Here is a 144,179-nt window from a genome sequence, read left to right on the forward strand (position 1 = left end):
TAAGTTCAGGGTCACGAAAACTTGGGGCTCAGCAATCTGATTCTGGCTTCTGAAATATGTTTGAAAGCCAATGCCACTCTTGAGCCAAAAAGTCTCCTGATAGACTACCTGGCAAAATAAACTAGTGTGGCTCTTGGCAGGCAAATCTAACTTAATGGTAAATTGACAGTATTTTATGTACCAAAAAAATAAGGCATTAAGGTAGACGTTTTCTAGATAAAACCACCTTCGGGCTTTTTCTCCTTTGGGGGTCAGGAAACACTATAAAGCTTATCGATGGATTTTTGTCCTAAAATTCTGAACTGAGCACTTTTTTGTTTGCTCAGATTGCCAGTAATTTTTTTTTTACAGCTTGGAGTTTTTGTTAAGGTGGTTTAAAGCAACAAAACGCTGGTTTAACACCAGAAGCATCAGGATGCCAGTGGGGGGGAGGGGAGTGAGATAGTTTTTAATCTGTGGTGGTTTGTATCTTTTCCGATATGCATTTCACAGATGTGTATCAATCTTCATCTTGCTTTGGAAGACACACCAGCAACCACTGAGAATCAGAGTCGGAGCAGTGAGCCTGCAGGGGACTGGAAGCAGTTCTAGAGGAGGTGGTAATGTCTAGAGGAGACTCGCTTTAGTAGAAAAAAAGTTTCACTGCATCGAGGAGGCTATTAGGTAGAAGCGGTATGGGTTCGTTCTTGGGAGTCCTGGTTTCTTCTAGATGTTCAGCGATGTTCAGGAAATAGTGATAAAATGAATTTCCTTTGCTACTGAAAATCGTCAGGTCTTAGTACAGATTTCCTCCACGCACACATAAAGGAAATGGGGACTTGGATCTCCCAGCCTTGAATGGTTCCACTGCACACTTAGTACTGGCAAACAGAAGGTTACCGAATGTTCTGCGTGCGGTAGCTCTCTGTACAGCTCCACGAAGTGGATGGTACTTCAGACGGGGCAGTCAGAGCCCAGAGAGGCCAAATAACTTGAGCCTAGGTAGGTTTGCCCTCCCTCACCAAACCATCATCCTCCTCCGGCCCCTACCCTGCAGCTCAAGCTTAGGCATCGGTTGCAGTTTTAGGGAGTAGAGGATGTTGAAGGCCAGCCTCATCATCAGTGTTAAGAGTCTCAGCATCAGCAGCGCCAACCTGTCAGTGGGATTGGGGGCGGAGCCAGAAGGGGCAAGGTAGCAGCCTCAGGCCACGCCCCCGCGCCCATCGTGGCCACGCCCACACCGTCCGGGTCCCGGCGTGGACCCCTGCTGCCCTCTGGCGGCCGCGCCTGCGCCGTGCGGCCCGGTGCCGCGGCTGCGCAGTGCCGCCCTCTGGCGGCCCCGCGCCTTCCTCCCATCGGCCTCGGCTTGCGGGCCTTTCAAACATGGAGGAGCGCGAGTGGGGGGCGAGGTCGGCGCTGGCGGGGAGCCCCGCGAACCCGCCGAGCCCGCGGCTGGATGTCAGCTCGGACAGCTTCGACCCGCTGCTGGCCCTCTACGCGCCCTCCCTGCCGCCCATCCCCTACCCCAACGCGCCCTGCTTCAACAACGTGGCGGAGTACGAGAGCTTCCTGAGGACCGGGGTGCGGGCGGGCGGGCGCGGGGCGCGGGCGCGGGGCGCGGGCTCGGGGGACCCCGCCGCGCCCGTCCCCGCCGCCGCCGCCGCCGCGGGGCCCCGGGCCCGCCGCCGCCCCGCCGCCCCCGCCCCGGACCCCGAGCGCATCCAGCGCCTCCGCCGCCTGATGGTGGTGAAGGAGGGCGGGGAGGAGGCGGCCGGGGCGCGCCGGCCGGGGCCGGGCCGGGGCCGGAAGGCGCCGCGCAACGTGCTCACGCGGATGCCCTGTGAGTGGGGCGCGGGCGGGGGGCTGCGGGGCGCGGAGGGGGAGGGGGGCGCGGAGGGGGAGGGGGCGCGGAGGGGGAGGGGGGCGCGGAGCGGGAAAGGGGGCGCGGAGCGGGGGGGGTCGCGGAGCGGGAAGGGGGGCGCGGAGCGGGAAAGGGGGCGCGGAGCGGGGGGGGGCGCAGAGCGGGAAGGGGGGCGGAGCGGGAAGGGGGGCGCGGAGCGGGGGGGGCGCGGTGCGGGAAGGGGGGCGCGGAGCGGGGGGTGCCCGGAGCGGGAAGGGGTCGCGGATCGGGGGGTGCACGGACTAGGGAGGGGGGCGTGGATCGGGGAGAGGAGCACTGCAGGGCTGCTCGGCCACCTGGCGGAGGGCCCGCGTGGCTGGGTTTTGCTGGCACGCAGGAGCCCTGCGGGGGGTGGGGGGGTGGGTAGATCCGCAGAGAGGGGCGCACGCCCCGGAATTGGCCTGTGCGCCCTGCAGAGGGTCTGCAGGAGGGGCGGGGTCTGGAGAGATGGTAGAATTTGGAAGCGGAGGTGATGGGTGAGGTGTCTGGGGCGGGGCGGGGGGGGGGGGGGAGGCCGGAGAAGTTGGGTGTCAGCCGGGAGGACGTGGGGGGCGCGGAGGGTCTGGGTAACGGGATTTTGAGGATTCGGTTCATTGAGGCAGAGCGAGACATCCTCTCATAACCCGGGCTGGGTGGGGAGGAGGGCGTGTGTGTGTGTGTGCGTGTGTGTGTGTGTGTGTGTGTGTGATATAGGTGGGTCTCTGGGGTTCCCCAAGCCGGCTTCAGGGACGTGGTCCCCAGAATTAACTAACTCACTAGCGTTGGAATGGAGCGGGCGCGAGGTGGCACCGGCGCGGGCCGGGTCTCAGGCACCGAGGGGCTGCGGGGGACCGTGTCTGTCACGCTCCCTGTTACCCTAAATGCGGGTTATTTTAAGATCTGAAGGTTGTGAATGGCACGAGGGAGATTCTTAGAGCTTCTTAATAGACTCTTGGAGTAAAGCTGAAAACGGCGGAGGTTCTGATGGGTGAGGCAGGTCTTGTATAAATGGAATTTTATCTAAAAAAAAAAAAAAGAGAAAAGCCAAGCAGCCCAGGCTTCTATCTTCTGTCATGTATAGCAACAGTCCTAACATCTGCCCCGTGATCGCAGTGACCTACTTAGCGGTACAAAGAATCTATAGCCTGGTCATTACCTTGTTACATTGTCAGATGACTCCCTTTCCAGCGGGAGGGTGCACGGAGCAAGAGGTTATTTTATTTCATTTTTACAATGTATTTATTAAGGGAGAGATCCTGAAAAGCCCTGGGCAGGTGTGGGTGCCTCTGCTGGCCGGGTGATTTACTGTCCTGGGGCACCACTGCCCAGGCAAGGGCCAGCTTGCTTGCCCTGCAGAAACACAAAGTGTGAATGTTCCTAAAATAAGAGCATGGGCAGGGGAGGGGGGCCTATTTTGCCTATATGTCTTTATCCTAATGCGGTTGTTGAAATGCACTCCGAGTCTGACATTTTTATCAGTTACTTTTTTTTTTTTTCTCCCAAGAAATGTTTCTTTGTGGGTGGGCGACCGTGGCTTTATTTTGTTGGTCACAGACTTTCCATGGTTAAATATTCACCTGGAGCCATGCGCCCTTGTCACTGGGCATGTTACTTGTGGCAGAGGAAACAAGTTGAGGGCTCCATGACTGAGGGGAGTTGACATTACAGAGTGTTGGTGACCTTCAGAAAGCGGGGAATGGCTGGAGGTGTAGCTCAGTAGGTAGACAGCCTGCCCAGACAGCTCAGGGCGCCAGGGCCAAACCCCAGCACAGAAAAGAAAAAGAAAGAAGGAAGGAGACACAGAGAGAGAGAGAGAGAGAGAGAGAGAGAGAGAGAGAGAGAGAGAGAGAGAGAGAGAGAGAGAGAGATGCTTAAAAAGAAAGCCAGAGCCAGGTGCTGGTGGTTCACACTTTGTCATCTAGCTACTCAGGAGGCTGAGATCTAAGGTTCATGGTTCAAAGCCAGCCTGCGCAAGAAAGTCCATGAGACTTTTTTTTTTTTTTGGTTGGTCGTGGGGCCTGAACTCTGGGCCTGGGCGCTGTCCCTCAGCTCTTCAGCTCAAGGCTAGCGCTCTACCACTTGAGCCACAACACCACTTCCGGCTTTTTTTTCTTTTTGATTATGTGGTGCTGAGGAATTGAACCCAGGGCCTCAGGCATGCAAAGCAAGTGCCCTACCACTGAGCCACCTTCCCAGCCCTCCATTAGACTGTTATCTCCAATTAACCACCAAAAAGCTGGAAGTGCTGCTTGGCTCAAGTGGTAGAGCGCTAGCCTTGAGCTGAAGAGCTCAGGGACAATGCCCAGGCCCAGAGTCAAGCCCCAGGACTGACAAAAACAAAACAAAAAACCAGGTATCACTGACTCACACCTATAATCCTAGTTTCTCAAGAGGCTGAGATCTGAGGATTGTGGTTCAAAGCCAGCCAGGGCAGGAAAGTCCATGAGACTCTTATCTCCAGTTAACCACCTAAAAGCCACAGGTGTGAATCTGTGGCTCAAATGAAGGCTGGGAAGGGCCTGGGCTTCAAATCTCTGATGGCCAAGTTAAGAGTTTTCCAGATGTTCCAAAGCTCCTGGGCCTGGCTGCCGAGGGGCAGTGCCACTGAGAGCTGAGGGTGTCCACGCCGTGCACCTGCCAGCTGCTGGGTGCTGGGGCCTCGGCCTTGCAGTCTGGAGCTGCTGGTGCCAAGGGAGGTGCACTAGGCTTAGCCACCATTTCTACACCGATGGCGCCGTGTCAGGGATGAGGGTGAAGTTAAGCTTACCAGAGACCCCGTTCCTCGGAGAAGCCTGGCGATGGTGGTGACGCTGGCAGTGGTGACGGCCGTGGATGTGTGAAGGGGACTCAGGGACTCGCAGAGAGCCAGCTGTCTGACCAGGCTCGGGACTGACTTGGGCTGTGGAAGAAGAAAGGCCCGGAGTGCTCTTCCCTCCCGAGCAGCTATTGTTAGACCTGGGAGAAAGGGAGAGGAGATGGCGCTGACCTGGATTTGGTCCGCGTGGCCTGGGAACAGCCGAGGGCGGGGTCTGGAAGAACGGCTTCCTGCAAGGACAGGAACAAGGCTTTTTGTCACTGTGGTTTAGAAACGTGGGTCTCTGCCATTGGAGCCTGTCACCGAGGTCACCGAGGTGGCCAGAGGAGTTCATGTGCTCATTTAAAGTGGGAACCTCATTTTTCCCCTTGACACCTTGACACTTATGGATGGTACTAGTACACTATTGTTATTGTTATTACAATAACAATTATTGTTATAATTGCTATTATTGTTATAGGTTATTATTTTGGCTGTACTGGGATTTGAACTCATGGCCTTGAGCTCATTAGGCGCGCTCTCTACCACTTGTGTAGTAACCCATACTAGAGTTTGTATTTTGATCCCTCCAGGCAAGAAATACTCACTTGAATTGCACTTGGTTCAATCTTTGGAAGCAAAAAAAAAAGATCAGGAGAAAAATGACAGGCGTGAGAGTTGAAATGATCTAGCTTGCCATTTATTTAAGGAGCTGTTGTTAAGATACTACCTGTTTGGCCCTGTTCTCCATTTTACGGGTGTAAGGGGAGGAATATAGTAATGCCCTTACCTCCCCCCCCTCCCCCGTCCCCCGTCCCCATAGTTGGAAAGAGAATGGTTGGTCTGCTCTGTAGAAACGTGTCTGAGGGGCAGGCAGCAGTGTAATGTACAGGCAAAAGGAGTGATTCAAAACATTGTCATGGGTTCCTGTGAGAGGACTATAGCAGCTTATCCCTGAGCTTAACTTAGAACCAAACTATTCCAACCTTACTTTATGAATGAGGAAGCTGGGTGTGTAGTCACTCACCGAAGTTCTGTTCTAGTTGAAATGACCTATAGGTTGTTTCCAGCTCTTTGTTTAGCATAGCCTATGACACATATGCAGGAATATGTACACGTAGTTATCTATGGAAGGACTTTGGAAGATAGCTAGAAGAGAGTTAAATGGAGTGGTCAGATCAAGGAACCTCCTGTTCCTTCCTAAGTCCACTGTTCCTGCCATTTTCCTCCCACTCTGCCTTCCTGCCATTTCCCCATCTGACATAAACTCCTACTTCTCATCTGCCCATTCCTCTTCCTCCAAGGGCATTCTCTTGCATGAGTTGAGTCCGCACCAGCTCATGAAGGAGGGATATGGAAGTCAAGAATAACAAGCCTACTTACCCGGAGACAGATGTGTGTGTGTGCATGTGTTCATGCATGCGTGTGTGTATGTGTGTGTGCATGTGCGCATGCACATACATGCACACGTGTGCATGCACTGGTATGGAGTCTTTACTTTAGATGTTTGGGGTTTTTTTGCTCCAAGGTTGGCCTAGCCCCACTTGAGCAACACCTCTGCTTCCAACTTTTTTTTGCTGGCTAATTGAAGAGAAAGACTTGGGATTTTTTTTCTGCCCTGCATAGCTTTGAACTTTGATCCTCAGCTCTCTACCTCCTGAGTAGCTAGGATTACAGGCGCAAGTCACCCATGCCCAGCCAGCCAAAGATTTGTTATTTATGACAAAGTCTCCAGAGCAAATTGGAGAGCGAAAATCAGGTTATGTCTGTGGCTGTGTCCGGTTCTTCTGGAAGGATCTCTGTTGGGAGAGGGACCGTTAACAGGAGATGAGAGAAGATTCCAGCACTGCTGGCGAGCACTGAGGGAAAGCGGCCCTCCCAGTGAAGGCTGGCGGTCTGGCCCTGGCTCTTACTAGAAGTTGTCTTGCTGCTCTTTGCACAAGATGCTTTAAAGCATCCTCAGGAGCCTGGTGCTCAGCAGGTGCACTTCAGCATCTGCCTTGGAGTCCCCGGCCCTTCTCCTCCCTGTGCAAAGAGGCTGCTGCTGGTTGACCCAGCAACTGCAAACTGGGCTGAAGTAGCCGGTGGGTGTGGCCAAGGGGAAGGCCACTGGGGGATGTTCCCATTCAGTCTGTGGCGCATGAGAATTATGGTGATTAAAGTTGGTTTAAGGCCCACATAGGACGCTAGCTGTTACATGTACACTCCGTGTGGTATTTTTGCCTGCAGAAGGTTTAAAGGCACATTAGCATCGGTGATTCCCCGGTGGTGGGGTGCAGGTGTGGGACCGTGGAGACGGCGCAGGTTCTCCACCATCGGGGTGTTGCTCCTGCGTCTCCGGCGCTGCCTGCGGGCGTGAGGTGGACATTCACGGTGTTCTGGCGTCTTCTCGTTGCAGTGCACGAGGGCAGCCCCCTGGGCGAGCTCCACCGCTGCATCCGGGAGGGGGTGAAGGTCAACGTTCACATCCGCACTTTCAAGGGGCTCCGGGGTGTCTGCACCGGCTTCCTCGTGGCCTTCGACAAGTTCTGGAATATGGTAACTAACCTCGCTTGACATTTCAGCCATTTTATTCATGAAAACCTGTAGAGTAGCTTCTCAGAAGAACTGGAATTTGTGTGCAGTCTTGGGCAAGGACACCAAGAAGTTACTACTTCCGGGGCTTTCTTAGAGCAGACATCAATCAGCCAGTGCAGTCTTGCTCTGGCCAACCCCCTCTTAAAAACATCTGGCAATGTCTGAGGGTTTCTCTTCTGTCACATCTGGGAGGCAGGGCTGCTGGCCTCCACGGGTAAAGGGCAGCGTCCAGTAACGCAAAAATTACGCAGTCCAGATGTCACCTGTGCCAAGATTGAGAAACAGCCCTTCCACAAATGCATGTTGTTATTAGCACACATTAATTCATTGTGGCATTTCCATATATCCTATTCTGTAGCCCAAACTCCCTCCCTCCCTTACCTCCATCTTCATTTTTTTTTTTTTTGTTGGTCATGGAGCTTGAACTCTGGGCCTGGGCGTGTCCCTCAGCTCTTCAGCTCAAGGCAAGCGCTCTACCACTTGAGCCACAGCGCCTCTTCTGGTTTTTCTGGCGTATTATTGGAGATAAGAGTCTCATGGCTGGCTCTGAACCACGACCCTCAGATCTCGGCCTTCTGAGTAGGATTACAGGCGTGAGCCACCGGTGCCTGGTTTCAGTCTTCATTCTTAAAAACCAATTTCAGCAGGCTTCATTATTGCATTTTCATACGTGAAAATGAACCACTTCAACCATATTCACCTTCATTCACTCTCTCTCTTACACCTGCCTCTTCCCTGGGGCTCCCCTCCCACACGCAATTGAGTCGGTTTTACTTTCCTGTCATTCATTTAGAGAACTGCTTGTTGTGTATTAATTTTACTAAGGGGAAAACACTGAGCCTTGAAGAATAATTATCCCATCTATTTAGTACATTTATTTTCTCCCAACCATCCTTTCCTTCACCGTTTTTCTTCTGCCCAAGAGCTGAGTTATCTTTATGGTTAGTTCTGCTGGGTATTACAAATGCTATTACAATAATGTTTTCAATTCTTCTTTTTTCCCCACTTTGGGCTCTTCCTCTAGGCACTTACAGATGTGGATGAGACCTACCGCAAACCTGCTCTGGGCAGGGCATACGAGCGGGATTCTTCGCTGACTCTCACGAGGGTAGGCAGTGTCCCCTGCCCTCCTGGGTGCACTTTCCACCTTGCAAGGTCAGGGGTCACTGAGCCACTGCCCAGGCTGGCCAGCCCTGTTACGCCAGTGTGCCCGCAAAGGCCCTTCACTGGTCTCCCGTCTGTGTGCAGTTGATCGCAAATGCATGTGTGAATCTTCACCTGCAAATTCGTGCAAGATAATCTGTGTGTGTGTGTGTGTGTGTGTGTGTGTGGTGCCAGTACTGTGGCCTGAACTAGGACTTTGAGCTCTCTCACCTGGCTTTGTGCTCAAGGCTAGTGCTCTACCACTTGAGCCACAGCTCTACTTCCAGCTTTTTGCTGGTTAATTGAAAATAAGAGTCTCACAGACTTTCCTGCCCAGGTTGGCTTTGAACCCCCAACCTCAGATCTCAGCCTCCTGAGTAGCTAGGATTACAGGCGTGAGCCACTGGCACCTGGCCAGATTACCTCTTAGAAGGCTCTGAAAGTCTTCCAGTTCTACACCACAGAAACAAGCGGGTGCCTTTTCCCTTGGCATAGTGCTGACGGATTCCTGAGTTTGGGCTAGAAATACACAAGCCATTGCTGACTTTTCAGAGGTGGTAATACAGGCTTCACAGAGCATTTTGGGGGGTAGGGGGGGTTGAGAGACGGGGTGAATGAGAAGGCTGATGCTTTCTCACTTTTCTCACAGCTGTTTGACCGGCTGAAGCTCCAGGATTCCTCCAAGAAGGACGCTGATTCCAAGTCTGCGGTGGAAGACTCCACGCTGTCTAGGCACTCACAGACGTCCACCTGGAAGGTGGCGTCGGTGTGGGGCCGAGGAGACACGGACCGGAGCGCCCGCAGGCGGTCACGCTCCGTCCCTTCCTCCCTGCAGGCTTCTGGGAGGGAGGAGTCGAGGTCGGAGCTGTCAGCGAGGACTACCCGGACCGAAGGGTCCAGTGCCGGAGGTACGGTCTCCAGGGCCACCACCCTGTCCCGGGGCCAGCCCCGGAAGAAAAAGCGAAAGCCCAAGGTGGATTACCAGCAGGTGTTCACCCGACACATAAATCAGATTTTCATTCGGGGTGAGAACGTCCTGCTCGTTCATCTCGCACAGTGACCACCAGCTCAGCCTCCGCCTGAGCTTTGGGTGTTAGAAATAAAGTGCATGTATCTCTCCTATACCACATCCTAGTACCCCAATGAAACTTGAATGTTTCCCTCTGGTCCTGCACGTGCAGAGGACAGAGCAGGCTCGGGCCTCTGGAAGAGGAGCTTGAGGGAGGCCAGGCCCTGGGAGCATGCGCAGTGGAGTCAGTTCCAAGGCAAAAGCAATCGCTAGGTCCCTGTATCAAATTGGGTGTCCCTGGCTGCTTCAGACTCTCCAGCCAAAGTAAGTTCTTCCATTTGTGTGGAATTTATTTCTCTGAGACTACAGGAAAAAAAGTCTCAAAAGGAATTATTGTATTTCCGAAAGCACTAGCTTGCAGAAGTACCGTGAAGTTGATTCCAAGAGTAAAAAAGCTCTAGCACTGGTGGCTCACGCCTGTCATCCTAGCTACTCAGGAGGCTGAGATCTGAGGATCATAGTTCAAAGCCAGCCAAGGAAGACAAACCCAATTAACCACCAAAAAAAAGGCAGCACTGGAGGTGTGGCTCAAATGGTAGCACACCAGCCTTAAGCAAACAACAACAACAAAAACCTAAGCAAGAGCACAAGGTTCTGAGTTCAAGCCCCAGTACCGGCACGAATGCATGCGGTAATAATGTAGCTGCTGTGCCCTGGGGCCTGCATCACCTTGGAGTTTGCTCTACAGTGTTCTGTCTTGCTGAGGAAATGGAATTTGTCTTGGAACCTCCCTGTGACTAAAGTATAGGAAAGTTGCCAACTTCCCTGGGGGAAAACAGCAGCGGCCTGCTCTGGTTGGCAGGAAGGCGGGACCTGGCCCGTCTCTCCCTCTCCCGAGGTGTCCTCTGCTGGACGCGGACAGGTGGGCCTGGCCCGCGCTGCGGGGCGGCTCCTTGTCCTCTCTGGCTTGTGTGGCATGGTGCTAGTGCATGGATCTGTGGTGCGAACCCTCCGTGTGTGGCGTGAACCGTCCTGTGAGCATCATGTCTTAGGAGTCCTGTGCAACTCCATGATGTGTACATCCCACAGTGGGGAGTCCCCGTGGCAGGCCTGACCTGTGTCTTTCTCAGAATGGCTTCACCAGGAAACAGGGGTGGTCGTTCTATGTCCCTTGGGTCAGGCCAAAGTGGTTTCTTAGCAAGTGGACTGGGGTGCCGGAATGGCCGCTTCGCCCACAGCCTGGAACCGCACACTCCTACTTGAATCCTCTTAGACGGCTCTCATATAGCATCGGCTGCATCGCGACACAGACTGTTAGGCAGCGTTGGTGACTTGTTTTTGTTCCTTTCTGTCTGTTTTCCATACCTTCTTTTCAAAGGGAGAATAAGAAATATATATGACCAAAACATCTGAAAACTTTCTCCTGCTGCATGGGTGGGGTGACGGGATAGGCCTCTGAGAAGCGGGGTGAGCCAGGTTTCGGGGCCTGGGCCTCTGGCTCATCAGCCGGTGGAGGTTGAGCAGATGAACCCCTCTGTGCCTCTGTCCCCCCGTGCTACGCCTACCTCACAGTGGCCTGTCACAGAACTCTCGGAAGGCAGCTTGCAGCCTAGACATATTTGAGTGCCACAAGTACCGTTTACTACTCGATTTCATAGCTCTCTGCGACTCTGTCTCACGGGCAGGGCTGGTGCTATTCGGACAGGCATGTCCCTGGGCGTCTCACTGTCGTGCAACTATCATCAGAAACTGGTGGAAACTTCAGGATCAATTTTCCATATCGATTTCTTCCTCTAAAGGGACTTGCACAAAGTTCCCAGAAAAAAAAAAAAAACTTCAATGAGAGGAGAGAGACATTTTTTCGCTGACCCCTCTATCTCCTAATCCCCACCTTTTTCTAGTACGTACCAGAAGGAACTGCCTTGAACTTTTCCACGGTTTATACGATAGCACCAAAGGGCGAGTACAATGGCATTATCCCTACGGGGAATTTGTTGAGTTCATTTTGTTTTCTGTTTACTTGTTTTTTTTTTAAGATTAATTTCAAAGTCTACTGGAGAGAGAGAGAGAGAGAGAGCGCCAGCACGCGCCAATGCACTACAGTTGAAGGGGTTCTAGGCTACAAGCCCAGGTTGGCAAATTAGCTTGGGAATCTGCCCGTCTTAAGTCTCTTCTGATTGGTGTGCCCCGAAAATCTCAGTTCTCAGACGAATAGTTGTTTAATTGTCAGGCAGTGCCTACATCCCTTTACCAGTCTCCCTTTGTGTCTGTCCTTATGTCTGTCCAGTTGTCCCTCAGCCAGAAGCTGTCACAGATGCTGAATTCTCCCAATAATACAGAGCTGTGCAATCAGGAATTCAGTGAATTTCCATTCAAGCCAGTGCCTGGTGAACTCTGGCCTGACTGATTTTACACCCGTGCCATATTCAGATTTACATACAACTTTCACATACTCTTCTCTTTCAGGAATGAGTTGGCAATTCTCTCCCTAATGTGACAATTCTGGCCACAAAAATTATTTTTAGGCTGTATGTGATCTGTCTTATGCCCTCCATTTCCTTGTTTGGTTTGCTTCCTTGTTTGGTTTGCGTAGTGATCCTGGAATGAATACCATCTAGTAAATGTTCTTTTTTTTTTTTCTAAATTAGAATGATAATTATTTCAGAGAAGTAAAACTTGAAAAATTATTGCCTTTTGTTATTGGAGAAAATTTTCAAAAAGAATGAGAATACAGGTCCTAATAATATATTGTTGCACAGAAAAATGTTTTTTGATTGTTGGCTACAGTGGCTGAAAATTTAGCTCAACAATAGAGAAACAAATGAATGAGTAAATGAACGGCAAGCTGCTATGGAAGTAGCTGGAGATTTCTTGAGGAGAAGGGAGGGAAGGGGAGAGTGATAGTTAAGATTTGGGGGTCCCCTTCCCGGAGGACCAGCTGGAGATGAGTGGAGGTATCCAGGGCCTCAGGCCGGGGAAGCTGTGAGAATAGGACTTGCTTCTGAGCATGCAGCTTGGGTTCTTCAGCATCACCTCTAGGCACAGGAACGTGGCGGCCCTGGAGGAACCTGGCTTTGTCAGCTGAGAATGTTGCCAGCCACGCCAGCTCTCAGCCCTTCGCTCTCAGCAGCTCAGCCTTGGGTTTTTGGTGTTTTTTTGTTTTTGTTTTTTTTTGGTCAGTCATGGGGCCTGAACTCTGAGCCTGGACATTGTCCCTCAGCTCTTCAGCTCAAGGCTAGCGCTCTACCACTGAGCCACCTCCCCAGCCCTTGTTTTTGTTTTTTTTGGTCAGTCATGGGGCCTGAACTCTGGGCCTGGACGTTGTCTCTCAGCTCTTCAGCTCAAGGCTAGTGCTCTACCACTTGAGCCACAGCGCCATTTCCGGCTTTTTCTACTTATGTGTGGTGCTGAGGAATCGAACCCAGGGCCTCATGCATGCAAGGCAAGCGCTCTACCACTGAGCCACCTTCCCAGCCCAGCCTTGGGTTCTTTGGCTCAGTGTGTGATGGAACTCCCGGGGCAAGCGGGACCAGGTGAAGTAGGCTTTTGTGAGCAGAGGCTGGAGGCAGGGGCTGCTGTCCGAGCGCTCAGGGTGGCGTGCAGGCCCACGGCCGGCCACGCACACCCCCATCCCGTTCCTGCTCGGCTGACGTGAGCTGCTGCTTCTGTGGCTGGGTTTATCTGTGCTCAGCTCACAGAAGACCCCAAGGACGCGCACCGCCATCCCAAGAGGGTCCCCGAGGTCTAGGATAGAAATGTGATTTTCGGAAGCAGCCTGTCCTGGGTGGGAAGGCTGGGTGGTAGGCGGACCCGAAGGCACTCCCGGCTGCGCCTCAAGGCCTTCAGAAATGGAAGCTCAGGCCAGCCTGGAACGCCATCTAGGAGGGCGGGAGAGGTAGGAGATCCCAGGCCACCGGCACAAAGGGCCCGGGAGCTGTCTACAGAACAACGCTGGAGCACAGAGGACTGGCGGTGCGGCCCAGGTGCCCAGCGAAGCAGGCTCATCCGCAGGATCGCCTGCCGTTTGTACAGGGAGTGATTCGCCTGGTCACTAAATACAGCTCAAGCTTAGCCTATCTGTGGTGTGTCAGAGGCCCAGGCGGGAGCAGAGGCGGGCCGTGTGCAAAGCGACTCTCCACAGGTGCATTGTGGAGGCAGGGGATCCAGGGTCACTGGCGCAGCAGCCGGCACCTGGCTGGCTGGGCATGGCGGGTGTCCAGGCAGGACGCCTGCACAACGCCAGCAGAAGAGCCCGGGCACATCCCCTGCTGGGAGTCGCTGGTGGATCCTGAAGAAACACCCAGAGGTTTTTCTGGTCATAAGCCATGAGCCGGGGTCAGTGCCCCCCCCCCCCCCCCCCCCCCCCCAGGAAATAGAAACCTGCCTGGTTGTAAAATGGACTGTGGTATTTCTTTTTCCTTTTTTTTTTTTTTGCCAGTCCTGGGACTTGAACTCAGGGCCTGGACACGGTCCCTGAGCTTTTACTCAAGGCTAGCGCTCCACCACTTGAGCCACAGCGCCACTTCCAATGGACGGTAGTATTTCTGTCTCCACTGCAGGGATGGGCAAAATGTGGGATAGAACTGGTTTCATGAGGGGCTGGGAAGGTGGCTCAGTGGTAGAGAGCTTGCCTTGCATGCATGAGGCCCTGGGTTCGATTCCTCAGCACCACATAAGCAGAAAAAGCTGGAAGTGGCGCTGTGGCTCAAGTGGTAGAGTGCTAGTCTTGAGCTGAAGAGCTGAGGGACAGCACCCAGGCCCAGAGTTCAGACCCCACGACCAGCAAAAAAAAGAACTGGTTTCATGAATTGCTTCTTGGTATTTTCTCTACATTTTGCCTTTGGGAGAAAAAATCAAAACTATTCAAAGTGAGCTAGCTTTACTGGTGCTTCTAAAAGCATTCAATTCTCTTGTCTTTTTTTTTTTTTTTATTGTGAAACTACCATATGGAGGGGTTACAATTACATGGACAATTGTCTTTTTTTTTTAAAGAATGGTTGCTTTGAGGTCAAAGTTCATAGAAGAGGATCATGGGATCATGGAATAAGCAGGATGTATTGGTTTGCCACTGTTTTCTCTTTTCCTGTCCCAGATGAAGTATATCCAGCTCCAATTCAGGGTCTTAGGTTCACTGGCCCGGGATTCTTGTCCTCCTGAAGGCTTTTCTTAGCCATTTGCAAAACAGAAAGATCTTTTCTGGCCTGCACTGCAAAAATACATAGTTTGTCCCTAACTTTGGCACACTGAGCTGATGAGTTTGAGCTGAGCCTTTGGCTTCCCGTCAGGTTCCCTGGCTCTGAAGGAAGGTTGGGCCTCCTTTACTCTCCGGGTTTCGAGCACTTCACAAATTTCCCTTAGTTCTCCACACTCAGAATAAACACGAAAGCTTTCTGTTTAGAAAATGGCTTCAGCTGGTTTGAAGATCTGGGGAAAGAAAAATAAGCACACCTGAGACCGCCATGGGTCTTTTATTTATTGAGAATAAAAAGTAGTTTGGTAAGCTGCCAGGGTTAGTGCTTCTTTAAAACGACTCCGAAATCCCGGGCCCTCTCCCTCAGGAAAGCGATGAATGTTCGGCAGTACGTGGCAATCGCTTCTGATTCTTAGTCCTTTGGTGTCAATGTCTGATGTGGTGTCTGACGTTCTGTTTTGGGGAGCTGGGAAGGAAATGTCTTGAAATTTTCCAGCGTTATAGTTTAACTGGTGACTGGCTGCGTTGCGTCGAGCTCAGCGCCAGGGCAAGGTCCCCTTCTTCCTTTTGTCCTGACAGTAAAGCAGATCGTATGCCATGTCTTAAACAGTCATCCGAAGACATTAGCCTGGCCACCCTGGGGAGACCCCGCCACGCCGTGACTCGCTTATGTTTTCTTGAACGGGGCTCAAGCCGGGTGACTGTGTATCCGGAGTTTCTGTATTCGTACACCAGCTACTGAATGAAAAACTATGACTGTAACTCATCTCTATCTTCCTCCTAATTGTAACCGAACTTCCTGTTCAGGGAAGACTGCTGCTAGTAACTTCCATCTGTGTTGTTCTGCTTGTAGATATGTGTCTCATGGAAGTCTGGAAACTGTAATAAACTGTATCCATGTACTGACCTCTTTGTCTCTGCTGATTTGGGGGAAGTGTCCAGGAAGAATCTGGGGAGTCCATTACCAAGAGAGGACACCTGTGTAAAAAGTTCAAACGTCTGCTGGGTACCAGTCGCTCATGCCTGTCATCCTAACCACTCAGGAGCCTGAGATCTAGAGGATCTCTGGTTTGCAGCCAATCCAGCAGAAAAGTCCATGAGGTTCCATCTCCAAAATAACCAGCAAAGGCTGGGCCGGAGGCTTGGCCCAAGTGGTACAGCATCAACTGAGCAAACAAGCTGAGCAAGCACAAGTCCCTGAGTTCAAGTCCCAGGCTTCAGTATTGAAAAAAAAAAAGGAAGTGCAAGCCAATTGCTATGTCCAGTCTCCTTATTGTGATTACTTTGATTATTATTTTGAGTACCAAAGCACTCACACGCGCACACACATCTAGATCTTTTTTTTTTTTTGGCGGGGGGGGGGGGTGGGGGGAGGGGGTGTTGGTAGTAGGGCTTGAACTCTGGGCCTGGGTGCTGTCCCTGTGCTCTTCAGCTAAAGGCGAGCGCTCTACCTGTTGAGCCACAGTGCCACTTCTGGTTTTCTAGTGGTTTATTGGGGATAAGAGTCTCACAAACTTTCCTGCCCTGGCTGGCTTTGAACCTGGATCCTCAGATCTCAGCTTCCTGAGTAGCTAGGATTACAGGCGTGAGCCACCGGTGCCCGTCTAGATCTCATTTTTGAGGTTGCTTTTCCTGCCCAGGTTTATTTGCAGTTTATGCTTAGCGAAGGAACTAGTTCCTATTGCGACTTCTCTGACCCAAGCCCCAAACAAGTATTTGTCCCATGTAATTATTCTGCCTTACGTCCCATTTTGTGGAACCCATCCTCTTCCCTCTGCTGACATCCCCACTAGTTATATTCTGAGTCTGTTGTCACAACACTCATCTGTCCATCCCCACCTGCTTCCAGGAGTAATGCAATTTGTCCCCAGCATTTCCTCTCGGTGTAGACAGGAAGCTGAGCCACCCGAGGAGCTGCCACGTTTATTACTTGATCTCGTTAGTGTGATTCTAGAACTAAGGTACCTGGGGAGACAAACACATCTGGGTGTGGTGGGGCATGCCTGTAATCCCAGCAGAGGCAGGAGCTTCCCAAGTTCCAGGACAGCCTGGGCTAACGTAGCAAGTCTGTGTTTCAGAGGACTGGGGCTGCAGTCAGGAAGTAGAGTGCTTCCCTAGGGTGCACAGAGCCCTGCGTTTGATCCCCAGGAACACGAAAACAAGCAACTACAGTGACTCTCTAGGGAGGAAGACCGGGCGCAGCCCACATCCGTGAAGTTTCTAACCACGTGGAGGGAGAGGCCAGATTACACAGGCCCTAGATCTGATCTTCGCTTGTTTGTCTCGAATCTCAGATATTTAGGATTAAAGAAGGTCCTCAGTGACCAAAATAAAGGCACAAGAATGGGCTCGCTTGACATTCAGAATGCCCAGTGATAGGGCCAAGGGAGTGGGACAAGACATGTCTATTTCTTCTGTGTGTCCTTCTGGGATAGGGTGAAGCGTTGTGGTCTGCCCCATGACCACTAGGTGGCAGTAGGTTAAAGAATACTGCTCACCTAGTGGTCCCTGAAGGCTCTGAGCTTCGGCTCCAGTTCCTGCTGCCATTGAAGAAAAATCAGCTTGAGTCAGCCCCGTGGCTACATGACCTGATGTGCAAAAATGCCAAGCAAAAGCACAAGAGCCCTGAGTTCGAGCCCTAGTTCTGGCATGAAAAATAAAACAAGAGGCCTTCCCCTCCTTATCTGAAGCATCGTTTCCCATCATCCTAGGGTGAAGAGGGATGCAGTATGGAAAGCAACAAAGCTCATCTTCAAAGGGATAACTGAAAATGAAGAGCACATGTGCTCATCATCTTTCCAGCACGATAATGAAACACTCCACATGATCAACTTATAAAGAGAAAAGGGTTATTTGGACTCACATTTGGGAGGTTCCTGTCTACCATCGGTTGGCCCTGTTGCTTTAGGCCTGTGGTGAAGTGTGCATGAAGCCACTCGGTTCAAGGCCAGGAAGCAAATAGGGACGGGGTGTGGCGTGGGGGGAGAAGCGGCCATGGGGGGGGGGGCGCTCCCTCCGTCCCTCGCACCTCTGAGCCTCAGTTTCCGGATCTCTCAAAGAGGAACTGCTCCACATGCCTCCGTCCAGATGGCGCACCCTGGGTGTCCTTGGTGCTTGGTGAACTCCTGTGTGATGCGCAGCGGCTTCCTTAACCACCTCGTGTTTCCCTTCTGGGCTCTGAGACCACGTCTGTCAAGAAAATGGCCAGTCCCTTGGCCTTCCATGTTCCCCATGTTCTCTCAGTTGGCTGGGCCTGGGTTAACATTTCAACAGATCATCTTCACGGCCGCGTGTTCCCTAGGAAGGATGCCGGGCTCCGCGGGACATTCATTAGTTGGGGTTACACCAGGGCCACGGAGCACGGGGATGGTAATTTCCTACAAGGGACCTCAGCTACCCAGAGCAGCGGCTCAGCTGGTCCGAGCTCGTGGCTAATGAGGGAGAGGTCACGGTTTGCCTCCTGTGTGGGCCAATTAGTGTCAGGTGGGAAGTTCACTCCTGAGCTGGCAGGCGGCACCTCGCACACGTGTGTGTCACTGGGTTGCTACGGTGGCCCGGTCACGGCGGCTGTGTTCACGCTCAGACAAGCCAGCACGAAACCTGGCTCTTCTTTTCTAGGATTGTGTGTCCCGGGGCTCGCCAGTCCTATATGTAGAATGGTACTTTTGCCACATTAGGTTTTTTGTGACCGTACCTTGAACGCATCGGTTCATTTAGTATTTTCCCATGAATTGACTCGCTTCCAAACTCCACACTTCAAAAGGAAGCTGTACTTTGCTACCATCAATAGAAAAATTGAGAGATTTGCCCTCCGTCAGAAGACATTAAAATATATGACCACAAATAAACCATACTCCTCTCCCCCCCGCACCTCCTTTGTAATGTCACGCTCCGAGAGAGGAAGGCATGGGGCGACTAACTAAATCTGCTTTCTTTGAAATGGTCAAGATCCGGGAACTCTTCCTCAGATATGTAAAGACAGAAAGAACTAAAGGTACGCCTGACACCAATGGAAGTCCTGTTGGGGGGTGGGCCTCTCCCATTTAGGGCAACAGAACCAATGTTAGTGGCTGGGGTTACTAGCCAGGATGACAATGATACAACCATGACTATTCTACCAGCTCAGAGGGAATAAAGGCAGCAGAGAGCAGCTGCCATTTTGAATCTTTATTTCCCACTTCCTGCATGGGGAGAAGAAAATGTTTCTCTCCCTCAAATACTAAAATAGACCCTTGCTCAAACTTTCAAAAAGAAAATAAAAATAACATTTAAAAAATAAATAAGGGGCTGGGAAGGTGGCTCAGTGGTAGAGCGCTTGTCTTGTATGCATGAGGCCCTGGGTTCGATTCCTCAGCACCACATAATCAGAAGAGGTCAGAAGTGGCATTGTGGCTCAAGTGGTAGAGTGCCAGCCTTGAGCTGGAGCTGAGGGACAGCGCCAGGCACAGAGTTCAGGCCACACAATGGGGGAAAAATAATAATAAATAAATAGAAATAGAATAAAATAAGGCTGGGTTTTGATGGTTCATGTCTATAAATGCTAGCTAGTCAAGAGGCTGAGATCTGAAAGATCAGGATTCAAAGCCAAACCCAGGTAGAAAAGTCTATGACATTCCATGTCTACAATAATGAATAAAAACCAGGCGGGAGGCTTGGTTCACATGGTAACACACCAACCAGGTGAACCAGTAGTCTGACTTCAAACCTAGTAACACCTAAGACAAATGGTGTAGCTATTGAAATTAAAACATCTGTCCTCCTGACATCAACAAACAGTGATCAGTATACTATGTGCTAATAAATGTTGCAGGTTGTGTGGGATTGGGTAACACACACAGTTCTAAAATGACCACCCATCAGCAAGAGCAATTATATAAAACAATTCCTTCAGTGGGAAGAGTCTTGATCAATGGCTGGGAAGGTTCACACTTGAAGCAATTTAATTATTCGTAGAGGAATTTCCGGGGAGAGGACCTTTCTAGCAGCCATAAAGGCACAGCTATTAAATTTAAAGTGAGCAGACCCAGGCCTTAATTTACATCTACCTTTGTGCTCTAGAGTCAGGGCTTTGTTTTCATGGGCCACCAAGAAGCTATCACTAAAAGTACTTAGGTAACCTCATGTCCTGCCTCAAAATAAACAAAGCACTAATATGCAAAGTGGAGGCGCTGGTGGCCTATGATCTTTGTTCCCTCTCAGCAGACCAGTTTCTGCGCTCTGGCTGGCCAGTTTCTTGTGCAAATCATGAGCGAGCCAATGGTGTTCACAATAAACAGGATAGCTGAGTTACATCTAATCCAATTATGGAAATGTACATGTACACACACACACACACACACACACACAGAGAACAGGTAAAGGACTCCACAATCTTAGTAGCTGCCAAGTTTTTTTTGTGCAATACTTCCTGGAACAAGACTGTGCAATTGTGGAGTTTTGTGTATTTAAAATAAAGTTTACTGGCCGGGTACTGGTGGCTCACGCCTGTAATCCTAGCTACTCAGGACGATGAGATCTGAGGATCACCGTTCAAAGCCAACCTGGGCAAGAAAGTCCGTGAGACTCTGATCTCTAATAAACCACCAGAAAACCAGAAGCGGTGCTGTGGCTCAAAGTGGTAGAGTGCTAGCCTTGAGCAAAAAGAGCTCTGGGACAGTGCCCAGGACAGTTCAAGCCCCATGACTGACCAAAAAATATAAATAGATAAATAAAGCTTACTGACCAAATCTGTGGGGGTCTTGTGGCAAGATGGCTGCCAACGCTGATTCCAGTCTCCGAAGGTATACGGTGCTTAGGGGAGCTGTGTGGGAGGTTTGCTGCTCCTGCCCGTCTCCACCCTTGGCCAGGTTCACTTACGCCTCAGCCCCAGTCTTTTCCTGCCGTCTCCTTGTCGCAGAGCCCTGTGAAGAGGACATAGAGCAGGGATGCCAGGCCTTCCCTTGGGCCAGCACTCACCTGTCCGCTAATAGCTTAGAACTGTTCTTACTTAGAACTATTCTCCTTTAAAGTCTGTAAGGACGTGTGTGTGTGTGTGTGTGTGTGTGTGTGTGTGTGTGTGTGTGTGTGTGTGTGTGTGTGTGTGTGAGATCTTAATAAAGAGCAATGTGAATGACACCCAACCAACAACAGTAAAACAGTAGAGATTCCACTTTAAAAAAAAAGTTGACTTTAAGCCTTACATGCTCAGAAGAAGAATCCAGAAGGATTCGGAATGATTGCTTTCAGCTCTGCCTGCCCCTTCAGATACAGCCCTGAGTGATCCAGCCTCTTACAGAGTGGGTACTCAAGACCCAGTCCCTGTGATTGATTTTATAATCTTATTTTTGTTTATTTGAATCCAGGGCCTCACACGTCCAGGAGGCTCTGTCACTTGAGTTCATTTGGTAGCCCTCCCACCCCACCTTTGCTGTGGTTATTTTTGAGGTAGGTTCTTATGCATAGGCAAGCCTGGACTGTGATCCTCCTATCACTGGGGTGATAGGCGTGTGCTACAGCGCCCAGCCATTATGCTTTGCCTGCGGCTGGGATAACATCTGTGCCACTGCACCTAGCCATTGGTTGAGATGCAATGTCGCAAACTTTTTTTTTTTCTTCTGTGGTTGATTCTCTGTCTCCCTTCTCTACTCCCAAGTAGCTAGCATTACAGGCTTGAATCACGGCACCAGGCTTACTCTTCGTTTTAAAAGCTAAGTTCATACCCCAATACTCCTGAAAAGAAAAAAACAATGCATCCTACTTTAGCGATAGACCTATCTGAGCCAATGGACATTGAGGTTTGGGTTTTGGGTTTTGTTTATGCGGTCTAGGCTAGCTTTGAACTCACAATCTTCTTCCTGACTCCCAAGAGCTAGGATGACAGGCATGAACCACCACATCTGGCTATTTTATTTTCTATGTAATGCAAAGAGTAATGACGGCTTCTGCCAAGTTTCCTGTAGGTACTTCAAGTTCCCTCCAACTTACCCCAGGTTGAACTATAAATATTATCGCTTTCCACGCTTCCTCTGCAGCCAAGTGTTGGAGGCAAGCTAGGCAGCAGCTCTCTCAGAGCTTGGAGCCTATGGGGAGACTCCTGGGCATTGGTCTAGTGGCTGGGGGTTTACTTGGGAAAGCAAACCTTGACTGAAAAAAAAAATCCATCATGGGGTCAACCGGCAGCACTTCACTGAGCTGTGGGAAGGATGACAGGAGATACTGCATGAAAAGCACCCCAAACAAAGACTTCTGGCTCACAAGAAATATGCCGTGAATGATTATCCCTGTTACCCAGTGTTTGGAGACCAAAATGGTGACAGTCTGTGTCCACAAGGCCTCAGTCCTACTCACATCATAGCTCACCTGGACAATTGTATGAACTAGTTAACCTCCCGCTTCTTCATTACTGACTCATCTGGGCCAATTAAGGTGCTTGTAGACTTCAAGTTGCAAGGCCCACAGCTAAAAAATGTTTCACACATTAGCACCTACAAAGTTTTCATGGTTGGCAGTAACCAAGTGTTATGAGAAAGAGAGAGGAGAGAAAGAGAGACACAGAGATAAAGATTATCTTTGTTCTGCCCCCCCCCCCCATTGGTCTCAATATGGCTGCTATAGCTCCAAATATCACCTCTCCTCATGATGACAGGCAAGGGCATGGAGGAGAGCAGCATCTCCTTGTATCTCTCAGAGAGGAAAATTATTCCAGAAGCCCCGTAGACTTTCTCAGAATGCATCTCCTTTCATCTAAAGCACAGGCGTAATAATGGGATTACAATTGATTGATGTGCTTCATTGCTTATCTCTATACCTGGACCAACATTCTTTGAACATAGTACTTAGCCTTATACCCACTTCCTGGCTATGGGATTCCATAGCCAAGAAGATATGATGGCTATAGGGTAGACGCCAACAAGTTCAGTTCTTACACACACTGGCAGATTCTCGCGGCTGCATTTCCTGATTGAACAAGACTCCTACATAGCCAACAGGGTAAAGCTTCAGTCCCTTTCACCTGCAGTGAGGTGCTCAGTCTCTCTTCTGGCAAAACAGGGTCACATATTGCCAGCAAAATCCTCCTACAGCCTCTGACCCTTTCCCTTCACAGACGTGATCCCTTGATGTAATTATATGCAAATCTGGGCCGTGCAGGACTGGTGTCTGTCTAGCCCCAGAATGTAACCTCCATGATTAAGAGACCCTTTATGTTTTGCTCCCTGTTAGGCCCACGCAGGGACCCAGTGAACCCCAGCAGGCTTTCATAAATATTTGTTGGATGGATGCACATATTCGTTTTTCATGGCCAGCAAGCAAGATATTTAATATGGCAAAAGCCAGGATTCTGTGTAGCTATCAAAAGAGGTTGAAAGAACTCAGTACCTCTACATCACCAACATTTTGTTAAAGGACTAATTGCCAAGCTCCGTGTGCATGTGGGACCATTAGTAATTCCGTAGCTATGCAAATTAAAACAGTGATGTATGATTTATAGCTTTAATAACATTCTGAAGGCTCTTAAATTTTAATCACTTGCAACATCCTTTTTAATATTCAATTACTTTATTAACTAATTAGGTCACTTGCTGAAAGAGCACATACGGCTGGTGCTATTTTAATATCAGCTGAGCCTCACAAAATACCTTTGAAATGGTGCAAATGGTTTATTTATTTTAAACAGATCATTAAGAGGTTATAATTAATAAACCAATTAAGGGGGGGGAAAGGCCCACCAGTAATAGATGCATTGGTACAACAGCAGTGTCCAATGGATGAGGCATTTTTATATCCATACATCAAGGGGCAAAACTTCAATGAAACCCCACTGTAAAAAGTGCTTTCCTAAATAATTAATCTGTGCAATGACTGATAACCCAATCACAGTAACCCTAACTTGGGGCTTATTCATTACACAGTCCTGTAGTGTGGACGGTAGGGGGTGGGGGGTGGTTTCATCTAATAACTAATCTGGGTGGAAAATTCCACGCAGGTTAACGGGGTGTTCCAGTTTACTTGCCAGGGCCTCCGGCTTCCGGAGCCTCTCAGAGGGGAAGCAGAGCAGGAGCCACTGATTGTTGATTCGTCAGCACAGTATGAACAAAGAGAGCAGAGGCCGATGGTGCAGGGAGTGTCACCCAAGCTCTGCGGATCGCAGCGTTGGCACTGCTGATGCTCACAGACTGGGCCCTGGCTAGGGGTGGGCCCGCTTGTAGCTTTGAAGGAGAATTCCATCTGGGGAGTCTAGGTGGGTAAGGGGAATGAATCCCCTTTTCCAAGCTGGGAAAGAACAGTATAAACCTTCGAAGCTGGGCCACTGTTTTTCTGGCTCACGATAATTTAATAGAAACATAATAGTCCCCCTTCATTGAGCGTTCGTCACCTATTAACCTCACACTGCCCATTGCCAGCATTAGTTTCTTGGATATCTTCGCAAATCCATGAGCAATAGTGGCTCATACCCGTCATCCTAGCTACTCAGGAGGTTGAGATCTGAAGATCATGTTTCTAAGCCAGCCTGGGCAGGAAAGTCTGTGAAACTCTTTATCTCTGATGAACCACCAAAGAAGTACAAGTGGAGCTGTGGGGCAAATGGTACAACACCGGCCTTAAGCCAAAAGCTACGGGAGAGAGTGTTCAAGCCCCGGTACTTGTACACACACAAAATCGTCTCATGCTGTCATTGCGGTTTTTCCTCACACCCATCATTGTGTGATCAGCCTGTATGGACTCGAATGGGTCTGGTGTGTCCTGGTAGATGGAAATCTGCAGAATTCCTCTCCATCCGGGTCCTCTTTCCTGATGCTCTCAAGCTCTGCAAGTGATTAAAACCATGTTTTATGTATCTCCAATCTGCCTTTGCACCTTCGTGAAGTGATGATGGAACTTTAACTATTCACCCATTTCCACTTTGTCCCATGGATGGCCCAAGTTCTTTGGGAAGAGAAGCCACGCCCAAGCCACAAACCCAACAAGGATGCTGCCCACATGCATTAAAAAACTACTGTGCTACGAGGTTCCTGAGGAAAAAACACCTCTTAGCGATGAAGGGGAGAGAATTCTAGCAGTGGCCCTCCCTTCCTGGGTTCCTCATCTGAGCTACTGGGACTTTTCTCAGGCCCACAGGGACAAGGCTATACCCAATTCCAGGCACAAGCCCAGCTGTGTCTCAGAGGTGAATAGAACGTTCTTTTGAAAGGTGATCAAAGACTACAAGTAAGCAGACTCTTGACGTTAATGACTCACTACTTTGGTGAGTAAAGATGAATCTGGTGTCATCATTAGGCTGTGTAGTACCATCAATCACGTTCCAATAACACTTATCTCTTGTATTCCTGGATCCTGTTGAGTGGTGACCTGGAAGATCACGGCTTTGAGTAAGTACAAGGCCCTGAGTCCAAACCCCAGTACTGCTTGGGAAAAAAAAAAGCCAAATAAGACCTTTAGCCTGGTGCCAATGCCTCAGGACTATAATTCTAACTACCCAAAGAGGATGAGATCTAGAGGACTGTGGTTTGAGTAGTTTGAAGCCAGCCCAGGCAGAAAAGTCCATGAGAATCCATCACTAAAACTAGAAAAAGCAGGGCTGGAGGTGTAGCTCAAGTTGTAGTCAGATGAGCAAACAACATGAATAAACTCAAGGCCCTGTATTCATCTATCTATCTATCTATCTATCTATCTATCTATCTATCTATCTATCTATCTATACATGTATATAATATAGTTGATATGGTGATATAACAACATAATCTATAACCCTAACATAACAGTCTCCTATTGTACTCTTAAGTGAAACAAATCAAACACATAATCTGCATCAAGGAAAAGGAAAGAATTAAATAATACAAGGAAGAGCTCAACCACTGGTAGATTTTTTTTGCCCAATGTACACAAGATTCTGGGTTCAATACTCAGCACTGCAATAATGAAAGCAAACTAGGAAGTTGTCTTACAAATATGCCACTGCAACGGATATTATGTCTACTGCCTGAATTTAATTCATGACATTTGCTGATATCTCAAATACACACACACACACACACACAAACACACACACACTGAATTTAATTCATGACATTTGCTGATATCTCAAATACACACACACACACAGACACACACACACACACACACTGAATTTAATTCATGACATTTGCTGATATCTCAAATACACACACACACACACACACACACACACACACACACACACACACACACACACACACACACACACTAGGTGCCTCACAACTTTGTAAACATTTTTGTCTTAAAAAACCGTATTTCATGATTGCATTTTCATTGAAGATGACAGGAGCCTTGAGATTGACACTGTAATTCTGCCGTGTGAATGTCTCTCCACCTACTCAGGATTAGAGAATATTATTGGATAGCCAAATACTGAATTTCAGGAATAATTTACTGGGCAACAGGAAAAATGTGGCAACAGTTTCCCCACCGGCAGGCAGAGCCGAGGCCTATCCTTGTCTCCCATTTAGAAAGCTTATCAGCACCCAGCTGGCTGGCGGAGGATTCTCAGAAGGTCCCAACAAATGGTTTTCCCAAGTTCCCTGCAGCGCAGTCTCAGTCTGAGTTTTTTAACTTCCTGGGAGGCCATCTTGTACTGACTTGACCCCAGCACTTCCTGCTTCGCCCAGTTGACAGCTGAATCCTTTATTTAGAGTTGGGCTGAGCATGTAACTTAGAACAAAATGGAAGGCATTTTTGAAACTTCAACCTGGCAAACCTCAAATGAAGCCCTCAGGGATGGAAAAAGAAGTTGTACTTGGGAGCTTGGCCACCAACTTGGGGAGGGAGGGGAGGAAATGTTAGCTCAAGTGTGGGGTAACAAAGACCCGGGAGTGGCTCACAGTTGATTGTTAACCTCCCCAACTCAATTCAATGTGACAGTGACACTTTACAGCACATTGCACCCACGCTCATTTGAAGCTGACAAAGATTGTTTCTGCTTTACATCTATTGGTTTATTAATGGTCTACAGCCTCTTAAGCAGATGCATATTCATTAGGTAGCCAGCTGTTAGGAGGTTCCCAGATGTCGAATGTAACTCTGTCTTAGAACGGTTTTTTGTTGTTTTTTTTTTTTCCTTATCATGACGCAAAGTAATTGAGGTCTTATTAAAGAACCAGTTAATTACTAAAGCGTTACCTTATGGCACTACCCTTTTATCATTCAAAGCTGACAACTCTTGGGACATCTAAAAATTTTGGTGAAGACAGTATTATAAATAATATTCTATGTGTAGAGCTCATACACACACTTCCACATAGGAGGAATTACAGACAAGTGAGTTTTGACAAAAATGTCAGCTGTATTTTCGAAACATTCAGATATCTTTTCTCAGGATTAGGTCTCAAAGACAACAATGATATTCAGTGCAGTTTCATTGCTTTAATAATTCCCTTTTCTACTCTTATTATTTTCCATACAAAAGAAGACTTGGGAATATAACCTCTGCTCAAACCTCTTTTCCTATTTCCTACCAAACCTCTATCAAAATTAAGGAAGATCAAGTATTGGTGTCTAAAGGCTTTTCAAAATCCTGTTCTAAAGATGTCCAGTCAAACAAATATCCCCTTAACATCAAAGCTATCTCTAGAAATTTTATTTCTAGTCTTATTTGGTGGCTTAGCATCTCAATTCTCTCTCTCTCTCAAAAAAACAAAACAAAACAAACCCAAAAACCCAGAGGAGCAAGTAAATAATTGCCAAGTTCATAATATTCAGAAAACCCTACATGCTTTTTACATGTTTTTCTTTCTTTCTTTAATAAATGAGTGATCAAGCCAGCAGGGCCCTGTCTGTCTCCAGCTTGTGGCTTTCTTAGTCTTGAGGGATATTTCATTCTCCTGGGGTGCCTTTGTGTCATTATACTATTTTGACTCCACTGGATTTTTCTACCTTCAAGATTTGGTTTTTGTCTTATGCCAAGTTCTATTGCGTTCCTACAAAACCAACAGAAAGTTTGTTTACCCTTCAGATGAGATCTGGTTTTATTTGCTCTGTGGCTCATCTCCTGCTGGTGACCTTTAGAAAATGCAAATAGATTACATAAACATTTCAGTGCTTACTTAAAAACACATTAGTTAACAACCTTTTACAGGCTGTCAGAAGGAAGCATTACAGGGCATCTGGGGATAATGTGGTTGGGGCTTGGGGATACCCAAGGAAACCCTTAGTTTATCTGGGCAGCATGTACAAGCTTGAAGTTCCAAGCTCTGAGATATTAACAGAGGGCTGGTGAGGGAAGATGGAATAAAGCTGGATCTGAATTCCACGAACTTGTCCTGGAGGTGTGGCTTGCCTTCACTCCCTCCATGAATTACTCACATCTGTTTCCTCATCGGGAACAAGCAGCTAGTAGCTGTCTCACCTTTGAAGCTCAGGGATATCTTGTGCAAATCAGAGAAGAACTGAGCGAATCCAATCTGTAAATTTTAACAGACACATTTAAGTTACATTATCGGAAATAATCAAATTACTTTTATGCGTGGCCCTTTTAGATACCAATGATTCACATACCTTTCACCTATAAACTACTAATGGATGTGAGGTTTGATAGTAAACATTGAAATAGTGCCATACCACTTCCTACTCATGTCCTCGAGTCCAAATGAAGCCTGTTGCCCCAGCAAATGAGTCCTCAGAATGCCCCATGTCTCTAGAGGAACTTGGAAAGTCAGGTGACCTGAACACCTTGAATTCCAAATCTCAGCATGCCCTTCACCTGTCTCCCCATCTGTGGCTTTTCCACAGATGATGGCCTTCCCCAGTGGCCACAGCGCTGTCTCTTCTCCCGTTCTAGCAGCTTGGTGGCTTCCCATTCCTCTGCCCGCACATCTGTGGCGAGATTACAGGTCATTGTCTATCTCACCAAGGTATTGTATGCAGCAGGCACACCAAGAATATGAATAGACACTCCAAGGTTAAGTTTAGGTAGTGGCTCTCTCTGATTTGGTGCCCCACTGTAATACTGCAACCTATTACTTAATTGGGAAGATCTGGGCTTTTTAGATGACTAGAAATAATGTAACTCTCTTGGTTAAAAAAAAAAAAAAAACGCTTAAAAAAAAGGAATACTGGAATCCAGATCAGTATCTATGCAACTGCAACGGTTGATTTAAAAGAGACATGTTTAGGCTGGCACAGTAGTGCGTGTTTATAATCTGTTGCTCGGAAGGCAGGCATCGAGGGGATCAGAGGTGGACACCAGCCTAGGCACAAAGACCCTACTTCAACTAACAGGACGAATGAGATTACGCATGCCTGTGAACCCAGCTACAAGGGAGGCACAGGGTCCAGCAGTGGTCCTGGGCAAAAAACACGAAACGCTGAAAAATAAAGCAAAAAGGGGGTAAGCCACAGAGTGCCCGCCAATAAAGTTCAATAGAACAGACTTCTATATTATCCAATCTTAAGGATGAGGTCTGCAGCCAGCTGCAGTAGCTTGTGCCTAGGCTGGCATATTTGGTTAGATGGAGGTCAACAAGGTATAAAATTATAGCTTACGTTAACATTGTCTTTTACAAATTGATTTTTAAAAGCTTCTGTTCCTATCTCAAATACAGTAAATATTGATAGGAACAACCCAACGAAACCAAAGCTCCCTGAGGTCTTCAATTTAGGGCTCACCAAGGAGGTCCTGAGACCGCACTGCCAACTCTAAGCAGATTTTACCCTCAAATAGATGAAGGCATGCTTGGAGAGTTGGAAGAACACAGCTTCAAGATATACGGTTAAGAAAACTCAAATGGAAAATAGCGCTTCCGAATTAAGTTTTATTTGAAGGGTAGAAAAATGAAGCCCATTTTTGCCATCCTTTCCTTTTCGCCAGGAAGCAACGCGCACACACCTGCCACAACTCTCCTGTTCTCTACAAGGTCATGGTGGCACTGGCCATGAGAATGGTCCGGGCAGTCAGGGTAAGGGGACCAGGAGCTGATGCCCACCAAGGGACAAGAGACCAGCAAGGCCGTCCTTAAGAAGACACAGGAATTAAGATCACAGAAAGTTGAAAGTAAGCAAAAACTAGAGGATTAAAAAAAAAAAATCTCTGATGTGACTGCATACCTGGTGTTAGATGAATTCTAGACAAAGACCTCTATCTATAAGAATCCCAGTAATAAATACCAGTCTCTACAACTTATAACAGGTTGTCTGTGACAAATCAGTGACATCCACTAGTAAGGAATGTTGCAAGTGCTACACCCAGAGCTCACGGACATGTCTGCATTAATGTGGTGAACAGAAGTGAATCAAAACACAATGTACAGGGGCTGGGAAGGTGGCTCAGTGGTAGAGTGCTTGCCTTGCATGCGTGAGGCCCTGGGTTTGATTCCTCAGCACCACATAAGCAGAAAAAGCTCAAAGTGGCGCTGTGGCTCAAATGGTAGAGTGCTAGCCTTGAGCTGAAGAGCTGAGGGACAGCACCCAGGCCCAGAGTTCAGGCCCCCATGACCGACAGCCCCCCTCCCCCTTGCAAAAAAAAAAATACACAATCAACAATGTACATGACAGAGTTAAATTCATGTAGAAAGTAAAACTCTCCATCAACTTACTATTGTAGGTCAGGCTTTGAGTAAACTTTGCTTTTAGGAATAAGATAGAAATATGAAATTGCTGCTACCCTTGTATAAATAAAAAAGCAGGAGGGAGAGAAACATTGACAAGCACATGTCAGGACTTGGGGCTCTCATTCATAATGTTACTTTACTATTCAGCATTCAGGACTTGTGGGTTCACTTTAGGATAATGGTTATCAGGGTCCAAAGATTTCAGGTAAATGGATGAAGCTCCCACACACAGTCAATGGCTGAAACAGGATTGTCTGCCTGCTACAAAGTTGCTTCTCTGATACAGCTCAGGAGAGCTGCAACTCAGAGTTTATTTCAGAAGTCGGGGCTTATTGTCTGCTACAAATCTTGCCTTATTTTCAGACATCTAGACAATTATACCACACCCACTATTTCATAAATATTTGAGGAAAAAGTACTAACCCTTTCCTCCACATACAAGTGAACTACAGGCGTCGAGAGATTAATGACTACCTCCAAACACATAGCACTGTAGACATACCACTTAAAAAGCAAAGAGAAAAAAAAAAGCACTGCAACAAAGAACTGCACAAAAAGACTGTACCTTTTATGGTTCTTGAAAGGATCAGGAAAGAGAACGCTAGATAGGCAAAGACAAAATGTGGAGCGGCTGCATGACCTCACCATATCCAAGCTGCTAGAACCATCTCTCCCCTCACACTAACAATATGAGGGAGACGGAAAAACAGACACAAACAGAAAGGCTCTGGTTGATAAAGAGTTCGTGAGATGGGCAGAAGGGACGTTCTGAAGATACAGGAAGACTAGTCTCTTGCAGGACTACTCTCTTCCAGGTCATGTTGGGGTCTTTGTGGTTTTTTTTTTTTGTAAGTATCACTTAGTAACCTGAGACAAATTGTTAAATGGCACAGGTCCAGTCAGCTCCAGTGGTGCCCACCTGCAATCCCAGCACTTAAAGAGGCTGAAGCAGGAGGATCACAAATCCTAGATCAGCCTGAGATATACACAGTAAAACCCAATCTCAAAAGTCAAGTCAAATGAAATGGACAGGCCCTCAGGGTGACCCAAGGCTTCTCCCTTCCTTTCTGGTGGGCTCTGAAACAAGAAACACTGCAGGACAGGGAACTATATATTGGGAGTCGATGGGATGGATCCTCAGATTCACCGCGTAGGGAGGCAGAGTCTGGTAAATGCTTTAGACATAGAGCTTCATCGGAAAAACAAAAGTAAACACACATGTTGAGGTATAGAACATTTACATTCTCTAAGAACCATATACATTTGCGAAGGGCAAAACATACTTCTCAGTTTTAAACAACTTCTTTATGATCCCAGGGTTTAGATGTAAGTGCCGCAGAGGTTGGTGGGTTGGTGTGAACTAACAACACTTGAAAGCTCCTGGTCTTTGAAACTAATTTAAACACATTGAATTGTTGAAAGATTAAAAACCGCAGTCAGCTAATTACACTCTCTCGCATCTCTTATTCGGCAAATGAATCACTTTTCATTACCACTTAGCTGAAGTACATGAATTTCTGCCTAATTAGAAATGTTGTAGCTGGAGCATTAGCAAGAATAGAGCGGGTCAGGATATCTCTGTGGCTTCATTTTTAATTCCTAACAGTAGAGCCTGATAGGAAAGAATAGAGAAGTCATTAAATAAACTTAAATTATTTATAAAAATTACTTTGCCCAAATTATAATTATTGTTTCTCCAAATGGTCTCCAATGTCTAATGGAATGAAAGAAAAAGCAGTTCAACATTGATTTTAATGAACATTTTAATGTTATATATAACAGAACATTATGAATAAAATGGAAACAAAGTTTTTATCAATTTAATAAAAAAATCTTCAACATAAAGTGGGGAGGTAATAATTTGATAACTATATTATAGTATTTATTTTAAAAAATATTCCCAGCTTGAGGTCGAAACAATTAACTTTGCATTCCAAACTCTAGAATCATGATTTTCACGTGAGCTCAATGCAGAACTACATCAGGAAAGAAAAAACATTTGAATTAATTTCCTTTATTTGTCATTAAATCAATAAAACCTTTGACTGCTACAGGCCTCCTTTAGTAACGTATAGAACTCCTCTATAGAAACCATATTGCTAATGTCACGTTATATACACTCAGAACCAAACAAAAACAAATACCACAGAAAGTCTAAAAGTGAACATCGTTGAGTTCTAACAATTTACACTTGAGGTTTCAATGGATTTCTATCTTTCCAATTTTTTGAAGACACCAAAAAAGACAAAAAATAAATATTTTTTTACTCTTTTGACTGTTCCTGACTGAAAATGCTGGCTGTAAGGATGAACACGGAAGGAAGCCTTGTCAAGTGTCATCACTGCAGATTGTAAAATAAGACTGCTAAAAACAAACAAACAAATACTGGAGGTTTGTTTTCTTTAAAAGGAAACTGTAGAGCAATCCTGAAAAAAAAAAAAATTCCCCCTCCCCCCCAAGTTCTGCCCAGGAAACTTAAAAGAGCAGAAGCAATGGGCAGCCCACAGCCATCGCTGATCGCGTAGGGACTCTGTTACAAGAAAAGTTTGGACAGTATCATAGCAGAGCTGCTGGATATTAGCAAAAGTATGTACATTCCAGTCACCTTTGACCTAGCCATAATCACATGTGGATGCTTTTTTTGGACAAAAATAGATATTTTTATAAAAAACTGATCATCCAACTTTAATGATTTCATATATGGACGCAAGAGTGGTAGTAAAGGGAACAGACCCAATTATGACAAGGCGATTCAGGGACAGAAAAATCAAGTTCATCAGGAAAAGAAAAGTATAAAATTAGAGATTCAAACACATTTGCTCAGCCCTACTCCAGTCTTCCCACCATGCACGATGTTAACTGGGCTCTTGGCTTTATAAAGGTGGTCGGGGCCTCTTCACCCCACCTGTGGTCTATCCTCACTGGGGAAAATGATTTGAAGTGCTCTTGCATGGCCTTCTGAAATACTAGGTATTTCACTTTTAGAAAACAGCCTTTTTGGTTCTTTCTGTAGGTTTATTTAAGTAACTGATAAAAGAAAAGGGAATTGATTAGCATTTCCCATCCCAACATCACCTATCTGCTCAGCTAAAAATTCTTCATTCAACCTGCATCTTGACAACTCCTATTTGCTAAAGTTGGCGAAATTTGCGAAGGCATCGTGCTTGGGCTGCACAGGTCCAGGAGTCATGGCTATGTTGGGCATGCCCATTCCCACCGTGCCTGCCAGGCCCATCCCAGCAGCTGACATGCCCATGTTCACGTTCATGCCCATCATGCTCTGGTTCATCAGGGGCGTATTTCCCAGGGCGGGCATTCCCATGGTGCCAGTCATCACAGTGGGCATGCTCATAGGCATGGGTCCTCCCATCAAAGGGTTAGTTTGTGGCCGGACAGGAAGCATGTTCGGTGCAGAACCAAGGTTCACAGCGCCAAAACTCTGAGTCATCACATTCAGAGGCTGTTGCATATCTACCAGAAGAAAAGAGACAGAAGAGCTTTACAAACACAACTCCTCCATTTGCAAAGCAGCAAAATCAGGTGCCTTTTCTTGCTCCTCAATACTTCTAGTTTCCATAAAATTCTTCCACTGTGACTTTCTAAGAAGAAAATTAATCTGCACTCATTAATACTCTGTGCATGGTTTAATACAGATGTAGAAACAGAATGGGAAAGACAATCTGAAAGCACTGTTACAAAACCTACTTAACAAACTCAAAGCCTTACACAGGTTCACAGCCTTTGTGTCAGTTACTTTGTGTCCAGAATTTATAGCAAGGAAAAGTGAGAAGTACAAAATGTATGTAAAAGCACAGTTATTTATATTAACAGAAAGCTGAAAACAATCTAACCACTAAGAGGAATTGTACACATTGATATCAATGATTCCTCAACATTCTTGTTGAACGTAGGAAAAAAAACACATCATGATTTAATATGGCAGCAAGAAGCAAAATAATATTGATGGCATGATCCAAGCATTAAAATATGCTTAGTGGGCTGGGAAGTTGGCTCAGTGGTAGAGCACTTGCCTTGCATGCATGAGGCCCTGGGTTTGATTCCTCAGCACCACATAAGCAGGAAAAAAAAAGCCGGAAGTGGCGCTGTGGCTCAAGTGGTAGAGCGCTAGCCTTGAGCTGAAGAGCTGAGGGACAGCGCCCAGGCCCAGAGCTCAGGCCCCATGACCGGACCAAAAAATAAAAAAATAAATAAAAAATAAAATAAAATAAATAAAAATAAAATATACTTAGCAATAACAGAAAAAAAAAAACCCAAATCCATGGAATTAGATGATTTTTGCTTCTTCACTGCTTGGAAAACATTTTTTGGGTAGGGTGTGAGGGTTGCTGGGAAGGCAATAGTATTAGGCAAGTGCTCTACTACTGAGCTACAGCTCCAGACCTTGCTTTTTTGACACAGTGTCTCTTTAACGTAGTTCAGGCTGGCCTTGAACTTGTGATCCTCCTGAGTGCTAGGATTTCAGGTAAGCGACACCAAGCCCAACCACTAATATTTTCTATTTTATAGTCCAGGCCCTCCACATTCACCACAATGTGCTAAGTGTTATTATACCAAGAGCAGAATGCAAATCCAGTCAGTATTCCAGGAGGGATATTAAATGAACATTATGCAAAAAGGTCTTAAGTGAATGCCCAGTTATCTTCCCTTCCCATATTTTAATATTTGAAACAGCTGTGGTAGCAGGGCAGCAGAGTAGAAATGCACGAGGAGCAGGGCGCGCTGAGATAACTCACTCTGTTGCTGAATCATCGTGTTCAGTGATGGCTGCTGGGGTTTGGAAGGCTGCATACCAGGTAGTAAGTTGTCTAGGCTGATGTTTACACTGGGATCAGACCACGTGGAGGGCAGGGTTTTGCTGACTGATTTCTGGACCATATCTGTATTCTGATTATAGAGAGGATTAGGCTTCTGCAGCATTGTGCTAACATTTTGCAAAGGCTGGAAAATAAAAAAATGCTCTAAAAATTAAGCATCTGTTCTGTAAAGATTATCAGATGGCAATTTCATTACAATAATTAATGTATGTACACTCATCATTTTTCTCCTGGAACCGAAAGTCTAAAAGCCACCATTAGTGTCAAATGCCCAAGGCAACTACTGACTTAAGGTTAGTGTACCTTTAAGGAAATACAAAAGGTAGTAACTTACAAAACAGAACTCATGATTTCTCATGTTTCACACGGCAAAATTACTGAGCAGCAATTGATATTTCACGTAGTCTAATATTTCTTTCTCTGTATACACTTCTGCCTAAAGTGAGCAACACTACTGGAACTTGATACACATATCAACCAATTCACAAGAAAAGAGATACGAAGGAGAAAGAAGCACAGATGTCAGGTGGCTACAGAAACAGTTTATATTGAAATAGACAGGAAAAAAGGGAAAAGAACGGAAAAAATAATTTTAAAATGCAGCGATAAAAAGAATCTTCATTACAAGTGATGAATCAGACTGGCTTCATCTTAAAATTATTTTAGGTCTAGCTTCTGTTTATATAAGCAATCATCTTTCTGCTTCTTTCTTCTCTTCCTTTATCCTAACACCTGAAAGAAGTAACTGTACCCATTAAAAAGAGCAATTAGTGCCACAAATATTCTTAATGGCCTGAGTCAAAATACATATTTTCCTTTTTTCCTCCCCTTTTTGTGTTGATGCTGTGGCTTGATCTCAAAGTATTGCACTCTGGCTTAGCTGTTTTTTTTGTTTTGTTTTTTTTGGGCCCGGTCATGGTTAGCTGTTTTTGTGCAAGACTAGCACTCTGTCACTTGAGCCATACCTCTAGCTCTGGGTTTTTGCTGGTTAATCAATATGAGAGTCTCTCAGATTTGTCTGTCCAGGCTGGCTTTGAACCTCAATCTTCCGATCTCAGACACCTGAGTAACTAGGATTATAAGGCGTGAGTCACTGGTACCTGGCCACATTTTAAGCCTACATTAGGCAGTTTGGATTTACTACTAAAATGCTTTTTATGGGGGAAATGCATCTATTCTTTTTTTGGGAGGAAGGGTGAGGGGACGTCAGTCCTAGTGCTCTACCAATTAGCTTCTACTCCTTCTGGTAGATGACTGGAGATAAGAGACTCATGGACTTTCCTGCCCCGGCTGGCTTTGAACCATGACCCTCACACTCAGCCTCCAAAGTAGCTAGGATTATATGGTGAGTCACCAGCACCCAGACTCTATTCTCTTTTCCTTAAAACAATTTTAATCAATAACAATGATCCCCTTGTTATTAGTTCAATCATTTTTAGCTTGTTTTTTCCTTGGCACAAAATACTGCATCTAACCACAGGAGACACAGGATAGGCAAGAAGGCCTTGCCCTCCATAATTCAATGTCTATACCAAGGAACAAGTGTAAAGTGAACTCAAGATGCAAAACACACACACACACACACACACACACACACACACAGAGAGCGCCTAATGGCCTTTTGGTCAATAATGGACCATATAGGGTTATGCGATCCAGTGCTGCTGTGAATTACTAGTGTCTTACACATGATGTTCACACACAAAGAATGGCCAATGCCCACTTCTCAGACAATGTTCATTGTTAAACTGACTTATGAATATGGCCTAAGATATCTGTACAAAGATACACAGAAAGGGCTTAGTTATTTTTATGTCTTTTTTTTGTCGGTTGTGGGGCTTGAACTCTGGGCCTGGGTGCTGTCCCTCGGTTCTTCAGCTCAAGGCTAGGGCTCTACTACTTGAACTACAGTGCTACATTTAGTTTTTTGAGTGGTTTATTGGAGATAAGAGTCTCATGGCCTTTCCTGCCTGGGCTGGCTTTGAACCATGATCCTCAGATCTCCGCCTCCTGAGTAGCTAGGATTACAGGCCACCAGTGCCCAGCTTATTTTTATGTCTTTACACTAAGTTTTCATTAAGAATATCTCAACAGTTATGAGTCACAATTGCCAAGGGAAGCAGATAACTTACCTGTGATCTTGACATGGGCAAACTGAGTCCCACAGTATTCGTGCTCATCAAAGAGAAATTCATACTCTGGGATGATGTCATGGTTGCTTGAGAGGAGCCCATAAGATCAAACAGGTCTGAGGAATTGGAGGCAGCTGGAGGTGGACCCAAGGCTGGCTGTGAGCTGCTGACAAGTTCTAGTGCTGGCTGTGGGGCACCACCAAAGAGCTCGCCACCAGAAGCCGCAGGGGCCGAGGGGGCTTGATTGAAGGCACTCCAGTCACCGAAGTCTCCATTCCCACTTGTTGCTATAGATGGAAAGAAAGAAAAGGGTATGAAACTTTTGAAACACAGTACAAACCTAACAGTCTATGAACTGAAAGTAATCGGAGTTGACCGGAGTCTGTCCAGATTAACATCTGCAGATACCAGCTCCATCTGGACCTTCTTCTTTCTCATAAATATTACATGAGTGTTAACAAGGTGGGAAAGAAAAAATTAGAAATACAAAGTAAAATCCATCTCTCCAGACTGTAGGTAACGTACAGAAACAGCCATCAAAATTTCTCTTCAAGCTTTCACATTAAATTAACTTTCCAACTAACCATTAAATCATTTGGGACTCAAAAAGTAAAGAGAAAATTCTAAATTGGCTAAGCTTCTTACTGGGAAGTCCAGTCTTCCTGTGCTGAGGCATTCCGTAAAATCAGAGATTTCAAATTACTTACTTTACTCACTGGAAGGTTCAAGCAAAAACCAAACTACCACTTACATACTCGAGGTTTTTTTTAGACCCCAAATTTATAAGATTGAATTTAGTAAAAGCAAAGCACAAGAGCAAGGAAGAAAAGAGCTTTAAAAATTTAAGGATACGGGCTGGGAAGGTGGCTCAGTGGTAGAGTCCTTGCCTTGCATGCATGAGGCCCTGGGTTCAATTCCTCAGCACCACATAAGCAGAAAATGCTGGAAGTGATGCTATGGCTCAAGTGGTACTGAAGAGCTGAGGGACAGTGCCCAGGCCCTGAGCTCAAGCCCCATGACCGATAAAAAAAAAAAAAAAAGGATAGGATTTATCAATTTTTATAAGAAGTACTTGCTCATTTTGCTTTGATTGCACAGGGCTTATGGTCATTATAGAGCCTGAGACTATTCAATTTGTTTAGAAAGGATGAGGGGGAGCTCTGTGCTGTGGCTCCTCGAGGGTTCCTGTATGCAGGCTCATCCCCAATGACGTGCTACCAGGAGGTGACTGGGTCATGAGGTGCTACTTCATCAATGGGCAGATCCAGTGATGAGCTCACACTCGGTGGCTCATGAGGAAGTGGCGCCTGGCTGGATGGAGTGAACAACTGGGAACAAGCCTTTCAAGAGACTTCCTTGGACTGGGAAGGTGGCTCGGTGGTAGAGTGCTTGCCTCGCATGCATGAAGTCCTGGGTTCCCCATACACAGAAAAAGCTGGAAATGATACTGTGACTCAAGTGGTAGAGTGTTAGCCTTGAGCAAAAGAAGCTCAGGGACAGTGCCCAGGCCCTGAGTTCAAACCTCAGACTGGCAAAGAATTTTAAAAAAAGAAGAAAAAGAAAAAAAGAGAGAAGAGACTATTCTTGTCTTCAGGCCTTTTTATCTCTGCTTCCTGGCCATCAAAGAGGGAGGAGGCATCCTGTCACAGTGTTCTGCTGTCTCATTTCGGGCTTCAAAGCAACAGAGTTGGCCAACCAGGGACAGAAACCGGGAGCTAAAATAAAATAAACCTGTCCTCCTCTTGGGTTGATCTGGCTCAGGTTATTATGCCACAGCAATGGAGAAACTGATCAACAGATAATGTTAAAACAACAACCACAACAACCAAAAACAAACCCAGAAACATATATAACCGTATTACTACTCTTCCTATTACAAATTGAGGTTGAATACATTCAATATAAAAGTTGGTAACAGGAACTGATAACCTGTAGGAAATGACCCACCCTCTCTGTGCCTCACGTTAAAAAAGTGCACTACGAAGACTAAGTAATTCGAGATAGAGTATCACCTAAAGTTTGTTGCTATTGTTTGGATTAGCAGGAAAGGGCAGGTGGGAGCCAATACTTTGGTGCTACATAAGAATATGTAATATCTGCATATATTATATTGGCCATATGAAACGGAACTTACTAAAACAGGAAAAGCTTAAATGAAGTTCCATGTGCTTTTAAGTAAGTAGGCCCTTCCTTTGGACAGGGGCAGATATGGCAAAATGGGGTCCGAAAAGGCAAAGGTGAAATTTGAACAAAAAAAGCTCAGGGAGCTGGGCGCTGGTGGCTCACGCCTGTAATCCTAGCTACTCAGGAGGCTGAGATCTGAGGATCGTGGTTCAAAGCCAACCCAGGCAGGAGAGACCGTGAGACTCCTATCTCCAACAAACCACCAGAAAACCGGAAGTGGCGCTGTAGCTCAAGTGGTAGAGCGCTCGCCTTAAGCTCAAGAGCTGAGGGACAGCGCCCAGGCCCAGAGTTCAAGCCCCACGGCCAACCAAAAAAAAAAAAAAAAAAAAAGCTCAGGGATAGTGCCCAGAGTTCAAGCTTCACACAACACAACACAACAAAACAAGGACAAAAAAGCCAGGCACCAGCGGCACATGCCTGTATTTCTGGCTGTATTTCTCAGCCTCTGTCAGGAGGCTGAGATCTGAGGATCACAGTTTGAAGCCAGCCGGGGCAGGAAAGTCATGAAACTCCAAGGGGAGCACACAGGCCCAGACTTCACCTCCCAGAACTGGCAAAACAAAACAGAAAAATAAAAACAAAAAAGGCAAAGATGAGGAGTAAGCTAAAGGAACTGCCTGGCACAAGTTTATTACCACTGCTCTCTTGTTACTGTTACATTTGTCTGGCCTAAAAGGGAACTGGGTAACCAGCTACTGCAACACTGTGCCTCATTATGCTAAAAATCAAAAGAAAACGGTAACTCCAATGGTTAGCCTTCTATGACCATTTTAAAATGGAGACAGTAATTCACTTAGAATCCCCAAGCTCTAGCAACAACTTAATATGAAATCATGCTAATATTCATTACTTGATGGTCTTAATAGAACATGTATTTGGTCTCCTTTACAAAAGAGACCACAGTCACAGTTTTACAATTAGTTCTATTACAGAATCTGAACTCATGAAGTCCTGCCGCTGGGTCAATGTAAACGTTGTGTTCACATTCCCTTTGCTTGGTCTTTAAAAGCAAGAGTAGTGGGAACTGGAGTAAAACGGGTTGCCCCATCTGAAATCCAGTGTCCTCAGAAGATTAATCATGAGAGGAAACGATTTCTAGTGAGTCATATGTTATTCAGACATGATTAATCATTGTTCCATCAGTGTCAGCCTCTTGTGCAATGGTGGCCAGGTTACATTAATCACATGCACACAGATAAAGAATGTAACATTAACAGATTCCACTTATTTGCACTTTAGGCAACTTTATATACACAAAATATTGTGAATTACACAGGATGTCAGTAAAATTGGGGCAGTTTGTATCTTCATTCTGATTTGCCCAAAGTAAGGTATCAACCTTTAGAAGGCATCATAACATTTCCCAAATGAAACCATTTATTACTCAACAATGCTGGTTGTCGAATTTACAAAAGTAGGTTGTCAAAATTACATAAACTACATTTAAGGTTATGTATTTTTCTTCCTGACTTCTCACAAACCTAAATCAGATTCAGTCCAATATAACAGCAACATCATTGTACTTGTAATGAATATAGTAAGACTTCGTTTACATTTTTTCACCCTGTGTACAATTTCTATAGCTGGGGCTGGGAAGGTGGCTCAGTGGTAGAGCGCTTGCCTTGCATGCCTGAAGCCCTGGGTTCGATTCCTCAGCACCACATAAGCAAAAAGAAAAAAACCGGAAGTGGCACTGTGGCTCAAGTGGTTGAGCACTGGCCTTGAGCTGAAGAGCTGAGGGACAGCGCCCAAGCCCAGAGTTCAGGCTCCACGACCGGACCCCCCCCAAAAAACAAACAAACAAACAAACAACTTCCATAGCTGAATATTTATATATTCTCTCTCAAACTTCAATTTGTCTGGCATTTATAAAACAGAACAACCCTTTCATAACCTACAGGGAAAGAGATTAATAATAAAATTAGTGTATACATAGTTCTATGGACATTATTTTATCTTTACAAAGAACCATGACAAGTGGTAGTAGTATTCTTAGCTTTAGAAAGTTGCTAAGTTTCATTCCTGAAAAAAATCATATAAACAATTTTATTTCCTGTTGCTAAAACAAGACATTTATTCATAGCCCCCTGTGAAAGTAAACAAGTTAGTTACAAATATGGATAATTTTCTGGAAGTGAAGCTAACATTGGCAATCAACTGAATTCTCCTGGCATATGTAAGACACTGGATCAGTACACACCTTATGGGTAAACTGTTAGGAATGGAGCTACACATTCCACAAGGACAAGAGCCAAGAAGGCACTGAGGGGATGGGCTCTTCTGATGGTGCTTCCCCACCCCCACATTCTGGCCCATCATACCTTGGGAAGGGAAACTGCCTGATGCAGCTGCTGAGCCAAAGTCAGCAAATCCTCCGAATAAATCCGCAGATCCTCCTGGAAGTTAAGAATGAGGACAAGGTTAAACTTTCAGAACCAGAGAAAAACCAAGCAATTTCAGGAAGTCTTTTTTTAGCTCCATACAAAAATGTAGTCGTATAGCTGGGTGCCGGTGGCTCACGCCTGTAATCCTAGCTGTTCAGGAGGCTGAGATCTGAAGGACTGAGGTTCCAAGCCAGTCTGGGCAGAAAAGTCCTCAAGATTATATCTAAAAAGTAACCAGAAAAAGGCCAAGATGAGCCAGGCACTGTGGCTCAGGCATGTAATCCTAGCTGTTCAGGAGGCTGAGATCTGAGGGTTGAGGTTTGAAGCCAGTCCAGGCGGGAAAGTCTGTGAGACTCTTACCTCCAGTTAAACACACGCGCACACGCACACACACACACACACACACACACACACACACACACACACGCACGCATGCACGCACTCACACACAGAGCTGAGGTTCAAGTATTAGAACACTGACCTGGAGCAAAAAGGCTCAGGGGCAGCTCCCAGGCCCTGAGTTCAAGCTTGAGAACCAGCCCGCACCCTCCCCTCCCCTCCCGCAAAAGCCAAGATGGAGGCATGTGGTAAAGTGTTACCTTAGCAAAAAAGTTAAGCAAGCTTTAGGCTTTGAGTTCAAACCCTGGTACAAACCTCCCCACAAAGCAAAAGAAGGTGTCTAAGTTCCTCTACAAAGGTTACCCAGCGTCTATCCAGCTAACTATGGTCTTTGTAATAACCACCTTCCACCAGTACTTAAATAGAGATGAGAGTAAATACTGTATCAGAACATGTCCTTATAAGGAGATAGAAGCTACAGCACTTCAGGGGCAAATGTCATGTTTGCATCCATCTTGTAAAATGTTATAGAACTACTAGCACTCAATAAAGAAAAACATAATATGCAAGAACTAAAGAAGTGGACATAGAAAAATGGGGTACATTTTCTGTATGTTCCAAAGTTTAAAAGTAAAAAAGTTGAAAAGCCTTGAAGTTGGTTTTTATAAAAGCCAGTTTAAACATATGGGGAGAAGAAAAGGTTATGATTTTGACTTCCCCTTAACTGTTTACTCCATGAGACTACATACTTTTCTTTTTTCTTTTTGGTCGGTCGTGGGGCTTAAACTCTGGGCCTAGGCGCTGTCCCTCAGCTCTTCAGCTCAAGGCAAGCACTCTACCACTTGAGCCACAGCTCCACTTCTGGTTTTCTAATGGTATTGGAGACAGGAGTCTCACGGTCTTTCCTGCCCGGGCTGGCTTTGAACCGCGATCCTCAGATCACAGCCTCCTGAGTAGCTAGGATTATAGGCATGAGCTACCGGTGCCCGGCTTATACTTTTCTTTTTAATGTGTGGGAAAAGAATCATTTTTGCTATTACATCTAAACTGGTATTACTAAAGGGGCGAGATCTTAATCATGACCACAAATCAATCTCCATACACATATCACCACATTCTCAGAACTGGAGGTGTGGCTCAGTGGTAGACTGCCTACCTAGTGTGTGGTAGGACACCAGTTCAAATCCCAGTACAGCTAGAAGTAAAAAACCTTCCTAACTACATTCTCATACAAACTTTAACTTATAGACCATTTCGGTATTTACTTTTATCAACAGCTATCCTTGAAATAGCCGAAGACCTAAAACTGTCCTGACTTTTGTCTGTCCTTAAAAATTCCAAGAGTCATAACCTCAGAAATCTAGAGCAGCAGTTCAATTACGGAGTTTTTAGTGTTATGGGAACATTATACAGGTTACATCACAGCTGCTTAGCCTGCAGTGCTCAGAAACTAGCCAGGTGGGACTGGAACATCTGGGCTGCACTCAAACTCCACCAGGGACAGCTTTCAACATCTGGTGCCATTTCTGAATTGTCTTATCGCTGCGAGACGTTCTGCCCCATCTGCTACACTCAACTGGGTTAATTAAACTAGAACCATCTTCCTTTCCTAACAAACGGCCAGCTGTAACAAAAGGAACAGATCAGCTTGAGGCATTGTGTATGTGGTCTCTCTCTCAGTGTATTTACTGAAGTCAGCTCTCAGCAGGTACAGCTAACTCTCCATTCCTTCATATTACAGAGGTGCGTGCTCTGTACGTGTACACAGTCTCACCTAGCAGCAAAGCGATGCCGGCCACAGACTCTCCACTCCTACCATTACTACACCAGATAGGTTTTAAAATTCATTCTAAGGGAAACAGCTCAGTGCTCTGCTCTCCTCTTCCCTAAAGGCACGTGCTCAGGACAAAACGTGATAAGGAGTACAAAGGACCAGTGGATGACCATACTCTGTAACCCACACACAGGGTTTCACTAAGAACAATCAGGGAGCAAATGGATGGCACCCACCGCTGCTGCTCCATGTTGGTAAGTTTGTTTTCTGTCATGTTCCTTCGTGTTAAACTATATACTGTTGGGTACAAAATGATGTGGCTCACCAATTAATGTTAACATTAAGGGATTTAAAAATGGAGAACGTCAATGTGCTTCTAGGCACACATTCATAGGTCACGTATTATGCTGAACAAGTAAAGATTCTTATAACTAGTCTAAGCCACAAAGAAAATTCATGTCGCAGATAAAAGCACTGAACACCACAGATCATAGATAGCTTAAAATCGAGTAAGAATCTGTATTTCAGACAAATACTTAAAAACTTTGGTTATTCTGCTACTCCCTCTCCCACCACAAGATGTTTTAAACTTATCCACAGCAAACATTTTCCACTCAGACTACAAGAACTTTTGTTTCACGAGACTAAGGAATATCAGTAGAGAATGGAAACACACACATACTTTACAAATAGAAGCCACTTCAGACATAGACCTAACTTCTCTATTCTTCTTACCCTGATTCCACTACCACCATTAACACAAGGTCATCTTCAATTCTGAAAACTGTCTCAAAAATTAAAAAAAAATTCCCTTTTCATTCAGGAGAGTTTTCCTTACATTCACAGGTATGACATTCCTACCAATGCTTGAGTCTGAACAGACATTTAAAAGGCTTCAGCATTTTCCCAAATAACTTCTATCTAAGGAGGTGTAAACAAAAGAGTCTATCAAAAATTGCCGCATGTGGAAGACTGCTAATTTTCACAAGAGCAATTCCTCATGATTCCCACATGAGAGCTGTCATTACAAATGAACCATTTCCATCTGCCCTTTTCAGGGCGGCAAAGAGGTTATTTACAACCACCAGCTGGGAACATGCATTCTCCGAAGCAATACTGTGAACAAGAAAAATATGACTAGGCACTGCTTCAACTACAAACAGAAATTTTCCTTAACAAAGAATTTACTATGTGATGAATTCTAATGTATTAAAAAGAACGTATTAATGTATTAAAAGAAATACCAAAATACAAAAAATTAAGATAAAAATTATCCAAAATCTATAAAAACTTTTAAAAATCATTAAGAATAAATACTTTTAACAGGAAAAGAATGGATATAGCACATAAATAGGCAAGTCATAACTGGCTTATTAAAAGTGTTCAAATCTCACCTAACAAAAAAATGAAAATGAAATACTGTTTTCACCTTATCAACCTGAGCAACTTCAAGAGGTTCTAGTATTTTGTTGTTTAGAAGAGAAAAAATTTTGAAAAATAACAGAAACAACTCTAATGACTACATAATAAGGGACTGATCTGGTTAAGTAAATTACAGTATAGCCATCCCAGTACGATTATAAAATAATGAAAACTGTTAATATATATGCCATCCTAAGAAAAGAGTCATGATCTTTTCAGCAGTTTAGATAGAAAAAAAAAATCCTTATCTAGAAGCCCAAAAGATTTGTCCATAAAAAAATTCTTAAATACATGTATTATCTGACTATCCAGAAAATATAGTTTTAAGTACAGTACAGAACTGTATATGCTTAACTTTCTATTTTGTGCCCACATTTCTTGCTTGATGGTACTGTTATAAGTATGGGCACATCTGGTAAATGACACTCAAGTGACATACCAAGCAGTAATGTTAATACGGCAGATTCTTACGCTTTCTCATGTGTAGGTACTAAAGATTTACTACCCAATTTACTTTCACAGCAGAATTTAAGTTAAAATATGGTTATTAAAATTACTCTGGTAGGGTTGGGGAAGCAAATCTTTAAGACTTGTTGCATATAATTTCAAATACAAGGTAACTTTAAAATAGTCCTGCTGTCAACCCACATTCAGCTGTTCTTTGGAAAATATTGGAATAAAATCAACTTTTAAGTTGAGAATATTCCAGATTTCTCTCAAACTTTCTTAATTCCTACATGAATATTAATTGCTACTTTCATCTAATGAGTCAATTTGCTTTTTGCACTAGAGAAGAGAAAACCACTCCAAGCTTTCTTTGCAAAGGAAGCATGTTGGGTATTTAATAATTCTGTCTGTTCAAACCAATCTTGAGATCACGGAGGAAGAAAGTTCCATCCACTCATCTGCCCTTTCTCGTTAATTCTTCTCTGATAGCTCCATTAAAGCTTTCCACAGACACATAAAAGGAGGTTCTATTTGGACTGCATTGCAGAAGGCAGAAATTACTGATACTCTATGATACTATGTATTACATGCATGACTACATGCTATCAGCATGATGGCTCAATATCAAACACACAAAAATTCAGCATATAAACTGCGAAAGAACTAATGTGGTTATATTTTTAAATGACACACACCAAGGTTAACAAGAAGAAGAGGCCAACATGGAACACTTACCTGTTGATTGGCTGGAGCCATCAAACAGATCAACAAGATCTCCAGATGACTTGCTTCCAGGCACTGAAGTCTGCAAGCAAACACAGAATAGGCTGAGCCAACATTTCTACTGGTTTTCACATTTCTCCTCTTTTCTCGTTTCTTCCCTGCCCCCACCCCTTCCAAATCAGCTCTACCCATCTCTACTTCCCAATTTAGACAAAATACCTATAACTACCTACATAGGATAGATTATGTTTTCTTTTTTTTTTTGGTCGGCTGTGGGCTTGAACTCTGGGCCTGGGCGCTGTCCTTCAGCTCTTCAGCTCAAGGTGAGCGCTCTACCACTTGAGCTACAGCGCCACTTCCGGTTTTCTGGTGGTTTATTGGAGATAGGAGTCTCACAGTCTCTCCTGCCTGGGCTGGCTTTGAACCGCGATCCTCAGATCTCAGCCTCCTGAGTAGCTAGGATTACAGGCGTGAGCCACCAGCGCCCGGCTTAGATTATGTTTTCTAATAACAAACTAATGTAGAATCATATGGAAAGGCAGTAAATGAAGTATCTCTATAAGCAGCACTACAGAAGTCCCTAACATCTAGTCTTTTTATCTTTTGTCTACCAAAGGTTTTGACACAGAACAGCCCAGGTTGGCTTCTGTCCCCAAGCTCTAGGACTACAGGTGTGTTGTTTCATATTCAATTACCAAACTGAAGTCTGGAGTCTGTCCCCATAGTTTTGTCTTCTTGATGGTGCTGGCCAAGTGTCTGAATACCTAGATCCTCTATGATCAGTCCATACACTTAAAGTAGAACTGAACTGTGAGACCACGGGAAAACTCTGTAAGGCTAGGTGTGGTCATTTGAGCTCTGAGGAAAATACTGTGTTTCTTTAGTATTTATATTGTATTATATTTTATTACTTATTGAAGATTAAAATACTACACATTGTGGTTCTTCAATTTTTCAACTGAAAGAAGTCTGGAGCAATTGGACAACCTTCAAAACTTTCAGCCTTCCAAACATTTTATAATTAATAGAAACAAAGACAAAAAGATTATACTACAAAGTTAGATGTGGTAGGGAAAGGTAAGCAATTCCAGTCTGAAGTAGAAGGATCATGAGTTTTAAGGCCAGTCTGTGCTATACAGTAAAATACTTTCTCAAAAAAACAAAAAACAAACAAACAAAAAACCCCACCAAAAACCCAACAAAATAAAACATAAAAAGATTAAAGTTGGGCACTGTGACTCAGGCCTATAATTCTAGCTACTCAGGAGTATGAGATCTGAGGATCTGGGTTCAAAGCCACCCAGGACAAGAAAGTCTGTGAGATCCAGTCTCCAACTAACTATCATAAAGCCAGAAACATAGCTGGGGCTCAAATGGCAGAGTGCTATAAGCACAAAAGCTCAAGGAGAGCATCCAGGTACTGAGTTCAAGCCCTAGGATTGGCACATGTGTGCATATGCACACACACTACAAATGTCAAGTATTTATGGCAAGCACTGGTGAATCATGCCTTTAATTTCTCAGGAGGACAAGATCTGGAAGACAATGGTTCAAGATACATGGAAAAGCTAGGCAAGCGCTCTACCTCTGAGCTACAGCCCAGCCTTCATTCCTATCTTCATAGACAGTGCAAATCATTCTGCAATTGGATAGGTTTCTTCCCCCTAAGGCATATTATTGACTGGGTAACATGTGCCAACCAATCTATCATTAGTATGACCAAGGACGCCCAAGTAGGCTAATGCAGGAATTCTGAAAGGAGCGCTCATCCACAAGGCCTGTGACCCCTTCTTACCTTCACTGAAGGCTGAGGTGTATGGGCTGGCGCATTCTGGTCGGGACTGGCTTTGTCCCCGGTGTAGTGCGCGGCGGCACCCAGGTCAATGGTCTTGGAAGGGTTGGCTGTGCGCTTGTGTCGGGTGGTGGTGGTCTCGGTGGCCTGCGTGATGTGGATGTGCTTGGTTGTCACCGTCTCTTCTTCATCTTTGAATTCGCCTTTGGGAGATCTGCCTCTTCTTGCCTTCTTTTCCTCATCACTGTCACTACCAGGACAATACAAAGGAAGCAAAACAATAAGACTGGGGTGGTCTGTACAGTGAGACCTCAGTGATTTGGATTCCAAATGTCGTAAGCCTAACATTCCATGTTTTTGACAGGAATCAACAGAATGTTATTTAAGCTGTATGAATAATGATGGCAAAAAATACATAAGCCTAAACACTGCTATAAATAGGTACATCATAAAGGTCTACAAACAAAAACATCTAAAATACCTCGTTTTATTGTAGGTTTAAAGCTTAAAGATAAGCTTTAAGATAAGGCGGGGCTCATGCCTGTAATCCTAGCTACTCAGGAGCCTAGATCTGAGGATCACAGTTCAGAGACAGCCCAGGCAGGAAAGTCCATGAGACTCTTATCTCCAATAAACCACTAGAAAACTGGAAGTGGCACTGTGGCTCAAGCAGTAGAGAGAGTGCTTGCCTTGAGCTGAAGAGCACAGGAACAGCGCCCGAGTTCAAGCCCCATGACTGACCAAAAAGACAGGTACTGGTTGCTCATTCATGTAATCCTAGCTATTCAGGAGGCTGAGATCTGAGGATCAAGTTTCAAATCCAGCCTAGGCATAAAGGACTCTTAGGTTTCGATCAACCACTAAAAAAGCTAGAAGTGGGGGGTGTGGTGGCTCAAGTGGTAGAGTGACAGACTTAGTGAAAAAGCTAAGGGATAGTGCCCAGTCCCTGAGTCTAGACACCTTTTGTTTTGGTAGTTAATTGGTGATCACTGAGAATCTTACCTCTAATTAACTACCAAAATGCCAGAAGTGGAGTTATGGCTCAAGTAGTCAAGACTTGAGCAAAAAAAGCTCAGGGACAGTGCCCAGACCCCAAGTTCAAGCCCCACGACTGGCACACACACACACTCTCTCTCTCACACACACACACACACAATCACAATCTCAATAAGTAGTTTTAAAATATATTATCCTGTTTAAACTCAAATAATATAGTTCTCATCTGTGAATGCAAAAATTGAGGTTAATGTACTTTGTAATTTTGCTGTCTCTTCTACATTATCACGAGATTGCACCACTGTGTAACTATGTAAACTGCTTCATGGAAATAACTGTATTTAAAATGTTTATGAAATTTCTTTGATCACATTAAAAATGTTTTAATAGTGTAAAACATTTTTGTTCTGGGTCCAAGTAGGAAAAAAAGAGATACAGACAGAATAAGAACTTACTTGCCTACCCCGAGTTCAAACCCCATTACTACAAAACAAAATATGACACGAAATATGTTCCATTACCCATATTACTTAATTTTAGAATAGGTGGCTGAATTTATGAAAATCCTAAAATAAAATGCCTGAATTTCTCCTTTAAATTATGACTATTACTGATAAAATTTAACTCAGAGAATTCTCAAGCAATTTCTACTTCATATAAACCAATTTGGAGCTTGCACATAGAAAAGATGAAAAAGAATGACTTCCCATACAGAGCAAAGGGGTTAAATGCAAATTTTATATGCAAGTATTTTAGGGAACATACAAGTTCTGACAAGTAGGCAGGAGCTGTTACAAATGACCTAGACAAAAAGTGACCTAAGATCTCAACCATTCACCCTCTAGATAAAACTGCCATTCTTAGCTGTCTCATGTCCAGTATTATTCCAAGGCAAAGCGATCTCTTTTGTGTTAGGCTTTGTATGTGGTCACTGTTTAAGAATTCCTGACTCTAATAATGAACTAAGAAGAATGAAATCCTGCTAACATGTCAGAGGTCACTCACAACTTTGTCTAAAAGTCAACTATTCTCTCCAAGTACTTCAAAATGTACTTCAAGTCCCTGATGTGTTTTATCTTCACTAATATTTGCTATATTTTCAGTCTTTTAAACCTGAATATTCTATATCAAGGTCGTGTATTAGAGAGACTATGAAATAACCACCACTACCACCAGAAAAACGGGAGGGAGGGAGGGAGGGAGAGCGGGAAGGAGAGAGGGGAAGGGAGAGGAAGAGGGAAGGGAGAGACAAAACAAGAAAAGAAACCCAAAAGGGGGAGGATACACTCACTGGTCCCTATACTTCTTCAGGAAGTACCAATAGAATATATGGCCACTATGTTTTCTAAACCAAGTTAAAGATATACACCAAACTAGTGAGATAAAAACAGATTATTTGAAGCAGGAACTGTTTCCCAAATCTTAGTATTAATAATTATAATACTTGTGCTCTTTCCTTATAAAGGAGCTAGAAATGTAGCTGTGAATTAGACATATTTAATGTACAAAAATAAACTCTGGCCCTTCAAAGATCACATTCCAGAAAGTAGTAAGCCTTGAGTTTTATTTCTATTGTTTTGTGTCGAACTATATAAAATCCTACCCTCAGAAAATACAGTTTATGTGAGGCACAGTGGCTCATCTCTGTAATCCCAGCTACTGAGGAGGCTAAGAATTACAGGATTAAGGTTTGAAGTCATCCCAGGCAGAAAGGTCCTGACGACTCCACCTTCAATTAACCTAAAAAATGTTGGGACTACAGAGAGGCATGGCTCAAGTAGTCCAGTGCTAGTAGTAAGCAACAAAGCGGAGTAAGAGAGTGAGGCCAGAAGTTCAAGCCAAAGCATACACACACACACACACACAAGAAATAAAGAAATAAAGGAAGGAAAGAAGGAGAGAGAGGGAGAAAGAAAGGAAGGAAGGAGAGAGAAAGAAGGAAAGAAAGGAAGAAAAGATAGAGAAAGAAAGAAAAGAAAAGATTTATGAGACTACAGGTCAGAAAATGTTTAACTCTTATCATTTGAGCCATGCCCTTGACTTTCTGCCAGTTATTTGGATGTAAGTGTCTCTCATATTTGTCTGCCCCAGCTGGCCTCCCATCATGAACCTTAGATTTCAGCCTCCTGAGTAGCTAGGATTATCAGTGTGAGTCACTGTAACTGGCTTTGTTCTATGTTTTTGCACAGGACATTTTTAGGGCAGTGACCTATTCTACTTGAGTGTTACTCATCTGTGAAGATCAACAGAACTGTACAATACTGTAAACCCTAAAATACACTCCAAACATTTTTTTTTTGTCGATCGTGGGGCTTGTACTCTGGGCCTGGGCACTGTCCCTCAGCTCTTCAGCTCAAGGCTAGCACTCTACCACTTGAGCCACAGCACCACTTCCAGTTTTCTGGTTTATGGTGATAAGGCTGGCTTTGAACCGTGATCCTCAGATCTTAGCCTCCTAAGTAGCTAGGATTACAAGTGTGAGCCACTGGCGCCTAGAATTCCAGACTTTCTTATGACCAATTTCTAAGATTCTAAGACCCCTCTAGACAAGTATATTTAAAAATTGTGAGGCAAGTTTAAACTCTAGTACCAGAAAGTGGGGGAGGAGGAAGAAGAGGATGAAGCTAAACTTCAGACAATGCCATCATTCCAAAGAGAAACCCAAGTGCATAAATTTGACACATTTCTTTCCAGGAGACCAGCTGCTAATACCTGCATCTTTCTGGAGAGTCTTCTCGGTCTTTCCTCCGGAACTTGCTGATGGTGTCATCGATTGTGCTTCCAATCTTGTCACTCAGTTCCCCTAACTTATCACTGAATGGAAAAGCACTCTTGTTTTTATCCCATTCCTCATCCCACTTTGACTTGGGTTCAGGGTCGTATCTTTCACCTATGTAACACATTAAAACAAGAAGCAACTCTGAGGAAAGTAAATTCAAAATGTCAACAGACCTCATTTCTGAGACTTTTCCTCCTAATAAAATCATTTTCAAAGGAAAACAGACCGCTCCTACAGTGCTGAACCAACGTGATCTCAGCAAGGCACATCATGTCATGCCGGTCGCTAAGTGGCAAGACTGAGGGTTCAAGAGCTTTTCTTTATGAAAACTCTCACAGTCTAGTGCACCTCATTGGAAGGCGGCTGCAAGAAGCAGCTGAACAACACACAAAAGAGCAAAGCAGAAAAGGAATTACTTTTGTGTTTCAAAAGTCATTTAGTATATGATATACTTCATTCTTGTCTCTTAATGCTTTTTCAGTTTTAGAGAAGTATTAGTAACAGTGTCTTAAAAAAAAAAAACAAAACAAGACAGAAATGTAAGGCAGGGGTGGTATAGGAGCCTGTAATCAGTGAAAACTACTTGGAAGGGAGAATGGGGAAAAGGCTCACTTTATCGCTTGAGACCAAGAGTTCAAGGCTTGGCTGGACAAGACAGAAACTCAAAACAAATAAACAACCTCTTCCCCCAAAAAACATACAGCAGCCTCCCTCCCAATACTTCATGTCTCAATATGCAAAGGAGTAAGCAGCCGTCACTTCTTAGCATCAAATTAAAAACCAACTTGAAGGATTTTAAGGCTTGGCAGGGCATTTTGTAATTGTCATAAAGAGAATATTCTGTCTCCTAAGACCGCACACATTAGAGTCATAGAGTATGCTCAGGCAGTTCAGAGCAGTGACAGCCAGTCCGACCAATGGGAAATACATGTAGGACTGGTAAAATCTAGCGTTGGCATGGACTTGGGACTCAGGAGAGAAATTATGGACACAAAATAGAACTCTCTTGCTTTTGTGTCCAAATTCTGCTTAAGAAACCAGAGTTTGAAGGAATTAAATCATGTGAGGGCTAAAAGGTGGAAAATTAAGGTGGGCTGAGAAGCCCTGGGGCAGGGACAGGAGAGACAGTAAGATAATGAGACTACAAAAAATGCACCTACTAGGAACACTTGCCTATCATAAAAGAAACCCTGGGTTCCACTCATATAGGGCACATGCGCATGCACAAACAAACACACACACACACACACACACACACACACGTGCGCACGCACACACAGACATACTAAATCTAGAAGGGACCATTAAGTTAAAACAGATCCCAGTTAATCAGGAGGCTGAGGCAAGAGGATCACATATTTGAGGCTAGTCTGGGCAAATTAGGAAGTCCTAGATGTAAAAAATAAAAATAAAAAGGGACCTGCAGATGTAGTTCTATAAGCACCTGCCTACTTGCCTAGCATAGGTGAGGCCCTGGGTTTGGTCCCCAGTAATAGACACAGACACAGACACAGACACACACACACGAAAATAAGGTAAATAGTAACTCAAACCATAATTGTTTTTCAAGAACAAGTGATTTTTCAATAGCATGTAGGTAAATTCCAATTACAATGTGATGAGCTAGATTTTGAAAAGAAGCAAACTGACAAGAAAGATAAAATAGATGACATCAAACTGATTAGTGTCGTGGACATCATACTACATTAGTGCTAAAAAACGATGGATACTGGTATATTATATAATGTGAGAATGAAAAAAAACACACAAGACAGCTACAGCTGAGTGGCAAAGTCTGAAAAACATTAATAAACATTGAGCCAACTATGAGATGCAAACAGACTGTTTACTTCTAATATAGATATTGCAATTAGTGTGACTCACTCACTCACTAAATTTATTTGATATAAATACCTATCATGCTGGGGGAAGAAGAGGAATACAAGCAAGCTGAACGAGGAAATGAGTTGCAAAGAGCAATTTCTACTGAAAAACACATTAAATTGCTATTTTCAGAGTGAAAAAATAAAATCACTAAATAAAATGACTACTAGGGCAAATCCCCAAATTTCCTACTCTCATATGCAAACAACTCCTCCAAAACATATTTATACATTTTCACTTTAGAGAAGACTCTTGCCCATTTCATAAAGTGTTATGTGATACTTCAATACAAAAAAAAAACTTTTCTTTTTATATAGCTAGCTAAATGAAGCATTTTTTTTTTTTTTGAGGATAGGAAACAGAGGAGTAAATAAAGGTATTTTGTAGGTCATCACAAAATAATAGAAGGTTTTACACAGTTCTTTTTGAAGAGTTCAAGCTCTCCGTACAGATTTGTATCATCTAAACAGAAACTGACACATGGGTGGGAAGAGCACTGGCCCGGCTGTATACATGCAAGCGATCTAGTGCTACAGAAGCTCCCACAAGACTGGGTCAGGCTAAGGGACATGCTATGAGACTCTTCCTATTTGTATTTAAAGCACCTGGTGTATTGTTTTTATATTATTACATCAAAAATACAAATGTTCTACTTGTTCCTTTTCTATAGGACAAGGTCTGTTAAGCCTGTGCTGGCCTCCAACTGGCGATCCTTTTTCTATGTACAGCTTCTAGTTGCTCTAAAAAGTCTTTGGAAATGACTAACAAACCACAGACCTTGAAGAAAAACTCATAGTATCTTCAGTCACTTCCTAGTTCAAATTAGACAGAGATTAATTAAGGAAGAGAGATTGGCACCAGATTAATTTATAGGAAGCATATCCATCTGGGGCCAAAAATAGAGCTAACTTGGTTTTGAATTAAAAAGATGAATCTTTTGATCAAAGTATGTATCTATACTCTACACTGTGTCTTAGAGAAAGCTCCTCATTTAAGAAAGAATAGTAACCCTAAGAGGGAAGTGCGTCCTTGTTTTATTCTCTGCACCTTAATGCCAAGCTATACTCATCTAATTAGCCATTAACAATGAAAATCATATTCTTGAATCCCCAAGATTCTTGCTACGGGAGCCCAAATGGCTACCATGTATAGTTTAGTAATCTATATATTTCTGAGAAGAAAGATTCACCCGAGACGCAGGGCTGATGATGCTTAGGTGGCAGCCTGTCCTTGATACTCACTGTATCGGAATCCTCCAACACTGTCTGAGGAAACTCCGACATACTTGTCTTTGTTCTTCTTAGCTTTCTTTCGCTCTTCTCGAAGCCTGTCATCATCTTGGGCAAATTCAACTAATTCCTTCACCTTCTGGCGGATATTTATACCTTGATCCTTGCCATGCTCATCTTAAGAGTCATAAGGGAGAAACAAAGCCTTAACAATTCACTTTGAATACATCAAACTCTGTCAGAACATGAAAAACTAAACAAAAAGTAGTTACAAATTAAGAAACCAATTTCAATATTGTAAAAATATAAAATCGAGAGAGGTGCACATTCTTGTACTTAACTTGGTCATTTCCTCTTCAGCAAATCCTAAGTTCTGAAATGTGATTTTGACTTATGGACCACAGGAAATAGTGTTGTGTGTGGTCAATAAAAGGATTACTGATGGTGGCCATATGAAATGGACACATCCATAAATACTACCCATTGTACTGTAGCGGGACCGATCAAAACAAGAACTACTTTTAACATTTTAATGAAAAGCACCCCAAATGTCTTGATTTCCCCCATACAACTTTGGGACACTAATTATTAGAATTTAGTATGGCTGAAAAGCTGAATATTTTTGAAGACTTTCAACAAACACCTATAAAATGAAATGTGCTTCATTCTCTAGCCTCTTTCATTGAAATGTGCTTCATTCTCTAGCCTCTTTCACATTCACGACACACTCTGGCCTTGCTGCCTCTGCACAGTAAATATTATTTGGTGGGAGGGGGAAAGAACCCAGCTTCAAACAGATGTGTGTGTTTTGGAGCTCTAACCTTTTCTTCCCATATGATTAAAGCTATTCCTTTATGGACACCACAGGGGACCGGTCTCCAGTGCATATTTTAATATAAACCCGAACACTCATGTTGTGTTGGTTCTGTTGTTATTAGCCAGTCTTTTCTGCAAGTTCTTGTCTTCACTAATTAATACTCTAGGGCCCCACGTCTTGGATTCTGCACTCGTCACACAACTGGCAACAGTCACATTCTAATTAGAGCAGAGGAGCTTCTAAGCTGGTTCAGGTGACTGACAACTCCAACTACTGTTTTAATTTGCTTATAAGGTTTTTCTATTGCTCACCTACAAAGTGGTAATTTTCCAGGGATCGCAAATCATAAATGTGTTCTCTGGCACTTGTAACAACACGTTCTGATCCATTTCTTATGAGGTAAGCTAGGAGCAGCAGAGACTGTGGAAATACAAAGCACCAAATGATTTAATGAAATAAATTTTGGTAGAGCTTTGCTAAATGGTTAAATAAAAAAATCAAGTCTAACATTAGCAAATAAAGACTCTTTATGGTGGTAGTTTTCTTTACATTAAACTTTAAATACATAATCTAGCACTTACATCAATTTGAAGTTCCTCTAATAGTAAGTATAGTAAATAATTATAAACTATCCAACAGATACTATGTGTCAAAACTTTAAAAAGTCAAGTGATTCTCATGTTCAACAAAATCTAAATGAATTGATAAACAGATTTTAGAAAGATAGCTCAGTTTTTTGTTGTTTTTTTCCTGGCATCATGGAACTGTGAATTACGAGAAACATTAGAAGAATTTTTGGATAACCATAGACTCCCAAGTATTCTCCCAAGATAAAATGTGAATTTTGAGGTTAATGATATGAATTTTGTATCATAAGACTGCAGCAAACAAATGAAAGAAAAGGTTTTTCAGAAAATGTCCTAAAATGTGAATCTAGGCTTGACCATTAATAGATATGTAAATTCCTCATGAGAGGATGAAATGATTTGAAATCAGTAATGACTCCAACAATTGTGAGCACACTAAAAAAATTTAAAAATAAAAATAAAAAAAGCCAACACATTGAATTATACATTTTGAACTTACCCTGTATGGGACAGACCTCTCTTAATGATAGATGGAAATCTAAGTTGCTGAAACTGAGAGTCACGAAACAATATCCTATAAAGTCATTTACTTTTTTAAAAGGTAGTACCATGGCTTAAAAAAACAAAATCCAAACTATATTTACAAAGCTATTTTACAGAAAATGTAATGAATGTTTTCAGAAATCGGCAACACAAAAAACATACAACTAATGCATAGATGTGCAATCCTGAAAGCAGAACTTCAAATCTGCAAATATGAATATGTCACCTTGGAAAATATATTCGGAGTTGCGAGGAAATATGGTGGGGACAGAATAGCAGATGGCTCTCCTGTTTAGAATTCTGCATGCTATGGGATCAGAATTAAAGGAAGCTGACAAAAATTACATGCTCATAAATTAAAATATTAGAATTTAAGCCTATGTCATAGAATCTCTGATTATATTCTGAACGATTGTATTCTGGGGTGTTGACTCCTATTAAAATATTACTATAAATTAAGTGAAATTTTATGTAGATATGACAAACCATACTGTTGGTTTTTATCTTAACTGCTCATGCATTACATAGGTTCATGATTAGATATTCTTTACTTTGGATATGCACAAACATTTTTAGTGTGAAAACTTTTTTTTTTTTTTTTAATTTAATTTAATTTTATTTGTGAACATACTGTACAGAGGAGTTACAGTTACATGGGCAGGATAATGTGTACATTTCTTACCAAGCATTGCAGCCTCCTCCTTTGTTTACCCTTCACATCCCTTCCCAGCCTCCCCCCTCCCCCCCAAGTGTGAAAACTTTTAATAAAAGTCTTTAACATTTTAAACACTTTATAGTAAGAATGGTTTATGAGTAGGTGTTTTATAAAGTACTGTTTTATCTCAAGTTCATTCTGTACATTAGCCTTACATGTAGGCAAGTGTTTTCACCATGTGAAAATTATTCAAACAGGCTATTTTCATACCTTATAAACTCTTCTCCAATTCTTTTTGTTATCCTTTAACATTCGAGACCAAAGCATGTTCATAAGTTCTGGAAATTGTTCATACATAAATGTAGCCCTGAAAAAAAGGGTAATTGTCCTTAAGCATTTGCAATATGTTAATTTTGACAGTAGATGGCAGGCTTGTTCCAAGGTATTAAGTTTCCATTAGGTGCTTAAAAAATAAGCTCAATGCAAAAAAATTTTAGATCACATACTTCTGACAATGTTTTCCCCATGTTTTACATAACACATAGCACATCTGTAAGCTCCAATAATCAATAGCAGACACTGCAAATTCTTTATTCTCTGGCATAGACGCCCAGATACTCATCAGGAAAAAATTCTAATAATTTTACTTCAAATGTTTTATATGCATTCTTCAAAATTCACATCATAATAAGCTATATATTCTTAAACTTCACCAAAACGTTTTAAGTTTTGAGCTGATTTTTAAGGAAAATGGATTTTAGGTAAAACTTTCTATATTACTATCTAAATAATTATGCAAAAATTCCATCTGGCAACTAAGTGGTGTAAAACTGAAAGCAAATTTCACATTTCTGTGTAAAGATACCTTGATTCTTTCTGCACTGCTGAGTCAAATTATCACTTACTTGGCAATCTCTCCCATGAGTTGCCCGGAAGGTCCCCAAGGATCATCATTCGTTGCTTCTCGAACCTTAGACTCGATCTCTGAATAATTCATAACCACATTGGTGCTGCAGAGAAAAAAAAAATGTACACACATACGCACAAAGATTAGCATCAAAACTGAGAAACACATGAAAACTTAATAATGACACTACTGGGTGTCCTAACGAGCTACCTCTACAGGGAGGGGAAGGAGACATCTTTTGTGCACTAGTGACCCAAGGACACTACATAGCACATTTAAGTCACCTTTAAGAAGACTGCATTATTTCAATAGCCTTCAAAACTATGATAAGAAATTACATTGGTCTTGGCATAAGTCCAGTAAAACAAAAACAAAAAAAACTGGCTTTGAGTTAAATTCAAAAGGAAACTAGGACTGGGTACCAGTGGCTCACACCAATAATCTTAGCTACTCTGAAGGGTGATATCTAAGGATGGAGGTTCAAAGCCAGTCCAGACATGAAAGTCTTTGAGACTCTTAGCTCCAATTAACCAGCAAAAATCTGGAAGTGGAACTGTGGCTCAAATAGCAGAGTACTACCCTTAAGCCAAAAAAGCTCAGAGATAGCACTTGGGCCCTGAGGTCAAGCCCCAGGACTGTCACCAACACCCCATCCCCCCCAAAAAAAATAAAGGACACTGGATATGTTAGAGGTTTTTTTTTTTTTTTTTAATGATACTAAGTAGCTTGTTTTCTGATCAAACTCGGTTTACATTCAGGCTCATGCTTCATGTTCACAAAAATTTTGTAGAATAAGTAAAAATTATATAACACTGAAGTTGATCTCTATTGTTTTAAAAAAATAATTCAGATAAATGATAAAATGTTTATGGTGCTCTACCAATGTTTAGAGCATCATGTCCGTAACCCCTTGTTTTTTTTCACTTGTTACCATACTTATCTTCCATGTCACTACATGGTCACTGGGTTCTCCATTTTTATTGGCCACGTAGTACATTCCACCAGGAGATAGCATTTTTAACTTTCTCTTAAGATGTCAATAATGGTCAGGAACATAGACTAGGCCTAGAAGTGTGTGGCTCAGCATGAAATATGCAGTGTTCAAGCCCCAGTACCACCAAAGGCAGAAAGATCTGACTCTAAATCCCCAACACTTTGTGACCTTTGGAGAAGTTGATTAATTTCCTCCAATATAAAGTAGAAATAAACAAGAACATCACCCACAGGACTATCTCATTGTGTTTGGTAATAGCTGACAGACATCCTATAACTACTACGAACATTTTTAAATTAATATTTATTAAGAATTAGCTTTACAAATAGTATCTTAAAAATTAAGACATGAGATTGCAAAGTCTTTGGTTGTTAAAATGTACTCTGTCATGCTGCTATGAATCTAAGAATTCAAGTGCATTTTGAGAAGAATTTAAAAAGGACTAAAATTATGACATAATTCATTTTTTATCTAAAGCTCAATTATTATTGCACAATTATTATAACAGACATCAGAAAATAGGGTATTTCAAATCTTCCCCTTAAAATTAAATCTTAGCCAGATCTCAGCCCTCGGGAGGCTGATTGAGGTCTGCGGCCAGAGGATTCTGGGTTCTAGGCCAGATAGAGGTTACATATTAAGACCCTGCCTCAACAAGAAATTAGTTATAATGCAAAAATCAGAAATTGGTAACTATTATATATACTCCCTTTTGCTTTTGTTATTAAATGTTCTTGTTTTATTAAAATAAGAGAGGTTTCATTGAAATTGGTACTCAAATCTCTCAGATATACAAATATTAACTTTAGAATGGTCACGGCAATTCCTCCAATTTCTTTAACCTTAGGGAAAAGACCTATAAACTGGCTTAGGTCAAACTTTAAAGGAACAATTAACTATGAACAAATACGACTTGCCAAGTCATAAAATAAATCTGGCTTTTAGATTTATAATACTGTTCTATCTAAGAAGGAAAAATTAAATCCTAGTATTTTCTTTCATACCCTGGAGAAAACTTACTCCTAAAATGACAACTAGTTTGATAAAATAAATACAAAGCATTTCCCTGAGGCCAAAATAAATCCATAATCTCTAGTGCCTTTCAAGATTTAAGACTATTATTGAATGAATTTTCATAAAACTAATTCTATGGACAACAACTTTGTGTAAATGTAGAAGAGCGATTTTCCCCCTGATTTTATCAACAATGGAACCAAAATAAAAGCATGGCAGCCAATAACAGATTTGCAATTTAAGATGCCCACAGTGATGGGTTTCAGAATGCTTTTGTTTATCCTGGTGGCTAAAGAATGTATGGATCAGGCAGTTAAGTGTCAAAATGCAGCTGTGAAAATGAACAATAGCAATTAGGGGTATAATTCACCCAAGCATTTCATCACCAAGAATGTACTTGAAAATCTTTTCACTGCTTAATTTGTTGGAGAACAAGATGAAAGGAGTTAATCTCCAGTCCCTGTATATAAAATACTTTCCCCAGAGCCTCCATAAATGCTGAAGTTTCAGCACACTACTTCCTTGTTCAAGCTACAGAAGCCCATGGGTCAGATGAGAATGCCCTACTTCGGCAACCCTTCACAAGATTTCTAAGGTGAAGGCCCGCAGTGGGTATGTGTACAGGGAGAGTGGCAGACTGCCAATGAGTTAAGAATCTCCATATTTCCTTGGTAGAAAAACAAAAAGAGCCCTTAGAATGTGTAATATAGTTATAAAGCACATCAACGATGACTACAGAAACTATAATAACCAAAAATGAAAGAACCCTTCCACAAAGAATATCAGGCTCTGTTTTAAAGCTATTTTTGAGTGAAATCATTGCTATTGGAAACTAGAAAGAATTCTTTCGAGATAAGATCTGATAACAAAAAAAAAATTCCAAAATAAGGCTATTTTCAAGCTTCATTTAATTCAGAAACAAGCATAAACTAAAACCAAACACAACTAACGTTCTATAGTGTGACCATATTCCAGGTCATTAAAAACAAACCGGGCTGGGAATGTAGCTTAGTGGCAGAGTACTTGCCTGGCAAGCATGAGGCCCTGGGTTCAATTCCTCAGTACCACATAATCAAAAAATAAGTAAAATAAATTTAAAAACATAATCTAAGACAAAATACCCCAATTTCTCAAAAGGCAGAAATGGCACTGTGAACTTTTCCCATATTAATCCATGCCTAATTCATAATTTCAGTAACCTTTTTTTTAAAAAAAGGGAAAACAACACCATCTCCACAAAAAGGGAAAAAAATTAAACATTTTGTATATGACAGGAAAGAGCAACTAGTTTTTTCTTTAAACTTCTGACTGACAGAAAATATCCTAAGAATGGCTATTCCAGACACTAGAGGGGGCTCTCTGTTTTCTTAGTAGGCAAAATACAAACAAAAATTCCAATACAATCTGTTTGTCTGACAAATTAATAGAATACTATCAGTAAGTTATGTACTCCTGTGATAACACTATAGTCTAACAAGTGACCTTTGGGTTTGCACCAATCTTGAACTGAAACTCCTGACTTGAAAACCAAATTGTATCTCCACACTGCCAAACATTCAGGCGACCGTTTTTGTGCCCTCCTTGTTAAAGGTTAGGAGTATCAGGATACAGAACTTTGGACTTTCATTTCCTTTCAGTGTAGTATTTGAAACCAAAAGATTCTGGTAACACCAATGTTACGATTATTATTATTATTTTTTTTTTTTTACTGTATACCAGTTTAAAACAGATAGACAATAACTTAAAAAAAAGCTCATGCTACAAAATTTTCTAATTATTTTAAAATTTCTTATTATCACCTTTTATTACCACCACCACCAACAACCACCTTTTATTTCCAGGCTTTTACTTTTACTTTAATTTCTTCGAGTGTACATAGACATAAAAATGTTCTACTGGAGAGGAAAAGGTAAATGAAGAATGGCTGGGCAGCTCAGCAGTATTAAAGGACTAATGTTAGGCTGCAAAGGTAGAGGAAGAAAACAGGGACTGAGCACATGACGCTGCTCCTGCTTTCAAGATTTTACTACAAAGTCATTTTGAGCCACTGCTTTTTACAAGCATCATGGTTTATTTGTGTAAAGTTGTGTGCTGCTCCAGCAGTGCTTGCACTGGCTTCTGCATTGGCTTCCAGACATGCCAGCAGGAGGAGGAAGAGATTCCCTAATGAGAGGACCTGGCTTCATTCAGCCAATCCCCCATTCTCACTGATACTTAAGTCAACACCAGCTAAATTCCCCCTTCACGCAGTGACTATGATGTCTGAACAATACCAATGCTCAATTTACCAAGGGCAGATGATTCATGTGTTCATTACCAGTGTTTACAGTGCACCCCCCCATATTCTAAAAGTGCCCATTAGACTGAATTATAACATGGTCATCACCTGAAAATTTCAAGCTTAAAAAAATCGGCACTCCAAAGCCCTACAATTCTAACCTATACATTAAAGAAACACTGTTCCTTTGCTAATAGAAAAGTTTCTATCACATTTCAGGAAAATCTCTACCACTGATTCAACCACAGTTTGGGTAAGGCAAAAGTAACCAAGCTCACATTTAAAATTTTTGAGATTCTTAACAACCAATATATATTCATCACTTACTATAAAAGTCCCCAAAGTATAAGTAGCAGAAGTAATAAACCTTAGGAATTTTCCCCCCCAAAATCCCATAAAAATCATTCGTATAAAATTCAAGGTCAGAAAAAAATTATTATCTCAAATGAGGAAGCATTAAAGGAGTCAACAACTTTAGTGCCAAATGGTAAACCAGCATGGACATGCACAATGACACTGAAAAGATAAAAACTTACAGATGGAAAAACTAAAAAAGTCACTTTATATAAAACTCATTAAATGGTTACAACCCAACATAAAATCTTTTTTTGGGGGGAAACACAAGGTACAATGTATAATTATTTTAATGCCTCAATAAAAATATAGGAATTAATCCAAAACAACTTAAAACTAGGATAGTGGTGGAATTTCTTTGCTTAAAGTTTCTCATTTAATTCTTCTTTCCAAAAGGGACCAACATCTTGATCGCTATTAAGAATGACTTAAACTGGCAAGTTTTCAAGGAAAAAGTTTAGTAATTTATGTAACAGATGTGCAAGGAAAGCTGTATGAGTGAGATAAGCCAAGAAAAACATCCTGATGTCCACGACTAAATTATGACCTATGGGAGGAAGCAACTATAAAATTACTTCCCTTTCCTTACTGCTTCAGTGGTTAGAAACGAAGTAACCCATTTCATGGCAGCCCATTTTCAGACCTTGACTATTCTAAAACACTAAAGAAAAATATACATTTATGTATTTTCCTAAATTGCTTTAAGTTTCATATTTATATAAAAGTGAAGTAATACACACATTAATTGATCAATAATCTAATAAGATTATTGGGACCTGAATTGGTGTCTGGAATGCACCCATTTACTAGATGCATAAATTAATTATCACGTGCCTCAATTTCCTCAGCCAGTCCCTACATTATATATTGCTATCATTATGGTGAATAAGTGAAATGACACATGTAGACAGACGATTCAGCAGTTTTCTGGCATTTCTTATTTTCAGGTTCAATAGCCCCAACCTAATAATGCTGTAAATATGCTCTCTCACCGCTGAACTTGATAGTCATGGTAAGTAGCCCCCTGCTGACCCAATGTAAGGAAGAAAAAAGACTGCTACTAAATAATAATGGCCAAACAGCTGAAAATGAGTACCACTAAAAACAAGACAAGAACCTATATTCGAACCTATAATCCAGCATAGGACAACTGCTAAGGAGAACTGGTACCTGGAAGTTTGCTTTTCATTCATTCCTTCATGGCAGAACTGGGGTCTGAGGCTCACAGAACTACCTGTCAAAGAACCCTAAAAATAACCTGTTGATGTGGCATCAGAAAAACAGGTGGTAAAACTGATATCTACAATAGCCCAAGCCTGAAAGAACACAGAAAAGGGCTGACCCATTCATGTGCCTGAAAACTAGGAGAACAGAAGCGCTGCTTGGACAGCTAGGTTTCAGATTTCTTTAGTTCCAACAAAAGGTCTGTCACCTGACACGCAGCCCACAGGTTAACCCGGATACACTTAAGAGAGCAAAAAGATAAGAGTTTGTGATGTTTCTTCATTCTCCAAAATGTCTGAAGATGACGGATAAGTGTGAAAGAGCATAACGATTTGATTTGAAAAGTTTCTTCAATCTCTAGTGTCTGACAATGATGAGAGACACTGAAGAAGAGGAGGAAGTGATTTGGGATTGTCACAGGCTCGGCTCAGAATGGACCTAGAGGGTCCAAAGCAAAGAGGAAAGGAGCTGAGGGCTCTGGGACTGCCTGCTGGAAAGCTTCAGGCTTTCTGTTCTCCCATAGTTTCCATTTCTCATTCTTCTTGGCTGCTTGCATTCCTCAGTGCAGCTATGTGCCTGTGGCCCCTTTTCATTCATGCTAGGAGCAATGTGACTCACTGCTCATCCAACTTTCAAGTTGCTGTGCTCTTTAATTATTTGACTTGTTAATTAAACAAAAGTAGAGCTGATACTCACTATCTGTGAACTCCGTGCTGGCAAATTTGTCTACACCAAATTTCTACATTCACAGTGCTTTGTGGTCAGTCCTGGACACGTGCATGCAGAGCAGTAGAAAACCTCGACTAGCCCACTGCACAGATTCCCAGCGGAGGTCAAACAAGCTAACACTCGCTGCCCTCCGCGTTCATTCTTTAAAGTGTCCTTCTTGTGGTCTTCTGGCAGCATGCTTTCCACACTTTGTGCTTTTCACTGAAGATCTGCTGTTTAAAATGCTCACAAATGAGGTGCAGGAGCCTAAAGACTTGGACGCACCTTGTAGAGAGGGCAAGTGTGTGACCTATGCGTCTCTCATGCTTCGGCTATGAGGCTGAGATTGAGTCTTGCGGACTTTGTTCTCTGGCTGGCTTTGACTCCTTAGTTTCTGGATTTCAAACTCCTAAATAAGCTAGGATTACAAGCATGAGCCTCTAGCAGTCAGCTCTGTAAGTTTGTTGTTGTTGTTTTTAATTGCTGGAAAATGCTACTTTCAACATACATCCAGTTTTTTTTTTTCCCAATTTATGTCAAAAGATCTCTTATTCAATGAACTCTATTCAGTTTGTAAGGTACAAGAGTCCATATTTTGAGATATTAGCAGTTTTCAATACTTTTTCTGTGATGGTCCTAGGGCTTGAACTCAGAGCCTGGGCACTGTCCCAGGTGGGTGCTCTACCACTTGAACCACTTCTGGATTTTTTTGGGAAGTTAACTGGAGTTAAGAATGTCATGGACATTTCTGCCCAAGTTGGCTTAGAATCTCAAGCCTCAGATCTTGGCCTTCTGCCTAGCTAGGACTACAGGCATGAACTACCAATACCTAGCTTCAATACTTATTTTTATAAACTCACAAAGGTATTTTAATTAGTTTGCTAAATAAAGTGCCAATACCCAGCATCTTAATCAGAATAGTGCTGCCATCATTGACCTTAAATCGCTCAGTAATCAGCTGTTAGTATACACAATTCAAGAGCTAAAAGACTTCAATACAATGAAAATACCTGCATTACAAGTGTAAGACTAACAGGAAATACTAGGAAGAATAGGTTCTATGAGAGCATTTTAATGACACAATCAAAACAATGATCTTTGATTTTTGTCTGTTTATAATAAACTAATTTAAGGAAGCAAGTTGCATTCTGGAAGGGAAAAAAGAACAGAGAGACAGCCTTCCTCATAAATCTTAAGATTTAAAAATGTAAAAGCAAAACTTATATTACTAAAAGGAAAAATATTAACACCGCATTTCCAAATAGCTGTTTGTCCCTTGTCAACTCTGTGAGCCATTAAGTAATCCTAAATATTAACAAGTACCAGCCATGACTTAATTATGACAAATACCTCTTTGTATCAACTATCTAATCTCTGTTTTTAAAACCTGTCCCTTACAAAAAGGATCCTTATCCACAGGTCTGTGGGAAAATGGCTGATTAAAGACTGAAGCAGTGAAAATACGGTATAATCAGAAGCTGCAAAAGTATGTATTTTTAAAAAGGCCACAGGACAGTTTTATGAGGCTCCTACTGGCATAATTTGAATATCAAAATAAATAAGGACAGTGATAGATTATAACTTGACATAAAACCCAGAGGGAGGAAAGGAGGCAGGAAAATTAATGACAATGATGGCTTTTGAGTATAGTCAACTTATAAACATGAGAGCATGGTAGAGCTGCCAGGGGGTATCACTGCTTTTGGCTATAACACAGCAAAGACTGGTTGGTTCAAGCAAGAAATATCTCTGGTGACAGTTTGAGGAGAGGTCTCCACGTGGCTCTACATAAGACCGTTTGTTGCAATGAGAATTAACAGTAATTACCTGTTAGAGAAAACCGACAACATGTTGACAGAGTGAGTTTTCTAAGTCATGAATGGCCCATGCCATGAAAGACAAAGAAAGGTTAAGGAATTCTTAGCTGATGTACAGTCATGGCTACTGAATACAATACATGGTCCTGGATGGACTCCTGTTCTGCAGTGACAACTGATCATCTCCAAGAGGGGCAAGAGAGAACTCACATTCCTTCAAGAGATAAGCAGGCTGTGGCTGTGGGAAGGAATACTGGTTGTTTGCAGGAAGTGCACAGGAAGTACCGAGGCAAGCAGGCACCACATAGGCCATGGACCACAGGGTACAAGTACACAGATCCACGAAGGGGGAGGATGGTAAGCAGATATGTCAAACTTGGGGCATATGGGTAAAGGGTTGAGGTACCTTTTACTATTCTTGAATCCTTAATTTCAAAATAGAATTTTAAGGGCTAGGATGTAGCTAAAGTGACAAGCTAAATAAAGTTAAAAAAAGAATCTTGGCTTTGAATGTCTAAGGTACCAGGTACATTACATAAAAAACAAAGTTTTACAAGATATCTGTCTTAACCCATCACTGGAGGCTCACAACCACAATCCTAGCTGCTTAGGAGACTGAAATCTGGAGGATTTCAGTTCAAGATCAGTCCAGGCAGAAAAGTTCATTAGTTTTCTCCAGCAACCAGGCGCTGGTGGCTCATGCCTATAATCTTAGCTACTCAGAAGGCTGAGATCTGAGGATCACTATATGAAGCCAGACTGGGCAAGAAAAGTCTAAGAGACTCTGAGTCCCACTATACTACCAAAAAAGCCAGAACTGGAGAATGGAGTTGTGGCTCAAGTGATACAGTGCTAGCCTTGACCAAGTTCAATGTTGGTACCCAGGCTCTGAGTGCATGTTCTAAGTCCTGCACATAAAAAAAAAAAAGCAGAGCCAAAGGCCAGAGGCTCATGCCTATAATCCTAGCTACTCAGAAGATTGAGATCTGAGGATAAAAGTTCAAAGCCAGCCCAGGCAGAAAAGTCTGAGACTCTTATCTCCAATTAACCACCAGAAAACTAGAAGTGGTGCGGTGGCTCAAAGTGGCAGAGCCCTAACTTTGATCGAAAAAGCTCAAGGACAGCACCCAGGCTCTGAGTTCAAGTCCCAAGACCAACCAAAGGGAGAAAAAAAAAGCAAGGATGTAACATTGGCTCAAGTGCTAGAGCACTAGTCTAGCAAGCACAAGGCACCCAGTTCAAACCCTGGTCCTGGGGGGAAAACTTGCTTCATTATAATGTACTGCCACTAAAGTGAACACTATAAAATGATTAATTTTATGAAATATGACTTTTAGCTTATTAAGACCATTTGCACAGATGATTTGCTTTTCAGTAAATTGAATTTGTATTTTAAAACAATGGGGGGGGAGGGGAAGAAAGGCAAAGTGATGTTTTTCTTATAAGGAGGTGTCATGTTAAAATGGCTCCACAAGGCAGATCAAATGTCCAAGGTATTCAGGTATTCAAAGGTGCATACAGCTTAAGAATTTTATTTTCACTATACAGCTTAATTCTAATTTCTGCAACTACGGTAAGAGAGCCACTAAAATAACTTAAACAGTAAAAATTTGACATAATAAAAAAGGTTTAAATTTTTTCTAAAAATAAACCAGCATTTTAATTTCTCTTAATTAGAACTAAGCTGAAACAATGCTTTACTTTTTTGTTATGTCTTTTGGCTATCTCCCAATGGCAAGACTAAAGAAGCAAAAGAAGCATGGAGAATATGATAGTAAACGTCCCCACAATCTATCAATTCATTTAATTCTCTCAAGTCCTGAAAGGTAGGCTTTGTCCCCATTTTATACAGAAGTAGACAACTCCTCGTTCAATAATCCTAACACTACTCACTTAAAAATAAAAGCAAAACCCAAAGAAATGTGATCAGCTTTGGCCCACTGGCAGTCAGCTATCTTTGACACAGGTGGCACCCGATGTGAAACATTAAGGTAGTTTTGTCGAAAGACTTTTGTTACCTACCCCTCAGAAGAAAAACCAGGCCTAAAGTCACAAAATCAGTAACCCTTAAAAACCAGCTTCTAAGAGAAGAAAAGGAGACATCCTACAAGATAAATGTGTGAAAATCACATCTCTGTAGACACAAATGCTCAGTATTGTAGCTATAATGTTTTTTCCATTATTACTGTTAAATGCAGATGTACTGTCAAATGTCAACACTAATGGAGTATAATTCTAAAAAAAAGTCCTAACGCAACAGAAACGAAAAATTCTATACACCAACAGTGGTTTGTGATGCCATCTTTGTGAACTATACTGACACTGTGTTTAAATTAAGCTACCATTTTCTGATTTTTCACCAGTTTCTACATTCAAACACACGATCAAATCCCCAAATGAGGTTCAACTTTTTTTTAACATGAAGAAAAGTTTCTAGAACCTTACTACTGAAAATTTGAAAGCTTTAAATTTATTTCTCCTTCAAGTTCTTTTTTAAAAAAAAATCTATACTTGAAATTATTTAACTTGAATGATTTGACTTTTTTAAAATTTAGAAGTGGCACTGTAGCTCAAGTGGTAGAGTGCTCGCCTTGAGCTGAAGAGCTGAGGGATAGTGCCCAGGCCCAGAGCTCAAGCCCCACGACCGACAAAAAAATAAAAATAAAAAATAAAATAAAATTGTGTTGGTCCTAGTGCTTGAAGTCTGTCCTTAACCTTGGGGTCAAGGCTAGAGCTCTACTACTTGAGCCACAGCTCCACTTCCAGCTTTATTTTTGGTAGTTAGAGATAAAAGGCTCTTTGACTTTCCTACCTGAGCTGGCGTTGATCTGGGATCCTCAGATCTCAGTTCCTGAGTAGCTAAGATTATAGGCATGAGCCACCAGCACCTTGCTGGACCTCTTTTCTTTGATGACGAAGGATTTGCTGGTGTTAGTTACCTAAGCCTGGAACTTCATGAAATGCGTTCTCCTCAACCGCCCTCATTTGACCTGTCTCCAAATTTTTATTGTTTGACATCTTATTTTGTTTTACCTTCCTCTAGGAAAATACACACATAATAATTTTTTTAAATGTTGTTGGCACTGGAGTTTGAAATTAGGACCTTGAGCCACTTGTAGGCTTTCTTGGCTGGCACTACTCCAGCCCTATCTCCAGCCCAAATACACACTTTTTTTGGGGCGGGGGCGGTCATGGGGCTTGAACTCTGGGCCTGGGCGTTGTCCTGGGTTCGATTCCTTAGTACCATATAAGCAAAAAGAAAAAAGCTGAAAGTGGTGCTGTGACTCAAGTGGTAGAGCGCTTGCCTTGAGCTGAAGAGCTGAGGGACAGCGCCCAGGCCCAGAGTTCAGGCCCCATGACCAGACCCCCCCCCCCCCCAAAAAAAAAGAGCTTCAAGATACTATGTTGAAAACTAACTTTACAATTTGGGTGTGGGGAGGGAGGAGTTGGGGAGGTAGAGAGAGAAGGGATAGTAGGGGAAAAACAAAGGAGAGACTAACAATGCTCAATAGGAAATGTACTCATTACCGTACTCATGTAACTGTAACCCCTCTGTACAATATCTTTATAATAAAAATATTAAAAAAGGATTTTCTATAAAGGTATGTATGAATCAAATTAATGAGGTATGGATTAAGAAGTTTTTAAAAGTTAAGTAAGTTGCTCACAGGAGACACTGGTTCTGATGAACTTGGTAGAGTATAAAAAAGACTAAAAAAGTTCTAAAAGGAGATAATCTTGATTTAAATCTGAACTATCTGGACGGCCTATCTTAGTTTCTAAAGCTCCTGGACTTCCAGTACCCAGTTCCCTTATCAGATAATCGTGGGTTAAGAGTACCATTGTATTTCTGGCATGGCCAAGGGCTCAGTTAATACTGGCCCTTTCATTTCATTTTTATTTATTTTTTGTCAGTCGTGGGTCTTTTTTTTTTGTCGGTCCTGGGGCTTGAACTCTGGGCTTGGGCACTATCCTTCAGCTATTCAGCTCAAGGCAAGCACTCTACTGCTAGAGCTCCAGTGCCACTTCTCGTTTTCTAGTGGTTAATTGGAGATACGAAGTCTCACGGAATTTCCTTCCTGAGCTGGCTTTGAACTGTGATCCTCAGATCTCAGCCTCCTGAGTAGCTAGGATTACAGGCGTGCCACCAGTACCCAGCTATTATTTTTTATTTCGGTGCTTGTACTGGGGCTTGAACTCAGGGCCTTGAGCTCTTACCTGGCTTTTTCACTCAAGTCTGATGCTCTTCTTCTTGAGCTATGCCTCCAGTGCCAGCTTCTTGCTGGTTAACTGAAAATAAGGAGTCCTATGCAGGTTGGTTTAGAACCATGTCTCTCAAATCTTAGCTTTCTATGCATGCGAGATTATAGGTGTGACCCACCAGCTTGTTCATAGCTGGCTCTCTACCACTTGAACCATGCCTCCAGCTCAGCTTTTGGCTGGTTAAATGGAGAAAGTGTCTTCTAGACTTCTCTATCCCATTTGGCTTTTGCAATCCTCCAGGTCTCAGCTTCCAGAGTAACTAGGAATATAGGTATGAGCCATTTGCACTTGGCTAACTTAATAAAGAACCATTCTTCCGCTGTCTGGAGGGTAGATTATATAGTTAAATTTTTTATTTAGCTTCATGAGAAATGAGCCACATGTCAAAACCCCATTTAGTAGCAAACTTCAACAAACTAAGGATATTATTTAAGCAGCCTAGCTGCAAATAACACATAATTTACTCATACAATTATATGTCAATTTAAAAATGACAAATCAAGCTGGGGATATAGCTCATGGTAGAGCACTGGCCTAAGAAGCACAGACCCTGAGTTTAAACCTCAGTACTTAAAAAACATACAAACAAACAAAGAAAGAAAAAGAAAGAAAAGATAAGTCAGTTAAGGCTGATGGTACAGGCCCCTAGCTCTTGGGAGATTTGACACAGGAGGATTGGGAGAGTTCTAGGCCAGTTCAACTACAAAATGAGACCTTGTCTCAAAAACCCAAATAAAAAAGAAGACAAAAATGACGAAAGTTAACAGAAAAAGCACAGTATGCTTGTTTGCATTTTTCTTAAAGACTTACTAAAAATAAAGAAAAACAGGAAACTGAACTTTTTATATCATTTTCTACTACCAAAAATTGTGACTATGTGGATGAGAATTCTTGAGTGAAATATTCAGCACAAAAGCTCATATGCACATTTAAACAATAATGGTAAGTTTGTGTGAAAGCTACTAACACTATTTCAATTAGAATTATAAGCAACATTTGAATACACTCCAAAATGATGCCAAAGATGATGCTTTAGATTTTTCTTTTTCTTTTTTTTTGGGGGGGGGGGGGGGTCCGGTCGTGGGGCCTGAACTCTGGGTCTGGGCGCTGTCCCTCAGCTCTTCAGCTCAAGGCTAGCGCTCTACCACTGAGCCACCTTCCCAGCCCAAAGCTTTAGATTTTTCTTAAGTGAAGTAAAAGGCATGTAAGGTTATGATAGCACATGAACAAAATCACATGTATTTCAAATTTCATTAGCTTAATCTACCCAAAAGTCCTACTGGCTACATATTGGCTCCAATGTGGGAATGCTATGTTCCTTTACCTATACTTAATTTTCAGGCTACAAGTGCAAAAGACAACCTTGCCAATCTGGGGGAGTGGGTGGAATCGTCAGAAAGTCCTTGCAGCGTCCTCTCTCTTTACAGTATAGACTGTTCGTTTACTGCTAGAGGCTAAGGATATGGAATCATGTATTTTGGAGGGTTCTTTATCTTAGTATTATTCTGTTCCTTAGGAATAAATTGTCAACTCCAATTTGCATTCATCAAGTAAAACTTTTTTGTTTTAAAAGCAATGTTTTACATTAGCAGTATTTTTTTTTCAGCTTGAGGAAACAAGCTGAACAAAACAGTGTAAGAACTGACAGGTGGAAGTTGCAAGAAGTCTTTCCAAAGGCTATTCCTCAACATGTCTTTCAAAAGAATATTTCTGCAATATGATCTACAATTAAAGTAAAAAAGCCTTTCTGATTTTGTAATAACACAAGATACATACAACAGAAATATGTTAAGTAAGTTTTCTGTTCTTTTAGTTAAGAGATCAACTTAGTTCTACTGTTTTAAGAGAAAGGCTGGGCCTTGTGATGCACACTGGTACGCCTAGCCCTGGGGGAGGAGGGGGGCGAGTGAAGACTTTGAGGGTAGCCTGGGAGACACACAGTTCTAGGTCAGCCTACACTACACAGTGAGACTTTGTCTCAAAAATAACAAAAAGACAAAATAAGGAAAAAGGTTTAGGGAAAAATGTCCAACGAAAATACTGAGTTTATAGGCTTACCGCACAGTTCTAATACTCTTGTAAATAATCTAACAATCTTTATTCTCTCATTGTACTTCTTTGATTTGCTCGTGTTACTGGTTATTCTGTGTGTAACACTGTAGCAATAACATTGTTCCAAGAGTTTATGTCAAGCACGAGACTAAGGGTTTCATACTTAATCCTCATGAGCTTGTAGAAAGTATCATCATTTGTTTCATAAAGAAGGAAAATCAGATACCAGTCTAATGTCCAGCACTACTGCTGGTCAGTAAGGTCCTAACATTTCTATTAATTTCTCATCTCTGAGCCACTACTGGCTTCCCAGATCCTTTAAACACCTTCTGAAGGTACCTGGCTAGCAAATTACTATAAATACCTAGATGGACAGGCATACATAATGAGGCTAAAGAGTGTTCAAAAAAGAATAAAAAGTTAAATATGGTGGCCCAGAAATTGTGTAATTCTTTGGATATAATAAATATTATAATATATAAATATTATATATATAAATATTATATAAATATATATAAATATTATATAAATATTATATTATATTATATTATAAATATTATATAAATATATATAAATATATATAAATATTATAATATATATAAAAAAAACTTTTAGCCCGATGCCGGTGGTTCACTCCTGTAATCCTAGCTACTCAGGGAGAGCTGAGGATCGAGGTTCAAAGCCAGCCCGGGCAGGAACATCCGTGAGACTCTTATCTCCAATAAGCCACTAGAAAACCAGAAGTGGCACTGTGGCTTAAGTGGTAGAGCGCTAGCCTTGAACTGAAGAGCACAGGGACAGCACCCAGGCCCAGAGTTCAATCCCCATGACCAACAAAAAAAACCAAAAAACCTTTAATTTGTTCAGTAGTCTCCTGCCCCTGAATTGGAATTTGACTTGGATTTACTGACTAGATATAAATACCAATTTATGGGCAATACAGAGGAGAGAAACATTTAAATAACACTATAGGAGTGCAATAAACTAAATCTAGATAGAAAGAAATGCAAATGATCCAGTTTCTTCAACAGATAAGCAGCAAAAGGAAGAAAAAACAAGTATAGTTTGAGCCTACAGATTAAGAAAATGGAGCAGGGCGCTGATGGCTCATGCCTGTAATCCTGGCTACTCAGGAGGCTGAGATCTGAGATTGTGATTCAAAGCCAGCCTGGGCAGTAAAGGCCTGTAAGACTCTTATCTCCAATAAACCACTCAGAAAATTGGAAGTAGTGCTATGGTTCAAGTGGTAGAGTGCTCGCCTTGAGCTGAAAAGCTGAGGGTCAGTGCCCAGGCCCAGAGTTCAAGTCCCACAATCGAGAAAAAAAAATGGAGACAGGACTGGGGAGGGAGCTCAGCTGTTGCACCTGCCTAGTATGTATGCAGCCCAGGTTTCTTATCCAGTATAAGCGGAGGAGAATATAGAATCAAGAAATGTGTGTACCAATCAGAAGCATTAGAAAAGAATTATAAGCTGAATACTGGTGTCTCACACATGTATTCCTAGCTACTGAAGAGGCTGAGATCTGAGGATCATGGTTTGAAGCCAGCCCAGGCAGGGGGGGGGGGGGGAATATATACACCTATATATATATGTATATATACATATATATATATATATATAAACTTTATTGTTGTTGTTTTTGAGGTGTTGTACAGAAAGGTCACCATTTCATAGCTCAGGTATTGAGAGGTTTTTGTTGTTGTTGTTTGGCCAGTGTTATCCCTTCCTTTGTTTATCCCTGTTTCCCTCTCTTACCCTGGTGCACAAGTTACATAGTTCACCAGACTCTTCTCTCCAATCAAATACCAAAAAAGCTGGAAGTGGTGCAGTGGCTCAGGCGGCACAGTGCTAGCAAAAAGCTCAGCAACAGCACCTGGGCCCTGGGTGTGTTCAACCCCAGGACTGGCACAAAAAAAAAAAAAGAATTATGAAACAATTAAGAAATGAATTCTTGGGCAGGGAAGGTGGCTCACTGGCAGAGCGCTTGCCTTGCATGCATGAGGCCCTGGGTTCCATTCCTCAGCACTACATAAGCAAAAAGAAAAAAAAAGCCGGAAGTGGCGCTGTGGCTCAAGTGGTAGAGTGCTAGCCTTGAGCTGAATTGCTGAGGGACAGCGCCCAGGTCCAGAGTTCAGGCCCCAAGACCGGACCCCCCCCCAAAAAAGAAATGAATTCTTCCAGGTATGGTGGTACACACCTTAATTCCAGATACTTGGGGTCAGGACTGAAGTTCAAATCTAGCTCCTACAAAAAGTTAGTAAGATTCCATCTCAAAAAAAACAAGCCAGGAGTAGTAGCTTATACCTGTAATTCCAGCTAGCAGCAGGTATAGGAAGGAACACTAAAGCCAGAGGGCAACTCCAGGCAAAATAGGAATAGAGAGGGGCTAAAGTGGTAGAGGACGTTTGAAATTAGGAATCACCTTTTATTTAAAAGAGGATAGTGGTATTGTTATGATCATAACCTATTGTTATGATCTTTACCTATTAGGAAGTGATCTATTGATAGATGAAGTACTTGGGATGTGCTTCCAAATAATGTAACAAGGTGGGCCGCTGGGAGTACAACCCATGCAGGACTGAAATGTGAGTGTATCTGGGCCCATGCAAGTTCATGGCTATTGTTCCTCTATTTTTTTTTTAATATATTTGAAATTTTGCATAATAAAAGCTAAAAATATATTCCAGTGATATGATACATCTGAGTATAAAAGGTGAAACAATAAAAGTCCTAGGAGATGAAAGTTACTTAAGCTGTCCATGATTTCTCTTTTCTTAAATTACCCAACAATACAAACACATGGGAAAATAATAGAATGCAGAAAGGACTCCACTATCATGCCATACTTTAGTAGCAGTAGTAAGTGATACTAGTAAGTGACACTTAAAAGGCTAAGTGCCTGTATCAGTAGAGGGATAAAAAGCTACTTATGAACTAAAACTAAAGGACACAGGAAAACGTTAAGAGGCAGGTAAGTATCTTTAAAAAGCATGCTGAGGACCCAGGAAGTGACTCAAGTAGCAGAACAGCTGCCTCACAAGTGTGAGGCCCTGAGTTCAAACCCCAGACAGCCAATCAATAAATGTTTACAGTAAAAAGCACCTTGACAACTAGCATTCCATAAACTAATGTAAATACAGAAAATCACCCTCAAGAAATGCTGGAAGGGCTGGGAAGGTGGCTCAGTTGTAGAGTGCTTGCCTCACATTCATGAGCACCACATAAGCAGAAAAAGCCAGAAGTGGTAGAACACAAATCTTGAGCTGAAGAGCTGAGGGACAGCGCCCAGGCCCAGAGTTCAAGCCCCACAACCAACCGAAAAAAAAAAATGCTGCAAGAGGAAAAATTAAACTCATCTTTCTTTGGAATCAAATTCTTAATACCTACTTGTATCCAGTTACCAGAAGACAAGAAAGATAATTAACTCATTGTTTCAGCAATAACAATGATGAGCTCAGAGTAAGTTGTTCTAGGAAGATTAGAAAGCTGACAGTCAGCTTCTTTTTGCTTTCAAGTTCCAAGAAGCAAACTGAACAGAGATTTACTGGTAAGATAGGCAAAGGGCACAGAAAGAAAAGCAAAACCAGAGATACTTTTGTGTTGTGGCATATTCACAGTGGTATGTTTTCTTGAAGGCAGATACTGCACTTTCCAAGTTTAGCAAATACAGTACTAACCCAAGATGCAAGTCATGTATTATCTGTTAAATTACTGAGGAAACTGACACTTAGGAAAGCAAGTTTCTCCCAGTAAGGATGGTTAGACTAAAACAGTAGCTTCTATACTTCCTTTTTTTTTTGGGTCCGGTCGTGGGGCCTATACTCTGGGCCTGGGCGCTGTCCCTCAGCTCTTCGGCCCAAGGCTAGCGCTCTACCACTTGAGCCACAGCGCCACTTCCAGCTTTTTTCTTTTTGCTTATGTGGTGCTAAGGAATCGAACCCAGGGCCTCAGGCATGCAAGGCAAGCGCTCTACCACTGAGCCACCTTCCCAGCCCTCTATGCTTCTTAAGTAGTTGAATACCTAGGAATGTAAACAAATACACACCAATAAAATAACTAATGGGAAGATGCAAGCTATGAGTAAGAGAATTAACATAAAATGGATTATTCATGGCTGATACTTTAGGACCTGTGACAAGAAGGGCTGCTGATACAGTATGCCAGCTCCATAAGGAAGAGAAAGAAGGGCTGGTCAGGCTAGCACAGTAAAGGACAGTCCGGACCCACCACCCTGTCACCTTCATTGCAATTCCCAACTTCACTACAATCTCCAAGACTGGAGGAAAATATAAGCGAACTGCAGCAACTTTCAGTTGGTACCATGGTGAGATTACAGATTACAAGGTATCTCATTTTACTCCAGCTTCAAAAATCAGATGACTGACACTAGTCAAGCTGCTGCCAGCGGGTGGAAGTGGTGCCATTTATCCTTTCTGGCCTAGCTATGTGTGAGAGGAAGCTACCACCCCAAACTCTGCCTGGCCTGGGCTTTAACTGTTTCCTCTCAGTTCCACAACTGAGAGGAAAACAGATCCATTTAAAACTACCAAGGTGCCAGGTGCTGGTAGCTCTTGCTTGTAATCCTAGCTACTCAGGAGGCTGAGGTCTGAGAATCGTGGTTCAAAGCCAGTCCAGGCAGAAAGTCAGTGAGACTCTTCTCTCCAATTAACCACCAGAAAACCGGAAGTGGTGTTGTGGTTCAAAGTAGTAGAGTGCTAGCCTTGAACTTAGGGACAACATGTAGGCCCCAAGTTCAAGGACCACAATTGACCAAAAACAAACAAAAAAACTACCAAGGAATGCAACTGTGGAAAAGATCCCTTTCGTTTGTTCCTTCTTTCCTCCCTTCCTTCCTTCCTTCCTTCCTCACTTTAAGATGCCCAAAGCCAATGTGTGGAATGCATCATTATACTTAAGAACTGCTGCCATACTGAATCCAAGGGTCCTCCAGCCAGGGAACACATTTTGAAAGAGTATATATATTTCTTTGAAGTCTCACTGGACAGGAGTACACACTGCAAATCCTCGTTTTCCTGAGTCACTGGTTGAACTTATTTTTGGCTTAGCGCATTTAAATATAACATTTATTGATTAGCATTTTCGGTTTATTTTTTGCAGTCCTGGGGGCTGAACCTGACCCTTTCACGTGTGAGCAGGCTCTCTACCACCGAGCTGCATCCCCAGCCTCATGGCCCTTATCTCTGAAGGACACTGACTTTCCAATTTTATTTTTCCTGTTTTAAAATATAAGTTAAAATTATTTTTCCTTGATGGAAACTCACTTCTTTAAACACTCTCTGAACCTCAAACAGGTCTTATACTATTGCAATCTTCTCGTTTTATAGATAAGGAATCCCAATTTGGAGATCTATGTCATTCTGCTTCAAACCAAACATACTACCAGTTAAAAGGTCAGTGTTTGAATGTGAACCTGTCTTCTTCAAAGTCCCTAACCAGTGGTCATTCCATGCTATCACTCTATGGACCCACTTAGAACCAGCCATTCTAGGGATCTGTCACTTTCCTTATGGAACCATAAGGTGTCCAGTCTCCATGGACACAGTGCCACAGTCCAGGGTTCTGCAAGACACTTACATCTAGGTGAGGTATTCCTTTTTTGCCAATGAAAGGTGCAAACCAAAGTCAGTCCAACATTGCCATCAAAGTCAGTCCAACATTGCCATGTCCTGATCTTAATGTCAGACAGCAAGAAAGCTTTGACAAGTTCTTGGTGGCCATATTCTACGTGTTTCAATAACCTGCTGGAGCCTATAATGGACAGTAATGATAGTCAACAGAAATAAGTTATTTTCACCACAGCTCTTCCATTAGATGAGGTGGTAACTACTTGCATGGCAAATCTATTGTGAAGAGGAGCATCAGGGTGATACTGACAAACAGGAAAGGAGCAGCCTTGGCAGAATTATTTCCTCAATGTCTTCTAAAGAATGTGCAGCCTTCTTACCTCTTTAAGTACCACAATTGCAGTCCTTTAAAACTAGGTGTTTCTCCTGTCATCCTCTGATTCAGAGATAAAGAGTTAGCTTTGTAGAGACCTCATCTGACTTTTAAAACTAAGCTATTGGTATCCTGCTCTTTATGCAACATTAAATAACCAAGGAACTGGATCTGGAAGAGAGCCATTATTTTATCTTTGACCAACAAAAACAAAGGGTGGATAAATACTACCACAGCTCCAAATAAGTATATAAAGGCTTAATGGTCAAATGAGTAAATTATAAAGAAACGTTATGAAAGCAAATAAATCACCTTTCAAGCTTGGAGCTTCGTTCTTAAATGAGGTGATTTTCCTTTAAGTGCAGACACTGCTAAGAGTTCAGAAGTACACCGATAAAGTAAATTGTGTTAAAGTTGTTAGAGACAATCTAAGTACTTGGCCCTAAAACACTGGGTACCAGTGTTTTCATTTTTCACCAGAGAAAACTGGGGTATTGGAAGGTTAAGTAACTTGCCCATAGTCACTAAGCTTGTACCCAGCTTTGTGGGTTCTGAAGCCCACACTCCTTGGGCACTTACTCTAGTGTTTTCTTGGTAGCCAACAAACCCTTAAAAGTTCAGTCAAACTCTAGGTCCATCTGATATATTATTCAAACCACTTGGAATTATTTGTTAGCTTTAGTCAAGAAAAGTTTGTTATCTACACTTCCTGATTCTAGGTTGGGGTGGTGGCAGCACAGATGAATTGTCTTTTCTTACAATTATTGCACAACCACTAAAACCCAAAAGGAAAAGGACTGATTAAATTCTTCAACTTTTATTTCCTGCTGGCCTAGAAGGTCTTACTGTTAAACAGCAGATATACCCAGCTTAAATACCAAGCTTTTCCCAGTGTACTAAGATCCTAAAGTAATTTCAATTTTGAAGGAGATTAGTACGTATTGGTTATTTTATCTGTCAGGGAAGTTAAAAGGTCAATGAGACAAGACACCCAGAATTTTTTTTTTTAAGGTAACATACACGTCTCAATTTAAAGGAATTAAAAGTGGTGCATCAAGAAACGAGGCACAGGGGGAAAGTTAGAGGGAAAAAGAATCACAAGAAGCGATATTATTACATAGCGATCAACTCTCACTCGGGTTAGAAAACATCAAGACGGGATGAGCCTCCTCTTGAGTAACTTCAGCCTGACCACAAAGGCCACTTGTTACACCTACCAACCCACGCCAACACTTCAGTTTCTTTAGGACTGGGGGGGGGGGGGGGGAAGGGAGGGGAGAGAGAAGAGTGCAGCAAGGTGCAAGACACACACCCGATCAGGTTCACGATCTTTCTGTACTACATCCTGATGGACACAGAATGCACAAGACAGAGAGAGCAGGGTGTCCCCCCCCCCCCCCCCAAGCTTTCCCTGCTGCCCAAGAAGAAACCAGGACAGTCCAAGCCGGGGCAGTGACCCAGCTCCAGACTGCCTGCCCCTAGTCCTCTGGCCTTGGGCATCCGTATTCAAGGTTGGGGGGTAGGGTAGAGTAGGGTAGGGTGGAGGGGTGGGTGACAAGGAAAGGAAGTGCCAGGCGGGGGGGGGGTAAAGAGGATGGTTGGAGGCGTGTGTGTTTGTGTGCGGGGGGGTGGCGTGGGAAGGGGGGAGGCCCAATTTTGCCCAGTGGGACGAGGGCCCAGGCCAGGGAGGGAGCCGGCCGCCGCCATGATGGGGCTGGCCGGGGAGGGGGGGCGTGACGCGGAGGACCCCCCCCCCCCCCGCGCAGGGCCGGCTCCCCTTCCTCCTGCTTCTGTCCCCCGCGTGGGCCTCGGTCACAACTGCTCCCCACCCCCCGCGCCGCGATACTCACGCTTTGTCCACCAGCTCCCGCACCTTCCACATGTTCAACATCGTGCCCCACGCGGGCCGGGCCGCCGTCTCCCTGTCCTGCTCCCCACGGACCGCGGAACTCTACCGTGCCGGAGCAGGTCCAGGTCGGACACGGGGTGGGGAAAGGGTGAGGGGTGGGTGGGGGTCGCCGCCGCCTCCTCCAAGTCGCCCCCTCAGTCCAGATCCTTCCCCTGGCCACAGCCGCGGCGCCGCCGGTGACACGTCGAGACGCGGCGGCAGAAGTGCTGCGTGGACCGGAAGTGCCGGGCTTTCCGCCCGTGGCGCGCGCGGCACTCTGGGATTTGTAGTTTTTAAAAATTGTTTTCGAGCCCTGAGCGCTGGCCTACTACTGTCCCTAGACCTACTGTAGATCCAGAGTTGCCCGGTGAGGCCTATAAACGTTTCTGATGACCTTCAACTGTGAGGAGCGAGTCACACTCCAAACTTTGCAAGTGTAAAGTGATGATGTTGTTAATGATTGGACAGAAGTGCCACTGGGACGTGTGTTCTTGGCTGAGAGGAACCGTATTTGCTTCCGAATGTCCCAACAGACTTGTAACTCTGAACCTTGGTTTCCAGACCTGTACATTGAAGAAATTGTATTTAAATTCCTTTGCTGCTTCCAATTCTGGGATACAAGGAGTTTAAATTTAAAGTTACTTTATTATAAAGCCCCAGAAACTCAACTCACAATTTATGAGAAACTAAAACACACACACACACACACACACACACACGTAGATTAAAAAAAAAAATCACTTTATATATGATACCACCAAGAATTTGGCATGTTTATTTATTTATTTTTTTTTTGCGCAGTACTGGGGTTTGAACTCAGGTCCTCTGGCTCAGTAGGCAGGTGCTACTCTACCTGGTCCCGATGGCTCACTCTTAGATGGTCACTACACACTCAACGGTTCCACTTATGGGCTCCCATATAGCTGAAATGATAGGCAAACGCCACCAACCTAACTTGTTGGTTGATAAGGTTTGTCATTAACTTTTTGCCTAAACTGGCCTCCAAATGAGATACTCCCAATCTCTGTCTGGGATTGCAGGTGTGAGCCACCCTCCCCAAATAAGTTTGCTATCTTTTTTTTTTTTTTTGGTCGGTTGTGGGGCTTGAACTCTGGGCCTGGGCCCTGTCCCTCAGCTCTTCAGCTCAAGGCGAGCACTCTACCACTTGAACTACAGTGCCACTTCCGGTTTTCTGGTGGTGTATTGGAGATAGGAGTCTCATGGTCTCTCCTGCCAGGGCTGGCTTTGAACCGCCATTCTCTTTGAACCCTACATTCTCTTCTGAGTTTTATAGTTCTAACTCTTATACTCAGGTTAGCCCATATTAGGTTAATTTTCTTTCTTTTCTTCAGCAGTTCTAGGGTTTGAACTCAGATCTGTATACTTTCTAGGAAGACACTATACCACTGCATATAAGACATAGGGCCTGGACGCTGTCCCTGAGCTTTTTCCCTCAAGGCTAGCACTCTACCATGTTGAGCCGTAGCTCCATTTCTGGTTTTCTGGTGGTTAATTGGAGATAGAGTCTCATAGACTTTTCTGCCCAGGCTGGCTTCCAATGGTGATCCTCAGATCTCAGCCTCCCAAGTAGCTAGGATTACAGGCGTGAGCCACCAGCGCCCGGCAGTTTGCTATCTTAAAGGGTAAGTATGCACAGTGCTTTCTGGTTTTGTTGTGCGGTTGTCATCTCTTCATATTTCACCTTTTTTTTTTTTCTGTCAATGCTCATAATAAAAGCTTCAGGTAAACTTAAATCTAACCCAATTGATTATACTATCTAGTTCTTTTCATTGTACATCTATTATCACTTTAGTGTCAGAAATAGGGAATACAGTTTGGGGTCCCAGTTCTCTTGGAGCTTATTAAAGGTCACTGGAGGAAATAGTAATCAAGAAAACATTCAATTACAGGTTGTAAATACTTGAGGAAAACAAAAAGATAAAGCTATACCCTGTGGTGTTAAAGGAAATAACTTTAGGGACTGTATCTAGCTCCCTTGAGAAGTTCATATTCAAGCTAAGATTGGAATGATTAAAAAAAAAAAAAAACTGGCCATAAGAAAAAAAAAAATTAAGGGAGCAGGGTGTGAGTGGTTCTCACCAGTAATCCTAGCTACTCCAGAGGCTGAGATCTGAGGGCTGCAGTTTGAAACAGCCCAGGCAAGAATGTCCTGGAGACTCTTACTTCCAATTAATCACCAAAAAGCAGGAAGTGGAGCTCAAGTGGCAGAACACTAGCCTTGAGTGAAAAAGCTAAAGCACAGTGCCTTGCGTTCAAACCCTGGTCAAAACAAAACAAACTCCAAGGGATAAGTCATTCGTGAAGGGTACTGATGAAGATTGATTAAAAAAGAAAAGAAATGATGGTTGCTAACTATGAAGGTGAGTAATAGTCCCAGGACCTCTGGTCCCTCAAATCAGGTTAGCTCTTCAAGTTGGATCCACTCTGTTATTGTAAATACATTTGAAAGGAGTTTCAGTAGACTTTGGAAGTAAGGCCATGAAAGAAACGAGAAGCACCAAGAGCAAGAAATCAAGCTAGGCCAGAGTTTTGTCAAGATTGGACTACTGGGATCTCGGTGAGTTCTAGGATCCGTGAGGAAAGCAGTTAAGCCAAGACAGGTAAAAGAGTGGGGCTTTCAAATGAAAAGATTGTTTTTGCAGTTGAAGAGATTGCCCAGTCCAAAGTCCAAGGATGGAATGTGGCCAGAGGAGATAAGAGAAACTACTTTGCATAAATAACTGCTTAGTTAGTTAACTTTCAAACAAGTCCAGAGTGCACCTGCAGAATGAATGTGGCACAAAAATAACAAACTTCCCTGCCTTGAGCCTGTATGGACATTTCATAGCCTTGTGAAGCAAGTCTCACCAGAATTTTCCAGAAAGTACAATGTTAGTAGCTAATGTTCTCATTCCAACATCTAGTTTGGGGGTATCTAGCCCTAATCTGGAATTATCCAGAGTAGACAATCCAGAATTATTGTGTGTTATTTTTACAGTCTTCTGGGGCCATCTAGACCTCACTAAAATTCTTCCTGTCTACCTTTCATTCCTGAGAACTTCCAACGTGTTCAAAAATATCTGACCTGAAGAGTTTGTTAAAATGTGGTCTTTAGCCTGGCATTGGTGGCTCATGCCTGTCATCGTAGTTACTTAGGATGCTGAGATGTAAGGATCATGGTTTGAAGCCATCCTGGCCAGGAAAGTTCATGAGACTCTTATTTCCAATTACTCACAGAAAAAAGCCAGAAGTAGTGCTGTAGCTCAAGTGGTAGAGTACTAGCCTTCAGCAAAATTTACTTAGGAACAACACTTAGGCACAAGACCCAGGACCTGTCAAAAAGAAAGTGTTCTTTAAGCCTGGCTAGGGTGGCTCATAGCTATTTAGTAGATCTGAGGATTATGGTTCAAAACCAGCCTAGACGGGAAAGTCTATGAGACTCTTATCTCCAATTAACCTCCAAAAATCTGAAAGTGGAGGTGTGACTTAAATGATAGTGCACCAGCCTTGAGCTGAAAAACTACAGGGCAGTGCCCAGGTCTTAAGTCCAAGCCCCAGTACAGGAACAAAAACAACAAAAGTTGTCTCCAGAGACTGAAAATTTGCATGTTTGCAAAATGTACCATTTTTACATTTTATCTTGAAAGTTTGTGAGCAGTTTCCATAGTAACTGCTTTGTGGCAACTTAAATAGGTCCATGGTAGAAAAATAAATAAGAAAATGTTCCCCCCCCCCCACCCCCCCACCCCCCTCAGCTACCCTTCTTCAGGAAAACATAATTTCCACTCAATGAGCTTACACTTTGAGTAAGGCCAAACCAACACATGCTCTGAAAGGAAATACACTCAGCTGTGCGCATTACTTGGGGAGACCAGTTGTCCACAATGGATACTGGCTGCTTTCCTTGGGTGTTTGGCTTCTTGGTGTTTCCTGGGAGTTTAATTCATGAGAGACAGGTGGGGAAGCCTTGGGAAGGCACCTACCAGACCGCTCACAACATCTTCTAAGAGCCTCTACGCTGGGATGATGTACGTCAAGGCTATGCTCAAGGTATGCTGGAGCTGGGCCATTTCTGCCAACTTGAGGCCCCTCTCCTGGGCTATCCCATTTCCTCAGAGCCTCATTGCAACTGGATGCTCTCCCACTCAATCTTTCTTTTTTTTTTCTTTCTTCACGGGCTTCAGAATTGCCTGTGGTTTGAAACTCTGCTTTCCTTGTATTTTTTCATGTTTTTTTTTTTCTTTCTTTCCCCGTGCTAGTCCTAGGCCTGAACTTAAGACCTGGGTGCTGTTCCTTAGCTTTTTTGCTCAAGGCTGGTACTCTACCACATGAGCCATAGCTCCACTGCTGGCTACTGGGTGGCTAGTTGGATATAAGAGTCTCATGGACTTTTCTGCCTGGACTGACTTTGAATGGCAATCCTCAGATGAGCAGCTAGGATTACAGGAATGAGCTACCAGTACCCAACACATTCTCCTCTTTTTGTTTCATTTTATCTCCTCCCCCCCCCCACAATAAATCTCTATATTTCTAATTCTGTCTTGTCTCTGCTCAGCAGTCCCTAAAGGGACACAACAGTTTCCTGTGTACCTTGGTTTTGGTGTTTGGGTCATGAGGTATTTGATCACACCTGGGTAAAAAATCCCCTTTAGAAAGAAGGCTCCTTGGTTTCTAAACGTAGCATGAGGGTTGTCACAAAAAGTCAGGCAATGCTGAGTGCTGGTGGTTCACATCTGTAATCCTAGCTACTCAGGAGGTTGAGGTTTGAAGCCTGGAGGTTGAGGCTCTGATAAAAGTTGGTGAGACTCTTATCTCCAGCAAACCACCAAAAAGCCCGAAGTGTTGGCAGAGTTGGTAGCGTGCTAGCCTTGAGCAGAAAAAGGCTCAGGTGTCAGTGCCCAGGCCCTGAGTTCAAGCGCCTATAGCAGAGCAAAAGGATTTACACAGGAAACAAGACTCCTAGCAATTCAACATTATCAGATCTCTTTCTGTCTCTGTCACTTTCTCTCTCTGATTCTCATTCTATTTTATTGTAGGCAGGTTTCTCCTATTGACAGGAAATAGGGCTACCAACTGTGGAGGAGTGGGGACCATTTGTTTTCAATTAAGCACCTACAGCTATTTCTCTCGTCCACGAGGGGAGAACTGACATCACAGGGGAGAACTCTGATTGGCTCAACCCGGATCTCGTGCCTACCTCCCGCCAGTGGCATCAAGGGCAGATATAAGCACTCTGATTGGTCCAGTTTGGACCACGTGCCTACATCCGGGCACATTGGCGGCAGGCGCTTGGACACAGGCTTCGAAGCTCTCTGAGGCGGAGAAGGATTCCTGAAGTAATTAAAAAAAAAAAATCTGTATTTGGGCAGACAAATGCAGCAGCTGTTTCCAACTGAGGCTAAGCGTCTGCCTGGTGACACAAAATGAAAGGCCTGAGGTCGTTCTGGCCAGAGCTTGGAAGGCCTGAGTCATGCCGCACGCGGTCCTTTCCTTGCTCCCCGAAGCCCACGAATGAAGCCGCCCAACCACAGAGGACAGCAGCTGGCTGGCGACAGGCGACGGGTAAGCCGATACCACGGCTTGTTCTCACTTTGCTCAGGCAGGGGTGGGTTCTTGCCGGATGCAGTTCAATCAGGACCCACGGCAGGCCGCAGGTGGGCCTGGGGCCTAGCCCGCATGCAGGCCTCTGGGGGGTGTGTGTTGCGGGGGGGGGGGGGGGGGGGGGAGGTAGGGGGCGGTGGGCAATGGCCAAGGCTCTGGCAGGAGGAAAGATGGAGACAGTAGTTCTCTTAAAGCCATTTCAAATCAGGCACTGGTGGCTCAGGCCTGTAATTCTAGCTACTCAGTGGGGTCGAGATAGGAGGTCTTTGATTCCAAGTCAGCCCGGGCAGGAAAGTCAGTGAGACTCTTTATTTACAATTAACCAACAAATAGTGGAAGTAGAGCTGTGGCTCAAGTAGAACACTAAACCTTGAGCAAAAAAAAAAAAGTGCAGACAGCGCCCAGGCCCTGAGTTCAAGCTCCAAGACTGGCAAGCACACACACACACACACACACACAAATACAATTACAATATTTGAGATTAGTTTCCACTTCCTAGAACTGGTCTGTGGAAACAGGTGAGCCCAAGTGTCTGGGCCTCTGGAAAGTCCGTTTGCCACAAAGCAAGGTGCCCTTGGAGAGCTTCTCAGTAGCATGGGACTGTGGGAACTGAGGGTGGGCTGGCTCATGCCTGAGGCAGGAGTTTTCTGGGTAAGACCCCAGGTCTTAGGAAAATACCACCTGTCCAGAGTTCATACTGAGGCACCACCAGCCTTCCAAAGTTACTAATTCCTCAAGAGAACTGTACTTCAGGTGGCTTATGCCTGTAATCCTAGTTACTCAGGAGGCTGAGATCTGAGGATCTCAGCTGGAAAGTCCCTGAGACTCTTATCTCCAATAAGCTACTAGAAAACAGGAAGTAGCGCTGTGGCTCAAGTGGTAGAGTGCTTGCATTGAGCTGAAGAGCTGAGGGATAGCACCCAAGCCCAGAGTTCAAGCCCCACTACTGACCAAAAGAAAAAAAAAGATAATTAAAACTGCTTGCTACCAAGGAATGTAGAGTTGCAGTGGAGGAAGAACTTTTCTTCTCCCTGATTAAGTCTGTACATGGGGGCCTGTGAATTAAACTGACAAAGGAGATAGGCAAAGAAGAGTTTGTATAGCCAGGCACTGGTGGCTCATGCTTGTAATCCTAGCTACTCAGGAGGCTGTTCTGCAATTTGAAGCCAGCTTGAGCAAGAAATTCTGTGAGACTTCAATTAATCACCAAAAAACCAGAAATGGAGATGTGGCTCAAGTAGTAGAGCATTAGCTTTGAGCAAAAGAAGCTCAGGGATAGTGCCCAAGCCCTGAGTTCAAGCCCTAGAACTGGCACAAAAAAGGATTTATATGTGTGATATGTATATATGCCGGCATGCTTGGTGAGATCGTCAAGGGGAAATTATATGTAGTTTAAGAACAGAGAGTAAAGAGCCAGGTGCCAGTGGTCCATGCCTATAATCCTAGCTACCCAGGGGGCTGAGATCTGAGGATCACAGTTTGAAGCCAACCCAGGCAGGGAAGTCCTTGAGACTCATATCTCTAACAAACTACTCAGAAAAAGCTGGAAGTGGTGCTGTGGCTCAAGTGGTTTAGTTCTAGCTTGGAGCAAAAAGAAGCTCAAGGACAGCACCCAGGACCAGAGTTCAAGCCCTAGTTGTGGCAAAAAAAAAAAAAAAAAAAAAGGCGGGGGGAGTAAAAGTTCTTATGGGTAGAATGAATAGGTTTCTTTACGGTGCATGCATTTAAGTTTTAGAAAAACAAATGGAAAAAAGTTTGTGAAAATGTTCTCTATACATGTATGAATAGTCTTTCTGTTAAACTTTAGGCATCATAAAATTTCCCCCAGAGAAGGCCTTATGATAGATTTACTCTTAGTCTTTGTCCTGGGGCCATCTCAAAGAAGGAATTTATGGCAGTTTTCATTTCTCAGAAGTTTCTGCCCTGAGTCAGATAAGGGAAGCACCCAACAAGGCTGCTTTCCGCATCTGTTGAGTGTCAAATGTCTTCAGCTTAAAAGAATTTTTATACCATCTGTGGGGTTCTGGTGTGTCTCTATATAATCTAATAATAGGGAAGACAGTTTTGTAAGCAAACAAAACCCCAGAGAGATATGTATGGTGTTGTGCTGTGTGCAAGAGGGAATCAGACCATCAACTGGTGACCACAGGACCTTGATTCACCCTTGGGAGTATGACCATGCTTAAATGATGTGGTCTTTTGGGCATCGCCTCCCTCATTGGTAAAAAGGGGCTGATAAAAGTCTGTCTCAACTGGTTGCCAGTAGCTCACACGTATAATCTTAGCTACTCAGGAAGTGAGATCTGAGGATCTCTGTTCAAAACTAGACGGGCCAAGAAAATCTGTGAAACTCATGTCTAACCACCAGAAAACTGGAAGTAGCACTGTGGGTCAAAATGGAAGAGTGCTTAGCCTTGAGCAAAAAAGAGTACAGGGACAGCACTCAGGCCCTAGTTTGAGCCCCATGACTGACACAAGAAAAAAAAGTCTCTCATTGGTTTGTTTTAAGGAGTGAAGAATGATACACATTGCAGTCTAAAAGCACCTAGCATGTGGCAAGGTCTTCCTTAAGTAAAAGATCTATTTTCTAAGCAACAAGTTGTTCAGATCTGTAATCCTAGCTACTCAGGAGGCTGAGATCTGAGGATTTCAGTTTGAAGTCAGCCCAGGCAAGAAAGTCTATAATATTCTTATCCCCAAAAAAGCTGTAATTAGAGCTGAAGTTTAAGTGGTAGAGTACTAGTCTTGAGCGGAAAAAGCTAAATGACAGTGCCTACATCCCAAGTTCAAGCCCTAGAACTGATAGATCAGTCAATCAATCAATAAAGGAATATATTCATCTTTATAAAAGAAGTAATCCAAAATATATAAAAGAAATAATTTTCCATTCCTTTATGCCAATTTTGTTAAGAGCTTCATTTGTGTTTTTCCATGCTTGTCCTTGCTCACATAGGTGTAAAGAAATAAACACATTCATAGTAGGTTGGGGGTCACGCTCCGCTCCGTGATGCTTGATTTTGCACATAGTCAGGAAAGCTGGGTGTGGTCGCACATACTTGTAATTCCAGCTACTAAGGCTGAGGCAGGTGGATAACAAGTTCCAGGGCAGCTGGTTAACTTAGCAAGAGACTGTCTCAAATAAGAAATGCTGGCAATGTAGCTTGGTGGTAGAGTATTTACCTCCTGTGTACAAGGCCCTGGGTTCAATTCTCAATACCACATGAATGAATAAGTAAGTAATATAGGTAAGCCCTCAGTTTTTTTGTTTTTGTTTTTGTTTTGGCATAGGTCCTTGGGCTTGAACTCGGGGCAAGGGTGCTGCTCCTGAGCTTCTTTAGGCTCAAGGCCAGCCATCTTACCACTTGAGACACAGCACCACTTCCAGCCTCTTCTGAGTCGTTAGTTGGAGATAAAAGTCTCACGGACTTTCCTGCCCAGGCTGGATTGAACTGTGATCCTCAGATACCTGAGTAGCTAGAATTACAGGTATGAGCCACCAGTGCTCAGCTAGTCTCAAATTTTATAAATGTGGATTTAATCCTTTAAAAAACAAAAAAAAACAAATAGCATACTGGTCATTTGTTCTTTTGAGGCCATAACTAAAATCTAAGGTCCTTACACTTTAACCCTACATTCTTTTCTGAGTTTTATAGTTCTAACTCTTATACTCAGGTTAGCCCATATTAGGTTAATTTTCTTTCTTTTCTTCAGCAGTTCTAGGGTTTGAACTCAGATCTGTATACTTTCTAGGAAGACACTATACCACTGCATATAAGACATAGGGCCTGGACGCTGTCCCTGAGCTTTTTCCCTCAAGGCTAGCACTCTACCATGTTGAGTCGTAGCTCCATTTCTGGTTTTCTGGTGGTTAATTGGAGATAGAGTCTCACAGACTTTCCTGCCCAGGCTGGCTTCCAATGGTGATCCTCAGATCTCAGCCTCCCAAGTAGCTAGGATTACAGGCGTGAGCCATCAACACCTGGCCTCCAGACGTATTTTGGGCTGAGATAGTTTTGAGGTAGTCTAATTTCCTGCCCAGAAACATGCCTAGACCACAGTCTGTTTTAGCAACATTCTTTTTTTTGGGTCCGGTCATGGGACCTGAACTCTGGTCCTAGATGCTGTCCCTCAGCTCTTCAGCTCAAGGCTAGCGCTCTACCACTTGAGCCACAGCGCCACTCTGGCTTTTTTCTTTTTGCTTATGTGGTGCTGAGGAATCGAACGCAGGGCCTCAGGCATGCAAGGCAAGAGCTCTACCACTGAGCCACCTTCCCAGCCCCACAGTCTGTTTTAGGCTCTCAGGCATGTAGCAGTGTGCCTAGTTTGGGGTTGGGAAAGGATCTCTAATATGCATACGTGTGTGTGTGTGTGTACACATATATATATACACACACACAGGCATTTACCTGGACTTCAATTTGCCAATTTTAGGTTTCCATTCACAGCTAGGATGATAGACATATGTCACTAGACACAGCTTCTTTCCACTGGGATGGAGTCTCATGGCCTTCTCTGCCTGTGTAGCCCTCAAATCCTCTTGCTCTCAGCCACTAACACTGAGGTGTTTTTCTTCTCTAGAGACAGGATCTTACTGTGCACTTCAGGCTGGCCTCAAATTCTGTTTCTGCCTCCCCTGTGTTGGGATTACAGGCTGTGTTACCACAATGGCTTTGAGTTGATTTTCATATTATATGAGCTCTGTGATCTATGCTGTGTTTTGAATGGATAAAGTGACAAGGGGGCCTGATTTCATTGTTTTGCATGTGGACATCCAGATGTCAATACCATTTATAGACTATTATTTTCTCTAATGAATTGTTTCAGTATTGTATTGAAAGTCAATTGATCACTCTCAGAAGTCACTTCCAATGTCAATAAAAATGACTGGAACTTTTTTTTTGGTCAGTCATGGGGCTTGAACTCTGGACCTGGGTGCTGTCCCTCAGCTCTTCAGCTCAAGGCGAGCACTCTACCACTTGAGCTACAGCAACTGGTGGTTTATTGGAGATAAGAATCTTACAGACTTTCCTGCCCAGGCTGGCTTTGAACCATGACCCTCAGATTTCAGCCTCCTGAGTAGCTAGGATTACAGGGGTGAGCCACCAGTGGCCCGGCTAGAATTTTTTTTGTGTGTGTATCAATCCTGAAGCTTGAACTCAGGCTTGGGTGCTGTCCCTGAGCTATTTTGCTCAAGGCTAGTGCTCTACCACTGGAACCACAGCTCCACTTCAGGCTTTTTGGTGTTTAGTTGGAGATAAGAGTCTCACAGACTTTCCTGCCTGGGCTGGCTTTGAACTGCAATCCTCAGATCTTAGCCTCCTGAGTAGTTAGGATTATGGACATGAATCACCAGAGCCTAGCTAGAAATATTTTTGGCTGTTTGTAATTTTCATTTGGAGGACATGTGTTTCCGAGATTATTTCCAGGTCTCAAATTTGTGTTGTGGAGTTAACAGAGCACTGAGATGCTGGAAGAGTAGTGCAAGTATAATTACATAGGATATGTGGGCAAACCTTCCTCCTCTACCCAATGAGGCTAATTAGATACTTCTATATGATGTAGACAACACTTAGAAGATGCTTGTTAAAGTATACATTGGTGGAATAACTGAAGAATGCTTGACAGTCCTAAGGCAAATAGATTTCAGTGCTCTGGTGAGAGTTGGGCCAGGATGTCAGAAAATAAACTCTGCTCTGTAATCAGTTAGCTGAATGACCTTACCTAATCACTTAAACTCTTGAGTCTGTTTCCTGGCTTTCTGAGTGTAGGTAACCATGCCAAGTCTAATGACCTGTCTGGGTTATTATGAGATTAAAAGAGTGTAATTTGTGTAAAAGTACTTTGGTGAACTTTTTATTCTGAGCCTTGTGAACAATTTGTGGAGAAATACTTGCTTTCATTGAAAAAAAGTCTTTGAATGGTTTATAACATCTGACTTATCCCTGCTTGGAGTCAACCCCAAACAATGTTTATCACCGTAAAACATTAACAGGAGATTTCTCACCACTTATCTGGGTAAGAGCCAGAGCCTGGCACTGGGCTCAAAGGAAGTAGTTATACATTATTTTATAACAAGCAGGCCCTCTGGCAACTCTCAATAAATACTTTTGGTGCTAGGTTAGAATGTAACCAAAGAATATCAAACCACAGTCTTTTAGTGATTGTTTAGAAGGTGGAGGAAATTTAAAAACAAAACCTCAGATGACTTTCTTTCCATTGCTATAGATTTTAAGATCTAAGCCTTCATTCACCCACCTGCCATTCCACATAGTTATGGGGAAAAAGATGGTTTTCCCAAGGAACTCCAATATATAGGTAAGGAAACAGCAAGGGAAATGAACTATGTAATCTAGAGCATTACTGAAGAAGATCTATGTTTAAATTCACCTCTCTCTGACAATCAACATGGATGTTTTGGCAGATAGAAATACTATCCAACAGTTGTTGACAGGTTATTGATAGGTTATAATAGACTAAAAGTCTCAGTTACTTGTCATACCAGAAATATACCACATAGGCCAGTCTCTTAGAGTTACTAACACCTGTTGTTAGATTTCTGACTTTTTTTTTTGTTGGTTGTGGGGTCTGAACTCTGGGCCTGGGAGCTGTCCCTCAGCTCTTCAGCTCAAGGCTAGTGCCCTATAACTTGAGCCATAGTGCCACTTCTGGATTTTTCTGCTTATGTGGTGCTGAGGAATGAAAACCAGAGCCTTTTGCATGCTGCAAGGACTCTACCACTGAGCCACTTTCTCAGTCCTTCTGACTATTATTTTAGGCAGAGTATCTCAGACTTTGAGATCTTTTTACCTCTAGGAAACACGTGGCGGAGAAAGAGAGTTGCTCATTAGCAAGAACAGACCTTGCAAAAAGGCTGGAATTTTCCAGAGTGGTAAAGAGAAGGGCATTGCTGTCCTAGGAGAATATGAGGATCATGAAACAAGGTTAGTTTAGATGCTGTCTAGTCTAGTCATGCCCTTAATCCTGGCTAGTAGGCTGAATCCCAGGGGATCATGGCTTTAGGTCATTTGGGGCAGAAAAAACTCACCAGATTTCTTTGAAACTAGTTAAGATTAGAAAAAAAAACCAAGGTGGAAGTCATGGTTTAAGTGGTAGAGTGCCAGTCAAAAAGCAAGTTGAGTAGGTGCAAGGCCCTGAGCTTAAACCTCAGTACTGCCAAAAAATAAATAAAAGAACCAAGCCTAGGATAGGATCTTGGGGCCTTATGAAGGGGAATTTCCTTTTTGAAGGGTTTCACCTCTTAGTGTTGTTTCTTTTATCTGTGTAAAGTTATTCTTTGTGTTCAATTTGAAATGATTCTTTACTGTGTAGTTACCACTAGCTTCTTCCATCAGTCCTTCAGTAAAGCATAAATCATAATTAGCAACCATGCCTCAGTTTCCTTAGCTGTAAATGGAACGATACCCACCTTACAGGGCTGACATGAGGGTGAAATGAATTGGTACATGTTGAATGTACTAATTAAAGTGTGTAAAGTGTATAAAGTTAAAGGGTATAAAACCAGTGCCTGACTTGTGGGTGCTCAGTGTATGGTAACTGCTATGAGCACTAGATCCTCAATACTTGGACATGTTTTTCCTCTTCTGGAAGATGTTTCAGATTGTGAGGCATCTTCAGATCTCTTCAAGGCCTTTCAGATAGTGACGGCCAGAGCCACTTCCATTTTTTTTTGAAGCTACTAGTACATTAAGAATAAGGAAATTACAAATTATAGCTCATCCCTATAATCTTAGCCAATTAGGAGGCTGAGAAATGAGGACTACAGTTTGAAGCCAGCCCAGGCAGGAAAATTGGAGAGAGCCTTATTGCCAATTAACCACCAAAAAGCCAGAAGTGGATACGTGGCTCAAGTGATAGAGCACCAGCCTTGAATGAAAAGACAAGTGAGAGCACAAGGCTCTGAGTTCAAGCACCAGTACTACAACAAAACAAAAAGGAAATTATAAAATTTGGCCACTAGATAATTGTGGTTTGCTTTAGATATGTCTAACAAGTGAATACTATGTAACAAAGAAATACAAACAATAAAACTATACTATTCATAGAATAATTACACAGTACAATATAGTAACTGAGGGATTAGAATGCAAGTTTAAAGCTGAAAGGTAAACATTGATATCTTCAAATCTGACAGTCTATCTAACTTCACCTGGAAACAATTCTAAAGTCAGATGTTAATCTTCCTTCATTATGTCCCAATCTTGGATTCAATCCCTTCCCAGCCCCCTGCTTCCAGTTCTGCAGAGTGGGCAGTGTCACTGATTGGGGATATCTGTTAAGCTCCTTTTTGTTTTCAAATACATAATATACATGTGCACACACACATGCATATAATAAGTGCATTTGTATTTAAACAGTAGCTTAATAGCCTGGTGCTGGTGACTCACGCCTGAAATCCTAGCCACTTAGGAGGCTGAGATCTGAGGATCACAGTTCAAAACCAGCCCAGGCATGAAAGTCTGTGAGACTTTTTTTTTTTTTTTTTTAAATTATGAAAATAGCATATAGTGGGGTTACAATTACATGGGCAAGATAATGAGTACATTTCTTTTTTTTTTTTTTTTTTGTGTCCGGTTGTGGGGCCTGAACTCTGGGCCTGGGCGCTGTCCCTCAGCTCTTCAGCTCAAGGCTAGAGCTCTAACACTTGAGCCCCAGCGCCACTTCCGGCTTTTTTCATTTTGCTTATGTGGTGCTGAGGAATCGAACCCAGGGCCTCAGGCATGCAAGGCAAGCGCTCTACCACTGAGCCATCTTCCCAGCCCCAATGAGTACATTTCTTATCAAGCATTCTTGCCTCCTCCTTTGTTTCCCCTTCCCATCCCTTCCCATTTCCCCCTGAGAAACTCTTATCTCCAATTCACTGCCAAAAAAAAAAGCTGGAAGTGGAGTTGTGGTTCAAGTGATAGAGTGCTAGCTAGAGCAAAACAAACAAACAAACAAAAAACAACTCAGGGACAGCATCCAGTCCCAGAGTTCAAGCCTCAGGATTGGCACATAAAAACAAGAAATAATACCTTAAAAAAGTTACTACAGTAACTTTTCTCTGCCTTGCTTTCTAACTCATTGTTAGACCTTGGATATTACTTTGTAATATTTTAACAAGAGCTTAGAGAACATCATTACAAGCATGTACTGTTATCTGCTCTACCAGCTTTTTACTGACAAGCTTTTAGGTTGATTCTAGTCTTTCGTTATTCCAAGTAAATGCCAACTCATACTTGGCACAGTATGCATGCAACTGTTCATCTGTTGGAAAGTATATTTTTAGAATCAATACTTGGAAGTGGGATTTCCAGGTCAAACCCAAAATGCAAATGACAGTTCTGTAGAATGTGCTATCATAATTTTTTTTGGCCACCTGATAGGTGAGATATAATGCCTTGGAGTGCTTAATTCACATTTATTCTATGAGCACACATATTTGCTACATTAAAAGTTATTTGTAGCAGATGTGGTGTCACATGCCTGTAATTCCAACACTTGAGAGGCAGAAGAAGAAGGATTCTGAGTTCAAGGACAGCCTGGATTACATAGCAGGTTCTAGGCCATCTTGAGCTACATAGTGAAATCTATCTAAAAAACAAGCTGGGTGTCTGAGTCTCATGTCTGTAATCCTAACTACTCAGGAAAGAAATCTGAGGATCACATTTCAAGCCATCCCAGGCAGGAAAATCTGTAAGATGCTTCACTAGCAAAAAGAAGTGGTGCTGTGGCTTAAAGTAGTCGAGCCTTGATCACAAAAGCTCAGGGACAGTGCGTAGGCTCAGGGACAGTGCGTAGGCTCTTGAGTTCAAAACCTAGGACCAGCACAAAATGAACAAAGTAAAAAAGAACCTGAATCAATCGAACAGTTATTTGCTTTGTTGTTGTTGTTTTCAATGACCTGCGTTCATATCTCTCCCACTTTTTACAAGCTTGGTCTGTTTGCCTGCATTCAGGTATTTACGTGGTGCTGAGCCGAGGCGTTGTAACCACACGGGTGGGATGCCTCCCCTGGCTTCTCCACTTGGCTCAGACTCATCCTCCACAGAGGCAGGATAGATGGTGTTGTGACTCCACTTCCTCTAGTTTACCTGGAGCTGCAGCCACTGCCTTGGGTGGGAGAGGGTCGGAGAGCTTACACTTACTTTCTTCCGTGATCGAAATATTAGTCATTTAGATCCTCCATCCCTGGGGCTGGAGGGTCAAACCCAGGACCTTCCACATGTTAGGCAAATACTGAACCACTGAGCAAAATTCCCCAGCTTCATCTTGGTCTTTGTCTATTTCCTACTTGTATTGAGGATTTTCACCTTCAACATCACCTGATCAGGGGATGACCACCCTGTGTAAAGTGGCTGTTCTCATACCTGACATTTTTGTCATACCACAGTGTTAAGGACTTACCACTATCACTGCTTGCTTCTTGTCTGCGTATCCTCACCTCTCTCCTAAAGCACACACTTATTTTCTTTAATGGTACTGGGACTTTGAACCCAGGGACTCATACTTTCAAGGCTGGCAGAATATTACTGAGCCGTGCCTGAGGCCTGTTTTCTACCAGTTATTTTTAGGATAGGGTCTCCCTTCTAGCCCAGGTGCATGCCTGAGCTATGATCTGCCTACTTTAGGTCTCTGCTTGTTACTGAGATGACGGGCATGTGCCACTATACCCAGCTTCCCTCTGCAGAGACAGAGTCTTGAGGACTTTTCCAGGTTGAAATGGAACCATGATCTTTCCATCTCAGCCTTCACACATAGCTTGAATGATAGGCACATGCTGCTATATGGATTGAGAAGGGATTTTGTACACTTTTCTCCCCAGACTGGCCTCAACCTGTGATCCTCTGGTTCTTGGCCTCACAAAGAGCTGGAATTACAGGTGTGAGCTACTAGTGCCAGGTGTTAGTCCTTAATCTGCATTTAGAACATTGATATGGAGAAAGTGCTCAGAAAGTGTTCTGTAAAGGAATAAACAGGATTTAAGTATCATTACAGATGAAGCAGGAGATACAGGGCTGCATGTGGGCAGCATTGCTGTTCCCTAGGACAAGGGTGACTGGAGGAATGGTTTTGTTCTGTCAACATTGGAAGCAAGTCTGGAACTTTTGTTCTGGGTCATCCACACACTTGCTCTGTCACTCTGTAAAAGTCTGGAAAAATCACTTCATTTTGGGCTTTAATTTTTCTGAGCAATAGTAGAGAGCAGTTTGTTGATGACTGAGGCTTTCTAGTTTCAGTATTTTAGGATTCTCAAGCATCTGAGTCAACAGTTGGCTTGCCTGTAAGTTTAATTATGTGATCCAAAGGATCAGCTATGGCAGCAGAACCTGTCTCTCTGCAATGGAAACCTTTCTTTGGCAAGAAAGTGAATGAGATAATTATGGGAGAAGTCCCCTGGGGTTTGGATACTGGCATGGCCAGCTTGCTTCTAGTCTAACAATTACTATTTTTTTTCTCCCACTTCCTGCTTACCATCCACTCAGAATATAAGACCCCACTTGCAAACCAGGCTGTACGTTTTAAATTTGGGGAACTCTTGGGAGTTGCCCTTCCAGATTCCCCTCCACAGAGTACACAGAGAAAAAGGGAATTTTTTGAAACCTTGGGTACCTCTAATCTAACCGATCTCCTCGCTGGAACATTTCCCCAGTGCTGCCTCTTTGTGAGAGCTGGGTTAGAGGAGCTGAACCTCCCCTTCCCACTCTAATAAGTGTGGACACAGAGATGCTTTAATTTTAGCTTAGAGCAGACATCAGTAGGCCTCTCCAATGCAGTGTAGTTTGGTTGCCTTCAAGTTTCTTGGGAGATATACTTGGGAGACATCCAGGCCAAATCCACATATGTTAAGACCCTAGAAGGCTGCACTGGGAATGTGGCAATGTGTAGACAAACCATTTTGCTATTTATATTTCTCTAGCTGCTATGCGAATCTCATTCATGTTATTTACTTTTGTAGAATGAAGAGCCTTTTTTGTTTATTTTCTTTTTCATGCCAGTACTAGGGCTTAAACTCAGGGCTTTTTTTTTTTTTTTTTTCTCATGGCTGGTGATCTATCACTTGAGCCATGCCTCCAGCTTGACTTTTTGCAAGTTAAATTGGAGGTAAGATTCTTAAGGACATTTCTGCCCAAGCTGGTTTTGAATTGTGATCCTTGGATCTCAACCATGTGAGTAGCTAGGAGGATAGGGATGACCCCAATGAAGAGCCTTTTTAGCCAGGCAGGGAGGATGCCCCCCCAACCCCCCACATTTTCATGTGTTTACTGGGCCTTATTATGCCTTTACTCAGCAAACATTTTCTGTGTTCTAGACCTTGTCTAGACCCGGGATGAATGTACATTCAGAGGACCTACAGTTGTGTCACTGTGCTTGTACTGCTGTGTCTCTGAGTCACTCCATGATGTAGGGTCAGTGGTTTCCTTAATGGACAGTCAGTGAAATTATCACTGCAGCTATTCTTAAGTGACCTGTGTAATTATCAGAAGGCATTGTTGCTGGGTAGCAGGTATAATTTGGTTTCACTGTCATAAACTATTAAAGGGAGAAACTTTGTAGACTAAGTACTGTTTGGAGAGAGTTATTTTTCATTATTTATGTGGGGTTAATGTTAAAGAATGATAGAAAGCCAGATGCTGGTGGCTCACACCTGTAATTTTAGCTACTCAAGAGGCAGAGACCTGGAGGGTCTCTTGTTTGAAGGCTTCCTGGGCAGAAAAGTCGGTGATACTCTTATTTTCAGTTAACCACCAAAAGCTGGAAGTAGAGGCATGGCTCAAGTGGTAGAGCAGCAAGAGCCAAGTGAGAGTGGGAGGACTGAGTTCAAATGTTAGCACTTCCCCCAATGTAACACGCACACACACATAAATACACACACACACACACACACACACACACACGCACACACACACACACAGTGTTTACTAAAGCCTGCCTGTGTAAGAGCTGGCCATAAAATTCTTTGACCCCCATTGCATGGAATTCGGCTGCTGTCTGAACAGACAGACCTTGCTGGGATTCTTTGCTCAGTCCAGTTCCTTTAGCTCCTACCCTAATTTTCCAATCATCTTTCTAACACAGCTGCTCTTCTTGTTCCATCCAACCTAAGCATGACTAAGTAACTTCCTCTAGGTCTTGCAGTCTTCAATCTGAAGGCTCTGGTGTCACATAAAACTATGATCCAGTTGGGCTGGGAAGGTGGCTCAGTGGTAGAGTGCTTGCCCCTCATGCATGAGGCCCTGGGTTCGATTCCTCAGCACCGCATAAGCAGAAAAAAGCCAGAAGTGGCGCTGTGGCTCGAGTGGTAGGGTGCTAACCTTGAGCTGAAGAGCTGAGGGACAGCACCCAGGCCCAGAGTTCAGGCCCCACAACTGACAAAACCAAAAACACCATATGATCCAGTTTATTTCTCCTGGCATACAGGGTGTCAGCTGTGGCCTTTTATGAAGATCAGGAGAGAGGAAAGGACCACCTACTTTTGTGTCCCTACTCTTACACAAAACAAACTCCTGATAAATTGTAATATATGATAATGCTGCTAAATGGTTAATTATCAGAAAGGATCAGCATAAATAACCTCATTGTGCATCATATTATACTTGCACTGAAAAGTAGGCATATGGTAAAAATTTTTTGGGAAGTTAATATCTATATTAGTTTAAAGAAAACGCGAGTAAACTTCAGTGAGCAACTTTTACATTTCTGTGCCTCCCAATAAAGGTTTATTTACTTATTTATTTATTTTTACCAAAAGTAGGAGGAGAGAGGAATGGCCCATAGTTTTGTATTCTGGCAGACTATCATTAATAATGATTTAGTTAATGCTTACTTTATTGTAGTAGAATCAGAGGCAAAGAATGAGCAGGCATATTTTCCATTCATATCTGAGGAAAAACAGAGTCTTGAAAGTTGGAGGTTGCCATACTCTTCGGGTATATCTGTCTTCATTTTCCAGGTGAGGGGAGGGAGATAGAAGCAGCCTCCTGGAGATGGGGAAGGGATAGAATTGTAGGCGTTGTGAAGCGTGCCCTAACATCTAGGATGCTTCTTGTACAAAGCACTTTAAGCGTGGCAGGACCACAGCCAGAAGGTAGTTGTGCAGATCCTGTGCTCTTTTTTTTGTTGTTGTTATTGCTGTTCCTGGGGATTGAACTCAGGCCTGAGCACTATCCCTCAGCTTTTGTGCTCAAGAATCGAACTCTACCACTTGAGCCACAGCTCCACTTCTAGCTTTCTTTTCTTTTTTGGTTGTGGGGCTTGATCTCGGGGCTTGGGCACTGTCCCTCAACTTTTCAGCTCAAGGCAAGCATTCTACCAATTGAGCCACAGCACCACTTCTGGTTTTCTGATGGTTTATCGGAGATAAGAGTCTCACAGACTTTCCTGCCCAGGCTGGCTTTGAACTGCAGTCCTCAGATCTCAGCCTCCCAAATAGCTGGGATTACAGGTGTGAGCACCAGCACTTCTGGCTTTTTTTTCTAGTTAATTCTCCAATTAACCAGAAAGGTTATGAGGCCATGAGACTCTCATCTCTTCAGGTGTGAGCTCCCAGTGCCTGGCTTGAGGTGGTGCTCTTGGGAAGCATGTTTCAGCTAGCAGCCTAGGCATGTAGAAAGAAGAGGGCTGAAGCGGACATTATCACTGGTAACAAATACAGAGGAGGAGATTTCAACCATGCCTATATGCAGAAGAATGTGGTGACAGGAATGTGGTGATAATGTGATGGTGAGAGACTGCTAGGTGGACTCGCCACTTCCAGTTCTCCATGTCCTGACAGCAGACACCACACAAGTGACATCCATTAGGCTGGAAGCCAGATTTTAGCAAGTGACATTGTTCAAATATGGAATATTAAACTAGAAGTTTTCCTTTTTCTTTTGTCTGAGACTAGGAATACAACTCATGATCTGATGCTTGTTTTTGCTAATTGGCTGGTACTCTACCACCTGAGCCATGTCTCCAGCTCACAATTTTTTCTTACAGGCTTTAATGTAGTGGTGACAGTAAACGGTTTGTCAAGCTCTTAACCCATAGGTTATAACTGTCATGGACTACCTTGTCTACCACCATGGCAACAACACATGATTGTGGGTGTGGTTGTCTTTCTCATGTCCTTTCATCCTCAGTAGTCCATTCACAAGTGGGACATCCCTGAGAGTCTCGGATGGGAGCCTCTGAAAGGCTATGGAGCCCATAGACCCTGATGAGTGAGTGTATTTCTGGATGGTGGTCAGGATGTTATAGCAGGCATACCACCTTTTCTATGAATGGCTATTCAGGTTTTATATTGTTATTAGCTCTGCTTCTGCTGCCAGTCATACAGAGGGAGAGAGAATGTCACACCACCCCCTCCACCACCCTCATCCACCTACCACACCCTGTCTCCTTGTAAACCTCAAATGTCTCTGAGGAAGGGGCAAGTTGCCACCTGCTATACTGCTCTCCACTAACTTGACTGGTTTTTCCTGTTAAGGCAATTGAGCCCTCTGTGACCCATAGAGACTTATGTGATTAGCCATCCAAAAGAAAGAAAAAGAAAGGAAAAGAAAAATCCTCCTTAGTTTGGCAGGAAAACAGTAAAATTGATCTTTAAAAATGATTCTGAGAACCTGAAAAGTGACTTTGTTGTAAAACCTGTGATTTTCCTTTCTCCTTTCCAGTGAGTTAGATTTTTGAACTATACTTAGTATTCAGAACTCAAAGTACTCTCTGTTCTCGCTGCTTGAGATTGTATTACAAAGTGAACCCTTTCTCCCAGTAAGGGGTAGGTTTTTTTTTTTTTTTAGAATCCTGCTGCCGTCCTTCAGATGGCAATCATATTTGGCACACTTGAACTGGCCATCAGGATGCCAGGTTCAAAATACATTCCTGAACAAGGAAAAGGGAGAACTATTCTCTTACTCTTAAAAAAAAGCACAAAATTATTCATTTAATCCTAGTCTTCCCCAGAGAGAAACTGATTGCTATAGAAAGTGAAGGAAGAGACTAATGTCCATGGCAGTGTCTTCTGTGTGCTCGCTATACACATGTGTTGAGTTCTCCAGCAGGCCAGCTCAGGCAGGCTTCTCTCAGACAGGCTGTCATTGGTTTCTGGCAGGTTCTTATTAATTAATATGACAGCAGCTCCAGGACGAGCCCAGCAGAAGCTGCATGACCTCTTGAGTTACCCAGGGTTACTTCCATCCTATTCAGTTGCTTTAAACAAGTGATGATATCAAACCACATTCAACCCATGGAGAATTCTGGTCCATCTGTGTGTGTGTGTGTGTGTGTGTGTGTGTGTGTGTGTGTGTGTGTGTGTGTGTGTGTGTGTGTGTGTGTGTGTGTATGTGTATGTCTGTGTGTGTGTTGGTATGGGAGCTTGAACTCAGGCACTAGAGAATTCTGGTCCATCTGTGTGTGTGTGTGTGTGTGTGTGTGTGTGTGTGTGTGTGTGTGTGTGTGTGTGTGTGTATGTGTATGTCTGTGTGTGTGTTGGTATGGGAGCTTGAACTCAGGCACTAGTATTCTCCCTTGGCTTTTTCTCTCAAGGCCAGAGCTCTATCATTGAGCCACGCCTCTACTTCTATGTTTTTGTTTTTGTAGCCTCAGTCTCCCAAGTACTGAGATTACAGGCATGTACCACCTCACTCAGTTAAAAGATGTAATAAGCAAAAAGAAAAAAAGCCGGAAGTGGCGCTGTGGTTCAAGTGGTAGAGCACTAGCCTTGAGCTGAAGAGCTGAGGGACAGTGCCCAGGCCCAGACTTCAGGCCCCACGACCGGACCCAAAAAAATTTGGCTTTTGGTCAGTAGATGTGCACATTTTTATGTAAATAAACAAATAGTTTCTGTTGACTACATGATGTTCATAATCAAGTAGGTAGAGTTAATCAGGTTTGGAGGGTGTGGTTGGAATTATCAGACAGAATATAGGCAACATTTTACACAGAGGTGATTCACCATGACGAGAATCACATCTGGAGAAGTCACTCATGAGAGCGTTTGAAATTGAATTGAGCCCACAGACTGCTGACTGAGAAGATAAGCCTAAGGATTGAGGTGCTGTGGGCAGGGCAAACAGACTGGTGTCAAATATGAGCCTCAAATAGATAGTCATAAGGGCGGATGCTTCTGATGACAGGTGCTGGAGGTTTGGACCACAAGTCCAACTCCAGGGGTTGCACATGTCTGTTTGGCTATCACGCCAAATAATGAGATCAACAATGGTGAAGGGCAGAAAAGGAGATTTAGTACAGTGCCATGAGCACATAACAGGAAAAGAGGCAAAGTAAGCACTTCAGCCTGCACACGTGAGCATTAGGTTTAAACAGAGGAAGAATTGGGGTGGTGCGAGAAATCTGCATGATTACTGAACAGTCTCCATCACAGATGTGGTCTGGTTGTTCAGTATGTCCAGGATTGGTCAGATGGGGCTTTGGACAATGTCATTTTTGCCTGGCAAAGGGTAGCTTCAATTCATGTTGCAAGACTTTTTATCAGTTCTCTTTTGGATTCCTAAATGTCTCCAAAGTAACTTCGACTTAGGAGAGAGTGGCTCAGGGCAAGGCACATAGCTATAGAATGGACTTAGCGGGGCCAAGCTTTTATCCTGCTTTCAGTAGTTCCTCTTTGGCTATTTGTAGGTTCAAGTGCTTAAAAGGTAGAAGCAGCTATGAAGTGCTTGTCACAGGAAGTACAGGTATGGCTCAAGTGGTAGAGCACCAGCCTTGAGCAGAAAAAAACTAAGCCAGAATGTGAAGTTTTGAGTTCAAGCCCTAGTAGCAGCACCCCCCACCCCCCCAAAAAATCTTACAGATTTGCACCTGCATTGCTTCTTGTATGACCTAGAAAGCAAGCTCGTAGTCCAGCAACTGCCATGATTTTACTTATCTAGCAGTGGTTAATGATTCTCCAGACCACACCACGTAGATATACTAGTTATTAACATGTATCATTCGTTCCTTATGTGTACACGTGTTTGATTTCAGACTGTTAGTGCTATAAGCTGGGTTTCCCATCTCAATGAAGTTTACTTCTTAAGATGGCTGTATGCCCTTGTGTCCTGGTGGCTTCAGAAAGCAACCAAGGAAATGCCAAACCTGGTAGGCTAAATTATTGAACTTAAAGTACCTAGGAGCAGCCACAACATCAGGTTGGGATGAAAGAGACCTGCCAGTCAGTGGTATACCTGCTCTTCTCTGGAATCTAACCATTGTGCCTCATCTCTCCTGCTGTTATCTAGCTTTTTTTTTTTTTTTTTTTACCAACTATCTTGCAGGTTAAAATCACACTTCTTTTTTTTTTGGTTGTGGGGCTTGAACTCTGGGCCTGAGCGCTGTCCCTCAGCTCTTCAGCTCAAGGCGAGTGCTCTACCACTTAAGCTACAGCACCACTTCTGGTTTTCTAGTGGCTTATTGGAGATAAGAGTTTCACGGACTTTCCTGCCCTGGCTGGCTTTGAACCGCGATCCTCAGATCTCAGCCTCCTGAGTAGCTAGGATTATAGGCGTGAGCCTATAAAGTCACACTTCTTTAGCGTTCCTATCTGATATGTCACTCCTCCATGGCTCTCTATGGCCTCTGTATCTCCTGAGTTTTACTAATAAAACTTTGCATAGTTTGGGCCGGACTATCTGTTCATGCTTTCTCATTCTTTGACTCTCTCTCTCACACACACAGGAATGAAGGAATATAAGGGAAGGAGGGAGAAACACTACAAAGGACTGTGTTAAACAAAAATTCCTTTCTTCTCTCTCTCCTCTCCTTTTCCTCTCTTTCCCTCCCTTTCTTTGGGGTTTGAACCCAGGACCTTGCCTCGTTAGGCAGACAATCTACCACTTGAACCGTATTTCCAGCCCTTTTTGCTTTAGTTAGTTTTTGAAGTAGGGTCTTATATCCTCTGCCAGTCAGGCTAGACTGATTCCCATATTTATACCTCCCCTGTGACTGGGATGAAAGGTATATGATACCATACCTTCACCTTTTACTTAGCGCTCAGCCTGTCCACTCAGCTACCTTTCTATTCTTTTTTTTTTTTTTTTTTTTTGTGAGACTACCATACAGAGGAGTTAGAATTATGTGGGCAAGACTACCTTCCTATTCTTTAAGTTCCTGAAGTAACATTGTCTTTCACAGCATCTAGAATACTGGTACTTTTATTGTCCAGTAGTGAAGGGACACAATAACACAATATGACAATCTAACTTTATCAATAAATTATTTCTACTTCCCTAGGGTTCTGTTTTCTCATGGATAAGGTGAGGGGAATGGAGAGCATGCAGATAGGTTTTGGTTTGAATGCCAACTCTAAAACATTGGTCCTGAACATCTGTAGACTGAGAAGGATTGTGCTCCTGTGATTGGAGTTAACAGGAATGAATGTCATGATTAATTAACCATGCCTGCCATGGTCAGGAAATAGGAAGTGACAGCAAACCTGCCAGAGGCATGCCAATCTAGGGAATTTTGTTTCTCTGGCTCCATGGATTTAATCAGTCTTGCTCAACCCAGCCATATCTGCATTTTGCATTACGCCAATAAAGACAAAAGCCAAATGTAAAACTGACTAGATGCCAAAATTAATGTTGATTGCTATGATAGAGACCATGTCTCACCAATTCATCTTCTTCCTGCCGGGGCAAGCTGCTGAACAGTTTGTCCAAGCCCCTGGCATTGAGTGTAGATCACAGACCAGTTCCTACCAATGTAATGTCAAATGAAGTTGATTTGAGTTCTTTCCAGCTGGGATTTGTGCTTTCTTTGTGCTTCTCTTTTCTGCATTATTGACTGGTTTCATATAAGAATCCACTGGATGGATCTTGGCACCTGACTGACTGCATCCCACATTTGACTTCAATGACAATGAGGAATGAATTTCTTTCTCTCAAGTCACAGATTTTTGTAGGAAGAGTTGATATCCTAAAATATCTTCCTGCCTTATTTTCTTCATTTTATTTTTAGGTGTAGAAGCATTGGGAGGTTTATGCCAAACGTTAATGGCATCCATGGAAGCCAGTACAAACTGCATTTTATACTTCAAGTGGTTTAGCTAGCTGAAAGTAATTATTTTGCAACTGAGTAGCTTGAGAAACCTAGGTTGTTGTTCTCTGTGGACACCTTTGTGTGTGTGGGGTGGGTGTGGGTGCAGCAGTACTGAGGCTTGAACTCAGGTCCTTGTATTCTAGCTTGGCTTTTTCACTCAATGTTAGCACACTACCACTTGAACTATAACTCCACCTCCAACTTTTATCTGGTTACTTGGAGATAAGAGTCTCTCAACTTTGTTTGCTGGGGGCTGGCTTTGACCTTTGACCCTTAGATCTCTGCATTCTGAGCCACTAGTGGCTAGCTTTATACCTTGGGTTCTTGGTGTATGTAAGTTGACCTACACTAGTGAGGTAAACGATAAAGAGACCATTACCCAGCCTTCTTCCTTAGTAACTACCTCCCATGGTCACTGAAAATTAAAAAAAAAAAAAACAACTTTATGGTTCTTTAGGCTCAAGAAATTGATTTTCAATTTCTTTTCAAATTTCTTGTTTTCTACAGTTTACAGAAGTTTTTAAGACCATGATAGACAAAGAATATACATGTAAGGTATTCACATCTTTCCTTCTATATTCGCACCAAGAATGTTCATAGCTAGCCAACCAGCTGCTGTCTTCTGGTTCTGGAAGGTGGGTCCTGGCCTATGTAGATGAGAAGTGGGAGAAGCCGACCTTCAGGTGGCTTTGCCGTTCACTGTTAGGCATCTTACATTGAGTTCCTCATTTGAGCCCATTTGTTTTTTTTTTTTGCCAGTCCTGGGGCTTGAACTCAGGGCCCAGGCTCTGTCTCTGAGCCTCTCTGTGCTCAAGGCTAGTGCTCTGCCACTTGAGCCACACCATTACTCCAGCCTTTTCTGTTTATGTGGAACTGAGGAATCGAACCCAGGGCTTCACGCAAGCTATGCAAGCACTCTACCACTAAGCTACTTTCCCAGCGGCAGCTTATGTACTTTGAGTATAAAATCTAATCCTTAGGGATGGGGAAGGTGGCTCAGTGGTAGAGTGCTTGTCTTGCATGCGTGAGGCCCTGGGTTTAATTCCTCAGTACCACATAAGCAGAAAAAGCCTGAAGTGGTGCTTGGCTCAAGTGGTAGAGCGCTAGTCTTGAGCTGAAGAGCTGAGGGACAACACCCAGGCCCAGAGTTCAGGCCCCATGACCAACAAAAAAATCGAATCCTTAGATTATTGTCTAATTATTGCTTAATGACCTTAGATTATTGTCTAATCTTTAGACAATGGTTTTGGGTTGGTAAATGAATGAGGCCCACCACAGGTAATCTTTAGAATGTTTTTTCAATCTTTCTGACTCTACCCATCCCTGAAGACTTCCCAGATTTTAACCATTTCAAAAGAGGGGGCAGATTTAGACAACCTTTCCAGGCCTTCTAAAAATCTTGTAAATTAACATTCAGCAGTAGCTGTGCTGGGAAAGAGCTTAATTGCTTACAAGTTGCTTTCTGTTTTCAACTTCTGAGACTAGCTCTTTTCGTATTTGCTTAAAATAATAAAAATTTTCCTATTGTCTCATTTTTTTCTGCCTCAGGTAGAATCCTGAAAAGCTTTTAGGATGGAAAAAAGGACAGAGAGGAGAATGAGACACCTTACGAGTTTTTTTTTTTTTTTTCCATATTCCTTTATTACTGTTGTATTCACTTTGGAAGGTATCACTGAGTGGTCCTGAAAGCTTGAATTTGCTCTGACTTTGACAAGGGAAGGCCATACTGACACACTGTACTGAACTGTAATGTTTTTGAGTCTTCACCCTATACTAGTAGTTCATTTATTGTTCCCTACATCTCTGTACGGTATGTTTCATTATCTCATGTCCATAGGCAACTTTATGGGAGGCTACAATGCTAGTAAAAGAGGCAGAGTCTAGAGCCTCTTAAGGACCACACCTAGTTTTCCAAACACTTGAGAGAGAATTAAGGGACATTGTGTAGAAATGTTCATAGGGCCTTGGCCACCTTTTAAGAGCCCCACCTGCTTCAAGAAGTATTAGGAGGAGGCCCAAAAGATGCTGATGCCAGTGATGTACTATTCCTTTAGGAGTTAGTCTTGCCAACAAGGATTTCACCAGCATTGTTGGACAGGCTATATCTGCTCAACAGTGTCCTTGGCCAATTTGAGAAGCAGGCTGTCAGCTTGAGCTAGCTAGAGCTGCATCAGTGCTAGAGATTGCACAACAGCAAAGTGAAAGCCCATCAGAGTCTGGGCTTGTCATACATTTGTCACTCAGGGAGGACCTCCCAATGGAAGAGTCCCAGAGGACATTGACATGCTGGTCCTCAGAAGGCCAAGATAATGATAAAAGGTCATTCACAACGTACACCTACAAGTGGAAAATCCCATCCTGACAACAGGTTACATTTGAATCATTAAATGTTCTCAGCCACATAGGTTGGAACTCAGGATGGTGCTGGCCCATCCTGAGAAGTCAGCCATGGACTCCAACCTGGGCCTTTGATATGTGGGCAGTGGCTTAGCAAACAGATCTCTCAAAATCAGTTTAGCCCATGCTCCAGAGTCCTGCCTGGAATTGACAGCAACTTTCTTCCTGGTTTCTATAACCATCAGAAAAAAGTACTGAGCCATTTAAGCTGTTAGAGGCCAAGACTCACCTTCAAGTAGAATTTTAAGATGCGTCTGTAAAGAGATTTGACTTAATTCCAGTCCTTTTCTTCCCACTGGGGTGAATAATTAGCAGAGCAGCCCTAACCTTTGGTCCCTTGAGATTATGTATGGTGATCTGAAGTGGGAGGCCAGTGCCTAGTGGTAAGAAATAATAAAAAAAAAATGTCTGTCCACCTTCTCAGTTCTAAGCAATAGGGATAACGATAATGAACTCTGCTGGGTGGGTGCAGGCCAATTATTCCAAGGTTGTAAAGCTCTGAGTCTTATCACAGCTTTACTGCTCCTAGAGAATGGGCAGCCCCTACTTGTGACTTTACAAGTGAAACTAATTGCCCTGGAAATGTCGGGAATTTGATTTTCCATCAAATCCTCCACCCTTCAGATCCCTTGACAATCTTTGGCTATTTGCATCTCAAGGTTATAGCAGGTTGTTGCATTTTTGGATGCTAATCAGTTGTGAAAACTTTTGATCTTCTTTTGAAAACTAAAACCTTTTTTCAATCACTTCATTCTGAGTTCACTGAGAGCTGAGCAGTAGAAGGGCAGACAGGCCGGCTCTCATGGATGAGTAGTGTGGTTAACAGTTGGGACTTTTAGTTCTTTCTTAGGGCTCTGTGTGATCCTGGAAAAGAATCACTTAATATTTGAGTCCCCTTCCCCATGCTATCTGAATTTTGCCATACATGCCAGGGGACTATAGAAATTAATGTCACAGGGGCTGGGAAGATGGCTCAGTGGTAGAGCGCTAGCCTTGCATGCCTGAGGCCCTGGGTTCAATTCCTCAGCACCACATAAGCAAAAAGAAAAAAGCTGGAAGTGGCACTGTGGCTCAAGTGGTAGAGCGCTAGCTTTGAGCTGAAGAGCTGAGGGACAGTGCCCAGGCCCAGAGTTCAGGCCCCCCCCCAAAAAAAAAATGTCATAGAGTCAGCAGTTTTGAGCTGGGACTGTAATTCAGTGGTACAGCATTTGTATAGTGGGTGTGAGGCCCTGGGTTTGATCTTGAACACTGCAAACACTGCAGGGCTTCTCCACACTCTTACTTCATAGTGGCTTTCAGATTTAAAAGAAAACTGCAAAATTGTTTGCAGAGATGGTGAGGGGATAAGATACTTACACATATACATTTAGAGTACTTACTATGTTATTTTTAGCAATCCTGGACATTATATGATTAAAATTTAGCATATATTCTACAAATGAGTTTCATTGTGATAGTATAAATGAATCCTATCACACCTAGTCTAAATCAGGTCTGAACTCAGGATCTTGGGCTTGCTAGGCCAGCACTCTACCAGCCCTTTTTGCTTTAGTTTTTAGATAGGATATTGTGTTTTTGCCCAGGCATGGCTTAAACTAGAATCCTTTTACCTATGGTTTCTCTCGTAGCTGAGATCACAGTTGTATACTGCTGTATACACAGTTGTATTCATGCCTAGATTAGTTGTAAGATGGGGTCTCACTATAACAGTGACACCACTGAAGTTTTGGAACAGAGTATTTCTTGTGTGTGTGTGGAGGGCAGGGATGGCTGTGCAGAATATTTAACAGCATCAGAAACAAGAGTTTGAGACTCCCTGGCTCAATTCTAGGAGTTTTACATGTCAGGTCCAGACAGGCACTCCTACATACAAAACAAAAAGACATGGTGAAGAGCAGACAAAGATTTATTATGTGGCATACACAGCCACAGAATTATAATATTTCAATTCATCTTCGGCTGTCCTCTGGAGTACAGACATGAACTATAAACTAAAACAAAGAATTAAGGGCAGTGGGCAAAATGTATGTGTAAATAGTCCTAGTAACAGGTGCTCCAGTGATCAGAAATGGTGGTAGAGGTAATAGGACAGTCCACTGTCTCAGGATTGAGCAGGTGGGGCCTTGTCACAATAAGAATTATTGATGGGCTGGGAAGGTGGCTCAGAGGTAGAGTGCTTGCCTTGCATGCATGAGGCCCTGGGTTCGATTCCTCAGCACCACATAAACAGAAAAAGCTGGAAGTGGGGTTGAGGCTCAAAGGGTAGAGCGCTAGTCTACAGCTGAAGAGCTGAGGGACAGTGCCCAGGCCCAGAGGTCAGGCCCCACGATTGACCAAAAAAAAAAAAAAAAAAAGAATTACTCATGCCAGGAAGAAGATCTAGTCTCCTGTCTGTTCCTTCCTGTGTGGGTGCCAAGATGATTGTACAGTGATTGTAGGAGAGAATGGCAGATGGCAAAAGACAGAGATACAAGTGGAGAAAGGATGCCTAACTTTTATCCTGCTCTTTAGTTAATTTGTGGGTCCAAGTAGGGAGTCAGTATTTTCAATCAAAAGTAGCATTTAAGCACTTGTAATTCCAGTAGCTTTCTTAAATCCCAACAATGACAAAATCTCTTCAGAGATGTTAATATGGCCTCTTGGGTAGGGTTATCAGACTTCACAAATTTTTTAAAAAAAATGTGTTGCTTAGTTGAATTTGAATTTCAGAGAAATAATGATCTTTGTATTTATAAATTTAGCTGTGAGTAATCTCACAACCTACTGGGAAGGGGGGATAGAAATTCCCTTTTATTAAAAAGCATTTTTCTAAGACTTGGTTTGGTTTGGTTGGAGATGCCTGTATGCTGAAACTCAGGAGACAGAGGTAGGAAGATTAGAGTTAGAGGCACCCTGTGCTACATAGTTCTTTTTTTTTTTTTTTTTTTGGGTGGTGATGGTGGTAGCTTTTTGTCTCAAAAAGCTAAACCAAATCAAACACAAACCAAGACAAAAACCTTACCCTTCTACATCATGATTTGCATGTATCAACTGTCATCATCAGTTACCCCCCCCCTCTTATTTGAGCTCTAATTCTTTCTTACTGTTTGATAGAAGGCAAAATGTATCCCATTGTCGGCCCTTACCACAAATTGTTGCTGCCCTTAGGCATTAGGAGAAGTAGAAATACATTGCTAGCACATACACAATGCTATGGTAAAATGGGAATCAGTCACAAAATGGTAACAGATAATAAGCCAACTCAAAATATTGCCTCTCTAATCAGAATTTTTGTACAAATAGCACAAGGCCTTCAATCAGATAGGCCTTGGTGGGAAAGAAACTTTGTATTCTTCTAAGATCTCTGGGAACTGTTTGAAAGTCAGGCCCAAAAGTGACTATGAACAAAGATTGCATCAGCCAGGTGCTGCCTGGCATAGGAATAAGAAAAAGGCATAGGATTGTACCTACAAAGAAGCAGGTTGTACTTCTGTTGAGAGAGTCTTGCTGATAATGAGTGGCAAGTACCAAGGGGTGGATGATAACAAGAGGAGAATGTGGCAGCCATGGCAGGATGAGAGTCTGGGAAGCCTTTGGAATGGTCAGGGCTCAGATGCAGGCAGAGCTGATGAGATGTGGAGTGCTTGCTGAGGGTCAATAATTTGGTGTTAAAGCAAGCCAATACTATGATCGTCCTTTAAACAGTCTTTAAATATTTGTTCGGTATTAGTTTAGAAAAATATTCATAGGGGAATGGCAGAAAAGGAAGCTAGATTTTGTTGGCCTTTTGTTTTTCTTTCATCATTCTCAACCATTTATTACTATTCCATTCTGCAAACTTATGTTACTTGTTCCTGACATGGTGGCTCATGCCTGTAATTTCAGCGCCTGGGAATTGGACACAGAATTATAAGTTCTGTATCAACCTGGACTACATAGTGAGACCCTGCCTCATTAAACAGACAAACAAACATTAATCAGATTATTACGGAAGCTCAGAGGCTGTTTTTGCTAAAATAGCACTGATTCTTGGGCCTGCAGATGTCTGGTAACTAAAAGCAGGATGAAAGTTTGGTGCTTTTGCCTTTACCCTGCATCTCTCCTTTTAAGGCAAGCTAGCTATAGGGAAATAAAATTAATTTTGACTCCTTCTCCTAGTCAGTCACTGACTCCCATCTTACTCCCTATCTCCTCCCTAGTACCTCTTATAGTCATTTCTTCTTGGGTGTAATGAGTGTCCAGCTTAAGGTTAGTACTTCTCCCTAGAGGCAGAAAAACTTTAGACCTGTTCTAATCAAACCTGAGGCACCTGCAAAGAGAAAGCACATACATTCTTATCCTGACCTTTGTCTAACAAACTCCTACTTAAAGCTTCTTGCATATGCATTGCATCTCATGCATATACTTAAAGCCATAGGATGGCAGCCTTGTACATGCATAGATTCCTTCCAAAACTGCCAAGTCATGATATCTCATTTCCCTAAGATCAACCCATTGTCATTTTCATGAGCTCCTCCTATATTTTCCAGATCCTAGGAAGCTGAAATTTTCTTAACCACATGTTTGCTTGTGAGCACATAGCTTAGATCGATCCTTTCCCTTAAGGGTATACTTTCTGTTTGCTTTATTACATTCCTTTCTTTGCCACTTAACTTGTGTGTGTGTGTGTGTGTGTGTGTGTGTGTGTGTGTGCATGTGCATGTGCGTGTGTGTGTGTGTGCACACACATGTGCACCAGTCCTGGGGCTCCAACTAGGGGCCTGTGGGCTGTCCTTGAGCCTCAAGGCTAGTGCTCAGCCCACCTGAGCCACAGCTCCACTTCCAGCTCTTTTGGTAGTTAATTGGAGATAAGAGTCTCATAGACTTTGCTGCACCAGCTGACTTGGAACCACGACCTGCACATCTCAGCCTCCTGAGTAGCTACAATCACAGGCATGAGCCACTGTCTCCCAGCTTGCCACTTAACTTCTGTGGGTATGTCTTCATTCTGTACTTCGACAGAGAATCCAAGAATCTGAGATCTTCCCCTCTGTGACCACCACCAGTAACTTTGCTACCTTCAACTTTGGGTGTTTTTCTGTTTATCTCTATTCTAGACATGGTAGGCATTTAGGGAATGTGTCTCTAAAACTTGCAATCCTTCTCCTTGAAGTCTGACATCACCATTAACAGATTAGCAATCACCAGCTGTTCCAGACCGCTGCATTGGTACCTAGAAGTTTCCACTCATTGCCCAGAACCTCCAGGCCTAAGTACCTCCATTTCTTTTCTGACTTGTCCTATCCCTCCGTCATACTGGATTATAGGAAAAACAAATCTGATTAATAAACATCTGTGACAGGAGTTAGAACTATACGTAGGCAGCAGTAACATTCTTATCCCAGAGGAGGCTTCATAAGAAGTTCTTAGATAATGATGAACCAGACCACAGTGTGACCAATAATACTGGACAGTTTCAGCTCCTTGCCTCCCTTTTGTTCATTCTCTTTGTAATTCTGAAGCTGTGGTCAGTGGTCTGAAGACAGTCTTGAAGATGCTGCTCTTCCCATTTCAATGCAGTATGCCATTCCTTTCCAAGTACACTTGTCCATTTGGACAAGTGGCCAACCTGGTCCTTTGGGGACACTCTCACCCTCACCCCTCCTGCTCCAGACAGGTCTCCACCCTTATTCATAGCTGGTAACAAGACCACTGACCTAATATATTGGGAGTACAGTCAGTGCTTAGGAGGCTGAGGTGGGAGGATCACGAGTTTGAGGCCAGCCTGTGATACATAACAAGACCCTGCATCAAAATGATGTATAAGTAAAAAACTATGCTATGTTGGTTCTGGGCTTGCTCCTTGAGGTGTCCCTTATTCAGCAACACTCGTTACAAGCATTTTATTTTAATTTTTCAATTTCATGTAGACAGGTTCACTACTTTTTTTGTACTTGTCATTTTATGAAACTATCCTTTATGTGTTATTTCTTCCCTTGTGGAGATCTGGCTGGGACCAGCTCCAAACTTACTCCATATTGTGAATTATAGTATCTCTCAGGCCTTACCTTACCCTGCATGATCTCTTGCATAAAATAGTAATTTGCTCCATTTTGACTGAAAATGCTGAAATCAAATGAGTGTACATCTTATTTTTACAAGTAAATAACCACTATCTGTCTAGCACAAATCATGTGTGACAGGTTGTTGAATAACTTTTTATGATTGAGCTATGTCAGAAACATAGACACACTTATGTCTTTCTACATTGTCAGGATTTATTGAAAGCTAGGCACTGAGGCTTACACCTGTAATCTTAAGTACTTTAGAGGCTGTGATAGAATTATGGTTTGAGGCCAGCCTTGGCATAAAAGTTCATAGGACGTCAACCAATAGCTGAATGAGGTGGTGCATGTCTGACATCCCATCTTCCTGGGAAGTCTATAGGGGCAGATCACAGTCAGGTTTGTTCCTGGGTAGGAAGCAAAATGCTATCTCAAAAATAGCCAGCATAAAAAAGGGCTGGTGATATAACTCAGTAGTAGAGTGCTTGTCTACAAAGCATGGGGCCCTGAGTTCAAAGTTTGGTACCACCACCAACACTAGTATTAATAATAATTAGTAATAGTGAATTCACAAGCTAGGTCAATTCAGATGGTATTAATTTGCTGGGTATTGTTGATACCATTTGATACTCATGAGCAATTTACAGATTCTTTTATTCTAATGTTAGGTTAACTTCCATGTCACCCATTGCCCTTATGACAATATGTAGGTTACTACAGAATGGCGTGGAAGAGTTAATGGAACTGTTGAAAGAGGCCTGGCTGAAGGCAAAGAGCCAGAGACCTGTCACTTAAAGTGAAAATATGAACGTAAGGAAATCAGTCACTGAACTATTTGGGCCAGTGGTGTCAAATCTCAGAGCTGGTTCTAGGCTGACTGGGACCTGGCAGTTCTAGTCAGCCCCATCAAGCTGGGCTGGAGCTCTGGGGACATACTTGGGAGCTCTTTGCCCGTTGATGTGTGACACCTGCACTGTATCATCTGATGACAGGTCTGTGGGTATTGTTGTACTCCAGTGTTAGATGTTTTTTGTTTTCTATGACCCAGGTGAGGAGGTTGCATTATTCCTTGCTCTGGTGTGTTAGATAAGCTCACAGGTCTGTTTCCTGCGCCCCCTCCCATCCACCTCCAGTCATGGGGCTTGAACTCAGGGCCTGGGCACTCTTCCTGAGTTTCTTTTGCTCAAGACTAGTGCTCTACCACTTGAGCCACAGTGCCACTTCCAGCTTTTTCTCTTTATGTGGTGTTGAGGAACTGAACTTGGGCTTTCATGCATGCTAGACAAGCACTCTACCACTAAGCCTCATTCTTAGCCACAGGCCTGTTTTTTTGTGTGTATGCCAGTATTGGGGCTTGAACTCAGTGCCATGTGTTCTTGCTTAGCCTTTGCTCAAAGTTGGCACTTTACCACTTGAACCACACCTCCACTTTTGGCTTTTGCTGGTTTATTGGAGATAAGAATCACATAGATTTGACTTCCCCAGATGACTTTGAGCCACAACCCTCAGATCTCAACCTCTTGAGTAACTAGGATTTTAGGCATGAGTCTCCAGTACCTGATTAAACATTTTTATATTGAGAATGTATTTCCTTTTGACTTGTTTTTTTTTTTTTTACATTTTTATTGTATATTTAAGTAATTGTACAAAGAAGTTCCCATTCTACAAAACAGTATATGAGTACAAGGTGTCTGACAACATTATTTAAGTTGATCTTTATCCAGCTGACCAGTGCACATTTATAAGTAAATGTGTGACTTTGACAAGGAATGACATCAATAATTTAATTGCTCAACAATGAAGTTAGTGCTATGACTTTGACCTCAGCATTGAAAGCCCTGCTCCTTAGCTTGTTGCAAATAAAATTTGTTTAGTCAAAATCAATCTGTATTTTTGCGAAATACAAAAAGATATTGACTGTGATTAGCAGAACATGTGTGAAAATTGACACACCACTTGGGATGGCTAATATTTTAATAATCCTATTTTTACCTTGCATTTCCCTCCCCTCTAAGTTAGAAATCATTAATTTATCACAGTTTTTTCTGAGTCAGTGTGCATGCAAGTACTGTTTTTTTTCTTGTTTCTTCTTTTCTTTCTGCTATTGGGGATTGAACCAAGGGCCTCACTCTTGTGAGGCAAGTGTTTTGCTATTTGAATCATCCCCAGTCCTTTTGCTGGCATCAAACTCATAGATATTCCTGTTTCTGCTTCTATGAGTAGCTAGGATTACAGGCATGTGCTATCATGCCTGGATTGTTTTTAACAAAAAGTTTATTAAAAAAAATTAATGGTAGCCTGCAAAGAGCTAAGTTTGTATTTCCTGCATCAGGGAGTTCCTCCAGTGGGATCTGGGGGGTTGAATTGATTAACAAGGATCTTTCCTCTGGTCTGTCAGTCTTGCATTCTTTTCCATAAAATCCATGAGGTCAGTGATTTTTCTATTTGATTTTGCATCTCAGATTCTACAGACTTGAAATTGAACAAGAAGGAAGTGCATGTGGTTAAGATGCTTTCCCACATTCGACTCTGGTCGATCCTTGCTTGGGGACAAAAGTAAAATCAGTGTGAGAGGGACTTTATATCATGAAGAAGCCTTCACAGGGCCATGGAGTGATGAATCCATTTCACTGACATCCATAATGCTGATGGCACAATACCTTATAGAGTGAACCTACCCCTTAGCTCAGAAGGGCCATGTTCTGAAGACAGCTGGTACTTACAAGAATAGTTACAACCAAATTAATTGATAGTATCTTATCTTTATCTTCCATTCTTCCAGTCTAAGTAACTTTATATCATACAAGTCAATCATCCAATATAATACCAGTTACTAAAACAGGTGAGGCAGAGATCCTTCTCGCATTGCATGAACAGTACATCCAGATGTCACGGGGGTGATGTTCCGGTCATGGTTACACAGTTGAGTGGCAGTTAGGAGTTGAGATTAAGCCTCTTGCTTTCTAATCACTCTGCCTTGTGTAAGTCTTCCCAGGACACTTTCAAGTCAGTTTGTCCAATTATCTTATCCAATTAGTTTACATTAGTTTCAGCCATTTCAGGCTCTTTGGATTTGTTCAGTTAATTAAAAATGTTCTTTTATGGAGTCATCAAAAGATTATTATTATTATTATTATTTTTAGGATTGTATTGCTAGAAGCCTGATAGAGAGTAGAAGCTCTTTTTTTTGTTTTTGTTTTTTGGCCACTTCTGGGGCTTGAACTCAGGGCCTGGGCACTGTCCTTGAGCTTGATGCTCAAGGCTAGTTCTCTACCACTTGATCCACAGCTCCACTTACAACTTTTGGTGGTAAATTGGAGATGAGAGCCTCACAGACTTTCCTACCTAGGCTGGCTGGCTTTGAGCCATGATTCTTAGTACAGTTGTGAACCACCATACCTAGCTGAAAGTAGAAGCTTTTATTGCTCATTGTAAACTTAGCTGAAAACTGTGGTTTTCATTTGGTTTTGCCTGTGTGATTCTCAGAGTGGCTGGAATGTAGGCAGTGGTAATTGGTAATAGGATGTGTTAGTGGGAAAGAAATATAGTTTGGGAACATAGGCGAAAGAAACTTAGCACTAGAGCACAGGTTAAGGAGCCACATGTGTATACATGCGTGCTTAAAAGGGAACTAGGTGAAATCTTCAGGTGGAAATAGACATACAGACGGTCCTATAGGTGGATTTTGGGAACATTCATGTGTAGGGTTCTGAGGAAAAATGGCAGTGACCAGTGAAGGAGGTTGAGAAGAAATGGCAGGGAGAGACCTAGCACCATGGCTTTGAGACCCTTCCCATTTACACCCTCAGCTCTTAGGATGGTGATGGGGACATACATGGTACTCTCAAGCTTTTGTGGATTGATCAGATGAGTGCATTCGAGATTTTCTAGAAGCCAAAGGTCAGATAATCTCCAATGTTGAAGCATGGCTGGAATGAATGGGAAAAGGATTTTAAATACAGTGATAAGGAAATTGTTAGTGACTTAGCCATGTACAGATTACCATCCATCACCTCACACTTAGATCGTGGGAACCTGTAATTGAAGACCATAAAACTTAATTCCTTGGATTATTGTAAGGATTCAGTGATAAAACCTATTGGCTCAGGCTCAGGAAAAGTAGAATGCTCATTCACTGAGCTCATATTTATAGGCATTTATTTACTGTGAACCCAGGTATGATTCTGATGCATGTGGATGAACAAAACAGTTTGTGCTTTTTATCCAACATGGACGGACACAGGTAAAAGCATCTGAGTAGCCAGGTACCAGTGGTTCACGCCTGTAATCCTAGCTACCCAGGAGGCTGATTTTTGAGGATTTTGGTTCAAAAGGGTTCTTGACAGGAAAGCCCTGGAGCCTCTCGAATGAACTACCGAAAAAGCTGGAAGTGGTATGTAGCTCTAGAAGTAGAGTGCTAGCCTTGAGCAAAAAATGTTCAGGGACAGTCCTAGGCCCTGAGTTCAATCCCTAGGACTGGCACCAAACAAAATAACCCCAACAAAACAAGACAACAACAAAACCATGGGAATAACAAATGCCACGCAGACACTTGGATAGTGTTGGGATGGTTGGACAGGTAAGGCCCTGACTGTCGAGAAGAGCTGGTGCTGACCATGCTGGTTGTTTTCTTTGTCTTTCTGAATGTAGATTCTCTTCTTGTGCTTCAACCCTTCACCTACCTTACCACCCCATCATGTCACTTCACATTCCTGCTCAAAACTCTCCCATGCCTTCCCAAGTGACTTTGCAAATCATCTCTGCTCAAACAGCAGAAAAATGTGACTCCCTACTTTAAAGGCTGGCTGGCAGCTCCACATGGTGCCGCAGAAAGGGCATCCTTGCCGGAGGCAAAGGCATTTACACCTTGCAGGGAGAGTGGTGATTAGAGGAGGCAGCGCAAAGGAGGGGGTGGGTAGGGGGCTCACTGGAACTTAATGTATTAGAAGAGCAAAGGCCTTTGAAAAGTGAATTAGCAATATTTATAGCTGTATCAGGTAGGTTAGCTGGCTAGAGCTTGCTGATAATGAGGCCAAACTTGAATTCCCCTGAAGACCAGAGAGCTTTATGTTGTTCACTTACTGGTTCTGAGACTCTGAGTCAACACATAACCTCTCTGAACCTGGGTTCCTTAGTCTGAAACAGGAGCATGCATCCATCTGCCTGGCTCAGAGAAGTGTTATTAGAAACTAATGAGAATGGGTAGTAAAGTGCCTTGTAAAATCATGCCTGTAAAGCATGATTTGTTGCTTATTTGCATTGTTATTATTTAGCAGTACTAGGGTTTGAACTCAGGGCCTCATTCTTCCCCAGGCATATGCTCTGCCTCTTGAGTTATGCCTCCGGCTCTGTTTTCATTGTTTGTTTTTGAGATAGAGTCTCCCTTTCTTCCTGCCTCAGCCTGGACTGCAATTCTATTTCTATTTGCCATTATAGCTAGGATGATAGATGCATGCCACCACATCTAGATTTTTTTCCCCCAGAGAGGTATTTTTGTGAACTCTTGCTCAGGCTGGCCTTGAACCACAGTACCACCAATGCTTTATTCCTGAGTAACTGGGGTTACAGGCATAACCCACTATGTTATTTTAATGGTTACTCCACTCTTTTTTAGCATCTCAGTTGGCTGTTCCTTGTAGTGGAGATTGAACCACACCGTGAATGACACCTGATCAGTCAATAACCTTTCAGTAGACTCAAGATGTTGATCTTGAGTCTTGAAGATTATTTTTGTAGCATGAACACATGTATTCTTGTATAGTCTTACATATTGTATCACTTGCTCTGGCTAAATCTTCTTGTTCTAAGTATATTACACTCAATTGCAGGGTTCTTAGTCACTAATGAGTAATGTAGCTTTTCTCTCTCCTCTCCATGAATGAGTCCTAGGCTAAGCCACCCCTGATCTTTTCTTTCTGCCCAGTCTGTAGGAGGAGTAGAAATGAGGTCATGTAGCATCCATGCAGGGTGGTAACAACTTACAGTACGTGTAACTCTATGATAATTCCTGCTTACTTTGGCCACCGTTACTGAAGCTTGCCAGCGGCATCTGACCAGAGTAACCACTGAGCAGCTGAAATGGGACCAGTCTGGGACTAGTGTGTGTGTTGTCTACACCACATTGGTGTATAGACAACACACACAGCAGCTTGTGAAGAGCTGGCTTTCAAGAAAAGAATGCAAATCATCTCATTAACAATTTTTATATCAAGAGTTGGAATGATAATATTTTAGATATATTGGGTAAGATAAAATGTCATCAAATTACTTTATCTGTTTCTTTTTCTTTTTAGAAGCAGGGATTTATTTTTAGCATTACAGGGCTAATGTAGGGAGATGTGGAGGAGAGAAACATTTCCTGCTCTCCATGCAGGAAATGGGACTGAAAGACTCTTTGCCTGTTTCTGTTAGCTATTTGTTTCTGTTAACTATTTTTAAAATGGCTACAAGAAAATGTATAGTTCTATGCGTGGCTCCCATTTTTAGTGCTGGAATTTGAGCTCAGGATCTTGCACTTGTTTGGCTGGTGCTATACTACCTGAACGATGCTGACAACCCAGATTTTTGCTGGTTGTTTTGGAGATGGAGGCTCACAGGTTTTTCTGCCCAGGCTAGATTTGAGCTATCTCTGGGTCTCCGCCTCCTGAGTTAGCTAGCATATAGGTGTGAGCCTCTGGTGCTCAGCTTCATGTTAATTTTTTTTTTACATAATAATGCTGTCTCCTTTGGATAATTCTCTATTTTCACCTCAGAGATCTCACAGAAGGCAGGATGGAATGGTCACCTCTAAGGGTGCCTAGCAGACAAGGACAGTATGCATCCTTATTTGGAGAAAGCTGAATTTCACCCAGTAGCCCCCTCTGCTGTCAAAAATGATTGGCTCAGCCAAGCGGAACTGGGTTGAGGAGAAAGTCAGTACCAATGATGTCAAGCAAGACTGGAGCCAGAGGTGCAGGTTATTTGCCCAGTTGCCTCCCTGATCTGGAGAAAGGAATTTGGACAAATCATTTCACTTCCCTGGACCTCAGTTTCCTCATCTGAACCAGGGGAATAATGTCATGCTCTGTCCCTTATGATAGTTTAATAGCATAAGAGGGTGTTGTTATCAATGTTTTAGTCTAAAGATATTGCTAGCTAGCTAGATGATGTAGAGGACTTCAGAGCACTGTAAAGATAAAATATGGATTCATCTTTCCTTGTACTTCTCTCAGGGGCAAGGGTGTAGCTTCACACCATAAGGAACAGTTTGTACCAAACTCGACCCAATGCATAGAAAGCACAGAAGAAATGTTGATGCCTTCAAATGCTTTCCAACACAAATTTACTTCATAGTAGTTGCTGCTATGAAGAAATTCTTTGAGAGAAAAATGTAAGGAAGCTTTGTTTTTTAGAGAAGCCTTCATCTAAGGGCTCCTTGTTCTTTTTCTCTTTCCACTCCCTCCCCGCACACTCTGTTTGTATGACAAAGTCAATATTGTTTTCCACTTACTGACATTGACTATAATAGGGAAGATGCTTGAGTTGTAAATTGTGGTTCCAAAGGCAACTTGGCAGAATAGAAAGCCCAGGCCTCAATCTGATGCCATGAATTCAGGCTCTGGTTTTGCCAATGTCATCTCAGACCTCAGCATCGCCTGCATAGGCCAGATTTGCCTCAGTCAGCCTTTGTTTTAATTGCACAGTCGTACATGACTGAGAAAATGGTGGACAGGTAGCTGCAATCTAACAGTCCAGATATTTTAAGCTCTTTTCCTTCATTCCTAGAGCAGTCACTGAGCCTTGGCGATTGGTAATTTAAGATTTGAACAATGAGTTTTCAGACTTTTTCACTGGCTTTATTTTGAGAACAGTGGGAAAAACTCTGACCCTTTGATAATTAGACTGAATCAATTTTTATCATTTTACTTTTTGCACAAAAATGCTAGGCAAGCTTCATTATTTACAGCCTGGTGAGATTCATCAGCTTGATGGATCTCATACAGATCTTGTGAACAACTTGTATTTGTCACCAAGCTACAGCTAGTCTGCGTAGCAGTGCTTCTTAGACATGATGATACTATATAGTTTTACTATTATAAATACTTTCAAAAGCAAGGAAAAAGCATATAATTAGCATGCTATCTTTATATATTTGATCTAGAGAAGGGACAACTAGATGGCTGTCACAGTTGAAAGCAGCCACCACAAACCCCTGTAGCCTAGCCAGCCTGCATTTGCTGAAATCCTAAATTGATATCTTTTCTTTTGCAATGTGTATCTGGAACATTGCCAAAAGCCAAATGGCACTTTGTAATTAAGGAGAACTCATCTTTAAGAAATTTCCAGAAAAGAAATGTGACTTATCTGACAGGGACTCAAAGCATTCTGGGCTTCTCCTTTTGTAACCCATGGAAAATTACTTCTTTGATGTCTTTCTAACCCACAGTATCCTATAAGCTACATAACAGCAGAGATCATTGTTGTCTGTGCCCTTGAACAAACCCCAGCACACAAAAGAGGCACTTCATAAATACCTATCGGCTGGCGAGATACATGACATAGATGGATAAAATTCCTTAGTGATTCACTCATATAAATGCAGTTCTATCTTTGTCAGCTCAGTCTAACTCTGTTTTGAGTTAGGACTCTCCAGTTTTATTTGGGGAATTGCATTGTATCCTGATTCAGTTACTACAGCAATGGGATAAACCATCTCAAAACTTATGGCTTAAGACTCAGTGCAGAGTTGGCTCACAAATTCACAGTCTGAACTGGGCTCAGTAGACCAATCTCATGGCGACTTTCCTTGGTGTTTTCTGGGGTAGCTTGACAGCTGGAGGGTGGAGCCTGGGACCATATGAAAACTGCTCCTAGTTGAACCTCGAAGTCATGAACCACTGGGGCCCATCAACCAGGTTTTCTCAGACATCTCTCTCTAGTTTTATGTTACAGATCTCTGGAGCGTGGTAACTTCAAGGTAATGGAACTTCTTATGTGACAGCTTGAGGATTGCAGAAGTGCTATTTACTCTATTGACCTGTATTAAACTATCCTCCAAAGGAGGATAAAGTACAGGTTAATAATATATAGTGTAACATGTTTTTGTCCTGCTAGGCTGAAGACTGGAGGAATTTTTCCTGAGTGAGACTGAATAGCAAAAAAACTTAGAGGGTCTCTGTTGGTAAGACTCTTATGCCATGTGGCCAAAAAAACAGCCATAGACAATCCATGACTAATAAGTGAGACTATATTCCAGTGAAACTACAGGTACAAACACTGGGTGTGGGCAGGTTGAGCCCTTGGCTTTTTGTTGGTTGACTGGTGCTCAGAAACTGGCAGGTATCCTATATATGTGGTCCTCAGGGAGGAAAAATCTGTATAATGGAAATAGCAATTTTTCTAGAACAGCAGACAGTAAAACAAGCGAGAAAGGGCTACCCCTCTCTGTGAATCTCACTAGCCAGGGAGGATTAACTCTTACCATGAGGGAAGACACTGGAGATCAGTGTTATTTCAGATATTGTCACAGGCAGTGCCATCTTCTTTTTTCTCTTTTCCAGAAATCATTTATCCTCTCTGTTTTAGTCGGCTTTCCATTAGCGAGAAAAAGTCCCTGAGATAAATTACTTTAAAAGGACAAAGGATGTATTTTGGCTTAGTGTTTTGATGTTTTCCATCTGTGGCTGGTTGGCCTTGTTGCTTTGGGCCTGGACAAGTCCTCGGTGAAGCAAAGCTATTCACTGCACCGTAGGTAGGAAACAAAAGGGAGCAGGACTAAGGCTTCTGGTGCTGTCTTCCCTTTCAGGGACATCATGTTTATTCCCCCCACCCCCCGCCCCCCAGTGACCTAACTTTGTTCTCATGGTTCTCCATTTTTTTTTTTGCCATGGGACTTGAACTAAGGGCCTGGGCACTGTGCCTGAGCTTTTTCATTCAAGGCTAGGCTAGCTCTCTACCACTTTGAGCCATAGCTCCACTTCTGGTTCTCTTATGGTTAATTGGAGATAAGAGTCTCATGGACTTTCCTGCCCAGGCTGTCTTTGAACTGCAATTCTGAGATCTCAGCCTCCTGAGTAGCTAGGATGACAGGCGTGAGCCAGCAGTTCCTGGCCAGCCCTATCTCTTAAAAGTCCATTCCTTCCTGATAACAGGCTGGCCACTAGGACTTCAGCCTCTGGGGGAACATTCAACCTTGACACCATAATACTCCCCTAAATTACCTATATTTTTCCTTCCCTCTTCTCTGTGATAGGTTATGTAAGTACCCAGATTTCACTGATTTTTTTTTAAAATTTTGATCTTTTCATGTGTCCTGTAATGAATGGACATACCCTTTCTTCTGTTAATCTATCATCAGTTTGATTCAGTTTAACTCTAAAATAACTATTAAATTAATAGATGTTAATATAAAATAGATATTAAATATTGTAGCCATACAGACAAAACCTGGTCTAATGTGGGAGGGAACTATGAAAGTCTATAGCTTGGGGATCATTGGAAATCATTTTAGAGGCTACCTGCTTCAGCCAACACAATGGTGCTGTGCCTGAGAAGCTTCTTAAGTGCTTGTGGATTATGCAGATTCTTGGTTGAGATTCTGATGTGAATTATACTTGATGAACCGTAGTCCTTGCCAAGGCTTTGACCTTATTGACACACCAAAATCCAAATAGCTACTAATTGTGATGAGTATACACTTCCCCTTTAGGCTGAGTAGAGACAGGTTTCTCTCAATCTCCCAGGAGCATGAGAGGTTCAGCCATCTGAGTGGATACATGGGTCACTGGCAAGTACAGTGAAATTTTTGCCTCTTTGTGTTTTTGCCTTTCATGTTCTCCAATGTGCAAGAAAACGGCCTATGCATAGGTAACTGTAATGCTTTCAAAACCATTGAGCATGTCAATAAAGCATTAAGTTCCTGGCGTGTTCTGGCTCTTATCAGATAGTGAAGCTCTTCAAAATGTGCCTGGAGCTGGGCATTGGTGGCTCATGCCTATAATCTAGCTACTCAGGAGGCTTAGATCTGAGGATCACGGTTCAAAGCCAGCCTGTGCAGGAAAGTCTGTGAAACTTTTATCTCTAATAAACCACCAGATAACTGGAAGTGACTCTGTGACTCAAGTGGTAGAGTGCTCACCTTTAGCTGAAGAGCTGAGAGACAGCACCAAGGCCCAGACTTCAAGCCCTACAACTGACCAAAAAAAAAAAATTGCCTGGATTGTTCCTCCCCTCTCGTCTTCCTAACTTCTTTCCTTCCCTTCTTTCTCTTTTATCCTTTCTCTTTAATGCCCGTGTAGGAGTTGGCTTTGGACCATGTGGTCAGTCAGATGATTCTTCCTTCTTCACCTACTTCCCAGTATTCTTGGAAAATCATGTATTTGTAAACCACCTGAGCTTAATAAGCATATTGGGTCACTGTGGAAACCTTACTTAAACTATATACTATGGAAACTATGCAATATGACTCTATCCATGTAATTGGGAGTTAAATGGAGCCAAAAAGGGATTCATTTTTGCATGCTAGACTTGTACATTTCAGTTGCAAAAATGGAGATGGAACTGAATCTCTCCACCATCTTATCCTTTTGCTGTATAGTTACATAAAGGAAAGGTCAGCTGTCCTTGGCTCACGCCTACAATCCTAGCTAGTCAGGAGGCTGATAGCTGAGGATCACGGTTCAAAGTTGTCCCAGGTAGAAAAATCCCAGAGACTCTTATTTCTAACCTACAAAGAACCAGAAGTGGTGCTGTGGCTCAAGTGGTTGAGCTCCAGCCTTGAGCAAAAAAAGCTATGGGAAAAGTAGGCCCTGAGGACTGGCACAAGAAAGCAAAACACAAAACAAAGAAGTTAATGATTGCAGCAGATATAGAAAGAATTGTTGAGGGACTATGGGAAAGTGATCTTTGGAGTCTTGATCACTCTTGGGAATAGCTTTCCATTGCTTACATTGGTTTTTCCCTGAGACTTGGCTTCAGTTCTCCGAGATTTTAACGAAGAGTTGTGGTGACACACTCCTCATCCTTTTGAACTTAAGTTGGCTCCCAGAGGTTTGTTACTTGATTTTAAAAATAATGCCTTTTGGCAGACATTGCAGCTATTCTTACTTACTGGTAAGAAGATACCAGATAGAGGACTTGCTGAAGGCCGTTTATAGAATAGATGCCTGGACAGAGGGAGGTGGATTCTGAGGCGGAGCTTCTACTTTATCTGTAGCTGAGCTTTCACAGAACAGGAGATATTTGAGCTGGGCTTTGAGGAAGGCTATGAGTTTACTGGGAACAAGAGTTTAAGTCCATTGTAGCTAAGCTACACTGTATAAAAATGAACGAGGGCAGTAATCAGAACTAGGGTTGTAATTTGATGCTAGAAGAGTCAAGGATTTCCTGTTCCGTGTTAAAAATAATGGCACATTTTCAAAAGAGAAACGAACATAAGCTAACAATGAAATTTGAGAACAATTGGTCTTGGGATATCTCTTCATGGTGGATTTGTCTGCGATGTACCATAATAGAACTGGTAAACGCATTTGGAATCCAAATTATTTTCACATAGACCTTCTGCATGTATCTTTCCTAAGCCTTAGTTAATACTGTAGAGAAAGCTATTAAAAACCAATAATCTTTCATTCTGAGGCTGGGAAGGTGGCTCACCTGTAGACTGCTTGGCTTGCATGCATGAGGCCCTGGGTTCGATCCCTCAGCACCACATAAGCAGAAAAAGCCCAAAGTGGCATTGTGGCTCAAGTGTAGAGCGCTAGGCTTGAGCTGAAAAGCTGAGGGACAGTGCCCAGGCCCAGAGTTCAGGCCTAGGAGCCTCTTCCCCTCCCCCCGAAAAATCTTTCATTCTGGTTATGGTATTTCTGTGGCATGGGAAAGGCATCAAAAAAGACCTCCACCATCATGTTGGGCTGTGGTATGTTAATTAGGAACAAAAGCAATTTGTTTAATTTCATGTAGTTATATACTGTTCGTTCTTTAGCTACACTAAGTGCAGTGAAAAGATGCATGTATTTTTCCCTTCATATTTTCTTTGCCTTCATAGTCATGGTTGAATGCATTTCTTGGGGATTTTGATTTTGTCCTTGTATTTTGTCTTTCATTTGATCTTTTTCTCCTATGTAGTCTCTGTTACATTTGAAATTTAATTCTTTGTTTATTTATGCATTATATAACTAAGCATTTCTTTCATTCTCTTTATGGTGGACAAACTCAGTTGTACTTAGGGATTGGCAGCCTGATAATTGTTATTAAATTGTTGATACTTACTGTAGTCATAAGTTGACATGTTGATAATTGTTACTGGGTAACAGCAAACCTTCCTTTTTTACTACTTTTTTTTTTAAATTCTATTGCTAATCTTGAAACCTTTCCCTGCTCATCACACATTCCCAGGAAAACTACCCAGGGATGAAGGAGGAAAGTCAAATGTGAAGTGTAAAAGTTGGTGAGTTTTGAGAGAACTTAATGCAGTGTTCATGGGGGAAGGATTTGAAACCCTTGGCTGTATGCATGAACTTTGATTATCAGTAGCTGACTTTTTTGGAAACTACTCACTACCAAAGAACAAATACCGAGAGTTTCATTTAAAGTTCTTCATTGATTTTATTTTCAATTCTAGAATCAGTCAACAATTTATCCCATAGAGTAGAATAAGTGTGTTCTAATGAGTCAAACAGAAGATAATGATTTTATAGGCAGAAACAACCTAAAGGAAATACACACAAAAACAAAAGCAGATCAATCATTCCAACGTGACTTTCCATGCAGAGGTGAGGACTGGGTAGAAAAGAATAGAAAAATTCTGACTGCTTCACACCAGCTCACTTCAAGGTGCTTTTTCTTCTTTTATTGTAGAGGGATTGAGGAATAGGAACTTCACTATCATGCCAATTTTGACTGGCTGGTTTGGGAAATTGGCTGTTACTTTTGCAATTCTGATTATTTAGATGAAAAGCTTAGTTTAAGATTGATAAAGTGGAGCTTCAGTGTGGGTGGAATCCGTTGTGAATTTTCAGCTTGTTCTGCTGGGGCTTAATACCTGAGCCTGACTAGAGAGTGATGTCCTGTAATTTTTTTTTTTTTTTGCTGGTCATGGGCCTGAACTCTGGGCCTGGGCGCTGTCCCTCAGCTCTTCAACTCAAGGCTAGCACTCTACCACTTGAGCCACAGCACCACTTCCAGCCTTTTTCTGCTTATGTGGTGCTGAGGAATTAAACCCAGGGCCTCATGCATGCAAGGTAAGCGCTCTACCACTGAGCCACCTTCCCAGCTCTGTCCTGTACTTTATTTATTTTTTTATTGTGAAAATACTGTACAGAGGGGTTACAATTACATGGGCAAGATAATGAGTATATTTCTTATCAAGCATTGTAGCCTCCTCCTCCTCCTTTGTTTCCCCTTCCCATCCCTTCCCATTCCCCGCCCACCCCCCCTCCCCCACCAAAGTTGTAAAGTTCATTTTCAACATAACAACTTGTACATTTCATTGTTGCAATGGGTCCACCTGTAAAAAATATGGAACGCTTCACGAATTTGCGTGTCATCCTTGCGCAGGGGCCATGCTAATCTTCTCTGTATCGTTCCAATTTTAGTATATGTGCTGCCGAAGCGAGTACCTGTCCTGTAATTTTTATTTAATATTACTTACTTAGAATATTAGGCTGTTGTGGGAAAGGCTAATAGTAAAATAGAAAGTCCAACTCAGGTTCTGGGCTCTGAAAGGTTCAGGGACCTGAAATTCTTTTTTTACCCTTAAATTTTTCTTTTAAATTATCTCTAAATAATTATACAAAGGAGTTCCAATTAAAACTGTCAATTTCTGTGTATAATAATTCTTGATCAATATCACCCTTTCCATCTTTCTCCTTCCCCATCTGTCCCAATCCCCTTAAGTCTCCTGGTTTTACTTTCACATATGTACATTACATATTATTCCTGATTTTTTTTTGTGTCAAATTATGTAAGCAATGTCCTCTTTTTTTTTTTTTTTTGTGAGACAGGATCTTGTCATGGTTCTTATTGTCTTTTTTGAAGGGTAGGAAGCATAGCTTTTGAGCTCCTGGATGTTAGCTTTTGGCTTTGATTTGCCACTAACTTGCTATGTATTAACAAAAACAATGCAAATAGTAGAACAATATGGATGATTTACTCTGCTATTACTGTATTCCCAACATCTAGCCATATTATTATACATTATTTTTGTAAAAGCTTATGAAATGGGTAAGTCATTATCTGTATACAATCATAAAACAGAGAGAGAGAGAGAAGAAAGAGAAAGAGAGAAAATATGAATTAATATACCTTGCCCAAGATTAGGTGGTTGGTTGCATGCAAGAGGCTAACTCTGAAGCCTTCTGTTTGCTTTTGATGTTAGAGATTGAACCCAGGGCCTTGTGCATACTAACCATATACTTTATCACCAAGCTACATCCCTAGCCCTGTTCTTAAGCATTGATTATATTTCTCTTAACACTCAATTGCATGATTTCCCTGGGCCTGTTTCTTCTTATCTAAAGGAAACGTGATTTTTCTGACATTGTCCCTCTTTTGAGAGAGTGAGAATGTGAAAAGGAAAATGCTTTGAAGATGATAAAGTAGTTGAAAAATACAAGCAACAATTAAAAACCAAAACCGGTGTGCTGAAGTAAAGGGGTGGGGATGTGGGGGAGAGAAGGCTCCCTGGAGTGAAATTGTGCATTGACCTTTTGCTGTAAACAAGGCAAAAGGGCCGCTGTGCTTACACTGACAGCCCAAGTTGGGAAGCTGGGTTCTTTTTCCACAGCTGTCAGAATGCCAGGGGCAGGGGACACAGATGCCAGGTCTGAGCATCCAGGCGTGAGTGGCAAGGCTTCCTGCACCAGAGTCTCTGGATACAATTCCTCAGAGCCTGACCTTTTGAATGTAAAATACTTGTCAGGTTGCCAAGTGTCCACCAGCCAGGGGATGCATGAATCAGGAAGAGAAAAAGTGAGAGAAAAGGAAAAAAGAAATGGATGCTATTTTTCATCTTCTACATTTAGACTTGGCCATATGACCTACTCTGGTCAAAGAAATACTGTTTTAAAAATTAATGAAGGGCTGGGAAGGTGGCTCAGTGGTAGAGCGCTTGCCTTGCATGCCTGAGGCCCTGGGTTCGATTCCTTAGAACCACATAAGCAAAAAGAAAAAAGCCGGAGGTGGCGCTGTGGTTCAAGTGGCAGAGCGCTAGCCTTGAGCTGAAGAGCTGAGGGACAGCACCCAGGCCCAGAGTTCAGGCCCTACGACCGGACCATTCCCCCCCCCCCAAAAAAAAAATAATGAAAACAGCCAGGTGCTGGTGGCTCAGGCCTGTAATCTTAGCTACTCAGGAGGCTGACATCTGCAGATCATATAGTTCAGAGCCAGTTTGGGCAGGAAAGTCTGTGAGATTTGTATCTCCAATTAGCCAGAAGTGGTGCTGTAGCTCAAGTGGTAGAGTGCCAAACCTTGAGTGGAAAAACCGAAGGGTGCCCAGACCCTGAGTTCAAGCCCCCCCAGTAGAGGGCCCCATGTTTGTTAAGCAAGTGCTCTACTAATTGAACCAAATCACACCATTACTAAAAAAAGCATACATCAACAGACTAAATTTTTAAAAATGAGGACAATAGATGTACTCATTACCTTATGTAACTGTAGCCCCTCTGTACAGCATCTTTATAATAAAATTAAAAAAAGAGAAAAGAGAAAAACAGTGAAGTGAAGCATAACAAAAAACAGGCAAAATAAAAGTAAAAAGACACAGAAGAAGGGAAAAATAAGAAAAACAAAAATTTTAAATTTTGTGAAAAAAAGAGGTTAGAGATGTAGCATAGTATAATTTACATGTCTAAGACATGTGGAGTACCACATGTCCAAGGTCCTGAGGCCTATACCAAAACTAAGAAAAAAGAAAAGGTAAAAGGTAGAAAAAAATAACAAAAAGGGTAAGGGGAAACAATAACCTAAGCGGACAGAAAGATCCAAGGAGAAAACAAGCTAACTGTGGTCATGATCTCTTAGGTTATTGAAGACCAGCTTCCTGGGCAAGAGGGATTGAAAACCTAGGCCCCACCAGGAACTTCTACAGGGAGGGGCTGGGAATCCCACAAAAATCACCATATGAGATCATAGCTTAAAGGGGCCAGTGGTAACCACAGTGGTTTCCCTAGTTTTTATTCTTAAATTTTTTTTTCTAAGAATCCTGAATAGCAACTGCTTTTTACTTATATGTAGGTCATAGTTGCTGATGTTACTTTTACTGGAAATTAAACCACCATGACACTTTTTTATTTCTAGTTTGAGGAGCTGTAATACTTTTTGACTCATCAGGTTCTTATTTATTTTATGTTTTTTTGTGCCGGTACTGGAGTTTGAACTGAGGGCCTGAGCACTGTCCCTTAGCATTTTTGCTCACAGTTGGCATTATACCCCTTCAGCCACAGCTCTACTTGTAGCTTTGTGGTGATTAATTGGAGGTAGGAGTCTCACAAACTTTTCTGCCAGGGCTGGCTTTGAACTGTGATTCTCAGATCTCAGCCTTCTGAGTAGCTAGGATTACAGGTGAGAGACACCAGGGCCTGGCTTCATCTGTCATTGTAAAGATTTTGGGGCCCTGCCAGCTATGAACCTAATTCAGCAGAACTTAAGCAATTAACAGAATGTTTATTTTATTTTATTGTAAAGGTGATGTATGGAGGGGTTAAAGTTGCATAAGTCAGGTAATAAGTACATTTCTTTTTGTCTTTTTGAACATTGTCACCCCCTTCCTCATTTTCTGTTTTCCTTTTCCAAAACCCCTCCCTTCAACTTATATCGTTGATTTCCTACATAGTGTCTAGTGAGTACTACTGCTTTCTTCTTCTTCCCGTCTCTGTGCCAGAGTCTAGACCTGTCACCTTTGAAAGGTAACTATGAAGGAATTATGGCTTTCCAAAGCCTGAGTTTGTTTCTGGCTGTTGTAAACTGATGTTTTCAGAGACTGTTGGTTTGGAATCATCCCTGCTTTGTGCTCTGCCCTGACCTCTGGTGGAACTGGCCTGTTAAGACATAGCCCCAGTTATAGCGCCCTGAAGCCTTTTGTTCTTTCTCCTTGTGTTCTAATATCTATTGAATAAGCATTGTGTGCTAGGAAGACTGTGGAGGATGGAAAGTTTTATTGAAAACCTTCTGTTTCTTAGGCCCACCTCAGGTTCCCTGAATCTGTGGGTATGCAGAATCTCAGACACCACCTTACTTGGATGGCTTCTGACCATTTCTTATATTGGTTCAAAAGCCTTTCCTTTTTTTTTTTTTTAAAATAAAAATCCTTAAATAGGGGCTGGGAAGGTGGCTCAGTGGTAGAGCGCTTGCCTTGCATGCCTGAGGCCCTGGGTTCGATTCCTCAGTACCACATAAGCAAAAAGAAAAAAGCCAGAAGTGGCGCTGTGGCTCAAGTGGTAGAGCGCTAGCCTTGAGCTGAAGAGCTGAGGGACAGTGCCCAGGCCCAGAGTTCAGGCCCCATGACTGGACCCCCCCCCAAAAAAAAATCCTTAAATAGTTGTACAAAGGACTTGCTATTAAACAAAGCAGTTATGAATACATGATTAATGCCACCCCTTTCAACATTCTCGCCCATCCCTCCACTACCCACCCCTTTACTCTTCTTAATTTTGTAGAATGTACAGTGAATTCCTGACTGCATTCTTCTCCTTTTCTCTTAATTCATCTACTGTTTTCCCTTGACCCTACCCCACTTCTTTCAGGTACCAGCTTCCTGGTGTTTATTTTGTTGAACCTTGACTTTGCCTTTCTAAGGAATTATAACATTTGCATTTTCTCATGAATCTAGTGTCTTTCAGTTAATACATCTGTATATACTTGCATACCATCCAATATATTTACAAACTAAATCTGGCCTCCACATATAAGGCAAAAACATGTATCCTTTGTCTCTCTTGTCCTGATTCCACTTAACATAATTTTTCCAGGTCTTTCCATTTCTTTATAAATGGTACAATGTCATTTTTTCTAATGGATGAGTAAAATCCCCTTGTGTATATATACCACATTTTCTTGACCCATTCATCCATTGAGGGTATCTGAGCTGAGTCCCTACTTTACAATGGACAGAAGCAACCAGGCTAGTCCCAGGAGTCATGCATGACCATAGAACTTAGCTTGACCAATCTGAGAACTCCAACCCTTTGACCCAAAGAATTGGTTCAAAACTAGCCTGTGACCCACAAATGTCAAATCAAATCTTCTCTAAGCATTGGTTTGAGACACTGGGAGCTAGTGTTTTCTCTCTCTCTCTTTCTCTCTCTCTCATCTAGAATTGTAAGTTCCTTATATACCTGGACTGCCAGCCTCAGTTTCTCAGGCATGTGGCAAAAGGCTGCTTAAGAATAAAATCAAAAGCCCGGTGCCAGTGGCTTATGCCTGTCCTCCTAGCTACTCAGGAGGCTGAGATCTGAGGATTGAGGTTCAAAGCCAACCCAGGCAGGAAAGTCCAGGAGACTCTTACCTCCAATGAACCACCAGAAAACCGAAAGTGGCTCTGTGGCTCAAATGATAGAGTGCTTGCCTTTAGCTGAAGAGCTGAGGGACATCAGCCAGGTCCAGAGTTCAAGCCCCATGACCACCACCACCACCAACAACAAAAAACAAAGAAACAAAAAAAATCAACACTGAGGAGAAAGTTGAGACCTGGAGGTTCAGAGGAAGCCAGCACGTGCATTCCTGTGCCCAGAGAAAGCCAATACATTACTCTTTTTTCCTCATTTTTTTTGTAGGAAGTTTTTATTAGAACTTGAAAATTTCAGTCAGTGTTGTAAAGATGATGTACAGAGGGGTTACAGTTCCGTAGGTCAGGCAATGAGTACATTTCCTTTTGAACAGTGTCACCCTTTCCTCATTCTCTCCCAGTTTTTCTCCTGACTTCTCTCCCCTGCCCCCAAGTTGTATAGTTCATTTCCAATGTAGTGTCTAGTGGGTTTTACTGCTGAATTGGTTTGCCCTTTGTCCCTCCATTTCTGTGCTTCCCTTTCCCCTCCCCAAATCAGATACACTTATATATAAGACAAAGGGTCCAGAAAACCTCTTAAGGTAACTATATTGGGTTTCTGTTTGCCCACACCTGCAAATCTAATGAATGTGTCAACCAGTTCTCAACCCATTACTATTATCAGTACAAGTTAAGTTTAAAGTAGATATACTCTGGCATCTTTCTTTCTGAGCACTACTCTCAATTGTAATTATATAATGACTAGTGTGACTTTTGAAAACACCAGTCTATAGTCCATGAAGGCAGGAATGTGTATTTGTTCCATTGGTCACTCTAGCTCACTGTCTGCTTCATAGAAATCTTGCGAAATGTTTGTGGAATAAATGAACAGTTGCATAGCAATAATTATTGATGTGAGAATGTCATTTTTATTGTTTAATATAGAAGAATGGGTTTATTCTTTGAGTCATACTGAAGGGATTAGAGAAAATGGGATGATGCTTTGGTTCAGGCATCAGAACCAACTTGGTTGAGAAAGCAAAGTGTATATGGATATGGTGTGGGGATATGTGTGGCTATCGGAGGGGAGAGAAGGTGAGGGGAGGCGGGGAAAGGGATGTGACAAGGGCAAGATCTTTGCCCATTTTTGAGATTAAGTGGTGACTATAGAGGTGTTCAGTATACTAGTCATTCTGAATGATTCTTTGAAATCATTTTAGGCTTACAGGAAAATTACAAGTATAGTAGAATATTCAAGTACCTTTTATCTAGATTCATTAATTTTTAATATTTGCCATATTTGCTCTATCATTGTCATTTCCTTGGTATATGTATGTACACAGACATCAAAATGAGTCAATTTTTGATTTTTTACAATAGTTTGCATGGCCCCTTTTTCTTCATACTTCATAGCCCAATTCCTGAGAATAAGAATAGTCTATATATCCCATTGCAGTTACTAAATTTGGGAGAGCTAATTGATAACAATACATGAATCTGCAGTCTATATTCTAGCTTTGCCAGTTATGTCCTTTATAAAATGTTCAAGATGTGGTCTAAGATTACATGTAGCTTTTATTTCTCAGATCTCTTTCCTTTCTTTTTAATTTGGAACTGTTCTTTAGTCTTCTTTTATCCCTTACCTTTGAAGTCATTGATATTTTAGAAGAGTAAAGGTTATTTGTTTTATAGAATGCCTCTCCATTTGGATTTATTTGATGTTTTCTCTTGATTTTGTTTATGTGTTCCTGGACAGAATACTGCCTGGGTGCTGTTGGATGTTCCTGAGTGTATCACATGAAGAGGTTCACAGTGCTAATTTTCATTTCTGTGTTAAAGTACTGTCAGGTTTTCCACTTTATGACCTACTCTGAAACATTTAATCACATAAGCCAATTTTATTTATGAAGGAGGAAAAGTGGATTGACAGCATTATTTTTCCAGGTGGCATCATCATGTAATCGTGAAAGGCTGTTCTATACTAGGTGCTGTGCTCAATACCCCACCCATGGTAGTGATCACAGTCTCCTTATGAGGAATCGGCATGTAACTTGCCAAAGGCTGAGTGGAGCATCAAACCTGACTGGCAGACTGTGATTACTTTTTATTACAGTTCTCTAACTTCGTATGTTTTAGTTATTTCTCAATCTTACTCTTTTATGAGCAGTGCTGCCATGAATATCGCAGAACACACATTTTTATGACTCCTCAAAATCTCATCACAGAAGCTCCTGGACTTCCCGACTTCTTGAAATAGTACTGAGAAAGATAGTTCTTTTCTTTTTTTGTTCCTGTTGTAGGGCTTTAACTAGGTCAGAACATTGTCCCTTAGCTTTTTCATCGAAGGCTAGTGTTCTACCATTTGAGCCACATCTCTGTGTCCAGCTTTTTGCTGGATAATTGGCTTCCAACCTATGATTCTTAAATCTCAGCCTCTTAAGAAGCCAGGAATATAGGCCAGAGCCATTAGTGCCTGGCTATAAGATGTATTTCTTCTTATAGGTGGGAGATAAGTACTTGAAAACCACTGCTGTGAAGCAAGTCACATTTGAGGGTTTCCAAGTGTGAGTTTTTATATACCTCATCCATTATTAATATGCAAGACTATCTTTTCTGCTGAATTCAGATTATAAATTCCTCCAAGTGCAACTGTTTTTTTTTTGGTTTTTCACAAAACCGTGGCTCATTGACCCTACAGCTTTTTCCAAAAAGTTGTTTGTTAAGTACTATTTCTGAAGGTCTGTTCACCACCCACAAGTACATGATTTCCTTTAGCCACTGAATGACAAAAGAAAAATGAACACTTAATAAATGCTTTGGTAGGTGATAACCCACATTGTTGCCACTTAGTGTAAACAGCTTATGGACATTTAGTGGCACCACATCAAACAGACGGCCTCAGGAGGAGACACAGAAGACATCCTTGCTGTTCCTGAACGTTCTGTGTCCAGCCGGAGCCCACGTCCCCACACTGTTTCTGAGAAGTCCCCTGTGGTATGCATATGGTGATCCCACATGGCCAATGTTGGGTTTTCTTCACGTCAATCTCTCCATAGCGGTTCTCTGGGGAGCCTTTCAAAAGTCACTTTGAAAATCTTTTCCTTGAAACACAGATTTTTTTCTTCATAATGAGAACATATTAAAATTGCCAAGTTGTTGGTAGGAATGGCCAAATACTTTTAAATAAATTAGATTTTAAAATTATAACCCAAATCTACAAAATAGAATTAAAGCTTTGAGTTTTATTTATGTCTTTATGTATTTACATAAAATTGTCTCAAAAGGCAGAATGTTCAGAGATTTATTTTTAAAGTCTTCATATTTGTCTGCTTTTGTACTTAAAATAATGGACAAAGAAATGTGTATGTGTATTCAAGGTGTACAATTTGATTTGCTATATGTACCATCACCAAATTAACATGCTCAACACCATGCCTCCAACCTGGCCTTTTGCTGATTATTTTTTAGATGGAGTCTCAGACTTTTCTTCCTGGGCTGGCTTAGAAACACAGTCCTCTGGATCTCACCCTCTTGAGTAGCTAGTATTACAGGTGTGAGCCACTAATGCCTAACTGAGTTTGAGTCTTTTTAGGTTCCACATAATAAGAACATATAGTATTTGTTTTTCTGTGTTTGGCTTTTTTCACCTAGTGTAATCTCCCATAGGCTCATCTATTTGGTGTCTCAAATGATAGAATGTCCTTTTTGACTGAATTGCCTGGCCTTCTCCCCTTCTTTCCTCCCCCTTTTTCCTCCTCTGCCCTTTTTCCTTCCCTGCCCCGCTTCCCTCCCCTCCATCCAGCTTCCTAGTTATCATCTTAATTTGTCTATTGATAGCTTAGGTTATTTTCATATCTTGGCTCATGTGAAAAATAGTATGAGGATGAAAATCTCTTTAAGATGCTGGTAGCATTTCCTTTTTATGTATATTTCTTTAGATTGCTGGATCACCTGCTGTATCTATTTTCAGTTTTTTGTGGTACTTTATATTCTCACATAAGGGCCATTTCCATTTACGTTCTTAACCAGCAGTGAGCATGCATTTGCTTTTCTTTACAGCTTCACAACACTTGATAGCTCTGACCTTCTTCAGAGTAGTTGAGTCGTCATCCTAACATATATGGGTGATATCTCATAGTTTTGATTTGCATTTCTCTGATGATTAATGATTATCTTTTCAAATAACATTTGTTGTCTTATTTAGGAAAAATGTTCAGTCTCTTTGCTCATTTATTTCTTTTTATTTAAATTTTACATATTTGTGGAGTACAGTGTGACAGTTTGATACATGGATATGATTTGTAATGGTCAAATCAGGATAATCAGGTTTTTTAAATGCATTTTTCATTTTTTTGTATGGAGAAAACTTAATTTCACGTAGTTTTTTTTGAAGTATAAAGTTTTTGAACTATAGACGTTCTACTGTTTTATACAATACTAGTACTTATTCCACTCATCTAGCTGTATTTTGGTACCCCTATCCAACCTTCCAGTATCCCCCTCACTATCTCCCCTACCCTTCCTAGCATCTATGGGCCACTGTTCTATTTCTTTTCTTTTCTTTTTTTTTTGGTTGGTCGTGGGGCTTGAACTCTGGGCTTGAGTGCTGTCCCTGTGCTCTTCAGCTCAAGGCGAGCGCTCTACCAGTTGAGCCACAGTGCCACACTTCCGGTTTTCTAGTGGTTTTATTGGAGATAAGAGTATCACGGACTTTCCTGCCCGGGCTGGCTTTGAACCGTGATCCTCAGATCTCAGCCTCCTGAGTAACTAGGATTACAGGCGTGAGCCACTGGTGCCTGGCCACTGTTCTGTTTCTATGAAATCAACTGTTTTTGGCTTCTGCATATAAATGAAAACATGCCACATTTGTCTTTGTCTAGCATATTATACTCAGTGTCCTCCAGTTTCATCCATGTTATTGTGATTGAGAGGATTTCTTTATTTCTTTATTTTTTTTTGTCGTGGGGCCCAAACTCACTGCTAGGCGCTGTCCCTGAGTTTTTTGCTCAAAGCTAGTACTCTACCACTTTGAGCCACAGCATCACTTCTGATTTTCTTGTGGCTAATTGTAGATAATAGTCTTACAGGAACTTTCCTGAATAGCTAGGATTATAGTCATGAACCAACGAACCACCGGCACCTGGCTCATTCTTTTTTTTGGGGGGGGGGGGGACTGGTCGTGGGGCCTGAACTCTGGGCTTGGGCACTGTCCCTCAGCTCTTCAGCTCAAGGCTAGTGCTCTACCATTTGAGCCACAGCACCACTTCTGGCTTTTTTTTTTCTACTTATGTGGTGCTCAGGAATTGAACCCAGGGCCTCATGCATGCAGGGCAAGTGCTCTACCACTGAGCCACCTTTCCAGCCCTCATTCTTTTTTTTTTTTTTTTTTTATGACTGAGTAATGTTCTTTTATGTGTATATCCACATTTTTTTTGTCCATTAATCCACTGATGGATACTTTGGTTGATTCCATACGTTGGCTCTTATGACTAGTGATTCAAGGCACACCGGAGAGGTTATCTCCTTGATAAACTGTTTCCATTTCCTTTGGATATATAGTAGTGGGATAGCTGGATGATAGACTGGTTCTATCTTTAGTCTTTTGAGGAACTTCTGTGATTTCCATAATTGTACCAATTTACATTCCCATCAACACTGTGTAAAATTTTTCCTTTCTCCGCTCCTTGCCAGTATTAAAAACAATCATTTTAATTGAGGTGAGATGAAATCTCAGATGGCTTTGATTTGCATTTCTCTGGTGATTTGAACTCCGGGACTGGGTACTGTTCCTGAGCTTTTTGCTCAAGGCTAGTGCTCTACTATTTGACCATAGCTTTACTTCCAGCTTTTTGGTAGTTAATTGGAGGTAAGAGTCTCATGGATCTTCCTGCCCAGGCTCACTATGATACTTAAATCTCACTTTCCTGAGTAAATAGAATTACAGGCATGAGCCAACAGCTCTTGGTTATTTGTCCATTTTAAATTGCTTTGTTTGCTGGTGAGTTTTGTGAGTCCTTCATATGTTATGAACATTAATCCCTATTGAATGAACAGTATGCATACATTTCCTTTTATTCTCACTCTGTTGATTCTTTTATCTTTATTTATTTGTTGTTGGTCATGGGGGTTAAACTCTGGGGACCTGGGTGATTTCACTGAGTTCTTTAGCTCAAGACTAGTGCTTTACCACTTTGAACCACAGCTCTACTTCTTTTTTTTTTAAATTTTTTTTTATTATCTTTAAGTAGTTGTACAAAGAAGTTCCCATTCTACAATATATGAATACAAAGTGTCTGATAACATTGTTCACCCATCACTCCTAACCCACTTCTCCTTCTTTTAAAAATTGAGATTAGGTGATTAAATTTCACATATTTCACAGTATTGTGGAATAGTGATACTTAGAGTCACAAACACATTTTAACCTTCACAAGGTAAATTGTCATTATCATGGTCTATAAAGTTTGCGAATTCTGAGCTTTGACAATACAATTATTTCTTTCATATCAGGTGATATATTTCTTTCCTTTTGCTTAGTGTAAGCTGTTCCCTCTCTGCCTCTCATTACCACTTCTGGTTTTTAAGTGGTTAATTGGAGATAAGAGACTCATGGAGATTTTCTGTTTAGGCTTAAAACTGTGATCCTCAGATCTCAGCCTCCTGAGTAGCTAGGATTACAGGCAAGAGCCACCAGCATCCAGCTTTCTCTCTTTCTCTCTCTCTCTCTCTCTCTCTTTTTTAAAGATAATAGAATCATCGTCAGTATGTCAATATATGCATGCATCAATCTATTTATTTGTGTATGTTACTTTTAGTGTGTCATTCTAAAACTATATCCTATACCAATGCTTTGAAGTATTTCCCTATCATTTTTTCTAATAGTTTGATAGTTTCAGGTCTTGCCTATAGGTCTGATCCAGTTTGAGTTGTTATTTATATGTAGAGATGAGTTTGCTTTCATTTTGCCACATGCACACAGTTTCCCAGCATAATTTATTGAAGTTTCTTTTTTCCATCCTGTCCTTTTTTCCATGTATGTATTTGGCACATTTGTCAGAGATAAGTTGGCTGTAGATGAGTGGATGTATGCCCTGGCTCTCTGTTCTGGACCATTCATCTATGTGTTGGCTTTTGTGCCAGTGTCACATACTTTGATTACTATAGCTTTGTGATAGGCTTGAAGGTCATGTATTGTGTTTTCTCCAGTTTGGTTCTATTTGTTTAGGTTGCTTTGGCTAATGGGGGTCATTTGTAGTACCATATAATTTGAGGACTTATTTTCTATTTCTGTGAAAAAAGTGAATGGTATTTTGATGGGGAATGCATCGAATCTCTAAGTTGCTTGAGCAGTAGGAACATTTCAAGAAGATGACTTTTCCCAGTCTGAATGCATCATTAGGCGATTGTATCATGTGAACACTAGAGTGCATTTACACAAACTAAGACAGCTGTGACCTTACTAGGTGATGTAATCTTAGGGGACCACTGTTGTATATATAGTCTGTCACTGGATGAAATATGTGGTGTGCCTAGCTTTCTAAATGGATGAGTAATGGATACAGAAGACTAGATTTGAAAACAATAGAACTAGGCAAGATAAGACAGAACAGATTAGTGGATTCTTGGAACTGGAGCAGAGAGTGTTAACAAGTAGCAAAGGAGAGAACTTTTTGGTATGATGGAATTGTTTTGTATCTTGTTTGTGGTGATGGGTACACTAGAGTATACTGCTGTCAAAATTTATTGAAAGCAAGCCTCAAAATATATTCACTTTTTGGTGTTGATTTTTGCCTTAATAAAGTTGATTTTAAAAAGTCAATAGATTACAGTTAGGGGTGGTGGCTTACACCTGTAAGGAGGCTGAGATCTGATGATTGCAATTTGAAGGCAGCCTGAGTAGAAAAAGTCCATTAGACTCTGTTACCTTGCAAAAAGTCACAGAAAAGATGTGGCTCACGTGGTAGAGTACCAGCCTCGAGCAAGAAAGCAAAGGGAAGAACATGAGGCCTTGAGTTCAGGTCCTAGTACCAGTGCGCGCGCGTGCGCACACACACACACACACACACACACACACACTCTCACACACACATGCACTCTCACACACTCAGTATATCACAAAACATCATGTAACAAGTTACTAATAAAACACAAATCTTTATTATGTGACATCTTGTGAGTACTTTCATTATAATACAGACAAGGAGTTAAATACAGGCAAGAGGCGATGCTAAAAAAAGTCACATGTCAGAATGAGTACACTGTCTAGTTAACTCTAAAAATCATGGGCAGGAAGCCCTGAGCACTTTTTCTTTATTTTTGTTGCAGAATCTTGGTATGTATCCCATGCTGGCCTGGACATGATACTCCTTCTCTGGCCTTCTGAGTGCTGGGATTACAGGAGGTACCACCATACCTGTTCCCTGTAGCATATTTAAGGGAAGGAATGCCTTATTTTCTTCCTTAGTGTGGTTATTATAACCAGATTTTCTTAGAACTGGCTTCTTACATTAGGATTCTATTTTTTCAATAGTCCACTTTTTTTTTTTTTTTTTGCCAGTTATGTGTCTTGAACTCAGGGCCTGGCCACTGTCTCTGAGCTCTTTTGCTCAAGGATAGTCTTCTACCACTTTGAGCCACAGCTGCACTTCTGGTTTTCTGGTGGTTAATTGGAGATAAGATTTTCCAGCCCAGGCTTCAGCCTTCTGAATAGCTAGGATTATAGGTGTGAATCACCAGCACCCAGTTTGAGAAGCCCTCCCTTTTTTTTTTGACAGTCCTAGGGCTTGAACTCTAGGTCTGGACACTGTCCCTGAGCTTCTTTTTGTTTAAGGCTAGCATTCTAGCACTTGAGCCACAGTACCACTTCCGGCATTTTCTGTGTACTGAGGAATCAAACCTAGGGCTTCATACATACAAGGCAAGCACTCTACCACGAAGCCACATTCCCAGCCAAGCAACCCTTCTTAAACATGACATCCACTCCTGCACCTGCACGTGTGGTATGATTTGATTCTGGTTCCATAGGTCTGGGTGAGATCCAGGATTTTGTGACACCATTGTTGCTATCTGTGAGACACAGTTTGAGTGATGGGGACAAGGCTGTATTTAAAATACTCTGTCTTGAGGTTTCCCCCTCAGTTTTCTGGAAGTCAGAGCAAGCACTTACTATTATCAATACCCATTACATTAAACTTGGGTATAATTCTTTTTATCCTTTCTCTCCATTTTATCTATGTCATATTTTTCAGTTCTCCCTTCCCTGTTGGTCTCCTGGCTGGCCAGGGCTGAGATTGTGCCTCTGAAGTAAAGTGGCACACAAAAAATAAAATATCTAGGAATTAACTTAACCAAAGAAGTGAAGGACCTCTATGATGAAAACTTTAAAAACTTGAAAAAGGCAATCAAAACAGAACTTAGAAAGTGGCAAAAACTCCCATGCTCCTGGATTGGAAAGATCAACATCGTGAAAATGGCAATACTTCTCAAGGCTATCTACAAATTCAGTGCGATACCTATCAATATTCCAACCTCATTCTTCAAGGAAATAGAAGAGGCAATCCAAAAATTCATATGGAAC

At 42.5% G+C, this 144,179-nt stretch overlaps 2 protein-coding genes and 1 non-coding gene across 4 annotated transcripts; 1 reads left to right on the top strand and 2 right to left on the bottom strand.

The window, feature by feature from the left end:
- Positions 1–1,362: 1,362 nt before the first annotated feature.
- Lsm11 (LSM11, U7 small nuclear RNA associated) lies at positions 1,363–9,501 on the top strand. The gene is made up of 4 exons (XM_042699593.1): positions 1,363–1,819; positions 7,051–7,190; positions 8,254–8,337; positions 9,022–9,501. The coding sequence occupies exons 1-4, from the start codon at positions 1,363–1,365 to the stop codon at positions 9,430–9,432; spliced, it is 1,092 nt and encodes a 363-aa protein (XP_042555527.1). The 3' UTR covers positions 9,433–9,501.
- A 22,373-nt stretch (positions 9,502–31,874) lies between these two features.
- Positions 31,875–81,347, bottom strand: Clint1 (clathrin interactor 1). Of its 2 annotated transcripts, none has more exons than XM_042699561.1 (12): positions 81,072–81,347; positions 58,557–58,661; positions 57,922–58,018; positions 56,178–56,286; positions 55,062–55,226; positions 51,870–52,047; positions 48,165–48,411; positions 46,382–46,451; positions 41,602–41,676; positions 37,097–37,383; positions 34,884–35,088; positions 31,875–33,600 (listed from the first exon to the last, which is right to left on the bottom strand). In XM_042699561.1, exons 1-12 carry the CDS (start codon positions 81,110–81,112, stop codon positions 33,254–33,256), a joined length of 1,926 nt encoding a protein of 641 aa, XP_042555495.1. In that variant the 5' UTR covers positions 81,113–81,347; the 3' UTR covers positions 31,875–33,253. The 2 variants fall into 2 exon arrangements, with proteins under 2 accessions (XP_042555495.1, XP_042555496.1); XM_042699562.1 differs by having other exon boundaries at positions 34,884–35,034; positions 81,072–81,346.
- A 48,286-nt stretch (positions 81,348–129,633) lies between these two features.
- Positions 129,634–129,740, bottom strand: LOC122125048. The gene has a single exon (XR_006150713.1). It is a non-coding gene; the product is annotated as a U6 spliceosomal RNA (small nuclear RNA).
- Positions 129,741–144,179: the final 14,439 nt, after the last annotated feature.

Source organism: Dipodomys spectabilis, unplaced genomic scaffold, assembly GCF_019054845.1.
Source record: "Dipodomys spectabilis isolate Male_0828 unplaced genomic scaffold, ASM1905484v1 ptg000258l, whole genome shotgun sequence".
Taxonomy (NCBI): Eukaryota; Metazoa; Chordata; class Mammalia; order Rodentia; family Heteromyidae; genus Dipodomys; species Dipodomys spectabilis.

Coding starts and splice junctions, on each gene's coding strand:
- Clint1 (XM_042699561.1), bottom strand. CDS start 81,112: ATGTTGAACATGTGGAAGGTGCGGGAGCTGGTGGACAAAGC. Junction 58,019..58,556: donor CTCATGGGAGAGATTGCCAA/GTAAGTGATAAT, acceptor CCTTTTTTTCAG/GGCTACATTTATGTATGAAC. Junction 52,048..55,061: donor TGTTGGAGGATTCCGATACA/GTGAGTATCAAG, acceptor TGTGTTACATAG/GTGAAAGATACGACCCTGAA.
- Lsm11 (XM_042699593.1), top strand. CDS start 1,363: ATGGAGGAGCGCGAGTGGGGGGCGAGGTCGGCGCTGGCGGGGAGCCCC. Junction 7,191..8,253: donor TCGACAAGTTCTGGAATATG/GTAACTAACCTC, acceptor CTCTTCCTCTAG/GCACTTACAGATGTGGATGA. Junction 8,338..9,021: donor CTTCGCTGACTCTCACGAGG/GTAGGCAGTGTC, acceptor CTTTTCTCACAG/CTGTTTGACCGGCTGAAGCT.